At 42.0% G+C, this 144,179-nt stretch overlaps 2 protein-coding genes and 1 long non-coding RNA gene across 5 annotated transcripts in view; all 3 read left to right on the top strand.

The window, feature by feature from the left end:
* Positions 1–8,191, top strand: part of LOC109894927 (methylcytosine dioxygenase tet3-like) — a 78,811-nt gene extending 70,620 nt beyond the window's left edge. For all 3 annotated transcript variants that reach the window (XM_031829783.1, XM_031829784.1, XM_031829785.1), the window contains 4 exons: positions 186–275; positions 900–1,037; positions 1,264–1,624; positions 1,985–8,191. In XM_031829783.1, coding sequence (XP_031685643.1) covers positions 186–275; positions 900–1,037; positions 1,264–1,624; positions 1,985–3,669 — 2,274 coding nt within the window. In that variant the 3' untranslated portion in view covers positions 3,670–8,191. The remainder of the gene's footprint in view (positions 1–185; positions 276–899; positions 1,038–1,263; positions 1,625–1,984) is intronic.
* A 46,570-nt stretch (positions 8,192–54,761) lies between these two features.
* On the top strand, positions 54,762–56,303 carry LOC116374819 (uncharacterized). Its single transcript, XR_004210757.1, has 3 exons — positions 54,762–54,847; positions 55,791–55,874; positions 56,163–56,303. It is a non-coding gene; the product is annotated as an uncharacterized LOC116374819 (long non-coding RNA).
* Positions 56,304–92,478: 36,175 nt separating this feature from the next.
* On the top strand, positions 92,479–117,473 carry LOC109894928 (neuropeptide FF receptor 1-like). The gene is made up of 3 exons (XM_020488587.2): positions 92,479–92,897; positions 111,697–111,796; positions 112,150–117,473. Exons 1-3 carry the CDS (start codon positions 92,519–92,521, stop codon positions 113,168–113,170), a joined length of 1,500 nt encoding a protein of 499 aa, XP_020344176.1. The 5' UTR covers positions 92,479–92,518; the 3' UTR covers positions 113,171–117,473.
* Positions 117,474–144,179: the final 26,706 nt, after the last annotated feature.

Raw genomic sequence — 144,179 nt, 5'->3', positions numbered from 1 at the left:
TCTGTGGACTATCTCACAGGAGGTTGGTGGCACCTCAATTGTGGAGAACGGGCTTGTGGAACACACAACTCTGATACCACCTTCACAGCACTGCTATATTATAGACAGCACCACACCAAGATAAAACTGTTACTGATGTGGTTATGCTGACCTGTTGTGTGTGTGTGTGTGTGTGTGTGTGTCAGGAGGATCAACTCAGGGATAACTTCCAGGATCTGGCCACTGAGTTGGCTCCCCTGTACAAGCAGCTGGCCCCACAGGCATATAATAACCAGGTAACACCTGCCTTCACACCCACATTCACCTAGCTGCAGCTGTTAAGTTATAGCGCCAGAGCCCTCTAAATAGTAGACTATCCCTCCAATAGTAAACGACACAAGCTGCAGGATGCTATGAGTTTTTGATATGTTGTGTGTAGTAACTGGTTGCTCTTGGATATGGCATCCTCCTCCCCCTGTGTCCCTCAGTGTCAGAATGTATAGTCTGTGTAACATGGTGTCCTTTGACATGCTGACCATCCTCTTCCCCGTGTCCCTCAGTGTCAGAATGTATAGTCTGTGTGACATGGTGTCCTTTGACATGCTGACCATCCTCTTCCCCGTGTCCCTCAGTGTCAGAATGTATAGTCTGTGTGACATGGTGTCCTTTGACATGCTGTCCATCCTCTTCCCCGTGTCCGTCAGTGTCAGAATGTATAGTCTGTGTGACATGGTGTCCTTTGACATGCTGACCATCCTCTTCCCCGTGTCCCTCAGTAGTTTTACACTCTACTGGAGAATTACTTGGTATACTTACCCCCAAAAGTACACACTAGAAACTCAAGGATGATGTGAGTGTTAGACATAGTCTGTAGAGTATTCCCATCCTTACCTTGCTGTGTACCCTCTCCTGTCCCTCAGTGTCAGAATGAGGTGACGGCTCCAGACTGCAGGTTGGGTCTGAAGGAGGGCCGGCCCTTCTCTGGTGTCACCGCCTGCATGGATTTCTGTGCCCATGCTCACAAGGACCAGCACAACCTCTACAACGGCTGCACTGTGGTACGACACACAGCCCTACCTCTCTCTCTTTCTGTCACTCTCTGTCACTCTCTTAATAGCTTTCAGTCTGTCTTCTTTCTCACTCTTTCCCTCTCTTTGTGTGGACATCGAATGGATTCTCTGCTGTGTGTGTTTGAATGTGTGGCAGGGGCGTATGGTGGTATAGAGACTGTTTGGATTGGTACAGGACAGTGAGTGTCCCACACTAACTTCCCCCTTCCCCAAGGTGTGCACTCTGACTAAAGAGGACAACCGTACAGTGGGGGAGATCCCAGAGGACGAGCAGCTCCATGTACTTCCCCTCTACAAGGCCGCCCTCACAGACGAGTTTGGCAGCGAGGAGGGTCAGCGGCAAAAGATGCGCACTGGCGCCATTCAGGTGCTTAGCAACTTCCGCCGTGAGGTCCGCAAGCTGCCTGAGCCTGCCAAGTCCTGCCGCCAGCGCCGCCTGGACGCTAAGAACCGCGCCTCGGAGAAGAAGAAGGCCAAGCAGCAGCTGCCAACGCCCACGGAGACGCCGGATAAGACGGTGATCAAGACGGAGGTCCGGCACGCTGGCTCCCCTGTCAGACAGCATGGCAATAAAGGCGAGATAACCCCTGAACTCTACTAGAAACATGGGAGAGTGGCTTCATGAGTGTTGTGAGCTTTATGCTAATAATAAACCCAGAACTCAGGTGTTTTAAACAAAACTCCAGCCAACTTTACAATATGACGATAATAATATGGTCATAGGAGGAGAGTATATTTAATCCAAACTGACCTCGGGGTTAAGACTTATAGCTAGTCAGCATACAGTATGCAGCCCATTCAGGAATCAAACCCACTACTGGTGTTCTAAGTAAAACTCCAACCAAGTGAACCATAAAAACCACAGATTTGTGCAGAGGCAAGTGATTATCTCATGTCTTACCACCCCTCTCTCCTCTGCCTACTCTCCCCCACAGTGATCCCTAAGCAGGAGGTGAAGCCCACCATAAAGAAGGAGGCAGTGGACCAGTGCCAATACCCCTACCACGTCTACCCCTCCCACCCTGGCTACTACACACGGGGAGGCCCCCCTTCCAATGGCCAGCCCCCTGCACTTCCACCTCCACCTCCACCAGGTCCTGTCAATGGCTACCACCCCAATCTACCCTCAGCACTGCCTTACGGCTATTACAACTATCCCCCCAACCCTAACACACTTTTCCCCCGTGAGCTCACTTACGAGGGCCGTAACAGCTCCTGGCATCACGCAGGGCACAATGCTTCCCCCGGCCCTGTGGACAAGAAGCCAGACATTCAGAGCCTCCAGGCCAAGCTGGCACACTCCTACTCAGGCCCAGGCCTCCCTGAGCAGCAGCATGGAGACCCAGCCAACCAACACCAATGCAACGATTACCCACACCCCCACCAGCCTGACTACAACCAATCACGTCCCTCCTCAGTCTCCTCAGAGCCCTCCCACAGAGGGACCCCTGTCATCAAGCAGGAGCCCATGGATGTGCCAGTGTGTGAGGGGGGCAATACCCAGAGCTGTCCCGACACTCCCATCCCCACCCCACAGCCTGCAGGGCCCTGGTCCGGGCACAAGCCCAACGGGAGTATGGTACCAGGCAGCTGGGAAGGCAACCCCCAACCACCATGCCCCCCGGAGGCTCCCTTCACGTCAGACAAGCAGCAGGTCCACCAGCAGGGACCTCACCAGACTTCCCAATCTCCATACTCCCAACAGCAGCATCAGTATCCCCCACAACAGCCCTCCCCATACCCCCAGCAATGGAACTCTTACCCTGGCCCCAACACCCCCAAGGCCTCCCCTGTTCCCTCCCCGTCACCCTCTCCTTCCCCACACCCCGGCACCCCCCGCCACTGGGACAGCCCTGCTCCCAGCCCTCAGCCTAAGGCTTGGCCCATGGACATGGTTCCTGCTGGGTACTGCCCTAGCCCTGCCAGAGGCTTCCCCGACAAGATATGCTCCAAAGCGGGCGAGAGTCGGGGCTCGACCCCTCTAGGTCTCCAGGAGAAGGCCTGGAAGTCTTTTGGAGGATCCATGGCAGGTACACAGTCTCCAACCCCAGAGGCCTGCTGGGACCCTAACCGGGCTGAGACCCCGAGCGACGTCGAGAGCCAGAGAGGTCGCGACCTGGACGAGGAAGAGCAGTGGTCGGACAGCGAGCATAACTTCCTGGACCCCAGCATCGGAGGGGTGGCGGTGGCACCCGCCCACGGTTCCATCCTGATCGAGTGTGCCCGGCGTGAGCTGCACGCCACCACGCCACTCAAGAGGCCCGACCGCTCTCACCCCACCCGCATCTCCCTGGTGTTCTACCAGCACAAGAACATGAACCAGCCGTGCCATGGCCAGTGGCTCTGGGAGGCCAAGATGAAGATGCTGGCGGAGCGGGCTAGAGAGAGGCAGCAGGAGGCAGCACTACTGGGGCTGCCCTACGAGGACATCAAACCTGGGAAGAAACGCAAGTTGGGGGCCACGGCAGGAGGGGCCAGCCCAGGTCCTGGCCAGACCACGGAGGGGCCAGTGATGGGGATGGCGACGCGGTTGGCCTCCACCCACCACACCACCTCCACGGTCACTGTGTCCCCCTATGCCTTTACCACCCTCACTGGGCCCTACAGCCACTTTGTGTGATGATGAACAGACAGACGGACACACAGGCTGGTGGAGGGAGAGCGGGCTGAGCAGACAACCCCTCCTTTAGTCCTGTGTATCTCCATCCTCCTCCTGCTCTGTTTTCTCACTCTGGTGCTCTGGGCTGGAAGGAGGGGGACTACTGGTTTCCTCGTTTTGTTTTGTTTGTTTTTTTACCTCATGTCAGGCAGCAGTATGGGCCCGACCCTGGACCAGACAGACACACTGCCTGTGGTGCTCTTTCTCTCTCCTCTGCGGGAGGGACTCCATTGCTTCTCCTTCTTCATAGAATTTTAATGATCCTCCTAATTATTACTATTATTATCAATATTATTACGATTGTTATTGTTACTGTCAATGTTGTTATTACAGGTATTATTATTATTATTATTATGAAGATGCTGATTTGATTTGTTTGTTTATTGATGTGGTTGTTTTTTCATGTTGTTATTAATTATTATTTTGTTTATGTTGTGTTTTTTTTACCGAGGGGTCTGTCTTGCTTTTTTCCCATATTTCTGTAAATCTGCCCTTTTCTTTTTTTCCCCTTTGGCTTTTGAAATGTTTGTAACTGTACTTGGAGAAAGGCCGTTCTCAGCACTGCAAGGCTCTTCAAGACTGTCTTTCCAACAAGCATGACATAAACGTTTTACATTTAGTCTTGACCAAAAGAGGGAAGAGAAACCCACAGAAACTTCTCTGAACCATCCCACATAGCCTTTTTTAAACCAACTCCTGTCCCGTCTGCCTTGCTGTGAAGAGAAGGGTTCTTCTCTCTCCATTTTTACTCTCCCCCCACCGATCCGCCTCACTCTACTGCTGTGGTGCTTCATTGATCTTTATCCCTTTTACAGAGATCATATCAGTCTCTCCATTCATCTCTTCTTCATGGCACTAGATGCTGATAATAAGGCTGCTCTTATAGCATAGATGTAGAGTGAGAACAAAAGGCACTAGATGCTGATAATAAGGCTGCTCTTATAGCATATATGTAGAGTGAGAACAACTGGCACTAGATGCTGATAATAATGCTGCTCTTATAGCATAGATGTAGAGTGAGAACAACAGGCTCTAGATGCTGAATATAAGGGTGCTCTTATAGCATAGATGTAGAGTGAGAACAACAGGCACTAGATGCTGAATATAAGGGTGCTCTTATAGCATAGATGTAGAGTGAGAACAACAGGCACTAGATGCTGAATATAAGGGTGCTCTTATAGCATAGATGTAGAGTGAGAACAACAGGCACTAGATGCTGAATATAAGGGTGCTCTTATAGCATAGATGTAGAGTGAGAACAACAGGCACTAGATGCTGAATATAAGGGTGCTCTTATAGCATAGATGTAGAGTGAGAACAACCGGCAGTAGAAGTCCTCATCTTCCTTCAGGTGTTGGTTGAGAGATCTATCCCTCCAGTTCTATGACTCCTGTGGGGATTAGTGAGCGCTTTCTATTTGAAGCACAAGAGGGCAGCAGTGACCCCTGTAAAATGGTGCACTGATACACACAGACACCAACTCTCACTTACACACACACACACACACACACACACACACAAAGCTCCTGTCATCCAGCCAGCACAGCTCCTGTCATACAGCCTTACTGCTTTAAACGACCGAAGCATGGCCGCCAAAGTCTGGTCCTTCCAATGACCACAGGCAGCACGGGCCACGCAAGCCCTTTATCCTGAAACTGGAGACATTGATGGGAATAGTGTGTGGACAGAAATGCACTCCTAAACACACTGGTGCTTTCCCTACACATGTTGACACACAAAGGGCTCAGTCAGTGAGTCCTGCTTTTGCCTGGTGCTGTTATTCGTTTTGAAGCAGAGCAAGGTTTGTCTCTATGCACACACTGTCACGACAGAGCCAGTAAATCCTTATTCACCAATCATGGCTGCCTCTGCATTGCTTGCGTGAGCCTGAGCCTGCTTGGGGCTCACTTTTGAGATGAGAAATCTTGGTGCTTATGAAGTTTTCGAGATAGAGCTCTCTGTACCTCAACGTTGCCGAGAGACTGGTCATGGTTGCAAAAAGCTACAAACACACACACAGGCACCAGGTCAGAGGAACATGATGAATATTAGTCCAGATTCCCCATGTGCTCTACAAACTCATTTTAATCCACTTTTTTTATTATTTATTACATGATAATGATGATGATGATTGTTGTTATTGTTTTTTTGTTTTGTTATAGCTAATAGAAATTGTACATACAGAAGAAAATATTTTATAAAAGCACTTTTAATCTTGATTTCATTGAGAGAAAAAGAGAACAGATTATTGACAACTTGAAGCTTACTTTTTTAAACTTTTTTTTTCTCTTTTTTTCAAGAGATAAAAAAAAATGTACATATTTAAAATATTTAGGTAAGATTATTTAACTGTTGAGGGATAATGACTAAATCATAAATGATTCCAGGCTTTTTAGTCCAGTCAGTTTGCCAGACAGCCTTTAGTAACAGAAAACAACTCAGTGATTTCCAATGTGTTGTTATGTCTGTAGATGTATACTCAATACTGCTGTCCTGATTTCATAAGTACTGTACTACACGATACCTCTGACAGCAACCAACCAGCCACCCTTCCTTCATGAGAAAAGATTGACGTAATCAGTAATCAGGCCATTTATAAGCCAGAGTATGATATCTAGCCATTCCACACTGAGAACCAATGAGAAACAAAGTATTCCTTGTTTTTTAACACAAGAATCAAACAGTTGCCGAATCAAAGTTGTCAGAAGTGCTTGTATGAGAGAACTCTAGTGACAGAGGTGAGGTGTAGCCCCAGCAATCTGTCTTGTCCATTGTGTTAGACTGAGGTAACTTGTTTTTAATGTGGTATTATCAATGATAGTGATTTTAACAGTAGTAAAAGATGTAACAGTAATGGAGAACCATGACAACTTAACACTTGTAGTACCAGACTGAAGGTACAGTGTATTAATGGAAGACACCAGATAATAACTGGTAGTTTAGTTTGTAATATCTTTTGTTGGTTGTTGTAGATTGTCACAGACATGACCAACAGGACTTTGACTAATTTAGGGACCTGGGGAATATGGCTATTCTATTCCCACCGTAAGAACAAACTCCCCCTTTAATAACGTCAATGCATGATCGACACATAGTTATGATGATTCAGTCATATTTATGATCTATGTAATAATGGGTGCTGATCATATATACTGCATATTAATATTTCATTTGTACACAATTTTTTGGGAGGCTAATGCTATGGTGCTACTCCCGAACTTCACTGTGGGGGGGGGGGGAGACATGATTTATATCACTGATATTTTTCTGAGCTCTTAGAATGATAAGATAAACTATTTCTTTGAATATTGCAGTTTCAATAATGGAACTACTCCGGTGCTGATTTAATGGGAATTTCCCATTCATGTTCAAGGTAATAAAAAAAGAAGAAACCTGTTGAATTGAACTACTCACACAGTTCATACACAACGTTTGTTAATCCTATGTCCACATAAGCTACTTGAAAAGGGACTCTATTCTCGCTTTAACTGGTATGGGGATTGAAGAATCATAATATATTGAAGTGAACAGACTGTTATCTTCATTAGAAACTTGGTGCAGTGTATGTGCTGGAAGCTGTTATACATGACTCTTTTGGGTATGTTGTAAATTTTTATGGTGATGGGAGAATGTTAAGATATTGGAACAACGAGCATACTCCCCTACGTTTCTCACAGGTTGGCATTTATTGAGATTACTCATGTACTGGAGGCAGCTCTGCAGGGTGTTCATTAGCTTGCACAGCCACAAAGTCATAAAATCTGATTTTAAACCTGACCTTATCCCTAACCTTAACCACACTGCTAACCCTAATGCATAAATAACCCTTACCTAAATTGAAGACCAAAAAGCAAATGTTTGTTTTCAAACATTACTACGATATAGCAAATTTTGACTTTGCAGCTGGCCCATCTAGCGGAAACAGCTCAATTCTGCATCCAGGGCAAGACTTATGACAATAAACCCCAACCTGCATGTTTCTCCCTCATAGACGTATTTACTTACATACTTATACACTCGCTAACTCCTTACCTATACACACTTCACATATTTTCCATTTTTATCTCATACTTTGTCTTTCTCTCCTCTCTCTCTCTCTCTCTCTCTCTCTCTCTCTCACACTCCCCCCCCTCACACACACACAAATATTATCAGGATGTATAATCTGCTCTCAGTACTGATCTTCATTGATCACCCCATCTGCCCACTCTTCCAAGCTGGACTCAATCTGGGCTCAGGCTTATATCCTGTCCCAAATAAACAAAACATCACATCTGGCAGCTACATTCCTTTTTGAGTTTAAAGATTGTTCATGGTTCTATTTTTTCATGTCAAGTATGCAGTATGTAAAAAAAAAAAAAAAAAGATTGGTTTCTTTGTTTTTGTTCAGTCTCTCTTTGTAGCTGTATGGTGTACTATGTGAATACATAATGTATGTGGTACAACCCACAATATTGTTTTATGTTGCGAGATAATAAAAAATAAAAAAATTATGTTATGATCAACATTTTTGCTATATACAGTGCATTCAGAAAGTATTCAGAACTGTTGACTTGTTCTACATTTTGTTACGTTACAGCCTTATTCTAAAAACGATTAAATAGTTTTTTCCCCTCATAAATCTACACACAATACCCCATAGTGACAAGCAAAAACCGTTTAAGAAATACAAAAATGTAATATCACATTTACATCAGTATTCAGACCCTTCACTCTGTACTTTGTTGAAGCACCTTTGGCAGTGATTACAGCCTCCAGTCTTCTTGGGTTACAAGCTTGGCACACCTGTATTTGGGGAGTTTCTCCCATTCTGCTCTGCAGATCCTCTCAAGCTCTGTCAGGTTGGATGGGGAGCGTCGCTGGACAGCTATTTTCAAGTCTCTCCAGAGATGTTAGATCGGGCTCAAGTCCGGGCTCTGGCTGGGCCACTCAAGGACATTCAGAGACTCCCGAAGCCACTCCTGCGTTGTCTTGCTGTGTACTTATGGTCGTTGTCCTCAGACTGGAAGGTGAACCTTCCAGTCTGAGGTCCTGAGCGCTCTGGAGCAGGTTTTCTTCAAGGATCTCTCTGTACCTTGCTCCGTTCATCTTTCCCTTGATCCTGACTAGTCTCCCAGTCCCTGCCGCTGAAAAATATCCCCACAGCATGATGCTGCCACCACCATGTTTTACCGTGGGGATGGTGCCAGGTTAACTCCAGACGTGACGCTTTGCATTCAGGCCAAGGAGTTAAATCTTGGTTTCATCAGACCAGAGAATCTGTTTCTCATGGTCTGAGAGTCCTTTAGGTGTCTTTTAGCAAACTCCAAGCGGGCTGTCATGTGCCTTTTATTGAGGAGAGGCATCATCCTGGCCATAAAGGCCTGATTGGTAGAGTGCTGCAGAGATGGTTGTCCTTCTGGAAGATTCTCCCATCTCCACAGAGGGACTTCAGAGCACTGCCAGGGTGACCCTCGGGTTCTTGGTCACCTCCCAATCAAGGATGATCAATGGAAACAGGATGCACCTGAGCTCAATTTCGAGTCTCACCGCAAAGGATCTGAATACTTATGTGGACAAGGTATTTATTTATTTATTTTTTATTTGCTAAAATTTCTATAACCTGTTTTCACTTTGTCATTATAGGGTATTGTGTATAGATTGATGAGGAAAAAATATATTTAATCCATTTTAGAATAAGGCTGTAACGTAACAACATGTGGAAAAAGTCTGAATACTTTCTGACTTGTATGACAGTAAATAGTATATTAGTTTTGAACTAGTATAACAACCACACAAACCATGGTTCAGTTAACTCTTCACGTCCACATGAGGGCAGCACAGCAATATGATGTTCAATAGGTGTCTGTCTGTCTGCACATATACTTGTGCAATAAGGGGCCAATTCCAAATGGAATGTTATTCCCTTTTCTTATGCACCTTCCTCTACGTGTGTTCTGATGTTGAACTTAAGCATGAGAATAGCATGCTATTCAAACGCTATTCGTTTTGGCAGATCAAAGAAATGAAGGTGTTGCGGTGTGTCTACAGATACACCATATTTTGAACTTGACTTAATTCCCTCATAATTGCACCACCTTTACGCGCGATGAAATGATAAGGTCGTGCAACCTGTCGGTTCCAAGTGAAACAACATCTACTTTCTTTTTCTCTGATAGAAATAACACCATTCTTCATGCACTGCAATTTTACAAATTGATACGAGCTAGATAAATGAGTATTCCGTTTGGATAAGGGGATCGTAAATATAAATTACAATTGTTTTATATACACACCACATGACCGAAATTATGTGTACACCTGCTCGTCGAACATCTCATTCCAAAGTCATGGGCATTAATATGGAGCTGGTCCCCCCTTTTGCTGCTATAACAGCCTCCACTAGATGTTGGAACATTGCTGCAGGGACTTGCTTCCATTCAGCCACAAGAGCATTAGTGAGGTCGGGCACTGATGTTGGGTGATTAGGCCTGGCTCGCAGTCGGCGTTCCAATACAGCTGCAAGATGTTCAATGGGGTTGAGGAGATCAGGGCTCTGTGCAGGCCAGTCTATTGCACGGGGACATTGTCATGCTGAAACAGGAAAGGGCCTTCCTCAAACAGTTGTCTAAAAGTTGGAAGCACAGAATCGTCTAGAATGTCATTGTATGCTGCAGCGTTAAGATTTCCCTTCACTGGAACTAAAGGGCCTAGCCCGAACCATGAAAAACAGCCCCAGACCATTATTCCACCTCCATCAAACTTTACAGTTGGCACTATGCGTTTGGGCAGGTAGCGTTCTCCTGTTATCCACCAAACGTAGATTTGTCCGTCGGACTGCCAGATGGGGAAGCATGATCCATCACTCCAGAGAACGCGATTCCACTGCTCCAGAGTCCAATGGCGGCAAGCTTTACACCACTTCAGCCGACTCTTGATATTGCGCATAGTGATCTTAGGCTTGTGTGCGGCTGCTCGGCCATGAAAACCCATTCAGGAAGCTCCCTATGAACACTTCTTGTGCTGACTTTGCTTCCAGAGGCAGTTTGGAACTCAGTGGTGAATGTTGTAAATGAGGACAGACGATTTTTACGCGCTATGTGCTTCAGCACTCGGCGGTCCCGTTCTGTGAGCTTGTGTGGCCTACCACTTTGCGGCTGAGGCGTTATTGCTCTTTTAGACATTTCCACTTCAGCACTTACAGTTGACCGGGGAAGCTCAGCAGGGCAGAAATGTGACAAATGTACTTGTTGGAAAGGTGCCATCCTTTGACGGTGCCACGTTGAAAGTCACTGAGCTCTTCAGGAAGGCCATTCTACTGCCAATGTTTGTCTATGGAGATTGCATGGCGGTGTGCTCGATTTTATACACGTGTCAGCAACAGGTGTGGCTGAAATAGCTGAATCCACTAATTTGAATGGGTGTCCACATACTTTTTGTGTATATATAGTGCATTTTACCTTACAATCGCTGAAGACACATGTGAAACCAGTAACATGGCAGCAAACTGAAGCATATCAACATATCACCTTTTCCACAGTAAATGAAACGCTGGCCTTATAACTTGCAAATATGAAATCTGTATCCATTTGTAAATGACATTATAGCCCCAAACCTACCGAGCTGATTTATGATTTCTAGAATGTTTTAATTGTGTGCCTAGACTTTTCACTGCAATTTGTATCATGTTAAATATTAGCCACTATCGGTAGCCACCGTCAGTTATACCCACATACACTACCGTTCAAAAGTTTGGGGACACTTAGAAATGGCCTTGTTTTTAAAAGAAAAGCACATTTTTTGTCCATTAAAATAACATCAAATTGATCAAAATACAGTGTAGACATTGTTAATGTTGTAAATGACTATTGTAGATGGAAACGGCTGATTTGTAATGGAATATCTACATAGGCTTTCAGTGGCCCATTATCAGCAGTCATCACTCCTGTGTTCCAATGGCACGTTGGGTTAGCCAATCCAAGTTTATAATTTTAAAAGGCTAATTGGTCATTAGAAAACCCTTTCGCAATTATGTTGCGTATCTGGAGCATCAGCATTTGTGGGTTCGAATACAGGCTCAAAATGGCCAGAAACAAAGAAGTTTCTTCTGAAACTTGTCAGTCTATTCTTGCTCTGAGAAATGAAGGATATTCCATGTGAGAAATTGCAAAGAAACTGAAGATATTGTACAACGCTGTGTACTACTCCCTTCACAGAACAGAGCAAATTGTCTCTAACCAGAATAGAAAGAGGAGTGGAAGGCCTCGGTGCACAAGAGGACAAGTACATTAGAGTGTATAGTTTGAGAAACAGATGCCTCACAAGTCCTCAACTGGCAGCTTCATTAAATAGTACCCGCAAAACACCTGACTAGTCTCCCAGTCCCTCCCGCTGAAAGACATCCCCACAGCATGATGCTGCCATCACCATGCTTCACCATAGGGATGGTGCCAGGTTTCCCCCGGACGTGACGCTTGGCATTCAGGCCAAGGAGTTCAATCTTGGTTTCATCAGACCAGGGAATCTTGTTTCTCATGGGTTGAGAGTCCTTTAGGTGCCTTTTGGCAAACTCCAAGTGGGCTGTCATTTGCCTTTTACTGCGGAATGGCTTCCGTCTGGCCACTCTACCATAAAGGCCTGATTGGTGGAGTCCTTCAGAGATGCTTGTAAATTGACACAGAAGGGTCATAATGGTTCTTGACAGTGTCATAAAGTGTATTTTATTAGTCCAAGTAAATTGACACAGAAGGGTCATAATGGTTCTTGACAGTGTCATAAAGTGTATTTTATTAGTCCAAGTAAATTGACACAGAAGGGTCATAATGGTTCTTGACAGTGTCATAAAGTGTATTTTATTAGTCCAAGTAAATTGACACAGAAGGGTCATAATGGTTCTTGACAGTGTCATAAAGTGTATTTTATTAGTCCAAGTAAATTGACACAGAAGGGTCATAATGGTTCTTGACAGTGTCATAAAGTGTATTTTATTAGTCCAAGTAAATTGACACAGAAGGGTCATAATGCTTCATGACAGTGTCAAAGTGTATTTTATTAGTCCAAGTAAATTGACACAGAAGGGTCATAATGGTTCTTGACAGTGTCATAAAGTGTATTTTATTAGTCCAAGTAAATTGACACAGAAGGGTCATAATGGTTCTTGACAGTGTCATAAAGTGTATTTTATTAGTACAAGTAAATTGACACAGAAGGGTCATAATGGTTCTTGACAGTGTCATAAAGTGTATTTTATTAGTCCAAGTAAATTGACACAGAAGGGTCATAATGGTTCTTGACAGTGTCATAAAGTGTATTTTATTAGTCCAAGTAAATTGACACAGAAGGGTCATAATGGTTCTTGACAGTGTCATAAAGTGTATTTTATTAGTCCAAGTAAATTGACACAGAAGGGTCATAATGCTTCATGACAGTGTCATAAAGTGTATTTTATTAGTCCAAGTAAATTGACACAGAAGGGTCATAATGGTTCTTGACAGTGTCATAAAGTTTATTTTATTAGTCCAAGTAAATTGACACAGAAGGGTAATAATGGTTCTTGACAGTGTTATAAAGTGTATTTTATTAGTCCAAGTAAATTGACACAGAAGGGTCATAATGGTTCTTGACAGTGTCATAAAGTGTATTTTATTAGTCCAAGTAAATTGACACAGAAGGGTCATAATGGTTCTTGACAGTGTCATATAGTGTATTTTATTAGTCCAAGTAAATTGACACAGAAGGGTCATAATGGTTCTTGACAGTGTCATAAAGTGTATTTTATTAGTCCAAGTAAATTGACACAGAAGGGTCATAATGGTTCTTGACAGTGTCATAAAGTGTATTTTATTAGTCCAAGTAAATTGACACAGAAGGGTGATAATGGTTCTTGACAGTGTCATAAAGTGTATTTTATTAGTCCAAGTAAATTGACACAGAAGGGTCATAATGGTTCTTGACAGTGTCATAAAGTGTATTTTATTAGTCCAAGTAAATTGACACAGAAGGGTCATAATGGTTCTTGACAGTGTCATAAAGTGTATTTTATTAGTCCAAGTAAATTGACACAGAAGGGTCATAATGGTTCTTGACAGTGTCATAAAGTGTATTTTATTAGTCCAAGTAAATTGACACAGAAGGGTCATAAAGTACATTTCCTGCAAGTTGTTTAAAATAAGATGCAGAATAAAAACATGACTGCAAAACATTGATTATAACACAACAAAGGGCAAAATAAATAAACTTTCAAATGAAAGGAATCTTCTTGGCAGGGAAAAAAGACATTTGAATTAATGTGGGTTTTGACACTCTTGTGTGGTGTCATAAACAACCATAAAATAACAGGATATATGTCACAACAGATGTAAATATATGGGTCATGACAGTGATATGACCATATTATGACAGGTTAAGACAAGTTCTGTCAGCTGTTATGACATTCAGCATGTGCAAGGGAACAACATCTGCAAAGCACGTTACCCACCTGAACATATGTTGAGTCTGAATACCAACTACTGAGAAGTGCTTAAAGCAAAACGAGTAAAAAATAAATAGATTTCCGACAGTAATTCTGAATCGGGTCCTAACAGCCCAGCAGCAGGGGGCAAGGCATGATGATATGCAAAATATGATGATTTTCTTCCCTGGGCTGAACTGCCATTCAAATGTGAAGATGAGAAAAGCATAGAATACATTCAAATAAATAGACACTTTCACATCTGGAGGGAACTCAGGGCAGATCAGCACGTATGCCCGCCAGAGTGTAGCGCAAATGACGCAGTAATTTTTTTGGGCTTCTCCAGAAATCAATTTCATAAAAGCAAGGCAAAGGCACCATATAAATAGAATGACCATATCTGAAGAGACAAGGTCCAGTTGTTTTAAAAATAATAATAATAATTTGAGGGGGGGGGGGGGGGGGGGTTGGAACAGCCTTAATATTGCAAATAGATTGTGGATTCTATCAATGTAATTGTCTGCATAATTTCCAATCCCCCATATATTTTTTACTCTTTTCTACATTGTAGAATAATAGTGAAGACATCAAAACTATGGAATAATACATATGGAATGATGTAGAAACCAATTTGTTTTTAAACAAATCAAAATATATTTTAGATTCTTTAAAGTAGATAAAAAACCATGAGCTGGCGCACACCCAGAATAATAGCTTGTGTGGAGGTGCTGACTAACGGCGAATAAACTATAAACTATCAAAATAAAGAAAGTCACACACTCCATGTATAAACTCCCAGCAATTTAATGGGTATTTGCCAACTTTTTTTGTGCATTACTGTGCCTTCCTCTGGGTAATGTCATGAATACTTGAACCAGGTTATGTAGACAAACAGTGCAATTAGTGTAACCAATGACAGTAGTGAGGGGTGTGTCATAATGACTAAGTTAATTCAAATGAATTAGTGAAACGGTTAAAAAATTGTATATGGCATATTAAATATATTATGTTATCATATAGAAACATCATGGAATGTTGTACATCCTATTCGCGTCAACATACATTATTGTTTCATTCAATTTCACATAATTTCATATTTCATTTTTGTTACATGTAATATTGATTCAACCTTAATATATAATGAGTATCATCAACATATTAGGTGTACGCTAATAAGCTGTAAAAAGAAAACAAATATTTGCTCAATTTATAAGACTTGTTCATAAAGGAAAATGTGTTCATAAGAAGGGCCTGAGATCAAAGTCAATATTCAGACCACTAGGGGTCAATGTTTTTAGATAGGATATCCAGTAGGCCTCCCTCTGTAGTTGTAGGATCTCAATGTTACCTCCTCTCCTTGGTAGAGCAACATGCTCAATGCCTGTGTATTTGATGGAGGAGATGGGATGGTTAGATTCAACAAAGTGAGCTGCTACTGGATGGTCAATGTTCTTACACCTGATTGAGCTGTGGTGTTCAGCTATGTGTTGTTTTAATTGTCTTTTTGTTTGTCCTACATAGGCTTTTCCACATGAACAGGTGATGAGATACATTACTCCCTTGGTCTTGCATGAGATGATACTCCTAAAAGGGATCTTTTGACCTGTATGTGGGTGTCTGAAGAAAGATGTTTTTATGGTGCTATTGCACTGTGCGCATGAGACACATTTGTAGTTCCCATTTGGGATAGGTGTTAAGAGTGTTTGAGTGGGCTCAGAGGACATGTCAAATCTCTTAACACCTATCCCAAATGGGAACTACAAATGTGGCTCATGCGCACAGTGTCATAGCACCATAAAAACTATCTGGTTTGCGCTTAGTGGGACTATCATTTGTTTTTCAACAGGACAATGACCCAAAACACACCTCCAGGCTGTGTAAGGGCTATTTGACCAAGAAGGAGAGTGATGGAGTGCATGGTTTTGGATGAGTTGGACCTGCAGGGTGAAAGAATAGCAGCCAACAAGTGCATATGTGGGAACTCCTTCAAGACTGTTGGAAATGCCTTCCAGGTGAAGCAGGTTGATAGAATGCCAAGTGTGCAAAGCTGTCATCAAGGCAAAGGGTGGTTACTTTGAAGAGTAGCCACCCTTTTTTGGTTACTACATGATTCCAAATGTGTTATTTCATAGTTTTGATGTCCACTATTATTCTACAATGTAGAAAATAGTAAAGAATTAAGAAAACCCTTGAATGAGTAGGTGTGTCCAAACCTTTGGCTGGTGCTGTATTTTTGTATAATTTTCCCCTAACCCTACCACTCCTCCCCTAATTGGAGTAAACTAATAGACAACAACACTTAGGCTTCTACATCTAGTTTATACATACTATATACTGTACATGTTACTGACACAGTATATTTGACGTTAGTTATCGTTTGTTTGTTTTTACCCCCATCCTTCAGCTACCCTCAACCCCTCCCATCTACTGTATCTCTGACGAACATACCGTTTTGATTTCTATTTTACAAGGTCCAGTTGTTTACCCTACAAAAAGGTTTATATTGAGGAAATGGACACTCAAACGAGTATCTATGTATCTAAAGCGGCACTTAAGCTGGTTCCAAGTTTTTATTATTGCTATGTACAGGATAAGGATACACATGCTATGCACAGGAGTCCTGGTACCTTAAAACCTTCTAATGGATGCCCACTTTTCCTAGTAAGTCAGTTGATGCATACAGGTTAAGGATCTTAATTTGATCACTCTTCTTTTGTTGCTTAGAATTTTCCTGTGCCATAGGATATGCGTATGAGCTTCATGATTTACATAAATTCACTGAAAACCTGCACTGAAACATGGTTATATTAACAGTATTCCGCTTTTCATATAGCCTCATTTTGATCAGCAAATTTGATCCACCAATCAAGCAACATCATGGATTAAAAGTTCAAATCCTGTTTCTGTGACAATATAGGTTAAATTAAGATCCTACATCTGTATGTTACATCTCACACATCCCATATTTTATTCTATTTAAGTGCTATTCATTCAACATTGTGTTTACATGAGCCTTGGGCAAAAATAGTTACAGTTTTTAATGTATGTACCACCTGATGTTTTACGCTATGAAAAACACACGTTCTCTGTCTCTGTTTCAAGAGCCAGGATGGATAGATACCCTTTTTTATTTTTGTCCAGCCCCTTTTCATTGTTCAGTCCAGGGAGGTCAAAAAACTATTTTTCTTCAATCATGTCTTCAATGGGAAATAATTGTCCAAAAAGCATATGTTGCCAAGAAGCACTTTGTGACAAAAATCAATAGGAACTGAAGACTTGCCCTTTGTTCAATGTCATTGACTGAGTGTCTCGCCATTTTTTGTACAGTTAGCAAGCCAAAGCCCTGCAGGATGTAATGACAGTGACCGGGATCAGTCATTTTTAAGCGGACAATCGAGGAAAATCTATTTAAAGTTCAAAATCAAGAGCATGATAACACGAGGCATTTTCCACTGGGCACAGACTTCAATACAATGTCTATTTCACCTTGATTCAACATCATTTCATTGAAATAACCTTGATTCAACCAGTGTGTGCCCAGTGTGTTGACTCTGCTGCCAAAGACTGGCCATGCTGTTCAAATTCCATAAACCGTCACAAAAACATAAACAATTGCTTACATAGGTGCCAAATCTACAGTAGGTTCCCACCTGTTATTTTGTATATTAGAAGCATTTCCCAACCAGCCAACACAGAGAATATCCTTAATTCAGCAATTGTTGAAAACCCTGAAAATGTCAGCACCAGGCCATTTCCCTTGGAAAACCTTTCATCATATATTTCTCATCAATTTACCATTCATTTGGTCCCAAAGTATCATCGTTTTTTTCTCGCACATGAGCCTCATAGCTATCCTAATGTCAGGCCTGCATGTAAGGTTAGACTACAGCACTAAAATATAAATGAAATACAGATAATGCAGTCTAATGGATAACACATTTGATGGAAGGTCAAACGCCCCTTCGATGGAGCATTGTTTAATGGAGCGTTAAACTCTAGGAATGTGATGCACATTCTGGAATGCAAGGCAAAGCACTGAGATGGTTGCACAGCATATTGATGCATTGAATATGCATTGAAATCATTGAAGCACATCTATACAGATAGTCTGTTTGCTATGGCTACCACTCTTAGAAGAAAAGGTTCCAAAAGGGTTATTCAGCTGTCCCCATAGGAGAACCCCTTTTGGTTCTGGGGAGAACCCCTTTTGGTTCTGGGGAGAACCCCTTTTGGTTCTGGGGAGAACCCCTTCTGGTTCCAGGTAGAACTCTTTTTGGGTCCCATGTACAACCCTCTGTGGAAAGGGTTTTTACATGGAACCCAAATGGTTACTCTACCTGGAACCTAAAGGGTTCTTCAAAAGGTTATCCCATGGGGACAGCCAAATAACCATTTTAGGTTCTAGATTGCACATTTTTTTTCTAAGTGTACTGATAAAAGGAGCATAGCCAATGGATTTCTAAGCCATGATGGTAGGTTGATTGTAGGCGAAGATTGTCAAACACACCCACTGCTCTCAAGTCGAACAGATGTACCCTATAGAAGTCAAATGTATTTGTCATATGCACAGGATACACATGGTACACAGTACAATGAAATGCTTACTTGCACACGTGTGTGTCTGTGTGTACATACAGTGGGGTCTGAAATGATTGACACCCTTGTGAAAGATATGCAAAAATGACTATAAAATGTAGCTGTATTGTATACTCTAAACAACTGGGAAGTTATACTATTTTATACTAATACAATTGCTGAGAGAAAGAGAAACAAATTGTAACAACTCCGTAGATGGAAGAGTGTGTCACGTGTGCAGTAGTGGAAAACCAAGAGTCAGGCAAGGCAATTCAGTTCTCAAATGGGGATTTATTAACTCAAAAGGCTTAACAGGTAGCTTGGAAACTCTTCATGTTCCAAAATAAAGTTCACTGAAACACTCCCAAACACTCCCAAATTAAACACTGTCCCTTTAAGGCAATAACTAAAGTAAACTTAAGTACTGGGAAATATATTATTTTACCCCAGGTCAGAGAGAGTTTCAAATCTTAATCCTATTGGGGTTCTGTTCTGGCTGGTCCAACGATTGCGACAGAGCTTCAAAGAGCTCTATTTTCATGTCATCCAACACATGCCTGGAGTTTGCTAAACTGCATTGACACTTGGATTGGAACTGGTGCTTTGGTCAGATGTGGTGGGTTTGGCTTCGAAATGAGAATGCATGAGCAGAAAATAACCCCATATCTACTGTAAAATATGGTGGTGGATCTTCGATTTTATGAGGATATTTTGCATCCATTCGCCCGGGGGCCCTTGTTAAGGTTAATGTCATCATGATCTTTACCTAGTCGCAGGACATTTTAGCAAAAAACCTCTTTGCCTCTGCCAGGAGGTTGAAACTTGGCCGCAAGTGGATAACTCCAAGCACACATCAAAATCCACAAAGGTATGGTTAATTGGCCCCAAAATAAACATTTTGCAATGGCCATCTCAGTCTTCGGACTTGAAACCCATTGAAAACCTGTGGTTTGAATTGAAGAGGACAGTCCATAAATAAGTGCATGTGAAGGATATCAAGGATCTGAAAGGATTCTATATGGAGGAATGGTCTAAGATCCTTCCCAATGTTTTCTCTAACTTATAAAACATTTTAGAAAAGGGCTCAGTGCCGTTATCCTTGCAAGGTGAGGTATCAGTATTAAATAATATAACTTCCCCATTTTTTGAAGCTGTATTTGAATCATTTATTTGATACAGTAATTTTTTATAATCTTTATCAAGGGTTTCAATCATTTCGGGCCCTCACTGTATGTGTGCATGTGTGAGCTAAGATGTAGTATTACTAGTTGTTTGCCCGAGCACCAGAGCGAGCATTGCGCAGTGTCTTCACCCTGCCTGAGACTTTCCTTTGCTCAACCAGTCCAAGACCATGGTTTTGGTAGAGCGATTGGTTGGAAGTTGCTTTGTGAGTGTGAGGTGATGTTATGTAGATGTCACGTCTTCATGTCCAGGTCGGTGACCTGATTAGTTACACAAGGCAGATGTCTAGCTATGGTAGACGCACCTTCGCACCAGACACCACACACCACACAGTGTTAGTGTGATTCATTCAGAAAAAGGTTGGAAAGGTTTCATAACTGTCCTGAGAGCTCACCTGATTATGCTCTCTGGGACAGATGCACAGTGTCCTGTTGAGTCTGAGACCATTTTAAGGGCCCTAGCTTGACTCAGGCTTTCTATCCATAAGACAGAGGTGACACAATGCCAGATCAATCAAATAGTCTGTCAGAACCCTGGGCTGTCCGAGCAGCCTATAGCAATATAGCATCAATACATCTCCCATATTGACAGCATCGTCTGTCTCACACTAGAACCCTGCTACAGACTACTAAAAAGATGGTGTCTTAGGGTGGAGAAGTCCAGATGCATAAAACATCTTAAGTGAAACCCTAATCTCGGTGCCCAGAACCAAATCGTCAGCGAGAGACCAGTGAAATCCACAAGATGTTTTATACAACGGGCTACTCCTCCACATGAATCCACTGTTGTGGTTGTGTGCCGCTCTTCCTTCTTTATGCAGTTGGTCACTCTTCCATTAGTCATTAACCTCAATATGTTGTGTGAGAGTGTTACAGAATTGGAAGAGAGCGTAGACTTTTGCATCAGAAATGTTCCGGGATTTAAAATACAGGACTACATTATGCCGTATCTGTAGAATCTCAATCAATATTAGAAACGTGGGTCACTTATAATAGTATATGTTACTTAGCAGATACAGTACCTTCAGAAAGTATCCACGTTTTGTTGTGTTACAATGTGGGACAAAAAAATATTGAATTGTCATTTTTTTGTCAATGATCTACACAAAATAATATGTAATGTCAAAGTGGAAGAACAATTCTAACGTTTGTAAAAAATAAAAATAAATTACGATACACTAATATATTTTGATTAGATAAGTATACACACCCCTGAATCAATACACAATACACAATCACCTTTGGCAGTGATTACAGCTGTGAGTCTTTCTGGGTGAGTCTCTAAGAGCTTTGCACACCTGGATTGTGCAACATTTGTCCATTATTCTTTTCAAAATTCTTCGAGCTCTGTCAAATTGGTTGTTGATCATTGCTAGATACCCATTTTCAGGTCTTGTCATAGACTTTGTAGCAGATTTAAGTCAAAACAGTAACACGGCCACTCAGGAACATTCACTGTCTTCTTGTTATTCAACTCTCGTGTAGATTTGGCCTTGTGTTATTGTCCTGCTGAAAGGTGAATTAATCTCCCAGTGTCTGGTGGAAAGCAGACTGAACCAGTTTTTTTTTCTTGGAATTTGCCTGTGTTTAGCTCCTTTTAGTTTTTTTATTATGAAAAAGTCTCCAATCCTTTAAAACCTTTCCAAGCATACCCATAACATTATGCAGGCACCACTATGCTTGAAAATATGAAGAGTGGTAATCAGCAATGTGTTATATTTGCCCCAAACATAAAACTTTGTATCCATTCCAAAAAATGAATTGCTTTGCCACATTTTGGCAGTATCACTTTAGGGCTTTAGTGACTTGTTGCAAATAGGATGCATGTTTTGCAATGTTTTTTTATTCTGCTTCCTTCTTTTCGTTAGGTATGTAGAGTACCTACAATGTTGTTGATCCATCCTCAGTTTTTTCCTATCACAGCCGTTAAACTCTGTAACTGTTTTAAAGTCACATTTGGCCTTAATGTGGTTTACTTCTTTGTCGTGACAGGGTGTATAGATACACCATCCAAAGTGTAATTCATAAGGGATATTCAATTCTTACCCCATCTACCAATTGGTGCACTTCTTTGCAAGCATTGGAAAACCTCCCTGGTGTTTGTGGTTGAATCTGTGTTTGAAATTATTTGCTCGACTGAGCAACAAAACGACAAAAGAAAATTGCCTTTAAAAGTCAAGTGCAGTCTGCTTGTCGACAATGTGCCTTTGTCAGTTTATTCATGGATTTGATCAAACAGAAAAGTCAGATTATTAGCCGTTCATTAACAATGTTAAAATCAGAATAAATATGTGCAGAGTGCAGAGATTATGTAGTCATTCATTTTTTATGTGGTGATTTTTACCCCTTTTTCATGATATCCAATTGGTAGTTACAGTCTTGTCCTGTCGCTGCAACTCCTGTACGGATTCGGGAGAGGTGAATGTCGAGAGCCATGTGTCCCCCGAAACACACCCTTCCAAGCCACACTGCTTCTTGACACACTGCTTGCTTACCCCAGAAGCCAGCCCCACCAATGTGCCGGAGGAAACATCGTACAACTGGTGACCGAAATCAGCGTGCATGGGCCCGGCTCGCCACAAAGAGTCACTAGAGCACAATGGGACAAGGACATCCCAGCTGGTCAAACTATCCCGGACGACACTGAGCCAATTGTGCGCCGCCTCATGGGTCTCCCAGTCACGGCCGGCTGCGACACAGCGGGATCGAACCCAGGTCTGTAGTGACGCCTCTAGCACTGCAATGCTAGTTCATGCAACGTATTATGTGAACTGTTCAACACATTTTTACTCCTGAACTTAATTATGCTTTCTGTAACAAAGAGGTCAAATACTTATTGACTCAAGATATTTCAGGTTTTCATTTTGTATTAACTTGTAAAAAATAAATAATCTAAAAACATAATTCCATTTGGACCATTATGGGGTATTGTGTGTAAACCAGTGACCCCATAATAATCACAATTTAATACATTTTTAATTCAGGCTGTAAAACATTTTTTTTTTTGAAAAAGTCAAGAGCTGTGAATACTTTCTGAAGGCACTTTATACTGTCTATAAAGGGACTTTCAGGACACAGAGTGCATCCATTTTTAGTAAATCTATGCGTATGTGATCCCTCTGGGAATGGACACGGGATAGACATTTTGCATGAACATTTTGGTAATTTAGTAGACTCTTACCTAGAGCGACTTACAGTCAGTGCATTCGACTTTAATAAGGTAGCTAGGTAAGAAACCACATAACTCACAATCATTCTAAGTAAATCAGCTATCAGCTAAATTATTGCTGGCAAGAAAAGACTGTAATGGCTGCAAAAGGTGCTTAGACCAAGTATTAACTCTGGTGTGAAGAGAAAATGTTTCTGTAATTTCTCCTTCACTTAAATGTGGAGTAGGTTGTGTAGATCGACAAGAAAACAAAGGTGAACCATTTTGGCATTAATTCACCATTTCAAGTACGCGTAATTAGGCCGTAATCCATAGTTTGGCCTGTGTAAAGAGCTCTAATGAAAGTGCTGTAAGTTATAGTAATTCTAGTACTTATTAATTAGAAAGAAAGCTTTTAATCCTTTTTTAATGGAATGGAAATGTGTCTTTATGCTCTCTACCTAACCATCTGAACTCAACCACATTGCATAAATTGAATAACCAAGTCAACAACTGCATCCCAATTATACAAACATCCAAAATATCTGATAATTAATACATCAACCAGAAAACATCCATTCATGACAACGTGATCATCCGTCTCCCTGCGTCACTTATAACAGTGTCTTGTCCACCTGTTCTACATGACACAGTTCAATTAATAAAAACATTCCTGAATTTAATTGGCAGCCTGTTGTCTGTGGGGGGGATGTTTCCTCTCCATCTGCACCATGGTCCCTTAGATTGACAGAGCAACAAGCATTCAGTAAGTAAGCCTAGTCTAAGCTAGACAGCCCATAGGCTGTTTTTAGCGTTACATAGCTTGATTTACAAGTACACTCCCTGGACAAGAAGCCAGTCTGATGCAGGGTTTTACACACAATCCATCTCCTTAAAGGCCCCGGGCAGTGAAAATTAAGTTTTTCTTGTGTTTTGTATCATATTGTACAACAGTTGATGAAACTAACACTGTAAAAGTGTGAAAACATTTGATCAGTGTTATCCCCTAGAGTCAATGTCCGCACCCCCTCAGAAATCGAATTAGCATATTTTAAAAATCCCCATAAAAAAACATATGTTTAAGATAGAGATAAACACTGCTTACGAGTGTTTTAACGATGCTTGTTTCTTACAACGGCCGAAGATGTAACATGCCGCGCAGAGAGAACGGTCGCTAAGTGCCTGGTTGGAGCATGTGTCCATACTGATATGATCAAAAGAAAGAGAGCACTGCTCCTGGATCAGTTTTCTCCATTCAAATCTTTCCTTAATAAAGAGGCAATCTGCAGTTGCTGCATCCATTTTTGGACTTGTAAATGAATGATATGTACACATTGATTCTTAAAGAATATGACTTATACACTGGGTGTACAAAACATGCTCTTTCCATAGCACACAGTAGTTTGACCTGGTGAATCCAGGTGATCTTTTATTGATGTGACCTGTTAAATCCACTTCAATCAGTGTAGATGAAGGGGAAGAGACAGGGTTAAAGAACTATTTGTAAGCCTTGAGACAATTGAGACATGGATTGTGTATGCACAATTCAGAGGGTGAATGAGCAAGAGAAAAATGTAAGTGCCATTGAACTGGTTATGGAGGTGGGTGTTAGGCGCACCGATTTGTGTGTGTCAAGAACTGCAATACTGCTGGGTTTTCCACGCTCAACTGTTTTTCGTGTGTATCAAAAATGGCCCACCACCCAAAAGACATCCAGCCAACTAGACACAACTGTGAGAAGCATTGGAGTCAACATGGGTCAGTGTCCCTGTGGAATGCTTTTGACAGACAACTTGTAGAGTCCATGCCCTCAAGCATCGAGGCTGTCCTGAGGGCAAAAAGGGTGCAATAAACAATGTGATGAAAACCGAACCAGTACCGTGTGGCGACAAACACTCACACGGAAACAAACACCCACAAACCAACAGTGAAACCCAGGCTACCCAAGTATGATTCTCAATCAGAGACATTATGAAGATGTTCCTAATGTTTTGTTCACTCAGTGTAAATGCCTCATGAGCTTATTTAAACTGTCGTACCCCATCAGAACCCAAAATATAAGCTTGTTTTACGCCAATGTTTGTAAAGAAAGTAAATGTAAAAAAACACTATATAGCCTCATAACATGATTAAACTATACTTTTTATATCATGGATGGTCAGTCCTTGAATCTATAGTTCTCTCTATTAATTTAAGAGTGGTAAAATTTCTCCAGCACCATCCCTCTGCTTTTTACTCCGCCTTTTACTGTAAAAGGGGTGAGGATGTGAGTTGTTATTGTTTCAACTGCTGATTGAAGCTATAACTTTAAAATGATTTCACAATACTGATGACGGATCAGCTCCTAGAGAGATATTACCTCCTAACCCTATTGGAATATTATTGCTCACGTGTTAGGCTACACATCATGAAATATATTGAGACAAATTACAGGCAGTAGCCCACATGGAGCAAAATAGAACTCAATTCATTGAACATGAAATGTATTTCAATATGATTGAAATAGGCCTATAGCCTACTGTTTTTATGCAGTCATCTCGGTTTTCATTTGAAGTATTTTTTTATAGCCTACATCGCTTGTTTGTATACATTTCAAAGGCAGTGCAACAATTTCTAAGATTTTACTGAGTTACAGTTCATATAAGGAAATCAGTCAACTGATATTTATTAATTAGTCACTAATCTATGGATTTCACATGACTTAAAAAAGAGATCCCTTAAAAAAGCAGGTTCGCATGGTGTCACATTCTGACCTTTATTTCCTTTGTTTTGTCTTTATTTAGTATGGTCAGGGCGTGAGTTGGGGTGGGCAGTCTGTTTTTGTTTTTCTATGTTGGTTTTTGTGTTCAGCCTAGTATGGTTCTCAATCAGAGGCAGGTGTCGTTAGTTGTCTCTGATTGAGAATCATACTTAGGTAGCCTGGGTTTCACTGTTGGTTTGTGGGTGTTTGTTTCCGTGTGAGTGTTTTTATCCCCACACGGTACTGGTTCGGTTTTCATCACATCGTTTATTGTTTTGTATTTCAGTGTTCAGTTCGTTTTTAATAAATCGTCATGAACACTTACCACGCTGCATCTTGGTCCGATCCTTACTCCTCTTCGGACGAAGAGGAAATCTGCCGTTACACATGGGCCGATGTTTCGGCTTGCCTGGTGACATCAGGAGGTAAATTGGTTAATTGACCAATAACAAAGACTTCCAAACGTCTCTACCAATAACATCTAGTTTGAATTTTTCCCTTCCCTACTCAGATCACGCCCAGACAGTCCTAGCAAAAAGGTTTTCTGCTAAAAAGCTTTTTTTTTGTCAATTTGAATGGAAAACTATTACAGTAAGGTAGTTAATTTTTACCCAGAAATGATTTGATATTGATATAAAAAGGGTTGCATTGGGCCTTTAATGCTAAGTGCCAACAAGAGAGGCATCAGGTTCCATATTTAGAGTCTTTGGTATGACTGGTGATCAAACCCCCAACCTTCGGATATCAGGGCAGACATTCTAACCACAAGGCCAATGAGGGCATGTCTACACTTGACACTTACATGTGACTTCTGCTATTAGAATAAGATGAAAAGTCTAGATGCACAAAAGTTCCATTGAGGTCTGATTGTGTTCAGGTCAGAGAAGCATTGTGTGTGGATTTACCCTTGTGCTGGACACAGTCAGTCTACCAAAAATGCATACAGTGGGAGATTTCATCAGCATTTTGCTCAGAAGTCCAGAAAACGTGTGTTTTGGGAGCAACCTAAACATTTTTGTTATAACGTTGGAGGGAATATGTTCCTAGTGTGCGAGGAACATGTTTGCTGGCTTCATAAATGTTAGCTAGCTAATATTTAGAAAAACTATTTTGGGGGTTTGGCTGGAGTTAAATAAATAAGATTTTTATGCTAACCTGTTTGCAAACCCATCAGTTTTGCTAGCTAGCTTGCAGGCTAACTACAGAGGTTAGCAGTTAGCTGAATGGCTAGTTAGAGTAACTTAGAGGGAGAGACCACCTATAAAGCATATTCACACCTAATCGTATAGACACTGACTGCACAGTATTACAGATTCCTGGAATCTTGCCTGGAAGTGGCAAGGGTTGTGTATTGGAGTTGTGCTGCAGAGCATCATGGGTGTTGAATGCGTTGAGATGAGCACTTTCTAGTTAAATGGTTGAACTGATTCCCGTCTCATCATTATTTAATTGATTTTTTTCGTGTGGTTAGGAAACCCATGAAACATAATCAAAGTGGCGAAGAGTATGTGTGAACCTACAGTGACTATTCTGTCCGGAAAAAGTTGTTTTTAAAACTGTGATCTTCCATGGTACAGTCTAAGCTAATGTTAGCACAGTGTATTGCTATCAGAAGCAAGTGCATAGTCGAGCTAGCTAAGAGACAGAGTTAGCATCGTCACTACAAAAAAAGGATTTGAGACGGACTTCGGAGAAGGAAAACAAGGTGATTTAAAAGGTAGGAATATAGAGTGAGTAAAGGAAAGGACATTTACTCAACTGTGAAGACGAACTTTGAAATTAAAAACTGCTAAATGAGCGAACTTGAGGATGCAACGTTAGTAAGTGAAGTGAATGAAGATCACATGACTGAAGAAAATATTACCATGATTGAGGACAATATTGAAGTGAGTGACAATCAGGAGCTTATTGAGAAATGAAAAATGTCTGGAATTGTTGGAAACATTGGACAGTTTGAAAGTATTGAGCAGTGGAGCTCATATACAGAATGGTTTGACTATTTTGTTCTTGCAAATGACATAGATGAGGACAAAATTGTGCCTACATATTTTTGTGCTATGGGGCCAAAGACATTTAATTTACTATGCAGAAGGCTACAGCCAGACAGGCCAGGTAATAAGACATACAATATGGAGATATTGTGGATATTTTGACCAAAACCACTAGTTATTATGCTGAAAGGTTCCACAGAAGAAATCCGGAAGAGGGAGAATCCGTGATAATGTTTGCTGCTGCATTAAAGAAACTATCCGAGCACTGAGTTTAATAATGACACCATTAGAGACAGACTACAATGTGGGCTACAGAGTGAAGCTACACAAAAGCGACTATTGACAAAGTAATCTGAGCTTGGCAAAGGCTGTTGAAGTCAGTGTGTCCTTGGAACTAGCTGCTAAAGAGGCTGGGGAGTTGAGTTCTTCAGGAAAGGTGCACCGAGTTGCAACTGATAATCAGAGACAGGGAAATCAAGGCACATGCATCCGCTGTGGCAAAGTAGGACATCAGCCGTCTGATGCTGGTGTAAGGTGTTGGATTGCCGAGTCTGTGGTAAAAGGGACACATCGAACAAGCTTGTAGAAACAAAAAGCGCTCCGAAAAAACATCAGACTGAAGAAAAAAAAGACATTCCAACAAAAGAAAAATAGACATGTTCACACTGTTGAGAGAGGTGAGTAACTCCTCAGATGAGAAAGTCACACTGTTGAGAGAGGTGAGTAACTCCTCAGATGAGAAAGTCACACTGTTGAGAGAGGTGAGTAACTCCTCAGATGAGAAAGTCACACTGTTGAGAGAGGTGAGTAACTCCTCAGATGAGAAAGTCACACTGAAAATGCTGACTGGTTGTGGGGGGGTAGTTATTGTTAAAACTGTGAAGGACCTCGGCGTTACTCTGGACCCCGATCTCTCTATTGAAGAACATTTCAAGACTGTTTCAAGGAAAGCTTTTTTCCATCTACTTAACATTGCAAAAATCAGAAACTTTCTGTCCAAAAATGATGCTCTGGAGCAACGAACCGCCTTTGTCTCTGCCTGGCCGGTTCCCCTCTTTCCACTGGGATTCTCTGCCTCTAACTCTATTACAGGGGCTGAGTCACTGGCTTACTGGTGTTCTTTCATGCCGTCCCTAGGAGGGGTGCATCACTTGAGTGGGTTGAGTCACTGATGTGATCTTCCTGTCTGGGTTGGCGTCCCCCCTTGTGTTGTGCCGTGGCGGAGATCTTTGTGGGCTATACTCGGCCTTGTCTCAGGATGGTAAGTTGGTGGTTGAAGATATCCCTCTAGTGGTGTGGGGGCTGTGCTTTGGAAAAGTGGGTGGGGTTATATCCTTCCTGTTTGGCCCTGTCTGGGGGTATCATCGGAAGGGGCAACAGTGTCTCCTGACCCCTCCTGTCTCAGCCTCCAGTATTTATGCTGCAGTAGTTTATGTGTCGGGGGGCTAGGGTCAGTTTGTTATATCTGGAGTACTTCTCCTGTCTTATCTGGTGTCCTGTGTGAATTTAAGTTTGCTCTCTCTAATTCTCTCTTTCTCTCTCTCTTTCTCTCTCTCAGAGGACCTGAGCCGTATGACCATGCCTCAGGACTACCTTGCTGTCCCCAGTCCACCTGGCCGTGCTGCTGCTCCAGTTTCAACTGTTCTGCCTGTTATTATTATTTGACCAAGCTGTTTGTTTATGAACATTTGAGCATCTTGGCCATGTTCTGTTATAATCTCCACCCCTCATAGTCTGGTTCCTCTCTAGGTTTCTTCCTAGGTTTTGGCCTTTCTAGGGAGTTTTTCCTAGCTACCGTGCTTCTACACCTGCATTGTTTGCTGTTTGGGGTTTTAGGCTGGGTTTCTGTACAACACTTTGAGATATCTGCTGATGTACGAAGGGCTATATACATCAATTTGATTTGATTTGATTTGAAGACACAAGCATACTCTCCATCTTAAAGAAACATGGATAATTATTTAATGGAGAGCTGGGAAGCATTAAAGACTACAGTGAAGTTTAGCAATAAGCCAGACACCAAACCAAAGTTTCTGAAAGCACAATGCGTACCTTATGCCATCAGACCAAAAGTCAATGTCACGCCCTGACCTTAGTTATCTTTGTTTTCTTAATTATTTTGGTTAGGTCAGGGTGTGACGAGGGTGTTATGTGGGTTATTGTCTATGTGTGGTTGCATGTCAGCATTCGTGTTTATAGCTTCACGTTATTTTTGTTAGTTTGTTTAGTGTTCTTCGTTTAAATAAAGAAAAATGTATTCATCTCACGCTGCGCCTTGGTCTCCTCGTTATGACGAACGTGGCAGAATAACCCACCTAACCAGGACCAAGCAGCGTGAAAAGGAGGATCAACGCTTAATGGCGAAATGGACCTGAGAGGAGATATTAGATGGAGCAGGACCCTGGACACAGCCGGGGGAGTATCGCTGTACAGCGATACTACGAGGAAAAATACCAGAGAATAGAGGAACAGCGACAATATGAAGGTACACGGCTAGCACTGAAGCCCGAGAGGCAGCCCCAAGATTTTTTTTGGGGGGGGATGCACACAAGGAGTTTGGCTGAGTCAAGTAGCAGACCTGAGCCAACTCCTCGTGCTTACCATGGGGAGCATGTAACTGGTCAGACACCTTGTTATGCAGAGTTGCGCATGGTGTCTCCAGTGCGCTATTCTTGCCCAGTGCGCTCTATTCCAGCTCCTGGCATTTACCGGGCTAGAATGGGCATCCAGCCCAGAAGTATTGAGCCAGCTCTATGTTCTGGATCTCCAATGCGTCTCCACGTTCCAGTGTATCCTGTGCCTCATTCCCGCACTCGCCCTGAGGTGCGTGTCACCAGCCCAGTATCACCAGTGCCAACACCACGCACCAGGCTTCCTGTGCACCTCCAGAGCCCTGTACGCCCTGTTCCTCCTCCCCGCTCTCGCCCTGAGGTGTGTGTCACCAACCCGGTACCACCAGTTCCGGCACCACGCACCAGGCCTCCAGGGTCCAGTACGCCCTGTTCCTGCCACAGTTGGTTTCCTGGGAAGCTTGTGTTGGGAATTACACACATTAGAGGACATTGCGTGCACTATGACTTCATGCAGCTGGTGTTTAAAGCGATGCGCACACACAGCACTTCCCGATTCAGCTTGTCCTGCACTACCTTTTGCATGCCCCCATGTTTACCAGACATCACACTGGCTCACTCATAACATTGAACAAGAATCGGACCAAGTTAGTTAGCAATTATGCATCACATTCTTTACCTGTTTCCATTGACCGTAGCCGCTCACCCACAAGATTGTTTTTGTCCACGTAACGGAGTACAATTGAAAAGTTCTCGCACCCAGTTGGGTCTTTAGTCCCATCCACTTTAAGTGTGTACCCAGAATCACCCACCTCCTTCACAATTTCCTCTTTGACTAACTCACTCATGAGCCCCATTATTTTGTTCTGGATGTCATGAGGTGTATGTGGCATTGCGGGGAATTGTCCTTAAGGCACTAGCAAGTTCCTTCTTTACTAAGTGTATAATCTATTTACCGTCTTTACTAAGTGTATAATCTAACATCGCCATCCATCGCATCCAAAGTTCCCCTGAGAGGAAGCTCGTTGACAGCAAGAAATTACACAATCAATGACAAATACATACGATTTCGTGCAAGCTGTTCAGAATTCACGAGTGTTGAAATCTTCGCTCCCTGTGCATTCCTTGCTTGTCTTTCTGTCCATAGTACCATGTATTTGAAATGTTCTTTGCTTGATGCGTGCCTCCCCAGTGCCTTGTTGCTATCAATGACATGTTGGCAGTTGATATATCCTTACCGGTGTTAGCATTGGAGCAGATGTAACATTTTCAACAAGGACTGCAGAAAGCTGCATCTGCCTTGCAGGAATATTCCAGCCACTCTCTGCCTTTGATTCACACGCTACAAAATGCCTGTTTTCTCCCACAGTACAGGCTGTTGGTTATTTTCCCAGACAAACCTGCGCTGGCTCCTCGCCGAAGTCGTCAGGCACTAACGTAGGCGTCGGTGCTTGTAATATCCTGGCGGTGCTGCTGCTAGGTTCGGTCTTGGCGGCTGCAGGCCTGTCCTCGTGTTGGTTACCTCCTATGTCACCAAGCTGCAAGACGGTCATGCAGGTAGCTTTGCTGCTGGGCTTGACGGCCTTGGCCTCGGTGATTAGCGTCGGCTCAGCGGCCTTGGCCTCTGTGGCAGACTTCTCCCCCTCCCCGCCTCTTTGATCCGATTCTGCCGTTGTGCCCTGGCAAAGACACTTTTTAATATCCATCATGCTATCAGCTACCTACCTAACTGTTAACATTAGCTAAATTCCATCAAGCTGTGAAGTGAAACTTTTTTTCCCTGTAGTACGTAACTTTGAAAGAACCTAAACTGTCAAATTGACCCTGCCCTTCTACTGTGAAGGCAGGGTCAAAATGTGTTTTTTTTCAACTGGTAAAATGTGTATGATGTACAGTTGAAGTCGTAAGTTTACATACACTTAGGTTGGAGTCATTAAAACTTGTTTTTCAACCACTCCACACATGTCTTATTAACAAACTATAGTTTTGGCAAGTGGGTTAGGACATCTACTTTGTGCATGACACGTAATTAATCCAACAATTGTTTACAGTGTCACGACTTCCGCCGAAGTCGCCTCCTCTCCTCTTTCGGGCGGGATTCGGCGATCAACGTCACCGGCTTTCTAGCCATTGCTACTCCATTTTTCATGTTTCCATTAGTCTTGTCTTGTTTTCATACACACCTGGTTTTCATTTCCCCAATCAGTCTACTTGTATTTAACCCTCTGCTTCCCATCATGTTTTGTGTGTAATTGTTTTCATGTCAAGTGATGTTCGATAAGCGCTTTACTTTATTGTTCCGTTCTTTTGAGTGCATTTGTTTTGTTGTGCTCCTGGTTTGGAACTATAATGAAATGCGCTTTATTTAATCATACTCTGCTCTACTGCACCTGACTTTGCCTTCATACACACCCTGACAGAATTACACACCAATTGAATGGAGTCAGCAGGACCAGGTACCGCGGTTACAGTCGAGGAGCGTGTCCAGGAACATTCGGCCATGCTACATCATCTTGGCGCCATGATGGATTGCGGTGTCCAGACCATGGACCGCTGGGAGAGACAGGAGGTCTCGACCAGCACAACTGGGGTTGTCTCCACCCGTTCCATCCGGAGGGGATTCCAGGGGGATGCGTCTCTCCCTTCCCAGGGAGTATGATGGAACGGCAGCACAGTGCCAGGGATTCTTGCTACAACTGGACCTCTACCTGGCCACTGTGCACCCAGCTCCCTCGGGAGGGGAGAGAGTGTCCGCTCTCATCTCCTGTCTCACAGGAAGAGCGCTGGAGTGGGCTAACACCGTTTGGAGAGAAGGAGACACGGCTCCAGACCACTTAGAGGATTTCACCCGTCGCTTCAGGGCCGTCTTCGACCATCCACCTGAGGGCAGAGCGGTGGGGGAGAGGCTCTTTGATTTGAGGCAAGGGACGAGGAGCGCCCAGGACTTCGCCCTTGAATTCCGATCCTTGGCCGCCGGAGCAGGCTGGAACAACAGAGCTCTCATCGACCACTGTAGATGTAGCCTACGAGAGGACGTCTGACGTTAGCTAGCCTGCAGGGATGCCACCATTACCTTTGACCAACTGGTGGATTTGTCCATTCGGATGGATAACCTGCTGGTCACCCGCGGACGTCCAGAGGGGGCTCTGTTGGCTCCATCATCCTGCAACCCCGCTCCGGTGCCCATGGAGTTAGGATGTGCAGCGCATAGGGAGACGGGAGGAGGAGCCATCGCTTGCGCCATCTGTGGCGGCAGAGGACACAATGCCGATCGGTGCTGTGTTGGTTCCTCTGGGAGTCGAGGCAACAGGCAGGGCACTCTGGCATCACCCCAGGTGAGTTCACATCACACTCATCCAGAGTCCTGTTTGTGCCTGTTTGTTTCTGAGTTTTCCCCACATTCCCAGCATAAGGCGCTCGTCGACTCAGGTGCAGCTGGGTATTTTATTGACAGAGCATTAGCCATTAGGTTAGGGATCCCCATTTTTCCTATAGTTGGACCCTTCCAGGTACACACTCTAAATAGTCGACCATTAGGGTCCGGGCTAATCAGGGAGGCCACAACCTTCTTGGCCAAGGTTCTGCAGGGAATCATGAGGAGAGAATCAGTCTCTTTCTCATTGACTCACCTGCATTTCCTGTGGTACTAGGCCTTCCCTGGTTGGCTCTGCATAACCCCACTATTTCCTGGCAACAGAGGGCTCTCACGGGGTGGTCGTGAGAGTGCTCCGGGAGGTGTGTAGGGGTTTCCGTTTGGTGCAACTACGGTGGAAAGTCCAGATCAGGTCCAGACCGTGCACATCCCCCCAGAATATGCCGATTTGGCTCTCGCCTTGTGTAAAAAGACGGCGACTCAATTACCACATTGACGGGGGGATTGTTCAATAAATCTCCAGGTAGACTCTGCGCTTCCCAGGAGTCACGTGTATCCCCTGTCGCAAGCAGAGACCGGTGGCTATGGATGCATATGCCTCTGAATCCCTGCGTCAGGAGATTCGGCCCTCTACTTCACCTGCCTCCTCGAGTTTCGTTTTTTTGAAGTAGAAGGATGGAGATTTACGCCTGTGCATTGACTATCGAGGTCTCAATCAAATCACGGTGGGGTACAGTGACCCGCTACCTCTTATCGCTATGGCGATTGAGTCAATGCATGGGGTGTGCTTCTTCACGAAACTGGATCTCAGGAGTGCGTATAACCTGGTGCGTATCCGGGAGGGAGGTGAGTGGAAGACAGCGTTCAGTACCACCACAGGGCATTATGAGTATCTCGTAATGCCTGTACGGGTTGAAGAATGCTCCATCAGTCTTCCAATCCTTTGTAGACAAGATTTTCAGGGACCTGCACAGGCAGGGTGTAGTGGTGTATATCGATGACATTCTGATTTACTCCGCTACATGCGCCGAGCATGTGTCCTTGGTGCGCAAGGTACTTGGATGACTGTTGGAGCATGACCTGTATGTCAAGGCTGAGAAATGCCTGTTCTTTCAGCAGGCCGTCTCCTTCCTATGGTATCGCATTTCCACATCAGGCGTGGAGATGGAGAGTGACCGCATTTCAGCCGTGCGTAATTGGCCGACTCACACCACGGTAAAGGAAGTGCAGCGTTTTTTTTAGGGTTTGCCCATTACTACCGGAGATTTATCCTGGTTTTTGGCCAGGTTGCTGCGCCCATTACCTCATTGCTGAAGGGGGATCCTGCAAGGTTGTAGTGGTCGGCTGCCTTTGGGCAGCTAAGAGCTCTGTTTACTTCGGCTCCAGTGCTAGCCCATCTGGATCATTCTTTGGCATTCATAGTGGAGGTGGACGCGTCCGAGGCTGGGATAGGAGCTGTGCTCTCAGTGCTCGGGCACGCCACCGAAACTCTGCCCCTGTGCTTTCTTCTCGAAGAAGCTCAATCCAGCAGAGTGTAACTATGATGTGGGGGACAGGGAGTTGTTGGCTGTGGTTAAAGCATTGAAAGGGTGGAGACATTGGCTTGAGGGGGCTAAACACCCTTTCCTCATCTGGACTGACCACCGGAACCTGGAGTACATCCGGGCAGCGAGGAGACTGAATCCTGGTCAGGCAAGGTGGGCCATGTTCTTTACCTTATCCTACAGACCAGGTTCCCAGAATAAGAAGGCAGACACACTGTCCAGACTGTATGACACAGAGGAGAGGCCCATGGATCAGACTCCCATACTCCCGGCCTCCTGCTTGGTAGCGCCGGTCGTGTGGGATCTGGATGCGGACATTGAGCAGGCGCTGCGTACGGAGCCCACTCCCCTCCAGTGTCCCATTGGGCGTAAGTAAGTACGTTCCGTCTGCTGTCCGTGACCAGTTGATCTCTTGGGCCCTCCTCTGGTCATCCGTGGATCGGTCAGACAGTGCGCTGTCTGACTGGGAAGTACTGGTGGCCCACTTTGGCAAAGGACGTGAGGGTTTATGTTTACTCCTGCTTGGTGTGTGCCCAGTGTAAGGCTCCGAGACACCTGCCCAGAGGTAAGTTACATCCCTGCCCAGAGGTAAGTCACGTCTGTCAGTGGATTTCTTAACAGATCTTCCTCTCGCACAGGGAAATACCACGATCCTGGTCGTTGTGGATCGTTTTTCTAAGTCCTGTCGTCTGCTCCCTCTGCCCGGTCTCCCTACGGCCCTACAGACTGCGGAGGCCCTGTTTACACATGTCTTCCGGCACTACGGGGTGCCTGAGGATATATTGTGTCGGATCGGGGTCCCCAGTTTATGCCGAGAGTTTGGAGGGCGTTCATGGAATGTCTGGGGGTCTTGATCAGCCTTACCTCAGGTTTTCACCCAGAGAGTAACGGGCAGGTAGAGAGAGTCAACCAGGATGTACGCAGGATTCTGCGGTCTTATTTGCCAGGACCATAAGGGGGAGTGGGCAGTGTTCGTGCCCTGGGCAAAGACAAAGATCATACTTTTTGGAGAAATGTCCTCTGGTCTGATGAAACAGAAATAGAACTGTTTGGCCATAATGACCCTCGTTATGTTTGGAGGAAAAGGGGAGACTTGCAAGCCGAAGAACACCATCCCGACCGTGAAGCACGGCAGCATCATGTTGTGGGGGTGCTTTGCTGCAGGAGGGACTGGTGCACTTCACAAAATAGATGGCATCATGAGGTAGGAAAATGATGTGAATATATTGAAGCAACATCTCAAGACATCGTCAGGAAGTTAAAGCTTGGTCGCAAATGGGTCTTCCAAATGGACAATGACCCCAAGCATACTTCCAAAGTTGTGACGAAATGGCTTAAGGACAACAAAGTCAAGGTATTGGAGTGGCCATCACAAAGCTCCTCCATCCTATAAACAATTTGTGGGCAGAACTGAAAAGGCGTATGCGAGCAAGGAGGTCTACAATCCTGACTCAGTTACACCAGCTCTGTCAGGAGGAATGGGCCAAAATTAACCCAACTTATGGAAGGCTACCTGAAACGTTTGACCCAAGTTCAACAATTTACAGGCAATGCTACCAAACACTAATTGAGTGTATGTAAACTTGTGACCCACTGGCAATGTGATGAAATAAATAAATGCTGAAATGAATCATTCTGTCTACTATTATTCTGACATTTCACATTCTTAAAATTAAGTGGTGATCCTAACTGACCTAAAACAGGGATTTTTTTCTAGGATTAAATGTTAGGAATTGTGAAAAACTGAGTTTTATTGGTTAAGGAGTATCTGGCTAAGGTGTATGTAAACTTCCGACTTCAACTGTATGTATGATGCGTGCAAGGGTGTTGCATGAATGAAGCATACACAACACATTTGTTGGGCATGACCGCGGGGGCAGATTGTGGGACAGAATAGAGATACAAAATTCCAACTAAGGGGCCCCTTCGTGGCACCGGTCCTGTAGAGCAGTTGTGTCCCATATCATGCATTCCGGTGCAGAGAAGCCGATCACTTTCGGATAACGCAAGTCAGAACTACACTGCAACGCAGATGGACTTTCCAGGTTACCACTATCTTTACAGGTTACCACCACTATCTATCTTCTACTTCAGGAAAGTGGAAAAGGCATCAGTCACTTCAACAGAAGTGTGGAGAAGCACTAGAAACGACCTGGTGTTATCTGAAGTGATGGACATCATCATGAAAGGTAAAGCCGCAGGAGATGCTCTGGAACTGAAGCTGTCAGTACATTCTTGTTGTCTGCTGTGGGGAAGGAAAATAATCACGCCACCTTTGCTGAGGAAACCGGTGTTGCAACAGCTACACTCAGATTATTGTGGAATGCTTTGCATAAAGGAAATCGCACAAAGCTATTTTTGGTGGCCTGGATTGGATGGAAGCATTGAGGAGAAAACGAAAACCTGTTCCTCATGTCAGAAGGATTGCAACATACCTAAACTTGCACCTCTTCATCAGAGGGATTGGCCGGATGATGTAAAGAAACGCATACATGTTGACTTTGCAGGTCCATTTGAAGAGGAATGTTTCTTGTGGTTGTGGATGCTCATAGCAAGAGGCCAAGTGTTGCCATCATAAGGCCTACTGCACAGAAGACCATAGAGAAGCTTGGGGAAGTGTTTCGTCAGGCCGGATCGCCCCTCCAACTCGTTAGTGAAGACAGACCGCAGCTAGTGTCCCAAGAAATGGCCACATTCCTAAAGGTGAATTGCGTTCAGCATATCAGGTCTGCCTCATATCATCCATCTACCAACAGGCTGGCGGAGAGTTTCATACAGACCATGAACCATGCCTTGAAGGCATCTTTGGGACACTGGACCAACGCTTGAACAGCTTCCTGCTCTCCTACTGGAACACGCCTCATGCAACCACCAAGGCTTTGCTACTCATGAAAAGAGAGCTACATACAGGTTTTGACTCCAAACGCAAAGGAGACAGTGTTACGTCAAGAGGAGAGTCAAGTCAAACATTGTGAACTGAGAGCAAAGGACAGCACAGATTTCAATCCTAGAGAAACTGTCTTAGCTAGGAAATACTTCAATGGACCAAAGTGGGTTGCTGCTACTTTACCTCAGGCGAGCAATACCTTGAGACTTCTTTAATATTAGACATCACGCACCAGCTGTTATTGACAAATAGACACACACCCCTGACCCTCGTCTTTTCTTCACACAAATGACAGGGATTTGGGTAATTCCCGAGAAAGCATTATATCCTTCGGGTCGGTCTCATTAAAGAAAAACATCTTTGTCCAGTTCGAGGTGAGTAATCGCTGTTCTGATGTCCAGAAGTTTTTTTCCGGTCATAAGAGACAGTAGCAGCAACATTATGTACAAAATAAGTTGCGAACAAAATGGCACAGTTGGTTTAGAGCCTGTAAAATTGCAGCCATCCCCGCCGGAGCCATTCTTAACACTTTTAGGGAAGGTTGGTCAAACTCTCTTCATCCCAAGGGCCATATCCTGTCTTCACACTAATGTCCAGAAGGACACACTGCAAATTGGGTTGCCTACCTGGGCTTGTCATGTATCCATAGACTGGTATTTTACCTGCCTGTTTAGAATAGCTTTCATTTGGGTGACTACTTGTGGTCTGGAAATAGTAATTAAGGCCACCTCTGGTTACTTTGTTCAATCTCTTTACACTGAACTTGTCTGCGGACGAAATGAGTCTGTGCAGAGCAATACCCAACGGGCACACATGTCAATTCAATGTCTATTCCATGTCGGTTCAATGTAATTTCATTGAAATAACGTTGAAACAACGTTGATTTAACTAGTGTGCACCCAGTGGGTACATCGATAGAATACTATTTTGGGGTGGGCTGTCCATCTACTTTAGTATGGACTTTATTAATAAAGATTCAGCAGCACAATCAAATCAATTTCATAATGATAATTGCATCTAGCAACAATCAGCCTCCATTTGGTCTTCTTACTGCTCTGAGAGGGGCGGGCAAGAACATGGACATACTGTATCTGTTTTGTATTTGTTTACATCCAGGGATGGAAATTAAGCTAGCCCGCTAGCCCTTCAGACAGGGCTAGTAGAAAATGTGCCCAATGAGCCCACCAGCCAGTGAAATGTTGTATTTTAAGATATCGCATGGCACAGATTTTGGACCCAGGAGAGTCAAAATTGGAGTCTATTAGCCCGGCTGGCCAGTGCCTAAAATCCTTAGGTTCCATCCCTGTTTACATCCCATTTCGAACTGAGATTGCTGGCTAAATACATTTTTCAATTCAGTGTGCTTGTGCGCTCATGAGATTTATTCAGATCCTGTGCATTTCAGGAAAATACTGTAAGATTGATCATAGTATTCATGGTATAGATAGATAGGAAACGCAATTCAATGGGTGAAATCTATTAAAGCGTAATTAACATGTTGCATAGCTTCTTGCCCATCTGCCTTCCCCACCCCCCAAGCCCCCCTCTCTAAGGGGGGCTTGAATTGAATTCACCACATGGTGTGGGCTTCACCACATGGTGTGGGCTTATGTGCCTTCAGCCCCTTGTGGGAATGAGTTTAATTGGCAAGTTAGAACTTGAACAATTTGACACAGTATTGAAAAAATAGCTATTGTAGGGCTTACTGAATTCAGAGTGTCAGAAAACCACCTCAGTTCTCAAAGGGAGAGGTTTAGTGCGTGCGTGTGCACGTGCGTGCCGGGTGGAGGGAGTGTGTATGGGGAAGGGACGTGCACAGTAGGCTATGCTAGGCATGTATGCTTGTTAGGTGGGTACTTGCTCCCATGGACTTTGTGTGATTGACACAGCTCCCTAAACTCAGTAGCTCAGTTGGACTTGAGAGGCGAGGCATTAAGATGAGAAATATGGAATTACCTCGCCAAGCCGCATGTCTCGTTAGGTTTGCTAAATTTGATCAGCAATGAATAATCAATTCCTGCAACTCGATTTGGTTTAATTGGGAAAACGTCTAGGCTATTCTGCGACAAACACTCGTGGCGTGTTTATTCATCAACATTTGCATAGCTTATAACTATTTTCAACTTCTGTCAAAGTAATTGGAGTGAAGCGCTCGCTCAAGAAGGTAGGCTTTTTCTCAAATGTTTGGGCGTTATTGTTGCATGGGTCAACAACTGTCAATGAATCGCATGTATGTTCTCAGAAGTAGCCTAATATTGCATTACCTTTGTAAAGTATATATTTTTATCCGCAAGATTCTAGACGCATGCTAGCAGCTGTGCTTCGTGGGTTTTTAGAACCAAACGAGTATATTTAGTTTAATCTGTAAATTAAAGTAGCATTGCTCTCAATCAGAAAAAAAAGGTTGACCTGAAGCAATACATTTTCATATAAATATATTTTTGGGACGAAACGATCAATAAACATAAGTTCACAGGTATTGAATTACTTTTACTTGCATACAACGAGGCATTTGAACAAACATTGGTTTATGCCAGAATAAATATTTACGATCCAATATTTTCCATCTATATGACCGTAGAAAATATTCATTTTTTTTTAGGGTATTAAAGATTAGGCTATTTGCCTTCCCCTCATTTGAAATTCCCTTATTTTTTTTTATCAGTTACACTTTGGAGAGAGGGGGATAGATTTTTTTTAAGATGGTATTTTTAAACCAGTAACTGGGTTTCCATTCATATGGAGACAGATTTTCATATGAATATTCTAGAATCCACATAAAGAAAATATGCGCATTTTCCAACCCAGTGTTATGTTTCCACCAAATGGACCTGTTGCGGATATAAATCAGGTATTGAGGTAGTGCACACAGACTACTTTTTCGCATAGATTTTTATTCAGTACATTAAAACTTAAAGTTCAATGTGTTTCCATCGCATTTTCAACTCTATAGATAGTTTTGTCACGAAAACTGTTGCGTTAAATAGCAAATGTGCCTACTCTGGTCTTGGTACCTGCGCTCTAGCCAACCGTTCACAGACACTGCGGGTTGTCAAGGATTTGATTATTATGGAGAAGCGCGAGAATATTTGTTTTCGTCAAATGGCATTCAAGCACCGATCATCATGTCACCAGAATAAAACCCTCGATATTTTTGGGGAAAGCGCCATCGAACTCATTACCGTGCACTTTCACCAGCCTGTGAATTTCATCATTTATTTAAACTGTAGCCTAATAAACGGCATGGTTTCCCCAAATCGTTGTGGGATGACCACACACGATCTATAATCTCGTGACTCCAAATGTACTTCTACATGATATTTATTATATCACTATTTCCGCATAATGGAGTTTCCACCGATTTATTTCCCCCCCCCCCCGCATAATTCCTTTTACCGACACAAAAAGATCCCACCATGTGAAGAACAAATGATCAGTTGACATTTATACTTTCTGTTTCCATAACAGCTGTCATTACTTTTTGTGTATATATATATGACTTAACTCGCATGAAAACTGCATGGAAACGTGCTTAGTGATCTTAAAAAATTGTTACAATATCGTTGAATGTGTGATACTTTGTACCAAATACAGTATATGCTATAAAGATATGAGTCATTGCTTCAGTGTGTGCTAGAAATGAGAGTATGTGTAACAATACACTGGGTGACATTTAGCCAAGAGTGGTGTGAACTGGCCAAGGAGGCATGGTTTCAGTCTCACGTAGCCTTACTGTGTAGTGCTACTGTTGAGTGGAAATCTGGTCTTCTATCTTGTATTTGAGGTGAAGATGGACTGAAATGAGAGACACAGCTTTGACTCCTTTAGTGAGGTGATGAGTACAGAAGTGATGTGTCAGAGAGAATTGTCTACCTCAACTGTGCCGCTACAAATGAGCCTTTATCCCCATAGTCAGAAATAACAAAGCACATTTCTTAAAAGTTCAGTACATGGGTAGGTATCTGCAAAAATGTACACTTGACAACTACATGAAAAATTTCATTTTATAACTCTGCTAGTCCAGTGAGGACTGAGGAGTCAAACTTAAAATACTCTTCACTGTCCTTGATAGAAGATGGTATTGGCATAAGTGTGTGTTGCTCCAGGCATCATGGGTGATTCCTCATGAAACTATAACCAAAAAGACCATGATTTTAGAGATTTTCACAAAACGGAAACGATAGAAGGGTCCTTTGGAGGAAGGTAAACCCTTGCAACGAAGAACCGTTATGTGCATTTTGAAAAGTTCTGATATTGACAAATCCACACATTTTGACACCACTTCAAATGAGTGGATTTGGCGATTTCAGCCATACCCGTTGCTGACGGGTGTACAAAATCGAGCATACAGCCATGCAATCTCAAAAGACAATCTCAAAAGCCACCTTTCCAACAAGCCAGTTTGTCAAATTTCTGCCCTACTAGAGCTGCCCTTGTCAACTGTAAGTGCTGTTATTGTGAAGTGGAAATGTCTAGGAGAAACAACGGCTCAGTTGCGAAGTGGTAGGCCACACAATCTCACAGAACGGGATCAACAGGTGCGTAAAATTGGTCTGTCCTCAGTTGCTACACTCACTACCGAGTTCCAAACTGCCTCTGGAAGCAACGTCAGCACAATAACTGTTTGTCGGGAGCTTCGTGAAATGGGTTTCTATGGCCGAGCAGCCGCACCCAAGCCTAAAACCACCATGTGCAATGCCAAGCGTCTGCTGGAGTGGTTTAAAGCTTGCCGCCATTGGACTCTGGAGCAGTAGAAACGCGCTCTCTGGAGTGATGAATCATGCTTGACTATCTGGCAGTCCAACGGACGAATCTGGGTTTTGCAGATGTCAGGAGAACGCTACCTGCCCCAAAGCAGTGCCAAGTGTAAAGTTTGCCGAAGGAGGAATAATGGTCTGGGGCTGTTTTTGGTTTGGATTAGGCCCCTTAGTTCCAGTGAAGGGAATTCTTAATGCTACAGCATACAATGACATTAGACGACTTTGTGCTTACGACTTTGTGGCAACAGTTTGGGGGAGGTCCTCTTCTGTTTCAGCATGGTAATGCCCCCGTGCACAAAGCGAGGTCCATACAGAAATGGTTTGTTGAGATTGGTGTGGAAGAAATTGACTGGCCTCCACAAAGCCCTGACCTCAACCCCATCGAACATGTTTGGGATCATTTGGAACCCCGACTGCGAACCAGGCTTAATCGCCCAACATCAGTGCCCGACCTCTCTAATGATTTTATGGCTGAATGGAAGCAAGTCCCTGCAATGTTCCAACATCTAGTGGAAAGCCTTCCCTGAAGAGTGGAGGCAGTTATAGCAGCAAAGGGGGACCAACTCCATAGTAATGCCCATGATATTGGAATGAGGTGTTTGACAAGCAGGTGTCCACATACTTTTGGTCATGTAGTGAGTGTATTTATCTCTTTGGTGGGAATGTGTATACCGCATTCCAAAATTATACTATACGCAATTATACCTGCTTGTTTTTGATTTTATATTTTGGTTGACTTTTGGATGACCATAAAGAGCATTGTGTTGAACACTGTGCAATGTTTAAAAGTGAGAATCGCAGAATGGTGAATTTACAAAATGACTAGAGTTGACTGTGTGATTATTAGGTTGCTTCTTGTGTAAATATTTTCCTTCTCGATTTGAATGATTTCTAAGTTTAGTGCAGTGATTTCAAAGTTGACCTATTTTGGCATTGCACATGGTGATTTTAGCCTTGGGTGCGACTCCTCGGCCATTGAAACCCATTTCATGAAGCTCCCGACAAACCGTTCTTGTTATAGACCCCCCTCTGCCCCCAGCTCTGCCCTGGACACCATATGTGAATTAATTGCCCCCCATTTATCTTCAGAGTTTGTACTGTTAGGTGACCTAAACTGGGATATGCTTAAACCCCGGCCATCCTACAATCTAAGATCGATGCCCTCAATCTCACACAAATTATCAAGGAACCTACCAGGGACAACCCTAAGACGACCACCCCTCATCACTGTCAAACGCTCCCTAAAACACTTCAGCGAGCATGCCTTTCTAATCGACCTGGCCTCATTCCGTCAGTAGAGAATGCCTGGTTATTCTTTAAAAGTGCTTTCCTCACCATCTTAAATAAGCATGCCCCATTCATTTAGAACTAAGAACAGATATAGCCCTTGGTTCACTCCAGACTTGACTTCCCTTGACCAGCATAAAAACATCCTGTGGCGTATTGCATTAGCATCGAATAGCCCCTGCAATATGCAACTTTTCAGGGAAGTTAGGAACCAATATACACAGGCAGTCAGGAAAGCAAAGGCTAGCTTTTTCAAACAGAAATTTGCATCCTGTAGCACAAACTCCAAAAAGTTCTGGGACACTGTAAAGTCCATGGAGAATACGAGCACCTCCTCCCAGCTGCCCACTGCACTGAGGCTAGGAAACACTGTCACCACTGATAAATCTACGATAATCGATCATTTCAATAAGCATTCTTCTACAGCTGGCCATGCTTTTCACCTGGCTACCCCTACTCCAGTCAACAGCTCTGCACCCCCCCATAGCAACTTGCCCAAGCCTCCCCCATTTCTCCTTCACCCAAATCCAGATAGCTGATGTTCTGAAAGAGCTGGAAAATCTGGACACCTACAAATCAGCTGGGCTAGACAATCTGGACCCTCTCTTTCTAAAATGATCCACCACAATTGTTGAAACCCTATTGCTAGCCTGTTCAAACCACTTTCGTATCGTCTGAGATCCCTAAAGATTGTAAAGCTGCCGCGGTCATCCCCCTCTTCAAAGGGGGAGCCACTCTCACTCTTTGTATGGAATGATCTGCAGAGCTTTTTTGTTGTTGTACCCCTCCCTTTTTCTCCCCAATATTGTGATATCCAATTGGTAGTTATAGTTTTGTCCAATCTCTGCAACTCTCCTCCGGACTTGGGAGAGGCAAAGGTTGAGAACCATCCCTCCTCCGAAACACTACCCTGCTAAGCCGCACTGCTTCTTGACACACTGCTTGCTTAACACGGAACCCAAAACCGCTGCGCGCGTGCGCCATCGTGCATACATTTATGTTGTACCCCCACACCAAACGCGATCACGGCACGCAGGTTAAAATATCAAAAACAAACTCTGAACCAATTACATTAATTTGGGGACAGGTAAAAAAGCATGAAACATTTATGGCAATTTAGCAAGCTAGCTAATTTGTCCTATTTAGCTAGCTTGCTGTTACTAGCTAATTTGTCCTGGGATATAAACATTGAGTTGTTATTTGACCTAAAATGCACAATTTCCTCTACTCCAACAATTAATCCACACATAAAACGGTCAACCAAATCGTTTCTTGTCATCTCTCCTCCTTCCAGGCCTTTTCTTCTCTGGACTTTATATTGCGATTGGCAACTTTCATAAATTAGGTGCATTGCCGCCACTGACCACGTTCGTCTTTCAGTCACCCACGTGGGTATAACCAATGAGGAGATGGCACGTGGGTACCTGCTTCTATAAACCAATGAGGAGATGGGAGAGAAAGGACTTGCTGTGCGATCTGCTTCACAAATAGCACAAACTTCTATTTTAGTCCTTGGCAACGCAGACGCTCCTTGGCATGCACGCACAGTGGGTGCAATAATTGAATTATATAGATTTCTACATTTATTTTGCACACGACGAGAGCGGTGTAGTCAGGGTGTAACCCGGAAGCCAGCTGCACCAATTTATGTCAGAGGAAACACTGTCCAGCTGGCAACCAAAGTCAGCATGCAGCATGCCACAAGGAGTCACTGAAGCGTGATGGGACAAGGAAATCTAAATCCTCCCCTAATCCGGACAATGCTGGGCCAATTGTGTTGCCACCTCATGGGTCTCCCGGTCAAGGCTGGCTGAGACACTGCTTCCCACAGTTGTGTCAAGTTCCCTGGATGTCCTTTGGGTGGTGGACCATTCTTGATACACACGGGAAACTGTTGAGTGAAAAAAAAACAGCAGCGTTGCAGTTCTTGATACAAACTGGCGCGCCTTGCACCTGCTACCATAACATTTTCAAAGGCACTTAAATATTTTGTCTTGCCAATTCACCCTCAATGGCACACATACACAATCCATGTCTCAAGGCTTAAAAATCCTTCTTTAATCTGTCTCCACTGATTTGAAGTGGATGTAACAAGTGACTTCAATAAGGGATCATAGCTTTCACCTGGGTTCACCTGGTCATGGAAGGAGCAGGTGTTCTTAATATTTGTACACTCAGTGTACGTTGTATGTTTGAATGTTGTACATTTTTCTTAAATTTTGTTTATGCAGGGCTCCCTTGGAAAAGAGGCATTGGTCTCAATGGGACTCCCTGCTAAAATAAAGGTTAGTAATCTTATTATTTAAAAAAAAGTTTACCATCTAAATTGCAGTGGTCTGAAAGGATAGCATTCTATGAATTCTCTGGTCCCACTTTAAATTACGTTCAGCTAATAAAGGTTTCATAAAGACTTCATAATGCTTTCATAAGAACTACATAAATGTGTTATAAAGCATCTATAACCGTATGTCGTGATTAATAAAGGGTTCACAAATGTGACATAACTGTGTAACAATCACCAATGTCAAATGTGACAATCCACTATGTCGAATATGACAAACATGTGCATTATAAAGGGTGACATGTTGTGCTGCAGGACGACACACGCTCTAAAGAGAAGTAATGTGACACCAGGCAACAATTACCTTGATGAAAGCCACCAACGTAAGGAAATTGAAAATGGCTTTGTTGTGAAACAAAGTTAAATGTTCCTCACAAACACGCACACAAAAAATATAACAAGCTATACCGTGGGGTGCTGGGCCCAGTCAGGTCTTTGACAACAATATAACAAGCCATACCGTGGGGTGCTGGGCCCAGTCAGGTCTTTGACAACAATATAACAAGCCATACCATGGGGTGCTGGGCCCAGTCAGGTCTTTGACAACAATATAACAAGCCATACCGTGGGGTGCTGGGCCCAGTCAGGTCTTTGACAACAATATAACAAGCCATACCGTGGGGTGCTGGGCCCAGTCAGGTCTTTGACAACAATATAACGAGCCATACCGTGGGGTGCTGGGCCCAGTCAGGTCTTTGACAACAATATAACGAGCCATACCGTGGGGTGCTGGGCCCAGTCAGGTCTTTGACAACAATATAACAAGCCATACCGTGGGGTGCTGTGCCCAGTCAGGTCTTTGACAACAATATATCAAGCCATACCGTGGGGTGCTGGGCCCAGTCAGGTCTTTGACAACAATATAACAAGCCATACCGTGGGGTGCTGGGCCCAGTCAGGTCTTTGACAACAATATAACAAGCCATACCGTGGGGTGCTGGGCCCAGTCAGGTCTTTGACAACAATATAACAAGCCATACCTTGGGGTGCTAGGCCCAGTCAGGTCTTTGACAACAATATAACAAGCCATACTGTGGGGTGCTGGGCCCAGTCAGGTCTTTGACAACAATATATCAAGCCATACCGTGGGGTGCTGGGCCCAGTCAGGTCTTTGACAACAATATAACAAGCCATACCGTGGGGTGCTGGGCCCAGTCAGGTCTTTGACAACAATATAACAAGCCATACCGTGGGGTGCTGGGCCCAGTCAGGTCTTTGACAACAATATAACAAGCCATACCGTGGGGTGCTGGGCCCAGTCAGGTCTTTGACACATTCACCCTCTCTACCGCTGAAAGATCAGCCACAAAATGTTGGCACCATTGTAACAGTTTGGTCTCCATTGTAACAAGTTTGGTCTCCGTCTTGTAAACAGAAGAGGACTACCTGGTGTGGTAGTCTCAGGTACGGTAGGAGTACTCCAAATCATCTCGGGTCTAACATACACAAACGCAAGCTTTGCAGTTCCATCAACCTATGTAAAAACTTCACACCCTACAGTAACCTTTGGATCATGAGAGAACTTTCATAAATCAGCAGAACTTTTAACCTACTTATTGACACATTATGTAGTGTCCTGTAATGCTTTGTTTGAAATGAGACTTACCCCATAATGATGAAGCAATTTTTGCAAAATAAATAATATCACATTTACATAAGTATTCAGACCCTTTACTCAGTACTTTGTTGAAACACCTTTGGCAGCGATTACAGCCTTGAGGCTTTTTGGGTATAACGCTACAAGCTCGGCACACCTGTATTTGGGAGTTTATACCATTATTCTCTGCAGATCCTCTCAAGCTCTGTCAGGTTGGATGGGGAGTATCGTTTCACAGCTATTTTCAGGCCTCAATAGAAGTTAGTTGGGGTTCAAATCTGGGCTCTGGCTGGGCCACTCAAGGACATTCAGAGACTTGTCCCAAAACCTCTCCTGTGTTGTATTGGCTGTGTGCTTTGGGTAGTTATCCTGTTAGAAGGTGAACCTTCACCCCAGTCTGAGGTCCTGAGCGCTCTGGAGCAGGTTTTCAACAAGGATCTCTCTGTACTTTAAGCTGTTCATCTTTCCCTTGATCCTGACTAGTCTCCCAGTGCCTGCTGCTGAAAAACATCCTCAAAACATGATGCTGCCAGAGTTCAGAGTTCAATCTTGGTTTCATCAGACCAGATAATCTTGTTTCTCATGGTCTGAGTCCTTTAGGTGCCTTTTGGCAAACTGTCATGTGCCTTTTTACTGAGGAGTGGCTTCTGTCTGCCCACTACCATAAAGGCCTGATTGGTGGAGTGCTGCAGAGATGGTTGTCCTTCTGGAAGGTTCTCCCATCTCCACAGAGGAACTCTGGAGCTCTGTCAGAGTGACCATCGGTTTCTTGGTCACCTCGCTGACCAAGGCCCTTCTCCTCCCATTGCTCAGTTTGTCCAGGCGGCCAGCTCTAGCAAGAGTCTTGGTGGTTCCAAACTTTGTCTGTTTAAGAATGATGGAGGCCACGGTGTCCTTGGGGACCTTCAATGCTGCACACATTTTTTTTGTACCCTTCCACAGATCTGTGCCTCGACACAATCCTGTCTCGGAGCTCATGGCTTGGTTTTTGTTCTGACATGCACTGTCAACTGTAGGACCTTTTATAGACAGGTGTGTGCCTTTCCAAATCATGTCCAATCAATTTAATGTACAACATGTGGACTCCAAGTTGTAGAAACATCTCAAGGATGATCAATGGAAACAGGATGCACCTGAGCTCAATTTCGAGTCTCATAGCAAAGGGGCTGAATACTTATGTAAATGTAATATACACTGCTCAAAAAAATAAAGGGAACACTAAAATAACACATCCTAGATCTGAATGAATGAAATATTATTATTAAATCGTTTTTTCTTTACATAGTTGAATGTGCTGACAACAAAATCACACAAATTATTCAATGGCAATCAAATTTATCAACCCATGGAGGTCTGGATTTGGAGTCACACTCAAAATTAAAGTGGAAAACCACACTACAGGCTGATCCAACTTTGATGTAATGTCCTTAAAACAAGTCAAAATGAGGCTCAGTAGTGTGTGTAGCCTCCACGTGCCTGTATGACCTCCTTACAACGCCTGGGCATGCTCCTGATGAGGTGGCGGATGGTCTCCTGAGGGATCTCCTCCAAGACCTGGACTAAAGCATCCGCCAACTCCTGGACAGTCTGTGGTGCAACTGGTGGATGGAGCGAGACATGATGTCCCAGATGTGCTCAATTGGATTCAGGTCTGGGGAACGGGCGGGCCAGTCCATAGCATCAATGCCTTCCTCTTGCAGGAACTGCTGACACACTCCAGCCACATGAGCTCTAGCATTGTCTTTTATTAGGAGGAACCCAGGGCCAACCGCACCAGCAAATGGTCTCACAAGGGGTCGGAGTATCTCATCTCGGGACCTAATGGCAGTCAGGCTACCTCTGGCGAGCACATGGAGGGCTGTGCGGCCCCCCAAAGAAATGCCACCCCACACCATGACCGCCAAACCGGTCATGCTGGAGGATATTGCAGGCAGCAGAACGTTCTCCACGGCGACTTCACGTCTGTCACATGTGCTCAGTGTGAACCTGCTTTCATCTGTGAAGAGCACAGGGCGCCAGTGGCGAATTTGCCAATCCTGGTGTTCTCTGGCAAATGCCAAACGTCCTGCACGGTGTTGGGCTGTAAGCACAATCCCACCTGTGGACGTCGGGCCCTCATACCACCCTCATGGAGTCTGTTTCTGACCGTTTGAGGAGACACATGCACATTTGTGACCTGCTGGAGGTCATTTTGCAGGGCTCTGGCAGTGCTCCTCCTGCTCCTCCTTGCACAAAGGCGGAGGTAGCTGTCCTGCTGCTGGGTTGTTGCCCTGCTACGGCTTCCTCCACGTTTCCTGATGTACTGGCCTGTCTCCTGGTAGCGCCTCCGTGCTCTGGACACTACGCTGACAGACACAGCAAACCTTCTTGCCACAGCTCGCGTTGATGTGCCATCCTGGATGAGCTGCACTACCTGAGCCACTTGTGTGGGTTGTAGACTCCGTCTCATGCTACTACTAGAGTGAAAGCACCGCCAGCATTCAAAAGTGACCAAAACATCAGCCAGGAAGCATAGGAACTGAGAAGTGATCTGTGGTCACCACCTGCAGAACCACTCCTTTATTGTGGGTATAATTTCCACCTGTTGTCTATTCCATTTGCACAACAGCATGTGAAATTTATTGTCAATCAGTGTTGCTTCCTAAGTGGACCGTTTTAATTTCACAGAAGTGTGATTGACTTGGAGTTACATTGTGTTGTTTAAGTGTTCCCTTTCTTTTTTTGAGCAGTGTATAAACTCAGCAAAAAAAGAAACGTCCCTTTTCAGGACCCGGTCTTTCAAAAATAATTAGTAAAAATCCAAATAAATTCAGATCTTCATTGTAAAGGGTTTTGACACTGTTTCCCATGCTTATTCATTGAACCATGAGCAATTCATGCACCTGTGGAACTGTCATTAAGACACTAACAGCTTACAGACGGTAGGCAATTAAGGTCAGTTATGAAAACTTAGGACACTATAAAGAGGCCTTTCTACTGACTCTGGAAAAACACCAGAAGAAAGATGCCCAGGGTCCCTGCCCAGCTGTGTGAACGTGCATTAGGCATGCTGCAAGGTGGCATGAGGACTGCAGATGTGGCCAGGGCAATAAATTGCAATGTCCGTACTGTGAGACGCCTAAGACAGTGCTCCAGGGAGACGGGACGGATAGCTGATTGTCCTCGCAGAGGCAGACCACGTGTAACAATACCTGCACAGGATCGGTACATCCGAACATCACACCTGCGGGACAGGTACAGGATGGCAACAACAACTGCCCGACTTACACCAGGAACACACAATCCCTCCATCAGTGCTCAGACTGTCCGCAATAGGCTGAGAGAGGCTGGCCCGTGTGCTTGTAGGCCTGTTGTAAGGCAGGTCCTCACCAGACATAACCGGCAACAACATTGCCTATGGGCACAAACCCACTGTCGCTAGACCAAACAGGACTGGCAAAAAGTGCTCTTCACTGAAGAGTCGCGGTTTTGTCTCACCAAGGGTGATGGTCGGTCGGCTTTGCGTTTATCGTCGAAGGAATGAGCATTACACAGAGGCCTGTACTCTGGAGCGGGATCGATTTTGGAGGTGGTCTGGGACGATGTCACAGCATCATCGGACTGAGCTTGTTGTCATTGCAGGCAATCTTAAGGCTGTGCATTACAGGGAAGACATCCTCCTCCCTCATGTGGTACCCTTCCTGCAGGCTCATCCTGACATGACCCTCCAGTATGACAATGCCACCAGTCGTACTGCTCGTTCTGTGCGTGATTTCCTGCAAGACAGGAATGTCAGTGTTCTGCCATGGCCAGCGAAGAGCCCGGATCTCAATCCCGTTGAGCACGTCTGGAACCTGTTGGATCGGAGGGTGAGGGCTAGGGCCATTCCCTCCAGAAATGTCCGGGAACTTGCCTTGGTGGAGTGGAGTAACATCTCACAGCAAGAACTGGCAAATCTGGTGCAGTCCATGAGGAGGAGATCCACTGCAGTACTTAATGCAGCTGGTGGCCACACCAGATACTGTTACTTTTGATTTGTTCAGGGACACATTATTCCATTTCTGTTGGTCACATATCTGTGGAACTTGTTCAGTTTGTCTGTTGAATCTTATGTTCATACAAATATTTACACATGTTAAGTTTGCTGAAAATAAACGCAGTTGACAGTTCTTTTTTTGTTTCTAAAAACATGTTTTTGCTTTGTCTTTATGGGCTATTGTGTGTAGATTGAGGGGGGAAACGATTTAATCAATGTTAGAATAAGGCTGTAACAATGTTGAACAGTCAAGAGGTCTGAATACTTTGAGTGTACTGTATGTAATCTAACACTTATACAACCACTACAACCTTTTTATTGGAATTCAAATTATTTCAACTTACTATTTTTTTTCACTGCCCAGTGGCACCAGAAGTGATCATTTGATTTGCGAACTCCATAAGATGTGCGTTTACTGAACTACAGAAACACTGCTAACCATATGGTGCATGCATACTGAATTAAAGGGAACTACACAAAAAAAAAAGTTTCCTTCATTTTTCCCAGACCTCAAAAATGGTCCCCTGATGTGATTTAGGCATTATTCTGAACACAGAAAATCCAAGGAAATCCAAACTTGATATTTACTGGAGAAACCTGAAATAAAATGGAGCAAATCCGAAACCTGAAAAAACAAAACGTAGAAAACGGAGTAGTAAAAAAACAGAATTCGATTTTAAAGTGCCTTATCAACTTTTTTAGAGTGTGTATTCTTCTGCAGCACAGCATTTGGGGGAAAGTTGAGATCAGGTCCAACATTGTTTGGGCCATCCTAGAAAGAGTTTAGAGTAATACTTGTATATACCATTTATCCAAAGTGACTTACATTTTGATGTATGGGTGATCCTGGGAATCTTTACCATTATCCTGGTGTTGCAATGCTCTACCAAGATGCATGACAAGGTTATACATTTTTTGTGAAGCCTCTATTTTAATGTGATTTATAATGCCTTTATGCCACACTTCATAAAGAACAGGTTCATGTCATTTTTGACATGGTGGGTTATGTCTGATTTGACATGGGTTATGTCACACAGCTATTCCATTTTATCAACCTTTTATAGAGCATGACGAACAGTTCTAGATGCTTGTTAAGACTTTATGTAGCTCTTATGAAGGCATTATGAAGGCTGTTTAAGCTGAACCTTTGTTGGAAGTAGACCAAATCAGTTTCTATGATTTGAAATGACCCTATATTCAAGAGAATGCTGTGTCTCAACCGATGACTGGCACAACACAAACAGCTCAGACAATGTAAACTAGGGTCTACGCTACAACATATGGGAAAATTATAAACATTTGAGTTGAATTATAAAATAGTTTGACAACGTTTTTTGTAAGCTTTCAAAGGACATTGATTTTGATATTTATATCTTAAAGCATCATTGACATAATTAATAGAAGTTTGAATATTTGACATTTTGGCCTTACCCAGGCCTCCTTTAAGACACCGTAATGATTCATTTGTAGGAGCTACAAAGCAAAAAATTTGTAATATATGAAGCTTTACCTCTTGCTCTGATGAGTATTTTTTTATTAAATAAAAATGCTCTTGCATAAAATATTCAGACATTAATAAATAAATAAATATACAGTTTTTAATTTGGCTAGTCAAAAATATATATTGTTGAACCTATCCACTCTACGGGCATATCAAAGTTCCAGTGGGATCTCTACTAGTTTGAAAGTTATGGCCCATTTTTTGAGCGAAATTGACATGGTAGGCAATGTAATCAATCACATCCCTCCTTTTACTGGTCATTGCACTTCCTTCGAATTGCCAGCAGAGGGCAACCATTTTGAATCGGTTTTCACATTCTGTTGCTAATGGTTACATATTGGATCATAACTAAAAGTTGCAGAGATCCCGCTCTTGAATTTAATTGAAATGAAGACACTGCTTATATTACAGAGCAAGTGGTAAAGTTTCATGACACCAATTCTTAAAGGAAGTCTGGTTAAGGCCAAAATCTCACGTTTCAACTTCAATTAATTATTTAAATTATGCTTTATTAACATACAAATGTCATATCAACAACACTTCCTCCAAAGCACCCTTCTATGTGTTAAGTGGGGTGGAGCAGGTGAACCCAAGTGCAGACTCAGACGAGGAGACAGGGATAAGGTAACCAAGGTATTTATTGAAAAGCAGGGGGAGATGGGGTGCAGGCCAGGGGGAGCTCGGTTGGGTAGCAGGGAACCAGGAAGGGGCAAGGGGAGGAGGGGAAGGGGAAGCTGGTCCGGAGCAGAATCCAAGGAAGCAGTATAGTGGGGGGTCCAGGGCAGGGAAGCAAGACTTATGAGATGAGGGACTGGCGACACAGGGACCAGAGTCAGAGCGGACGGAACTGTAGCGGAGAGAAATGCAGCGTCAGGCTAGGGAAAATGAGCAACACAGGATAACAAGATCTATGCAAGAACAAACGGCTTGACTGACTGAGCAGAGGCTACAATCTGGCAGGATGGGAGTGGCAGGACTGAGTATTTGTAGAGGTCTTGATTATGGAACAGGTTGCAGCTGGTGTGGATCTACTCTGACTCCAAGCACACCTGTTTCCACTCACACAATCAGATACACCCACACAGAGAGGGAGAGAGCAGTGGGGGAGTGGTGGCAGGTTAGAGAGACACAGTATGAGAAGTTGAGGCAGGGCAGATGTAACACTATGGATTACATTTAGTGAAAATCCCACAAATCAAGGTATTTTATTTTGTTCTAGTTTCATGTTCTAGTTTCCCCTAAAGGGAAAGGGTGTCATTTGGGACATAACCGTAACTTCTTATCACCATTTTACCTCAGATAATAAGGGAAATATAAAAAAAATATTTGCATGACAATTACAGAAGATGGGTAGGAATAGACTTCTGAACCATTGAACTTTACAACAGTAAAAAACGTATGTGAATAACGGCATTGAATCAGTCCAGAGGCTATGACTCAGCTACTCACATCACTTAACGCCACAGGAGTTGTCCTGACCTACAGAATAATAACTTTCGAACACTGATTGAAACCAGTTTGTCCTTAACATTGATCTCTACTCTCACACTATGGAGGTGGTGATGACATTCTAATAATAGTGCCTATAGTCTTGTCACAGGATGATTCGTCTTTCAGTATTCTAGCACCTGGTCACAGCATGATTTCTTTGTAAAAGAATATAGCCAGTTACCGGGTGTGACCTGCTCGCTTTTTCTTTAAATATAGTTGATGGATGCAAGGAACAGGACATTAACTAATAGTGATTTGACTGATCACTAATACACATGGAGGCTCTCTCTGGCTGTACAATAACGTATGTAGGAGAGTCTTCAATGGCTCTGGGGGATAGGCTCATTCTGTTTAAGCCAATTAGAAGGAACTTGATGCTGTAGTGGATGCGGTTACATAAGATCAGACTGCTTGGGCTACTCATATGCTGTGTGCAGCAGCAGTGCAGTTGATGGATACAGTGAACTGCTGCATGTTGCATACATACTGTACATTTGACTATTGTGATGCATAATTGTCATGGTAATTTGATGTCCAGTCAATGAGCATTATGGGTCATTCTACCGAGTTTCAATATTTGCCTACAAATGTTTAAATTATTTACATTGTGATAAGGGGGTAGTGGGATAAGTTGAGACACCCTTGTTTCTAGGAAATCATACACAACAGTGGAGGCTTCTCAGAGGAGGAAGGGAAGGACCATCCTACTCAGTGAATTTCAGAAAAATGTAAAGAGGTAATGACCACTCTACTCCACTACCATTATCAACTCTCTTGACATTAACTGAAGCCGTGTCTCATATTGCCCGCACAACCACTGGCATATTGAATGTTTCCTCTCCAACCATTGAAGAATCTAACAAAGTAGCCATCCAGTGAGTAGACCTGTACATTTTCTCATTACTGTGTGTAGAGTCGATCACAATCACATTATTACACATCAATGATTTTACTCCTTGGACAAACAAATGTTTTGATATTTTGTCTGTGTAGTGTATTTTGTTATTGTTTTTGGTCTCCCCAGTCAAATCCTGTCCTGCCCTCAGTGGAAGAGTTGAGCTCTGCTCCAACACCATCCATCCATCCATCCATGATGAGCCTGTCCTGCACTGAAGCCTATGAACACCTCAACCCCTGTCCTACACTGAATTCAAGTCTCTGAACACCTCAACTCATGCCTCATACCCTCATTTAATCACTGCTGTGATCCTTTACCAACACTGTAAGTAACCCTCTCATTCCAATTCCCCATAATATACATGTCTTTATTAAATTGCTTTAGGTTAAAACAATTTGTTATTGACGATTATTGAAACACGCTTTGTCTCTGTGCGGTTGGCGCCTATACCATGAGTTTTTCAACAATAACTGCCAGGGTACGATTAAGCAACAAGGCCCGAGGAGGTGTGGTGTATTGGCCATAGAGGTCGACCGATTATGATTTTTCAACGCCGATACTGATTATTGGAGGACCAAAAATTGTGTGTGTGTGTTTGTGTACTAATGACAATTACAACAGGACTGAATGAACACTTATTATAACAAATAAATGAAATCAATTTAGTCTCAAATAAATAATGAAACATGTTCAATTTGGTTTAAATAATGTAATAGCACAGTGTTAGAGAAGAAAGTAAAAGTGCAGTATGTGCTATGTAAAAAAGCTAACATTTAAGTTCCTTGCTCAGAACATGAGAACATATGAAAGCTGGTAGTTCCTTTTAACATGAGTCTTCAATATTCCCAGGTAAGAAGTTTTAGGTTGTAGTTATTATAGGAATTATAGGACTATTTTTCTCTATACCATGTGTATTTCATATACCTTTGACGATTGGATGTTCTTATAGGCACTATAGTATTGCCAGCCTAATCTCGGGAGTTGGTAGGCTTGAAGTCATAAACAGAGCTGTGCTTCAAGCATTGTGAAAAGCTGCTGGCAAACACAGTGTCATGACGTTGGCCTGGGGGGTAGGTTTATGACAGTCATAAATACCTCTTCCCCCCTGTTTCCTCTCTCTACCCTACTGATGTGACATTTGAAAACCCCTTGGTTAACATAGAGACTCTGGGAACATCAGAAGGTGGGGGAAATGAACTATATTCTGGTAATCCGACCAATTGAACATATACGGTGTTACTTAATGAATATGATGTCAGTTCGGTTGTCATCTGAGACATTCTCATCAATGATAAGATGACATAAACTCTACAGTGGAAAGTCTGCACATTGTAGTTATCAGATTCACATGGAATTGTTGTTAAATTTAAATGTTTGAATATAAAATTACTGGTGAAGAGATTAAATGTAATTTTAGCTTCCAAATGAGAGATTTGGGTTAGGGCTCTGCTCAATCAGTGGCGCGCCCCTGTGAAGAGACATGGGTTATAAAACCTTTCAAACACACCCTCCTCTCCCTTCCTATATAAAGCCTTGATGACAATATAACCTCCTGTTCCAAGTACGTGAGGTCTGCAGCCTCTGCGTTAAAAGGACTAACATGTCAACTACAGAACTAAGCCAACCTCAGCGTGAGCTTTGGTTGCGAATGGTATGAACTTTGAACTCTTATTCATTACAGAAGTGATACCTCCTAGCCGTTGAGTTAGCCACAGTAGCTGCAAACGCAGGCTAGGAAAGAACAGACAGAGTATCCAGTCTACCACACAACGACGTTACTACCACGTATCCAATTGACCACCAGAGACATTCTTCAAAGGACTCGGTTTGGCAACACGGCCTTCCATCTACCACCAACCTACCGAAGCGCAGCTCAGAGTAAATACAGTGCCTTGCGAAAGTATTCGGCCCCCTTGAACTTTGCGACCTTTTGCCACATTTCAGGCTTCAAACATAAAGATATAAAACTGTATTTTTTTGTGAAGAATCAACAACAAGTGGGACACAATCATGAAGTGGAACGACATTTATTGGATATTTCTAACTTTTTTAACAAATCAAAAACTGAAAAATTGGGCGTGCAAAATTATTCTCCTGATGAGGCCAACTCCTGGACAGTCTGTGGTGCAACGTGGCGTTGGTGGATGGCGCGAGACATGGTGTCCCAGATGTGCTCAATTGGATTCAGGTCTGGGGAACGGGCGGGCCAGTCCATAGCATCAATGTCTTCCTCTTGCAGGAACTGCTGACAGACTCCAGCCACATGAGGTCTAGCATTGTCTTGCATTAGGAGAAACCCAGGGCCAACCGCACCAGCATATAGTCTCACAAGAGGTCTGAGGATCTCGTCTCGGTACCTAATGGCAGTCAGGCTACCTCTGGCGAGCACATGGAGGGCTGTGCGGCCCCCCAAAGAAATGCCACCCCACACCATGACTGACCCACTGCCAAACCGGTCATGCTGGAGGATGTTGCAGGCAGCAGAACGTTCTCCACAACGTCTCCAGACTGTCACGTCTGGAACATGTGCTCAGTATGAACCTGCTTTCATCTGTGAAGAGCACAAGGCGCCTGTGGCGAATTTGCCAATCTTGGTGTTCTCTGGCAAATGCCAAACATCCTGCACGGTGTTGGGCTGTAAGCACAACCCCCACCTGTGGACGTCGGGCCCTCATACCACCCTCATGGAGTCTGTTTCTGACCGTTTGAGCAGACATATGCACATTTGTGGCCTGCTGGAGGTCATTTTGCAGGGCTCTGGCCGTGCTCCTCCTGCTCCTCCTTGCACAAAGGCGGAGGTAGCGGTCCTGCTGCTGGGTTGTTGCCCTCCTACGGCCTCCTCCACGTCTCCTGATGTACTGGCCTGTCTCATGGTAGCACCTCCATGCTCTGGACACTACGCTGACAGACACAGCAAACTTTCTTGCCACAGCTCGCATTGATGTGCCATCCTGGATGAGCTGCACTACCTGAGCCACTTGTGTGGGTTGTAGACTCCATCTCATGCTACCACTAGAGTGAAAGCACCGCCAGCATTCAAAAGTGACCAAAACATCAGCCAGGAAGCATAGGAACTGAGAAGTGCTCTGTGGTCACCACCTGCAGAGCCACTCCTTTATTGGGGGTGTCTTGCTAATTGCCTATCATTTCCACCTGTTGTCTATTCCATTTGCACAACAGCATGTGAAATTTATTGTCAATCAGTGTTGCTTCCTACGTGGACAGTTTGATTTCACAGAAGTGTGATTGACTTACATTGTTACATTGTGTTGTTTAAGTGTTCCCTTTATTTTTTTGAGCAGTGTATATTAACAGGCACCGCATTGATTATATGCAACGCAGGACAAGCTGGTTAAACTGGTAATATCACCAACCATGTGTAGTTAACTAGTGATTATGTTAAGATTCATTGTTTTTTATAAGAGAAGTTTAATGCTAGCTAGCAACTTACCTTGATTCCTTGCTGCACTCGTGTAACAGGTGGTCAGCCTGCCACGCAAGTCTCCTAGTGGAGTGCAATGTAATCGGACATAATTGGCGATTACCAATTTGTTATGAAAACTTGAAATCGGCCCTAATTAATCGGCCATGTCGATTAATTGGCCAATATTCCAATATTCGAAGCGCCTGGTAGAGTTCTTATCAGTGGTATATTGGCCAAAAACCACAAAACGCCTTATTGACAAATTTCCCTAAATAAATTCCGGCACCAAGCAAATTTCAGTTCTGCTGAGCTCAAACTTCAAAGTTCCCAAAATGTGGTGCAACTTCTGGCGCATGTTTATTGTGAACACTGAGGCTGTAACCGCTTCACCGTTTTAAGTGGCTAAGTACTGTAGGCTACTGTGGCTATTTGACCATAATGTAGGCCTACCAGAGTGGCCTACAATACAAAACAATGTAGAAAATGCATCACATAAACATTTTCACATGGAAATGGCAGTTATATCATTCAGCCAACAGTAGTAGCCAATGTGTAGTGTTCAATGTAGGCCTACAGTCCATGAGACTTTTGAAAAAAAAACATGCAGGGCTTGACATTAACCTGTTTATCCACTTGTTGTGTTGTTTGATGCAAGAAACCACTTGACAAAATAAAATGCATTATTATTCCCATACCATTATTACAGACAAATTATGCCACCCTCTGCCAATGGCTACTTAGCTTATTCAAGCCTAGTCTCAAAATACAACACTGCCCCTTTAAGACATAAAAAACAGCTCTTTACTTGACTCGCTGTAATGGAAATTTTTATGTTTGTGCTTGTAACTAATTTATGTGCTGTTCTATAAACCAATTTCTCGAATGTCCCTGTGTAAGAATTTTTGGCTAGAAATGTTCACGTTTTGTTCTCTTGTTGGAAGCAATCACTCCCACATTTCTGACTATAAATGAGCTATAACTGGGCTAATAACTCACTCAATAGCAAAAAAACGGATACTGGCACTAAGACCACACTCAACCAGCTGTATAAGGCCATAAGCAAACAAGAAAATGCACATCTAGAAGCGACACTCCTAGTGGTCGGAGACTTTAATGCAGGCAAACTTAAATCCGTTTTACCTCATTTCTACCAGCATGTCAAAGGTGCAACCAGAGGGAAAAAAACTCTGGACCACCTTTACTTCACACACAGAGACACATACAAAGCGCTCCCTCACCCTTTATTTGGCAAATATCACCACAGACTGGAATATGTTCCGGGATTCATCCAATGGCATTGAGCAGTATACCACCTCCGTCACCGGCTTCATCAATAAGTGGATCGATGACGTCGTCCCCACAGTGACCCTACTGACATACTCCAACCAGAAGTCATAGATTACAGGCAACATCTGCACCGAGGCTAGAGCTGCTGCTTTCAAGGAGTGGGACACTAATCCGGACGCTTATAAGAAATCCTGCTTTGCCCTCAGATGAACCATCAAACAGGCAAAGCATCAATACAGGACTAAGACTGAATCCTACTACACCGGCTCTGATGCTCGTCGGATATGGCAGGGCTTGCAAACAATTAGACTACCAAGGAAAACCCAGCCGCGAGCTGCCCAGTGACACGAGCCTACCAGATGGGATAAATGCCTTTTTTTATGCTCGTTTCCAGACAAGCAACACTGAAGCATGAGAGCACCAGCTGTTCCGGAAGACTGTGTGATCCCGCTCTCCGTAGCCAATGTGAGCAAGACCTTTTAAACAGGTCAACATTCAAAAGGCAGCGGGGCCAGACGGATTACCAGGATGTGTACTCAGAGCATGCGCAGACCAACTGGCAAATGTCTTCACTGACATTTTCAACCTCTCCCTGACCGAGTCTGTAATACCTACAGTACTAGTCAAGACTGGACACACCTACTCAACCAAGGGTTTTTCTTTATTTTTACTATTCTACATTGCATAATAATAGTGAAGACATCAAAACTGTGAAATAACACTTGGAATCATGTAGTAACCAAAAAAAGTGTTGAACAAGTCAAAATATATTTTTGATTCTTCATAGTAGCAATCCTTTTCCTTGATGACAACTTTGCACACTTGGCATTCTCTCAACCAGCTTCATCTGGAATGCTTTTCCAATAGTCTTGGAGTTCCCACATATGCTGAGCACTTGTTGGCTGATTTTCCTTCACTCCGTAGTCCAACTCATCCCAAACCATCTCAATTGGGTTGAGGCCGGGTGATCGTGGAGGCCAGACTAATATTGCGTTGACTCGATCACAATTCCTACAGTAAAGTGAAATGTTGATAGTGTTAACTAATGGTGAAAACTCTAAAGTTGAACTTCACTCAACTTTAATCTCGATCTTCTCTGCACGGGCTGATGGGCGCAGCTTAGAGGAAACATTGCTTATTGCTATTATAAACCGCTTACCAACATAAATGTAACAGTAAACAAGTAGTTTTAAGTCATACCCAAGGTATAATGTCTGATATACACACGGCTAGAATGCTGTTTCAGCCAATCACCATCCAGGACCAAAACTATCCAGTTTATAATGAAGCAATAAGGGGTGGCAAAATACCACGGCGAAGAGCTGTTAGACGCGATGCAACGGATTGCCTGGATTCAGCCCTTAGCTGTGGTATATTGGCAATATACCACAACCCCGTGAGGTGCCTTATTGCTATTATAAACTGGTTAACAATGTAATTAGATGATAAAAAATACATACCACAACTTTCAGACAATCAGCATTCAGTGCTCGAACCACCCAGTTTATGATATTGCAATATAACACCCACATCGAACCACACCCCCAAGCCACAAATCTTGTTTTGCTTAATAAGCAGCCGACCAACAAATGTGGAAGTGGTGAGTTCAGCTGTTCTTTAATTTGACAAACTCTTGCAGGGTGACGCAAGGTGCCAAATTCATCAGCCATCATCTAAAGTAATAATAACCCATGTAATAATGAAATACATTTCTGAAATATACCCCTGATCATTCAGTTACATCAATTTCAAAGATTATTTTACTGTGCTTCAGTACAGATTACCTTTTTTAATTGTCATATCTGACTGTATTTCATATTTGGAAGCTGCACAAATTACACTTTTGTATTGATTAACCATTCTGAATGACATGCAGGAAAGAACAAAGACCTGACTAAATACCATGGAAATATCAATGATGCCTTGACAGCAAAGCAAATTCAGCCAGCCCTTTCAAACTTAACGTAAAGCATTTGAAAGCAGCAGACCTCTTGTCAAAACTGTCAATTTATGGATTGAGGACACAATAGAGGCACTGAAGGGATGCTTTCTGTGCACATAACTTCAGAACTCTTCATAAGATAATAAAGCACAAAGATTAACACAGGCTATGTCCATCTTTTGGTGATGACCAAATATGATGAGACTTAAAGAATAACTGTTTCTGTGATGACTTTGTGATTGGGTATACTTTGTTTTACAATCTGTAAACAAGTGTGAACAGGTCAGAGATTGAGAGGTTAGTGCAGTTGACCTTTTCTTGACTTATTCTACTGTCAAAACAACAGACTAGAGGAAATCAGTTTCGACTAGCCTGAGGCATTCCATAATGACACCAGAGAAAGTCATAGCCTACAGGTATTTGGGTGTAAACATCCATCTATGCTGTATACATTCCAGAGTTTAGCAACTGTATTTTCTTTATGAAACACAGATTTTTTGGAGTTCCCTACTTGGACAGAATATTATCTAGGTGAACCACAATCATATGCTTTAGAATTACACAACTGTATTTTTTTATAATACCCACTGTAGGGTCTTTGGAGTTGACTAGATACATACAGCATATCCTCCAGGTCAACACACAGTAGGCGCCACAGTTCAACTACAACAACAAATACACATTGGGTATCATAAGTATTGCATTTCTTAATATTTTATTGTTACAAAGTGGGATTCAAATGGATTTAATTGTCCTTTTCTGTCAATAATCTACAGGAAGAACAATTCTAACATTTATTAGTGATTAATGACAAAACACTAATATACATTGATTAGCTAAGTATTCACCCCACTGAGTCAATACATGCTAGAAACACATTTGGCATTTATTACAGCTGTGACTTTTCTAATAGAAATCTGTAGGAGCTTTGCAAACCTGGATTGTGCAATATTTGGACATTATTCTTTTAAAAAGGTGTTGGGGATCATGGCTAGACAACAATTTCCAAGTATTGCCATAGATTTTCAAGCAGATTTAAGTCAAAACTGTAACTTGGCCACTCAGGAACATTCACTGTCTTCTTGGTAAGCAATTCCAATGTATGATTGGCCTTGTGTTGTAGGCTATTATCTTGCTGAACGGTGAATTCCTCTCCTAGTGTCTGGTGTAAAGCAGACTGAAACAGGGTTTCCTCTAGGAAATAAGGAGGCAGCTACTCAGTGATGTGTTGTATTTTGCCCCGAATATAAGGCTTTGCCAGAAAGTGTATTCATTTGCCTTGTTTTTTTGCAGTATTACGTTAGTGCCTTGTTGCATACAGGATGTATGTTTTGGAATATTTATATTCTGTATATTTGTATTCTTCTTTTCCCTCTGTCATTTGTCATTATTGTAGAGTCACTACTGTTGATCCATCCTCAGTTTTCTCCCATCACAGCCATTGAACGACTTAACTGCTCAGGGATGTCACCATTAAAACTGCTTTCTTCCTGTCCTATATCACAGTTCAGAATGATGGCTATCTTTTTGATGTTTCTGGGTGGTTTATTGCATTATCCATAGCATAAGCATTAGCTTGACCATGCATAAAGAGATATTCAATGTCTTAATGAGCTATTGTTACCCATCTACCAATCACGACCCTTCTTTGAGGCATTTGGAAAGCTCCCTGGTCTTTGAAGTTGAATCTGTGCTTGAAATTCAGTATTTGACTGAGGGACCTTACAGTTGTTATACTGTATGCATAGGGGTCAGAGGAATATATTGTCAACCCCTGTTATTTCATGTAACTTATTATGTGATTTGTTAAGCCAAATGTTACTCCTGAACTAATTTAGCCTAACATAAACAAAGGGGGTGAATTCTTATGCAACGACTATATTTAAGTTATTTGATTTCAATTCATTTGTAAAAATGTGTCAATTTATTTTCACTTTGACATTATGGAGTTTTGTTTAGATCAGTGACCAGTAAATCTATTTCAATCTCAATTTGTAATACAAAAAACAATTTTAAAGATCCAAGGGGTGTGAATACTTATTATATATGGGCCTTATAAGACCCAGGGTCTTTGGAGTGGAACTCATTCTCCAGGAGTAGAGTACATTCCAGAGGTCAGCAGCAAATCAACAACTGTATGAGAGGTATATTACAGTAGGGTCTTGAAGTTGATAAGAAAACATTGCTTCTCTCTGTTGTAGACAGCCCTCTGATGCAAACTGCTGTGAAACCCAGCCTCTCTACCTGTCAGCTATTTATCAGTCCCTATCTCGGCAACAATACAATTTGTATTTCATTCTGAATACCAGCTGCTTCCTTCAGTTGGGCATTATACTGCACACTCTTAGTGTGATTCAGATTAAAGGGATGTAACAAGCATACTGTGTAGGTACAGATTGACAGTGTACAGTTGAAGTCGGAAGTTTACATACACCTTAGCCAAATACATTTAAACTCAGTTTTTCACAATTCTTGACATTTAATCCCCAAAATTCCCAGTCTTAGGTCAGTTAGGATCACCATTTTATTTTAAGAATGTGAAATGCCAGAAAAATAGTAGAGATTTATTTCAGCTTTTATTTCTTTCATCACATTCCCAGTGGGTCAGAAGTTTACATACACTCAATTAGTATTTGGTAGCATTACCTTTAGATTGTTTAACTTGGGTCAAACGTTTACGGGGAGCCTTCCACAAGCTTCTCACAATAAGTTGTGTGGATTTTGGCCCATTCCTCCTGACAGAGCTGGTGTAACTGAGTCAGGTTTGTAGGCCTCCTTGCTCGCACACACTTTTTCAGTTCTGCCCACACATTTTCTATAGGATTGAGGTCAGGGCTTTGTGATGGCCACTCCAATACTTTGACTTTGTTGTCCTTAAGCCATTTTGCCACAACTTTGGAAGTATGCTTGGGGTCATTGTCCATTTGGAAGACCCATTTGTGTCCAAGCTTTAACTTCCAGACTGATGTCTTGAGATGTTGCTTCAATATATCCACATAATTTTCCTACCTCATGATCTGTTTTGTGAAGAGCACCAGTCCCTCCTGCAGCAAAGCACCCCCACGACATGATGCTGCCACCCCCGTGCTTCACGGTTGGGATGGTGTTCTTGGGCTTGCAAGCCTCCCCCTTTTTCCTCCAAACATAACGATGGTCATTATGGCCACACAGTTCTAGTTTTGTCCAGAGGACGTCCAGAGGACGTTTTTCCAAAAAGTATAAAAAGATGTTCCAAAAAGGTCCTTTGCTGTTGTTCTGGAATTGATTTGCACTTTTCGCACCAAAGTACGTTCATCTCTAGGAGACAGAACGCGTCTCCTTCATGAGCGGTATGATGGCTGCGTGGTCCCATGGTGTTTATACTTGCGTACTATTGTTTGTACAGATGAACGTGGTACCTTCAGACGTCTGGAAATTGCTCCCAAGGGTGAACAAGACTTGTGGAGGTCTACACATTTTTTCCTGAGGTCTTGAGGCATTGAGTTTGAAGGTAGGCCTTGAAATACAGGTACACCTCCAATTGACTCAAATGATGTCAATTAGCCTATCAGAAGCTTCTAAAGCATGACATAATTTTCTGGAATTTTCCATGCCGTTTAAAGGCACAGTCAACTTAAGTGTATGTAAACTTCTGCCCCACTGGAATTGTGATACAGTGAATTATAAGTGAAATAATCTGTCTGTAAACAATTGTTGGAAGAATTACTTGTTTCATGCACAAAGTAGATGTCCTAACTGACTTGCCAAAACTATAGTTTAAGGAGAAATTTGTGGAGTGGTTGAAAAACCTAAGTGTATGTATATTTCCGACTTCAACTGTATATGACTAAGTGATGCCCCTCCCTACCTTCAGTCTATTGTCTTCTTGTACGAACACTCGCATTTGTCTTTTCTTACTAGCACGGACTTTTCTGATACTTACTTTGCTGTTGCTATTTACTGAGGAAAATGTTTTGCTTACTATGACTGTGGTATGCGGTTGTCTCACCTACAGTGGGGCAAAAAAGTATTTAGTCAGCCACCAATTGTGCAAGTTCTCCCATTTAAAAAGATGAGAGAGGCCTGTAATTGTCATCATAGGTACACTTCAACTATGACAGACAAAATGAGAAAAGAGAGAAAAAAAATCCAGAAAATCACATTGTAGGATTTTAAATGAATTTATTTGCAAATTATGGTGGAAAATAAGTATTTGGTCACCTACAAACAAGCAAGATTTCTGGCTCTCACCGACCTGTAACTTCTTCTTTAAGAGGGTCCTCTGTCCTCCACTCGTTACCTGTATTAATGGCACCTGTTTGAACTTGTTATCAGTATAAAAGACACCTGTCTACAACCTCAAACAGTCACACTCCAAACTCCACTATGGCCAAAACCAAAGAGCTGTCAAAGGACACCAGAAACAAAATTGTAGACCTGCACCAGGCTGGGAAGACTGAATCTGCAATAGGTAAGCAGCTTGGTTTGAAGAAATCAACTGTGGGAGCAATTATTAGGAAATGGAAGACATACAAGACCACTGATAATCTCCCTTGATCTGGGGCTCCACGCAAGATCTCACCCCGTGGGGTCAAAATGATCACAAGAACGATGAGCAAAAATCCCAGAACCAAACGGTGGGACCTAGTGAATGACCTGCAGAGAGCTGGGACCAAAGTAACAAAGCCTACCATCAGTAACACACTACGCCGCCAGGGACTCAAATCCTGCAGTGCCAGACGTGTCCCCCTGCTTAAGCCAATACATGTCAAATCAAATCAAATCAAATTTATTTGTCACATACACATGGTTAGCAGATGTTAATGCGAGTGTAGCGAAATGCTTGTGCTTCTAGTTCCGACAATGCAGTAATAACGAACAAGTAATCTAACTAACAATTCCAAAAAAAACTACTGTCTTATACACAGTGTAAGGGGATAAAGAATATGTACATAAGGATATATGAATGAGTGATGGTACAGAGCAGCATAGGCAAGATACAGTAGATGATATCGAGTACAGTATATACATATGAGATGAGTATGTAAACCAAGTGGCATAGTTAAAGTGGCTAGTGATACATGTATTACATAAGGATGCAGTCGATGATATAGAGTACAGTATCTACGTATGCATATGAGATGAATAATGTAGGGTAAGTAACATTATATAAGGTAGCATTGTTTAAAGTGGCTAGTGATATATTTACATCATTTCCCATCAATTCCCATGATTAAAGTGGCTGGAGTAGAGTCAGTGTCATTGACAGTGTGTTGGCAGTAGCCACTCAATGTTAGTGGTGGCTGTTTAACAGTCTGATGGCCTTGAGATAGAAGCTGTTTTTCAGTCTCTCGGTCCCAGCTTTGATGCACCTGTACTGACCTCGCCTTCTGGATGACAGCGGGGTGAACAGGCAGTGGCTCAGGTGGTTGATGTCCTTGATGATCTTTATGGCCTTCCTGTAGCATCGGGTGGTGTAGGTGTCCTGGAGGGCAGGTAGTTTGCCCCCGGTGATGCGTTGTGCAGACCTCACTACCCTCTGGAGAGCCTTACGGTTGAGGGCGGTGCAGTTGCCATACCAGGCGGTGATACAGCCCGCCAGGATGCTCTCGATTGTGCATCTGTAGAAGTTTGTGAGTGCTTTTGGTGACAAGCCAAATTTCTTCAGCCTCCTGAGGTTGAAGAGGCGCTGCTGCGCCTTCCTCACGATGCTGTCTGTGTGAGTGGACCAATTCAGTTTGTCTGTGATGTGTATGCCGAGGAACTTAAAACTTGCTACCCTCTCCACTACTGTTCCATCGATGTGGATGGGGGGGTGTTCCCTCTGCTGTTTCCTGAAGTCCACAATCATCTCCTTAGTTTTGTTGACGTTGAGTGGGAGGTTATTTTCCTGACACCACACTCCGAGGGCCCTCACCTCCTCCCTGTAGGCCGTCTCGTCGTTGTTGGTAATCAAGCCTACCACTGTTGTGTCGTCCGCAAACTTGATGATTGAGTTGGAGGCGTGCGTGGCCACGCAGTCGTGGGTGAACAGGCAGTACAGGAGAGGGCTCAGAACGCACCCTTGTGGGGCCCCAGTGTTGAGGATCAGCGGGGAGGAGATGTTGTTGCCTACCCTCACCACCTGGGGGCGGCCCGTCAGGAAGTCCAGTACCCAGTTACACAGGGCGGGGTCGAGACCCAGGGTCTCGAGCTTGATGACGAGCTTGGAGGGTACTATGGTGTTGAATGCCGAGCTGTAGTCGATGAACAGCATTCTCACATAGGTATTCCTCTTGTCCAGATGGGTTAGGGCAGTGTGCAGTGTGGTTGAGATTGCATCGTCTGTGGACCTATTTGGGCGGTAAGCAAATTGGAGTGGGTCAAGGGTGTCAGGTAGGGTGGAGGTGATATGGTCCTTGACTAGTCTCTCAAAGCACTTCATGATGACGGATGTGAGTGCTACGGGGCGGTAGTCGTTTAGCTCAGTTATCTTAGCTTTCTTGGGAACAGGAACAATGGTGGCCCTCTTGAAGCATGTGGGAACAGCAGACTGGTATAGGGATTGGTTGAATATGTCCGTAAACACACCGGCCAGCTGGTCTGCGCATGCTCTGAGGGCGCGGCTGGGGATGCCGTCTGGGCCTGCAGCCTTGCGAGGGTTAACACATTTAAATGTCTTACTCACTTCGGCTGCAGTGAAGGAGAGACCGCATGTTTTCGTTGCAGGCCGTGTCAGTGGCACTGTATTGTCCTCAAAGCGGGCAAAAAAGTTGTTTAGTCTGCCTGGGAGCAAGACATCCTGGTCCGTGACTGGGCTGGGTTTCTTCCTGTAGTCCGTGATTGACTGTAGACCCTGCCACATGCCTCTTGTGTCTGAGCTGTTGAATTGAGATTCTACTTTGTCTCTGTACTGGCGCTTAGCTTGTTTGATAGCCTTGCGGAGGGAATAGCTGCACTGTTTGTATTCAGTCATGTTACCAGACACCTTGCCCTGATTAAAAGCAGTGGTTCGCGCCTTCAGTTCCACACGAATGCTGCCATCAATCCACGGTTTCTGGTTGGGGAATGTTTTAATCGTTGCTATGGGAACGACATCTTCAACGCACGTTCTAATGAACTCGCACACCGAATCAGCGTATTCGTCAATGTTGTTGGCTGACGCAATACGAAACATCTCCCAGTCCGCGTGATGGAAGCAGTCTTGGAGTGTGGAGTCAGCTTGGTCGGACCAGCGTTGGACAGACCTCAGCGTGGGAGCTTCTTGTTTTAGTTTCTGTCTGTAGGCAGGGATCAACAAAATGGAGTCGTGGTCAGCTTTTCCGAAAGGGGGGCGGGGCAGGGCCTTATATGCGTCGCGGAAGTTAGAGTAACAATGATCCAGGGTCTTTCCACCCCTGGTTGCGCAATCGATATGCTGATAAAATTTAGGGAGTCTTGTTTTCAGATTAGCCTTGTTAAAATCCCCAGCTACAATGAATGCAGCCTCCGGATAAATCGTTTCCAGTTTGCAGAGAGTTAAATAAAGTTCATTCAGAGCCATCGATGTGTCTGCTTGGGGGGGGATATATACGGCTGTGATTATAATCAAAGAGAATTCTCTTGGTAGATAATGCGGTCTACATTTGATTGTGAGGAATTCTAAATCAGGTGAACAGAAGGATTTGAGTTCCTGTATGTTTCTTTCATCACACCATGTCACGTTGGCCATAAGGAATACGCCCCCGCCCCTCTTCTTACCAGAAAGATGTTCGTTTCTGTCCGCGCGATGCGTGGAGAAACCCGCTGGCTGCACCGCTTCGGATTGCGTCTCTCCAGTTAGCCATGTTTCCGTGAAGCAGAGAACGTTACAGTCTCTGATGTCCCTCTGGAATGCTACACTTGCTCGGATTTCATCAACCTTGTTGTCAAGAGACTGGACATTGGCAAGAAGAATGCTAGGGAGTGGTGCACGATGTGCCCGTCTCCGGAGTCTGACCAGAAGACCGCTTCGTTTCCCTCTTTTTCTGAGTCGTTTTTTTGGGTCGCTGCATGGGAACCATCCCGTGGCACTGGTTGTAAGGCAGAACACAGGATCCGCATCGCGAAAAACATATTCTTGGTCGTACTGGTGGTGAGTTGACGCTGATCTTATATTCAGTAGTTCTTCTCGGCTGTATGTGATGAAACCTAAGATGACCTGGGGTACTAGTGTAAGAAATAACACGTAAAAAAACAAAAAACTGCATAGTTTCCTAGGAACGCGAAGCGAGGCGGCCATCTCTGTCGGCGCCGGAAGTTAGGCGCCGGAAGTTAGTCCAGGCCCGTCTGAAGTTTGCTAGAGAGCATGTGGATGATCCAGAAGAAGATTGGGAGAATGTCATATGGTCAGATGAAATCAAAATAGTTTTTGGTAAAAACTCAACTCGTCGTGTTTGGAGGACAAAGAATGCTGAGTTGCATCCAAAGAACACCATACCTACTGTGAAGCATGGGGGTGAAAACATCATGCTTTGGGGCTGTTTTTCTGCAAAGGGACCAGGACGAATGAATGGGGCCATGTATCATGAGATTTTGAGTGAAAACCTCCTTCCATCAGCAAGGGCATTGAAGATGAAACGTGGCTGGGTCTTTCAGCATGACACTGATCCCAAACACACCGTCTGGGCAACGAAGGAGTGGCTTCGTAAGAAGCATTTCAAGGTCCTGGAGTGGCCTAGCCAGTCTCCAGATCTCAACCCCATAGAAAATCTTTGGAGGGAGTTGAAAGTCCGTGTTGCCCAGCAACAGCCCCAAAACATCACTGCTCTAGAGGAAATCTGCATGGAGGAATGGGCCAAAATACCAGCAACCGTGTGTGAAAACCTTGTGAAGACTTACAGAAAATGTTTGACCTCTGTCATTGCCAACAAAGGGTATATAACAAAGTATTGAGAAACTTTTGTTATTGACCAAATACTTATTTTCCACCATAATTTTCTCATTTTGTCTGTCATAGTTGAAGTGTACCTATGATGAAAATTACAGGCCTCTCATCTTTTTAAGTGGGAGAACTTGCACAATTGGTGGCTGACTAAATACTTTTTTGCCCCACTGTAGCTATCTTAAGATAGATGCACTAACTGTAAGTCCCTCTGGATAAGGGAGTATTTCCACCAATTTCAGCCTCTTGAGTAGTGTAACTTGATGAATATTGTATTAATTTATTTCACCTAATTGTAATATTCTTTCATAAATAGTACGTTTTAATATTAAGTTCAACAAGTTTTCTCGTCTCAAAGTTACTGGTTCCTATTAAGTGTATGGGGGAGGAGAATGATCAGGGTATGGGGGAGGAGAATGATCAGGGTATCTTTATATTTTTATACTGTATTATTTACAATGATTAAAAAAGTGTAGTGATTTGGTGGATTAGAGTTTTTGCTGACATTTTTTATACAGTGTTTTGTTTTCGGATAATACTGTAGTATTTACTGGTCAATTCTACAGTATACTACAACATTCTATATTAATACTACACATGATCAAGGGATATTAGTGTATAGTATTTTACAGTATACTACAGTTGACTATATAGTTCTACACGTTAGTATTCTTTAGTAACCTGTAGTATTTTTTTTCATGTAGGTTGACCAAGGAATCATACAGATGTTGTATGTGTAGGGGACAGAGGAAGGGTTAGTCATAAAAAAATTGTCAACCCCTAGTATTTGACCCAGTGAGGCCAAATTATGTAATTTGTTATGCCACATTTTTCTCCTGAACTAATTTAGGCTTGCCTAAACTATTTTTTATTAAATGTTTTATTTAACCTTTATTTACCTAGGCAAGTCAATTAAGCACAAATTCTTATTTACAATGTTAGCCTACCTGGGTACAGTGGGTTAACTACCTTGTTCAGGAGCAGAACAACTTTTTACTTTGTACTTTGTTAGCTCGGGGATTCGATTCAGCAACCTTTCAGTTACTGGCCCAACGCTTTAACCACTAGGCTACCTGCCGCCTCACAAAGGGGAGGAATCCTTTAAAAAAAGAGAAAAAATGAATTTTTTTATGAACTTGTAAAAATATGTATGAATTTTCTTTTCACTTTGACAATGTTTTGTGTAGGTAAATTACAAAAAAATCCCTATTCATCTCTTTAAATTAGGGATGCACAATATATCGGTGAACATATCAGAATCGGCCGATATTAGCTAAAAATGCCAACATCGGTATCAGCCGATGTCTAGTTTAACGCAGATGTCAAAAACGAATGTCAAAGCTACCGGGAATACCTATATAACATAACATTTTGCGCTACACGTGCAACACAGCATTCTTAACCTAGCCCACACAATGTCTGCTGTGTGGATCGAGCAGTCAACAAGTCGAGCAGTCATTTGAAAGAGTGAGAAAATTTCAGCGAGACAACTCAAAGGTGAAATCCATGAAAGCCAAGATAATAGAATGCATTGCCCTTGACAATCAACTGTTCTTCGTCGTGGGTGATGTTGGCTTTCGCCGACTGGTCGAGCACTGGTGCACACTACCAAGTGCGCTATTTTTCTGATGTTGCCCTACCGAAGCTACATGACATGCATACTATGGAATGCCGTTTGGGTCTTTGCGTGTCAAAAAAGATACAGTAGCACTGTCAAAGCTGTACAAAAAAGTCTGCAAACAAGCAAATGCCGACCACGAAAGATGTGTTTACAATACCGCAATGGTAGTAAAGCATAATTTGTTCGACCGCAACTTCCTGGGGTAGCTAGCATTAGCTTGGTACCTAGCTAGCACCAATACAACCAGTCTGAAAACAATGACCAGTAGAAACTGCAGTCATTTTCATTATTCTTAGGAATGATTTAGGAATCCTTGTGAGTAAGTATTGTTGTTCGCCTATTGAAATTGAACTTCAGTTCATGAAAATAAATATCTAGCCAGCTACTTAACCCTGTTGCCCAAAGCTAACGTTATAAGCAGCCAGCTAGCTTCATCTGGCTGGTGAGGCTCGACCGGACTGGGTTATGTGTTGTGAAGCTAGCCACAATAAGGATTAGGCACAATAGCGGAATTTGCGGTTTGCCTTCAAAATAAAACTGTCATTACCAGCGATGCAAATTTAATAGAAATAGTAGAATTATGCCATACTCTTATTTTGAAGGCTAACTGCAATGTCCACTATTGTGACTAATCCTTATTGTGGCTAGCTTCACATAGATGGGTCCGACCACCATCAAATAAGAACTGTCTTATAAATTAGGTTTATTTTAAATGGTGACACCAAGCCATATAGTTAGCAAGCTAACTATATAGCTACTGAAACAGATTGACATTTTGCTATGTTTTTGGGGAAGAACATTGTTTTTTAAAATGTATTTAAGTAGGCAAGTCAGTTAAGAACAAATTCTTATTTACAATGACGGCCTAGGAACAGTGAGTTAACTGCCTTGTTCAGGGGCAGAAGGACAGATTTTTTCCTTGTCTGCTCGGGGATTCGATCTAGCAACCTTTCAGTTACTGGCCCAATGCTCTAACCACTAGGCTACCTGCTGCCACTGTTTGCATCCATGAGCTAGCTAGCTTTTTTTTATGACCAGCACTGTAGGTGCGTGAAATAACTTTACCAGCATCATTACATACGTATCAATGAATTGTTTTGACATATGAAATATGAGTGCTAGTGTAATCAATGTTTAATAACTACGGAAGAAATGTATGAATGCGTTAAATTACGTGACTTGCAGTCATATTCAGGTCCTGATAGGTCATGACATGTCAAATAGTGTATATTTTTTGACATGCAAAGACCCAAACGGCGTTCCATAGAAATCCTTGTTGATAATGAAATGACTGATCAAATGAACAACAAAACAGCAGAGCAAGTAAGTGAAAGAAATGGGTTTTGATTATGTTTTACTGGTAATGGGGACATACGTAAATGCCAACAAAATAACTTTTTGGTCAGTGTGTGTGAGACCTTTTATTTAACGAGACAAGTCAGTTAAGAACCAATTGTTATTTACAATGACGGTGATGCAGACGATGCTGGGCCAATTGTGCGCCACCCTATGGGAGTCCCAATCACGGCCGAATGTGTTACAGCCTGGATTCGAACCAAGGACTGTTATGCATCCGTGTGTATGTGTTAACTATTTAATTGAACTAGAATGCATAAAAGGTTGCTAAAATTTTAAATATCGGTATCGTTTTTTGGGGGGCAAGGAAAATATTGGATATCGGCATCGACCAAAAATGTCATATTGGTGCATCACTACTTTCAATCCCTTTGACGCAAAAAAAAAATGTAAAAAAAATAAATCTAAGGGGGTGAATACTTATGATTGTCACGTTCTGACCTTAGTTCCTTTATTTTGTCTTTCTGTTAGTATGGTCAGGGCGTGAGTTGGGGTGGGCAGTCTATGTTCGTTTTTCTAGGTTGTGTTTATGTGTTTGGCCTGGTATGGTTCTCAATCAGAGGCAGGTGTCGTTAGTTGTCTCTGATTGAGAATCATACTTAGGTAGCCTTTTCCCACCGGTGTTTTGTGGGCGAATGTTTTCTGTATGTCACCTTTCAGAACTGTTTCGTTTCATTCTCCGTTGTTATTTAGTTTAGTGTTCTGTTGAATAAATGAACCACGCTGCATATTGGTCCGATCTCTCCTACTACTCCTCAGACGAGGACGACGAACGTTACAATGATACCCACTGTATAGGCCTACTTTATGAGACCCAGGGTCTTTAGAGTGGACGCCATGTCCTCCAGGAGTACAGTACACTACGTTCCAGAGGTCAGCAACAAGTCAACCACTGTATTTTGTATGAGAGGTACAGTATATTGAAGTAGGGCTATGGAATTACGCTTTGACTCAGTTTTTTCACTTAAAAATGTACTGTATGCCTAACAAAATCCATTGATTTCAGTGTTGACAAACCATATTCTTTGCACAAGAACTACTTGTGTCCACTAAAAAATGTACAAAAACGTATTTAGTGGAAGAACTGTGCAGACACAAACTTTGTTAAAGGAATTACGATATTCTCTCAGGTTTTAATGCCACCACGTTTTTCAGAAACTCTGTTAAATATCTGTCCCGAATTACAATTCAAAGATGTCTGCAGAAAGACTGGGGTGTCAGCTATGACATGACACCTTAAGTTTGAACAAATCTATTTTGGTTACAGTAAGTGAAGTGGATTTACACCCGGTAATGGAATTAAATCAGTGGGTGCCTGATCTGTACTATACAGAAATGCATAATTATGGATATGAATGTCATTCTCCCGATGTCTCACAAGTTTGGACAGTGCAGCAGAGTACAGTAAAGTAGAGCATAGCAGTACACTAGAGTACAGTACAATATACTCTACTGTACTATACTCTACATTTCTTTGCTATACTCTTTTACTGTATTGTATTGGACTTTACCATTGTACTGGACTGTACTCTACTGTGCTCTGCTCTGGTCACTGTACTGTGCTATCCAAACTTATGAAACATACATCTATGATAGGTTCAGATTTGGTCCAGTCTGGTCCATCTGTGGACATTAACATCAAGGCCAAGGTGGACTGACCAAATTTCAACCACTTTTCAACACCCATGGAAGTCCGGTGTCGGTTGGTGTTCAGTGGCTGAGGATGCTGGTTAAAGAAAATGGAAAGTGAGGGGACACATGGGTAGGTGTCAGTAAGAGCTGGGAGAGGGGACAGTAAGTAGAGGGAGATAAAGGAAGAGAGAGACTGGGAGGGTGTGATTGTCCAGATTTGTTACATTCTTGGTTTGACCACCAGACGACAGAAAGAAAGAACAGCTTTCCGCTGAACATAACAGTATGCCGGTGGAAGGGAGCATTTTAGCAGGTGACAACTGTGGCTTGTAACTTATGATTTCCCATTTTTGCTAATTCAGCTGCAGTAAATCCCTTAGATTTTTATTACTAAATAATTAATTTTAAAAAATGTATATCAGTAAAATCACTAACTAATTGGTAGGTTTTCCATTACTTGTTACTTCAGCGAACTTTCATTATCCTCCCTCCACATTAGGGAGACAAATGTGAAAATATCTTATCTCAAATATCTTAGATATGTGGGTTTTTGGTAATGGAATTACACAAGGGGTCTTAGGAAATGTCTACCAGGCAATATTTCACAGAAGGCAATATTTCTTATACTTACAGAAGGGAAAGAATTTCTGCCCCCCCCCCCCCCCCCCCCCTACAAGTGTTGATGTTAGTTGGCAGGAGTATTTACGTCAAAATTGTGTTCTGATCTATTTCTGGTAGCTTTTAAGAATTTTTTCCTAAGACATCTTTTCCATCTGTTTGACCAGAAATCAAAACCTTTACTTATGCCTCATTTCAAAGATGGAAAATGGTTGAAAAATGTATCTATGCCTTCATTTCCCCAAAAATATAGATTCTTAGCTTTCATTTGACATCCAATTTGTTATGCACCTATCACATGTTGGTGCTCATGGATCCTTTTACATGGAAATGCCCAGTAGGGTCTGATAAGAAGTTGATAAGAAAACATTGCTTCCCTCTGTTGTAGACAGCGCTCTGATACAAACTGCTGTGAAAGTCAACCTCTCCACCTGTAGGCAATTTATCAGTCCCCATCCCAGCAACAATACAATTTGTGTTTCATTCAGAATACCAGCTGCTTCCTTCAGATAGGCATTATACTGCACACTCTTAGTGTGATTCAGGTTAAAGGGATGTAACAAGCATACTGTGTAGGTACAGATTGACAGTGTGTATGACTAAGTGATGCCCCTCCCTACCTTCAGTCGATTGTCATCTTGAACGAACACTCTCATTTGTCTTTTCTTACTAGCACTGACTTTTCTGAGGGGCATCTTTCCCACCTAGCTATCTTAAACCTTAAAATGAGGGACAATGATCATGTTTTCTTATTACCTTCAAATGAATCACTAATCACATTAAATACATACTAATATTCAGAAATGACTGTCAAATCAAAAATATTAAAATGTTTTACAATAATGGTGAAAACTTGGAGAAATGTTGAGCTTAATCTTCCTAAAACATCCACATATCGTATGGTGTTGGAGATTTGAGTACTAATTGTATCAGGGCATTGCATGCATTGGCCTATAGGCTTAGGTGTCCACTATGATATTAATTTAAAAAGAGCGATTGCCTATATAAAAGGAAGAGAAGCTTAAGCTTAGCCCCAGAGAGAGAGATGGACTGCGGCATGCCATGACACCAAGATGCATTTTTTATAGAAGTCAGATGGCTACTGCGTCTGCTATACAGATGTACAGAAGGAGGCTAATTCATGCATTTTCAATCAGAGTATTGTGTATAGGGATAAGCATTAAATTGTTAGATTATAGGACTAACTCTGGTAGGCCTGAAACATTCTCCCTCACTTCAAGTTCAAGAGTTAGTTGGAGCGTCGGCAACGCTGCCTTAATATCATCGGCTTGCAGTAGCTAAAGATGAATAATAGCCACACCAAACCTTCACAAAAGTTTTTCAACTTTATTAGGGTAATATCAAACGTAAGTCAAGCCATTGTTTATAGGGAAAATACAAGCAATATTGTGGCAAACACACCATTACAGTTGGAACTTAATTTGGCCAAAGAACATGGCTCAACAGAATGAAACCAAACACTTACAAACTGGTTTAAACCTTCACAAAACTTTTGACAGAAATAGGCTGTTATTTATTTTACAACAGACCTCAAACTAAATATGGAGCACACAATTAAAAAGACAGATCTAATTTAATTTAGCCAATGAATATGTCTCAACAGAATTAAGCAAAACAGGTTTTGCATATTGAAAGAACTGGTTTAGATGAACAAATAGGCCTACAATAATAACAATGGTATACAACAATAATAATAGGGAGTTGCATAGTAGCCTGCATTCTCAGGTTATTCCACTACATCCATTAAAACTTATATTGAATTCCCCTTGTAGGCTTTTCACTTGCCATGCATACTTTTTTTCCTCAAACTTTTTGTTTTACTTCAATGAAAAAAGCCTCCATCTTCGCAATCAAAAGTAGCCTAGGTCAAGGCTCCTCTTTTGCTCTCTCCTCAGCATCAAGTGCACACAAGGTGTGAGAAAATGCTGCTGAAGTGCGAATTCGGGGTGTAGGCTATGATAGACAGCCTCTCTTGAACAAATTGGCCTGATACAATTTGATTTATGGGCTTAAAACAAAAAATATTGGCCAAATGCCGACAATTACCAGCTAAGGGAAATCCTGGAGCATTTTCCAATCAGTTATCTTTCCATCAAATTGACTGTGTGTAAATATGTAGTGCACATAAAAATACAGTTTGCGGTTAAATTCCCATGTACCGAATAACAAATACAACTTAAATGGGTTTCCATTGCATTTTCAACTCTAGGCATACTGATGGTTTTGTCACAAGATTATTTTTATTTGTCAAATGGCAGCCAAGCATCGATCATCATGTCACCAGAATAAGACCCTCAATATTTATCGACAGGAGCATCACTGTGCACTTTCACCATCATGTGAAGTTCATCATAACTTATTTCATCTGTAGACGAATAAACTGCCTTCTTTGATGTGTTGACATTTTATCAGACATGTATGCTACTTTACTCGCATAAAAAGGTTGGATGGAAACCTGGTTAATGTCAAGCCATTTTGTACTGGGTCTGTGTTAGTACTGGCTGGATGTGGATCAACTGAGTCTGTGCTTGTACTGGCTGGATGTGGATCAACTGAGTCTGTGCTTGTACTGGCTGGATGTGGATCAACTGAGTCTGTGCTTGTACTGGCTGGATGTGGATCAACTGAGTCTGTGCTTGTACTGGCTGGATGTGGATCAACTGAGTCTGTGCTTGTACTGGCTGATGACCCAGCATCTCCTCTGCTGACAAACTTAAGCATAGCACCTGTATATTATAGATAACAATACTATTATTAAATTATCAGCTGCATTAGGCCATTCAAACTGGCTCCCCCAGATTTCCTTTTATACATTTTCAAATATAAAATACTACAGTATTTATACTATGGCTTGGCTAAATACTTGATGGTTATTATTTACTAAGAGATCTGCATCCATATGCCCAGCTAATCAACATTTCAAATTCAATATATAAATCAATAGTCAATGTCAATCCCATTGCTTTCCATCTTGCATTAGTCCAGAGTTGTAACTAAACCTTGACTGAGAGACTAGGTAATCATTGTCTTGTTTTGAAATTGTGCGCCTATGAGGAGTGTCATCACGCCCGTATATTGTCTGGACTGGTCGCCACAGAGGTTGCTATTTGTGCACACGCATATGAACGCATGTTCACACGCAATGCGGTTCTTTTCAGAGCTGCAGTTTATAAACACCATTGCCCATTGGCATTTTATCAAATGTAATAAATACTTGTTTCCCTCTCTTTTGTCAGGCACCAAGTCACTGAACACACCCTTGCAAGTGGCTGATAAACAAGCAAGACACAGACAGACCAAGAGATGCACTGCCCAGCTAGGTTACCAAGACAGACAGACTAGAGAGAGATGCACTGCAAGCTAGCACATCAACTTTACTGTTATTTGCTGACATCAAACTTGGAGAGAACACAAGTTTACCTGATTGCTGTTCCTGCAATTCACTTTCATGGTGTTTTTTTTCTCTCTTTTCATGGCCAGAAGGATGGTTCCGCTTCATCCTCTCATCCAAGTTGTAAACATTGATACGCGCTTTGACATGAGGGTAAGGCAGGGCCCTTTGTAATTTGCGGGGCCCTACACAACTTCCGTAGTGAGCATATAGGCAGCGGCAGAGCCCGGCGGCCCTATCAGCTATTCCGATTTGTTCTTGTCGGTTCATATAAAAAGTGTATGCAGCTTAGAATGTTTTTGTGTGATATGATTGCTATTTAGCCTTTTGCAGATCTGGACAAATTAGTATGACATCCTGGCATTTAAACTATATTTAAAAAAATTACATTTCACATACTATAAAAGGTTATATTGTCGCATACGCTAAATGTCTACTATTTAGAATGCAAGTATACTGTAGGTATTTGATTACGGACACAACCTCTATATATGTCAGGCCAGGGTCAGCAATGCTTGCGTTCTTCTGGTCTGACGTTGCATGCGTCTACCAATGGTTGCGTGCCATATCATCGACTGTGCAGTCGGGCACCAGATTGCGACAGCATATGTGGTTAGCGGATAGGTAAAACACCTATCCAGGTGTTGTAAGATCTGGCATGCATCATCAACATCAGAGCAGGGGAACACAAACAATATGTTCACTGTTTTCCGTGGCCTTCTAGTATGCTGTTTCAGGAAGGTACAGTATGTATCTGTGCAAAAGGCAATGACAGAAAAAATGTCAGGTTAAGGTCACTTATTGTAAATGCCTCTCATTGTACAATTCTTTGAGAGCATAGAATGGCTATGTTAACAAAGACAGACAAATTCTGAGATTTTGCCCAATTATTGTCAAAATAGCAATTAGCGGGGGGGGGAAATTGCATAATTAGGCTGCCTGTGTAAACGCAGCCATAGAGACCATGTAATGATCATTGTACACGACTCCGTCAAGGATGCAATGTGAACTGAAGGATCGATGAGTCTAAGGGGAAGTGGTTGTGGTCTTGGAAATCATTTTGAAAAGTAAACTTTCCCAGATGTCAAATGCAACCATAAAGCTGCCTCAGTAAATGGGTTTAAAAAGTTTAAAACTTTACTGTGACATTTTTCTTGCCTTATCTAATGTTTTATTGAAAATGGGCATGGCATTACTGCTCCATTATACCCACCATGTCCTTTCCTATGAGTGCCCACTAGCTTGGATTATATTTTTCTGAGTGAACTCAATTCTACAGCATCATGTCTAAAATAAGTACCAAGTAAAATAATCAACTTTTCAATAGATGGCACGAAAACATTTAAATAAACCGATATTGCGTGGAGAAATAGTCATGGTGACATAATTTGAATGATTCCAACTGAATGTCTCATTTAAATGTACCGATATTGCGTGGAGAAATAGTCATGGTGACATAATTAGAATGATTCCAACTGAATGTCTCATTTAAATGTACCGATATTGCGTGGAGAAATAGTCATGGTGACATAATTAGAATGATTCCAACTGAATGTCTCATTTAATTGGAGATAGATTGACGTGTCTACTGTACAGTACACATTTACTTAACAATATTATCACAAACCACTTAGCAAAAAATTTGCTATGATTGAATCACTATCTTCACATTTCCCAAGAGATATTACAGAAATGAACTGAGTATTTGTCAACTGAGAGACAGACGGTAATTCAGAAAGCCAATGAACATAACAATCAAGATGATGTCAAACTGACGCTGAACTAGAAGAGATGCATTTTGGATAACTCTAATAAAATGATTCAAGAAACGTAGGCTACAACTGAACTCAAGATCGGCCACTTTTAGACCCTGGACTAACTTAACTGTGTTAAGGCTGGTCCCATGATGGTGGTTATTGACTTGGCTGCTGTCCTGCTGTCTTAGAATAACCTCACATTCAACAATAGGAAAGCCTTTAAACCATGGATGGTATACCATGTTCAACATAGACAGTAACCAGGTTTCCATCCAACCTTTTATGTGAGTAAAGTATGTTGGATGAACAATGTCACGACAGGCCTGATGGAAACAGCAAATTTGTTGGTATATTTTCCAAATGTCGACAAAATAAAATCCGCTAAGACAAGATGGGATCTTTTTGTGTATGTACAATTAAGTATGCGAGAAATAGTGATAGAAATGCCTTTAGCCTCATATAGATATAATAACCATCTTATTGGAGTAAACTTGGAGTTGTGATGTGTTGTTCTCCCACTACTACTCGGGAAAGAAGGCACTTTATTAGGCTAGAGATAAAATGAATTATGAAGGCGGTGAAAATGCACACGGTGATTGATGCTCCTTTCCAATAAATATCAAGAATCTTATTCTGGAGACATGATGATCGACATGATGCTTTGATGACTTTTGACAAATAAAAATAAACTTGCTCATCATTTAGGCTGATTTACCCACACTGTATCTGCAAGCTGTTGGCTAGAAAGACCAGAGTGGACACATTTGCAATAAAACACGTATTTTTTTACAAAACCATCAGTATAGTTGAAAATGTGATGTAAACCCATGGGCGACCTAAATACATTTGCATGGAACATACATACAGTGGGGCAAAAAAAGGTCATGTGGTCTGATTAGACAATAATAGAGCTTTTTGGTCTAAACTCCACTCGCTGTGGTTGGAGGAAGAAGGATGAGTACAACCCCAAGAACTTCATCCCAACCGTGAAGCATGGAGGTGGAAACATCATTCTTTGGGGATGCTTTTCTGCAAAGGGGACAGGACGACTATTGAGGGGAGCATGGATGGGGCAATGTATCGCGAGATCTTGGCCAACAACCTCCTTCCCTCAGTAAGGGCATTGAAGATGGGTCGTGGCTGGATCGTCCAGCATTACAACGAAACACACAGCCAGGGCAACTAAGGAGTGGCTCCGTAAGAAGCATCTCAAGGTCCTGGAGTGGCCTAGCCAGTCCCCAGACCTGAACACAATAGAAAATCTTTGGAGGGAGCTGAAAATCCGTATTGCCCAGCGACAGCCCTGAAACCTGAAGGATCTGGAGAAGGTCTGTATGGAGGAGTGGGCCAAAATCCCTGCTGCAGTGTGTGCAAACCTGGTCAGGAACTACAGGAAACTTATGATCTCTGTAATTGCAAAAAGTTCTGCTTTTCTAATGTATCAAATTCTTATGTCATGCAATAAAATGCAAATTAATTACTTAAAAATTATACAATGTGATTTTCTGGATATCTGTTTTAGATTCCGTCTCTCACAGTTGAAGTGTACATATGATAAAAATGACAGACTTCTACATGCAGGAAAACCTGCAGAATTGGCAGTGTATCAAATACTTTTTCTCCTCACTGTATATTATATCACTATGTCATCACCCACAGCCTTTTATCCACTACAGGTCAATTTGATGGAAACACCTCTCTGGTGGGAAAATGTGCGCCTTGTTTTGATGAATATTCACATAAAAATCTATTGCCAATTGTATGGAAACCTAGCTAATGACCACGTTTCCATCTATAGTTATGTGGGTAAACAAAAATAAAAATCACGACACCTGTGATGGAAACAGGAATTTTCAGTACAATTTATAAATGCCAATAGATACTTTGTTTGTTTGACATGGTCAGATCTTTTTCTGTCTGTAAAATATTTTTGGAGAGAAATGGAGGTGTAAATGCCTTTATGTGCAAATATTGATATAATAACCATCATATTGAAGTACACTTGGGAGCTATGCGATGATACAGTATGGTGTGTGGTCCTCCCACTACGACTTGGGAAACCATGTAGTTTATTAGGCTACAGATTAAATAATTTATGAACTTCACAGGGTGGTGAAATTGCACAGTGATCTTGATGCACCTTTCCAATAAATATTGAGTGTCTGACTTTGGTGACATGATGATCGATGCTTGGCTGCCATTTGACAAATACAAATATTATTGTTCTTACCCATAGTTATCACGTAATTTAGGCTATACCGCACTGTATCTGCGAGCTATTGACTAGAGCGCACGTGCCAACACTAGTGGGCACATTTGCTATAACTACGCAACATTTTTTTGTGACGAAACCACTAGTAGGCCTAGAGCTCAAAATGTGATGGAAACCTGTCATGGAAATTCTACACAGGGACACGCGAAATCAATCTTCAATTAATCATTGTTTATTAACAGTTAACTGTAGAGGCACCATAGCACATATCTGTTAGGAGCTCTCTCGGGGCAGTCCCGTTAAGATCTCTTATACTGCTTACAGGCGTGATTTAGCTTATTCATCATTCATAATTAATTAATCATTAACGCTTGGTTCATGCATGTGACTGACCAATACCTCACGAGGCGTCTTCTCTCCAAGCTGAGACCTTGAAACAGAGAATTTCGTTCTCAAAAAAAGGTTCTGGGCTTACTGCCAAATTGAAAACACTGAACGAATCCCCACTAGTCAGTCACTCGCATGAACACAGAAATGTGTTATTAGAAAAGCACAAACAGTACAAAGACATTGGTTATTATGAAAGCACAAACATAAAATGTTCCATCACAAACCCATTTAACTTATATTTTATTATTTTTAAACACAAAGATATTTTTAAATGCACTATGTATTTAGGCACAGACTTTTATCTGCAACAAGTCAATTTGGTGGAAACGAAAATGTGCATATTGTTTTTATGCTGATTTTAGACATTCGTATGTTCATATGAAATGTGTCACCATTTGGATGAAAACCTAGCTATAGACACCTAAAGACTGTGCACTAGTCCAGTGTCACTTTTATTATGCCCCCACCCCCTCATACTCATCTGGACATTCAGCATTTTAAGCAGCTAAACTGGCTATCTGTGGGGTGAAAAAAGTAACATTAATTAACATGGTCTGGTCCACAGAATTTTCATGGACTCAGCCCCCAGGTACCTATCTAACTATTTTACATTTGTTAGAGATGACCACCAGCACAATACCAGAGCCAGAGACTCTAATATTCACTCTTTTAAATATAAGACTTTATCTGGTAAGAAATTGTGTTTATCTACAGGCGCTGTTGAGTGGAACAAAACTACCATAGCAACTCAAAGCCATACCAACCATAGACACATTACAGAAATAAAGTGGTTATCTATGTAATTGCATATGTATTTATGTAAAAAATAGGGACTACAATGGAAATAAGTCCCCGACTTTATTGTGCAATCCCGGTCACATTTAAAAATCACATACAATTATTATCTGTAAGGTCCCTCAATCGAGCAGGGCATTTCAAACACCGATTCAACGACTTAGACCAGGGAGGTTTTCCAATGCATCACAAAGAAGATCACCTATTGGTAGATGGGTAAAAAAATATCCTTTTGATCATGGGGAAGTTATTAATTACACATTGGATGGTGAATTAAAACACCCTGTCACTACAAAGATACAAGCGTCCTTCCTAATTCAGTTGACAGAGAGGAAGGAAACCGCTCTGTAAAACCATTAGAGTTTAATTCATGGCTGTGATAGGAGAAAACTGAGGATGGATCAACAACATTATAGTTACTTCACAATACTAAACTAATTGACAGAGTGAAAAGAAGGAAGCCTGTACAGAATAAAAAATATTCCAAAATGTGCATCCTGTTTGCACTAAAATAATGTGGAAAATAAATTAACTTTTTGTCCTGAATACAAAGTGTATGTTTTGGGCAAATCCAATGCAACACATTACTTTGTACCTTTCTTCATATTTTCAAGAATAGTTGTGACTGCATCATGTTATGTGTACGGTTGTAATTGTTCAGGACTGAGAAGTTTTTCAGGATAAAAATAAATGGAATGGAGCTAATCACAGGCAAAACCTAAAGGGAAAACCTGGTTCAGTCTGCTTTCCAGCAAACACTGGGAGATTAATTTACCTTTCAGCAGGGCAGTAACCTACAACCCAAGGTGAAATATACACTGGAGTTACTTACCAAGAATACAGTGAAATGTGGCTGAGTTGTCTTGTAATGATCAACAACCTATTTGACAGAGCTTGAGGAATTTTTGAAAGAATAGTTGGCACATTTTTCACAATCCAGGTGTGGAAAGCTCTTAGAGACTTACCCAGAAAGACTCACAGCTGTAATTGCTGCCAAAGATGCTTTTACAACGTGTTGATTCAGGGGTGTGAATACTTATTTAAGTGAGATATTTCTGTATATAACTTAACAATAAATGAGCAACATTTAATAAAAACATGTTTTCACTTAGTCATTATGGGGTATGTATTGTGTGTAGAGGAGGGGTGAGAATTTTTATTTAATCCATTTTTTATTCAGGCTGTAACACAACAAAGTGTGTAATAAGTCCAGGTGTATGAATACTTTCTGAAAGTCATTGTTTTTAACTGACAAAATCCAAACTGTGCAGTGGCCATTTGATGAATGGAAAGAGAAATCGTTATAAAACACCAAAAGGTTTCATGACAAGCCAAGCCTTCAATACTGGTTAGGCCTATAAGGTAGGGATGGATGTATTTTCTGTTTGTCGAGATTGACATAGTCATAGTATATTTATTTAGGTGTTGAAAACGCAAACCATGATATCGAAACACCCAAAGTCGGTATGCTTTGTTTATTGGTTGTGTGGTACATTGGCACACAAACCTATTGGTGGAAAATGTGTTGCATATATTTTATAGAACAATAAATATGGCATCAAAATGTTAAATCTGATTTCCCCCTAGCTGATTGTTTGCAGCCAGCTCTGATAGTATGGTAGGCCTATAGGCAGGGAGAGTGAGCTCGTCTGTGGTGGTCAGCAACCCTAAACCTTCTGGCCTGTAGGCCTGCGTGGCATTTACTAAGTGGCAAAGTCATTATCTATGTTTATAAACACTAATGTGGAGTGTCACGCCTCTCCATTATAGTCGCTAGAGTAATTGTTATTCGTGGTCATAAACATCATTTTGAGTGAGTTCTTTGAGGGGAAGGGTGTGGGCATTTTGTTACTTAAATAAGTATATTTACAGTACATTTCGAAGCGTCATTTAGACCTGCTTGCTTATTGGTCAAAAGGGCTTCAGTGATGTTTGCAGTAATTTTTACATTATCAAAAAGGTAACATAATGTATTGTTCTGCCTCATATTTTGAAGAGCTTCTATTTCAATGGCTGTTTCATCATTTCACCAGTCTCAAGATAAGTCATGAAACAAATATGAGTCATTACCAAAATGTAATTCCTGCAAGGACACGTTGAGTGGTTGAGGTGTCCAGCTGAGGCAATTACTACCAATTTTCAATATGGATTTGTTCTAAATTATAGTGCTTTTTTATATTATTTTCTGAATATACTGTAAAAATAGTCATCACTCTAGTTTGTAGATGTGGACTTGAGTTTTATGTGCACATAATTGCATCCTTGTGCTTCATATCAGTGCGTCTGAGGTAAGCGTACATTACTACAATGAAACATTTGTGATATGAGATCATTGTTATTCATTCTGAAAGCAATGTCCTCAAGCCCGGATCAAAGGTAGATTACATTGTCTTTGTCCCAATAGCCAAACTTGTGCACTACCAAGTATGAAGTGATGTATTGGCCAAAGTATACTGAACGGAAATATAAACACAACATGCAACAATTTCGAACATTGTACTGAATTACAGTTCATAGAAGGAAATGATTAAATTGAAATAAATGTATTAAGTCCTAATTTATGGATTTCACATGACTGGTCAGGGACGCATTCCTGGGTGGGCCCCTGTGACGTTGGAGGTGGCTTATGGTAGAGAAATGAACAAATTCCCTTCCAACAGCTCTGGTGGACATTCCTGCAGTCAGCATGCCAATTACACAATCCCTCAACTTGCTAAATCTGTGACATTGGGTTGTGTGACAAAACTGCACTTTTTTTCAGATATTTTTTTTGTGGATCATTATATTGCGGAAAGAATGTTGCTTCCATTAATGTAATTGTCTGCATCATTTCCAATCCCCCATATATTTTTTGGGTAAATATATATACACGCATGCATACATATATACATATATACTTTTTTTTAGAATAGAATATACCTTTATTGTTCCACGCAAACCCTACCACCCTTCCCCCAATTGGAGTAAACCAATAAACACTTAGGCTTATAACTTCATTTTATATCTTATACACATTTTATAATAGTTATATTTTATTTGTTTTTAGTCCTTCCTCTATTTCTGATGTCCATCCAGTTTGATTTCTATTTGTAACTGTGCTGTTTCACAAAAGTTCTGAACCTATATACATTTTACAGACCTTGTATGTTCTACATGTTTTATCTTGTTATTAGTCCCACCCTTCAGCTCCATTCAACCCCTCCCATCTGTCTCTCAACATCATCCATTTTGGATTTCTATTTGCCATATATTTTTCAACTGTGCAGTGATGCTTCACAAAAGTATTGACACTTTCTATTCTCATAGCTTCTACAGATTGTAAAATAAACATTTTTGCAAAAATAATTATTGTGACTTCTTTCTAATTTCTAAAGACTGTTGACATCCAGTGGAAACAATAGGAACTGCAATCATATTTCTATTAAAACGGGCTTGCCAGAGAAAACTAATGGAGAACAGATTGACCTCCATTTTTTCCCCTGGATGGATTGTTCTCGGGGTTTCGCCTGCCAAATAAGTTCTGTTATACTCACAGACATCATTCAAACAGTTTTAGAAACTTCAGTGTTTTCCATCAAATACTACCAATTATATGCATATCGTAGATTCTAGGCATGAGTAGCAGGCAGTTTACTTTGGGCACCTCAGTCATCCAAACTTCTGAATACTGCCCCCTACCCCGAAGAAGTTAAATGAAATTGGTAAATGTTTTTATTTATCACACTTTTCTTTAACCATTTATGTTCTTTAATACAGGGCTGACATACAAGTTCCTTCCCTTTTCCCCTTCTACTTGCCTCTTCCATTTTTGTGCCAATGCTGCAATTTTGGGTAGAGCAGACATGTCCATGTCTGTATTAGCTGTATGTGTGACAACTCCACCAGTCCTATTTATGATATCATTCACAAAAATTATACATTTAAAAAATATATATATTTGATCAATTAGTATATTTGAGTTGAACCACTATTTGTTGTATTATTTGTTCTGTCTTTTCAGGTGGATTAAAGTGAAATTGCAACCAACTTTTTGTTTAAAAAATAACGATATTTTGGAGATTATTTCCTTTTCAAACAACCGAAAGTGAGCAGGTGTAATCTGAATAAAGGGAAATGGGCCCTTCTTGAACACAGGATGAGACATTCTTACCATTTTACTAGAGAACCCGTTTGGATTTAAGTATAACATTTGTATGAATGATGCCTTTAGTGAGAGGTCTAATGCTTTAACATTTAATCATTTCTGCCCTCCGAATTCATATTCATTATACAAATAGGCCCTTTTAATTTTGTCTGGCTTGCCGTTCCAAATAATAACTTAATATTGTTTGTTCATATAATTTAAAAAGCAGGTCACTAGGTGTAGGCAAAACCATAAGCAAATAGGTAAACTGTGAAATGACTAAAGAGTTAATCAGGGTGATTTTTCCACAAATAGACAGGTATTTTCCTTTCCTTGGTAGCAAGATCTTGTCTATTTTTGCTCACTTTCTATAAAAAGTTATTGGAGTGAGATCATTTCTTTCTTTTGGGATTTGTATACCGAGTATGTCCACATCTCCGTCAGACCATTTTATTGGTAAACTACATGGTAATGTAGAATTAGCATTTTTTTGTGATCCAATACGCAATACAGTACAGAGGATAGCAGAAGTATCTAGATCCTCTATGAGGCCGTGGAGAGATGATCATTATGGTTTTAAAAGAAAACAAATCATCAGCGTACAATGACACCTTAGTTTTTAAGCCACGGATTTCTAATCCCTTAATATTATTGTTTGATCTAATTTAAACTGCTAACATTTCGATGGCCATAATAAATAGATATGCCGATAGTGGACAACCTTGTTTTACTCCTCTAGATAGTTTAAAACTTTCTGAGATGGACCCATTATTTACTATCTTACACATAGGGTTACTATACATAATTTTACCCAGTTTTATAAGAGATTCCCCAAAATTGAAATATTCTAGACATTTAAATATAAACTCCAGTCGTACTTTATCAAAAGCCTTTTCAAAATCAGCTATGAAAACCAGGCCTGGTGTCCCCGAAATGTCATAGTATTCTATTGTTTCCAGTACTTGTCTTATATTATCTACAATGTATCGTCCATGTAAAAATAATATCTGATTAGGATGAATAATATCTGACAATACTTTTAAAATTCTATGCGGCAAGCATTTTGCTTGGATTTTTGCATCGCAACACTGAAGTGTAAGAGGTCTCCAATTCTTCTAATGGACTGGATCTTTATATATACCATTTGGGTTCTGTTTCAGTAATAATGAAATCAGACCTTCTTGTTGCGTGTCTGATAATCTACCATTTATATCGGAGTGATTAAAACATGCTAATAATGGTCCTCTGTGTATATCAAAAAAAGTTTGGTATACTTCTGCTGGTATGCCATACAGCCCTGACTTTTTCCCATCCTTAAAGGCCCCAATTGCATCAAGAAGTTCCTACTCTGTAATTTGGCCTTCACGTGATGTTTGGCCTTGTACAGATGTTAATTTTACATTATTATTAGGGGAAAAATCCATACAATTAATTTGTTAGTGGAGATGGAGGAGACTGAAATGAAAACATATTCTTAAAGTACTTCCTCTTTCAAAATATAATTTGGTGAACCATGCATGACTCCATCATTTGTAACAAGTTTTAATACATTTTTTGGTAGCATTTCTTATGTTGAAGATTGAAAAATTATTTGGTGCATTTTCCCCCCATATTCCATACAGTTCGCTTTATTTTTATAATATATTACACTGGATCTTTCTTGAATAAGTTCCTCTGTTTTTCCTCTGACTTATTCTGTGCCTCTATGGTACAGTTTTTATTGCTAGTTTACTGCTAGTTCTTCAATTTCCTTTGTTAATATGGACTCTTTTCATCTAAATTGCTTTTGTTTTATAGATGAGTACTGAATTGCATGGCCTCTAATGGCACACTTAAAAGTGTCCCGTACAATAAGGGGATCTGCTGTACCTATGTTATGTCTGGAAAAAGGCAGTTATAAATTCTTCTGTCCTAGTTTATCATTTTAAACAATTTATCATTTAGTAGGCTTTGATTACATTTCCAATATCCTCGCACACGTGGAAATATTGTACGGATAATACATATGCCAATTATGTGATGATCCGACCGCATTCTGTCCCCTATCAACACTTTTCTAACTTTTAGTGCCTGAGAGAATGGCATAAGAAAGTAGTCGAGACGACTAGCTTGATTAAGCCTCCGCCATGTATATCTCACTTGGTCAGGGTATTTAAGTCTCCATTTTAGAGTGGACTTTTATTATCCCCAGCACAAAGTGCACCTGTGTAATTATCATGCTGTTTAATCAGTTTCTTGAAATGCCACACCTGTCAGGTGGATGAATTATCTTGGCAAAGGAGATATGCTTACTAACAAATTTGTGAACACAACTTTTTGTGCATACAGTATGGAACATTTCTGGGATATTTTATTTCAGCTCATGAAACATGGGACCAACACTTTACATGTTGCATTTATATTTTTGTTTAGTATAAGTAGGCTATGAAAAATTCTTACACAAATTACAGAAAAATTCAAAGCACTGGAGATACACTGTGTGAAGATGAATTTTATTGCATTCAATGCATCTTCATTTATACCTTTTAAATGTGCGATTCTGTTACTTGTGTGTTAATTGGGCCCAAAACGGTTTCATTGTTCAAACCATTCCACATATTTAAACATTTACCATCAACTTCATCTTCAACAGTCAGTCGTTTGTTGTCAATTTGAGTGTGTTCAGGTGTGTTGACCTTTGAGTGTGTTAATTGGTCTGTGTCTTGAAAGGTTGTCTATTTGAACAGTGGGAGGGAGATGTAGACATGATATATGCTCTGCAGCAACAGTTTTTGTTGTGTTTAATAAGCTTTTAGCATGGTGTGTTTTAACTTCCTTAAAACCATCTGTTTTATAGCCTAATAAATATTTATTTGATTTTGACCATTTTTATCAGTCCAGTTATTTCATCTTGTTGACGTGCACAGGGTATGGCCAGCACTGTCACACACTGTATGGATACATAGTGAATGAATACATTATAATTTCACAATAGTTCCTGATTGTATGTTTTGGTTTGTGTCACAAGGTGTGGTGTGTTATCAGACCAATCCATCCTGAAGAAGGAAGAAGTGATGGAGGTGTGGAACAGTGGTGAAGAGGAGGGACTGACTGAACTGGAGGGCTCCTCAGACACAATGACAGCCCTGACCACCTCCAATCACCTCCTCCTCCATCACAGAGCTATTAACGACTCCAACTACACCACCACCAACAACATCACCTACTTCCCTTACTACCAGCACTCCCTCCCTGTGGCTGCTAGCTTCATCCTGGCCTACCTATTCATCTTCCTGCTGTGTATGGTGGGCAATGTACTGGTGTGTCTGATCGTGCTGGGGAACCGTCGCATGAGAACCGTCACCAACCTCTTCATCCTCAACCTGGCAGTCAGCGATCTGCTGGTGGGCATCTTCTGCATCCCCACTACTCTTGTGGACAACCTCATCACAGGTAGGTAAAACAACTTGGTTTAACTAAGCTGGTGAACTCAACTCTGTCTGAGTTTGGCGAATGCAACTGAGCAGGATAATGCAACTCAGCATCATCAACTCTATTACATCCAGTGGTGGAAAAAGTACCCAATTGTCATACTTGAGTAAAAGTAAAGATACCTTAATCGAAAATGACTCAAGTGAAAGGCACCCAGTAAAATACTACTTGTATAAAAGTATTTGGTTTAAATATACTTAAGTATCAAAAGTAAATGTATAAATCATTTCAAATTCCTTATATTAAGCAAAGCAGACGGCACCATGTTCTTGTTATTTTAATGGATAGCCAGAGGCACACTCCAACACTCAGACATCATTTAAAAACAAAGCATGTGTGTTTTGTGAGTCTGCCAGATCAGAGGCAGTAGGATGACCAGGGATGTTCTCTTGATAAATGTGTGAATTTGACAATTTTCCTGTACTGTTCAGCATTCAAAATTTAACGAGTCCTTTTGGGTGTCAGGGAAAATGAATGGAGTAAAAAGTACATTCTTTTCTTTAGGAATGTAGTGAAGTAAAAGTTAAAGTGGTCAAAAATATAAATTGTAAAGAAAAGTACTGATACCCCGAAAACTACTTAAGTTGTATTTTTACTTCACACCACTGATTACATCCCATTCATTTAACTCCATATCAAGGTGAATGTGTTGATCAATGTGAATTTAACTACAAACTTAATTCCACTCTAGAAACAATCCATGAATAGTGTAATATCCGTGACACATAAATATCAGACCTAAAGATTGAGTCAGATCCATTTCCACTCAGGTCTGGTATGTAGATATTAAAGTAATTTGTGAATTGAATGACTCATCAAAAAGAAAGCACATAAGCAAACAATTATAATTAACTAAGTATATCAGGTGACTATTAATATGTTATTGTTCATAGACTGGGTTTAGATTTTGGAGGGACCAATGGATGCCCATAAGCATTAAAAATGTTATACTTGTCCACTATCTTTTTGTCAACCCAAGACCAATGTGAATGCCAATTCAAATCCTGCCTGTGCATATAATTAACATGACATTGCTAGAAAGTGAATTAGATAATATGATTAATTAATTAATCCTCATATTAAAATGTCCATGCATAGTTGATGCCACATGTTTGTCATGAATTTCCTTTCATTAATCTGATGACTGTTATTTATTTAATTAACTAACTATGTTTAATTGTTACCCAATTGAATTAATCATGTAACAATTAACTCATTAGAATTCGGGGCACCACTAGAGCAGTTCTAGAGTTACCTTCTCCCGAATTAAACTCTAAAGGTCTTTACCTATGGGGCAGCAGGTAGCCTAGTGGTTAGAGCATTGGGCCAGTAACCGAAAGGTTGTTAGATCAAATACTCGTTCTGCCCCTGTTCCTAGGCTGTCATTGGAAATGAGAATTTGTTCTTAACCTGTCTAGGACTGGGGAACCCCGTTCCGCTAGCGGAACCCCTCGCCAACAGCCAATGAAATTGCATGGCGCCAAATACAAATCAACAGAAATCTCATAAATCAAATTTATCAAACATACAAGTATTAGGCACCATTTTAAAGAAAAGTCTCGTTAATCCAGCCACAGTGTCTGATTTCAAAATGCTTTACATACAATTAATCACTAACCTTTGATCTTCATCAGATGACACTCATAGGACTTTATGTTACACAATGCATGTATGTTTTGTTCGGTAAAGTTCATATTTATATCCAAAAATCTTATTTTACATTGGCGTTCAGTAGTTCCAAAACATGCAGTGATATTGCAGAGAGCCACATGAATTCACAGAAATACTCATTATAAATGTTTATGAAAATTCAACTGTTATGCATGGAACTTTAGATACACTTCTCCTTAATGCAACCGCTGTGTCAGATTTCTAAAAACCTTTACGGAAAAAACATAATCTGAGAACGGCGCTCAGAGCCCAAACCAGCCAAAAGAAATATCCACCATGTTGCGCAGTCAACATTAGTCATAAATAGTATTATGAATATTCACTTACCTTTGATGATCTTCATCAGAATGCACTCTCAGGAATCGCAGTTCCACAATACATTTTTGTTTTGTTCGATAATGTCTATTTATGTCCATTTATGTCCAAATAGCTTCTTTGTTAGGGTGTTTGGTAAACAAATCCAAAATCGCTTTCAGGTCCAGCCGGACGAAAGGTTCAAAGTTATATTACAGGTCGAAGAAACTTGTTAAACTAAGTATAGAATCAATCTTTAGGATGTTTTTATCATAAATGTTCAATACTGTTCCAACCAGAGAATTCCATTGTCTGGAGAAAAGCAATGGAAAGAGAGCTACCTGTCATGTGAAATGCGCGTGACTGAGAATGAGGCTGCTGGCAGACCCCTTAGTCAAACAGCTCGCATAAGGGCCCCCTTCACTGTAGAAGCCTGAAACAACGTTCTAAAGACGGTTGACATCTAGTGGAAGCCTTAGGAAGTGCAAAATAACCCATATCCCACTGTGAATTCGATAGGGGCTGAGTTCAAAAACTACAAACCTCAGATTTCCCACTTCCTGTTAGGATTTTTGCCAGCCATATGAGTTCTGTTGAATGATGTCACAGACATCATTCAAACAGTTTTAGAAACTTCAGAGTGTTTTCTATCCAATACTAATAATAATATACATATATTAGCATCTGGGACTGAGTAGGAGGCAGTTCACTCTGGGCACGCTATTCATCCAAAAGTGAAAATTCTGCCCCCTATTCCAAAGAAGTTTTTAACTGACACGCCTAGTTAAAAACAAATAAAACAACTATCACATCCATAAACAGTCAACTTATTAACCATAACCTCATATAATATCATCCTTCTGAACAGTTGTATCCTTGCATCTGCAAAAACCTGAGCCTTACTGATGATTCAGTACTACACAACTTGGTTTAATTATTTATTTACTAGCTAACTAAATAGTAACACAGGATAGACATACACACTTAATACATAAGAAACAGGTCCCTAGTGGACTGACAACAATATGGCTGCTTGTTACAAAAGACATGGAGAGAAAGGAAGAGAGGGACAGAGACACTTAACGTTGCTACATTTAGAAACTAGTCTCACTTATACTTTACACATGAACCACCACTTGCTTGGAGAAAAATCATGAATGTATTCACGTGAAAAATGCCTTTTGTTTCCCGTGTTGTTCGCTGTGTATCTATCTGAACCGGGCAACCTTGGAAAGGGGGTTGGGCCTTTTCTCAGAACGCTTCTAAGGCCTTGATTGTCAAAAAGGTGTCCCCACACATCTTCTAATGTTGTTCTCCAGTCATCCGGTATCCGGTGACTTGTTGTGTAGTCCTGAACAGAACTACAAGTTTATTCCCGTCCAATTCGCCCTGAAAGAAATATGTATGAATCAAATACATTATACATTTAAAATGTTTGTACATGTTTATTTTTTATATTCTAAACAGAGGACAGGTAACTAAGTGGCGCAGCGGTCAGAGGCACTGCATCTCAGTGCTAGAGGCGTCACTACTAGCACCAGGGTCAGCGCACTCTCAAATGTTGTTTTTGCCATCATTGTAAGCCTGCCACGCACACACTATATGATACATTTATTAAACATAAGAATGAGTGTTAGTTTTTGTCACAACCCGGCTCGTGGTAAGCGACAAAGAGCTCTTCTAGGACCAGGGTACAAATAATAATATAATCAATAATTTTGCTCTTTATTTAGCCATCTTACATACAAAACCTTATATGTTCATCAAAAATTGTGAATAACTCACCACAGGTTAATGAGAAGGGTGTGCTTGAAAGCATGCACATAACTGTTAAATTGGAATCTGTCTTAAATCATTTTCCACGCACAATCTGTGCCTGTATTTAGTTTTCATGCTAGTGAGGGCCGAGAATCCACTATCACATACAGTTGAAGTCGGAAGTTTACATGTAATTTAGGTTGGAGTCATTAAAACTTGTTTTTCAACCACTCCACAAATTTCTTAACAAACTATAGTTTTGGCAAGTCGGTTAGGACATCTACTTTGTGCATGAATTTTTCCATCAATTGTTTACAGATTATTTCACGTATAACTCACTGTATCACAATTCCAGTGGGCCAGAAGTTTACATACACTAAGTTGACTGTGCCTTTAAACAGCTTGGAAAATTCCAGAAAATGATGTAATGGCTTTAGAAGCTTCTGATAGGCTAATTGACAACATTTGAGTCAATTGGAGGTATACCTGTGGATGTATTTCAAGGCCTACCTTCAAACTCAGTGGCTCTTTGCTTGACATCATGGGAAAATCAAAAGAAATCAGCCAAGACCTCAGAAAAAATTGTAGACCTCCACAAGTCTGGTTCATCCTTGGGAGCAATTTCCAAACTCCTGAAGGTACCAATTTTGTCTGTATAAACAATTGTACGCAAGTATAAACACCATGGGACCACGCATCCGTCATACCGCTCAGGAAGGAGATGTGTTCTGTCTCCTAGAAATTAACGTACTTTGGTGTGAAACGTGCAAATCAATCCCAGAACAACAGCAAAGGACCTTGTGAAGATGCTGGAGGAAACAGGTACAAAAGTATCTATATCCACAGTAAAACGAGTCCTATATCGACATAACCTGAAAGGCAGCTCAGCAAGGAAGAAGCCACTGCTCCAAAACCCCCATTTAAAAAAGCCAGACTACGGTTTGCAACTGCACACGGACAAAGATTGTACTTTTTGGAGAAATATCTTCTGGTCTGATGAAACAAAAACTAACAAAAACTATTTGTCCATAATAAACCATCGTTATGTTTGGAGGAAAAAGGGGAAGGCTTGCAAGCCAAAGAACACCATCCCAACCATGGGGCATGGAGGTGGCAACATCATGTTGTAGGGGTGCTTTGCTGCAGGAGGGACTGGTACAGTTCACAAAATATATGGCACCATGAGGTAGGAAAATTATGTGGATATACAGTGCCTTGCGAAAGTATTCGGCCCCCTTGAACTTTGCGACCTTTTGCCACATTTCAGGCTTCAAACATAAAGATATAAAACTGTATTTTTTATGAAGAATCAACAACAAGTGGGACACAATCATGAAGTGGAACGACATTTATTGGATATTTCAAACTTTTTTAACAAATCAAAAACGGAAAAATTGGGCGTGCAAAATTATTCAGCCCCCTTAAGTTAATACTTTATAGCGCCACCTTTTGCTGCGATTACAGCTGTAAGTCGCTTGGGGTATGTCTCTATCAGTTTTGCACATCGAGAGACTGAAATTTTTTCCCATTCCTCCTTGCAAAACAGCTCGAGCTCAGTGAGGTTGGATGGAGAGCATTTGTGAACAGCAGTTTTCAGTTCTTTCCACAGATTCTCGATTGGATTCAGGTCTGGACTTTGACTTGGCCATTCTAACACCTGGATATGTTTATTTTTGAACCATTCCATTGTAGATTTTGCTTTATGTTTTGGATCATTGTCTTGTTGGAAGACAAATCTCCGTCCCAGTCTCAGGTCTTTTGCAGACTCCATCAGGTTTTCTTCCAGAATGGTCCTGTATTTGGCATCCATCTTCCCATCAATTTTAACCATCTTCCCTGTCCCTGCTGAAGAAAAGCAGGCCCAAACCATGATGCTGCCACCACCATGTTTGACAGTGGGGATGGTGTGGTCAGGGTGATGAGCTGTGTTGCTTTTACGCCAAACCTAACGTTTTGCATTGTTGCCAAAAAGTTCAATTTTGGTTTCATCTGACCAGAGCACCTTCTTCCACATGTTTGGTGTGTCTCCCAGGTGGCTTGTGGCAAACTTTAAACAACACTTTTTATGGATATCTTTAAGAAATGGCTTTCTTCTTGCCACTCTTCCATAAAGGCCAGATTTGTGCAATATACGACTGCTACGATTGTTGTCCTATGGACAGAGTCTCCCACCTCAGCTGTAGATCTCTGCAGTTCATCCAGAGTGATCATGGGCCTCTTGGCTGCATCTCTGATCAGTCTTCTCCTTGTATGAGCTGAAAGTTTAGAGGGACGGCCAGGTCTTGGTAGATTTGCAGTGGTCTGATACTCCTTCCATTTCAATATTATCGCTTTCACAGTGCTCCTTGGGATGTTTAAAGCTTGGGAAATCTTTTTGTATCCAAATCCGGCTTTAAACTTCTTCACAACACTATCTCGGACCTGCCTGGTGTGTTCCTTGTTCTTCATGATGCTCTCTGCGCTTTTAACGGACCTCTGAGACTATCACAGTGCAGGTGCATTTATACGGAGACTTGATTACACACAGGTGGATTGTATTTATCATCATTAGTCATTTAGGTCAACATTGGATCATTCAGAGATCCTCACTGAACTTCTGGAGAGAGTTTGCTGCACTGAAAGTAAAGGGGCTGAATAATTTTGCACGCCCAATTTTTCAGTTTTTGATTTGTTAAAAAGGTTTGAAATATCCAATAAATGTCGTTCCACTTCATGATTGTGTCCCACTTGTTGTTGATTCTTCACAAAAAAATACAGTTTTATATCTTTATGTTTGAAGCCTGAAATGTGGCAAAAGGTCGCAAAGTTCAAGGGGGCCGAATACTTTCGCAAGGCACTGTATTGAAGCAAAATCTCAAGACATCAGTCAGAAAGTTAATGCTTGATCGCAAATGGGTCTTCTAAATTGACAATGACCTTAAGGACAACAAAGTCAAGGTATTGGAGTGGCCATCACAAAGCCCTGACCTCAATCCTATAGAAAATTTGTGGGCAGAACTGAAAAACTGTGTGCGAGCAAGGAGGCCTACAAACCCAACTCAGTTACACCAGCTCTGTCAGGAGGAATGGGCCGAAATTCACCCAACTTATTGTGGGAAGCTTGTGGAAGGCTACCCGAAATGTTTGACCCAAGTTAAGCAATTTAAAGGCAATGCTAGCAAACACTAATTGAGTGTATGTAAACTTCTGACTCACTGGGAATGGGATGAAAGAAATAAAAGCTGAAATAATTACATTTCTCTACTATTATTCTGACATTTCACATTCTTATAAAAAAGTGGTGATCCTAACTGACCTAAGACAGGGAATTTTTACGAGGATTAAATGTAAGGAATTGTGTAAAACGGAGTTTAAATGTATTTGGCTAAGGTGTATGTAAACTTCCGACTTCAACTGTAGGTACGTGGTTGCAAAGGGCATCAGTGTCTTAACAGCGCAATTTGCCAAGGCAACTGAGCACAGTCCTATCCAGAAATCTGGCAGTGGCTACTGATTAAATTATATTTTCACAGAATCGATTGTTGCAATTTCGATGAGGTCCTCTTGTGTCGTCCGTTTCGGGAAAGTACCTGCGTAATTGCACACCCAGCTCATTCAGGTGCTTCGCTATATAACATTTGACATTGTCCGTAAGCTAGAATGAATTTGCTCACAAAAAATTACACAATGATGGAAAGACCTATGTGTTGTCCTTGTTAATGCACACAGAAAAGAGCTCCAACTTATTAATCATAGCCTCAATTTTGTCTCGCACATTGAATATAGTTGCGGAGTGTCCCTGTATTCCTAGATTCAGATCATTCAGGCGAGAGAAAAACCTCACGAGATAGGCCAGTCGTGTGAGAAACTCGTCATCATGCAAGCGGTCAGACAAGTTTAAATTATGGTCAGTAAAGAAAACTTTAAGCTCATCTCTCAATTTAAAAAAAAACTTGTCAGTACTTTGACGATTGTTAACCAGTTGCGACGAGCAGACCCGTATCCGGGAGCGTAATCATAGCCTCAAATGCATTAGCATAACGCAATGGACATAAATACCCCTAGAAACTTTTCCTATTCATGAAAATCTCAAATGAAATGAAATAAATATATTCAAACACAAGCTTAGCCTTTTGTTAACAACACTGTCATCTCAGATTTTCTAAATATGCGTTACAGCCAACGCTAGACATGCATTTGTGGAACTTTATCATGGCATAATGCTATGATAGGCTCTGCTGGCAGCAGGCAACATTTTCAGAAAAATAAGAAAAGCAACCAAATTAAATAATTTACCTTTGAAGAACTTTGGATGCTTTCACTCAGGAGACTCCCAGTTAGATAGCAAATGTTCCTTTTTTCCCAAAATATTATTTTTGTAGGCGAAAAAGCTCCCGTTTCTTCACCTTGCTTGGCTGAGAAATCGACCAAAAAATGCTACAACTATAACGCCAAACTTTTTTCAAAATTAGCTACATAATATCGACAGAAACACGGCAAACGTTGTTTAGGATCCATCCTCAAGGTGTTTTTAACAAATATATTAAATAATATATCCGTCGAGGCAGTTGGTTTCTCATAAGAAGCGATTGGAAAAATGGCTACCTCAGTATTTTACGCAAGGTTTTCTGCGGGAGACACCATGTGACCACATGCCATATATGGTCCCTTACAGCCATTCTTCAAGGGAAATGCCTAAAAAGATGTCACAATGCTGTAGACACCTTGGGGAAAACGTGGAAAACGTAAGCTGAATCACATTTTTAAAACGGTACATTTATATTTTCCAGTTTTGAAAATGTGAATCACATTTTTATTTGGCGTACCCCCGACAGCATTGCGCGTAACCATAGTCCCACACTATTGAGAAAGAGGAGGAATAGAAAAAAAAGAGGGGACGAGAGAAGAATTGAGACACATGTCGTACACACTGAAAGCATGGTTAGACTAGTGATCCTAGGCCCATCAGTGCACCTTGTCTGGTGCGGAGTGTGTATTGTTTGAATGGCAGCTATAAGTGTATTATATTTAGACCTCCTCCCTCTCAATACCCTGCGACAGCCTCCTCACAGGCACAGGTCAAGCATGCTCTATGCTTAACGGCCCCCTTGTCAGCCAGGATAAATAGCCCAGCAGCCCTGATTGCTAAATTATATCTTCACTTAGTCATCTATCAATCACATGCCTGCATTAGGAGGAGGGCAGGATCCCACCCCCCATCCATTCCAACCCCTGACAGCCTGATAGACGGAGGGGGGGACGGGAGGGAGGAGGGGAGGGACGGGATGAGACCGGTGGGGTTAAGTGCAGTGGGGGGTGTGATGTGTGGCAGGGAGGAGAGAGAGAGAGGAAGTTTCTCTTCTCTCAGAGATCCATTAGCTAATGGGTGTCTTAAGCCCTGTCACTTATCCCCACTGCCGTCACCACACACTCATCTACTATGCTTCAGAGACGGAGTGTGTGTATTCCTATATTCATTGTGACTTCAAGTGACCCTAACAGTCTATACCCTAACAGTCTACGACTTTGACAATTTTTTGCACATTATTCTATTTAAAAGTCTGCAAACTCTGTCTGTTTGGTTGTTGATCATTGCTCGACAGACATTTTCAAGTATTGCCATAGATTTTCAAGCCGATTTAAGTGAAAACTGTAACTAGGCCACTCAAGAATTTTGCTTGGACTGTCTGGGAGTGGTCTGATTGTAGGGGACAAGTTTGTAATAAGAGGCACGAAATTTTACACATTTAGCATGTCTAAATAATTATGTTGGGCTATAGCGCCATCACAGATTTTGTCCATTACCCCCCCTGGCAACCATTTCCAATAAGGCCACCAACCAGCTCCATGGGGCCATATTGGACAGTAGGCACATATCCATATCTCCATAAATAAAAGGTAAATAAAGCCCAATGATAGCTTAAAATGTGTGAGGTGATGTGGAGAACACAAATATGCTGTATATTGGTCTACTTTAAAGAGTGACTGCCTTTAAAAAGCAACAACCCCTTTGAAATAAATCCCTATTCTAGTTTCAAAATTGTGTACAAAGTGTAATAAGATAATATTGGTCATGAAGTCAGTCTTGTCTAAAACAGAGTTTGCAACGTCCGTGTGTCACAACGGCCAAATTAAGGTTGGGTTTTGATTTGAAAATGTCCATTTGCCCACTAACATGGGGTGAAAAACTGCAGTGATGGCTCTCTATCCAATAACATAGACAGTGAGACAGAGCTTCCCATCAGCTCTGACTTTGTTTACATAAGACAACATTTTGCGCATTTTTGAACTTGAGAAATACTGCACCAAACAGCTTAGTTAGATATAAAATTGCGCAACTAAAACATCCTATGCAAAAATGTATTACAGGTTTCTTGTATTATCTTAGATTAATTCTGGTATTTTGAGGAAGTGAAATATGCTTCTGCATCTACAGTGTCTCATGGGGGACAAACATCATTAATCAATCGTGGAATCGATTAGGAAACACACCTGATATAGTGACCCAAATTCGTTTTTTTGTAATGTCCTCATGCCTTGTTACAATATTTTACATGTATAGTAAACACTCTAAAAACTGATATACAGTGCCTTGCGAAAGTATTCGGCCCCCTTGAACTTTGCGACCTTTTGCCACATTTCAGGCTTCAAACATAAAGATATAAAACTGTATTTTTTTGTGAAGAATCAACAACAAGTGGGACACAATCATGAAGTGGAACGACATTTATTAGATATTTCTAACTTTTTTAACAAATCAAAAACTGAAAAATTGGGCGTGCAAAATTATTCAGCCCCCTTAAGTTAATACTTTGTAGCGCCACCCTTTGCTGCGATTACAGCTGTAAGTCGCTTGGGGTATGTCTCTATCAGTTTTGCACATCGAGAGACTGAATTCTTTTCTCCCATTCCTCCTTGCAAAACAGCTCGAGCTCAGTGAGGTTGGATGGAGAGCATTTGTGAACAGCAGTTTTCAGTTCTTTCCACAGATTCTCGATTGGATTCAAGTCTGGACTTTGACTTGGCCATTCTAACACCTGGATATGTTTATTTTTAAACCATTCCATTGTAGATTTTGCTTTATGTTTTGGATCATTGTCTTGTTGGAAGACAAATCTCCGTCCCAGTCCCAGGTCTTTTGCAGACTCCATCAGGTTTTCTTCCAGAATGGTCCTGTATTTGGCTCCATCCATCTTCCCATCAATTTTAACCATCTTCCCTGTCCCTGCTGAAGAAAAGCTGGCCCAAACCATGATGCTGCCACCACCATGTTTGACAGTGGGGATGGTGTGTTCAGGGTGATGAGCTGTGTTGCTTTTACGCCAAACAGTTAAATTTTGATTTCATCTGACCAGAGCACCTTCTTCCACATGTTTGGTGTGTCTCCCAGGTGGCTTGTGGCAAACTTTAAACAACACTTTTTATGGATATCTTTAAGAAATGGCTTTCTTCTTGCCACTCTTCCATAAAGGCCAGATTTGTGCAATATACGACTGTTACGATTGTTGTCCTATGGACAGAGTCTCCCACCTCAGCTGTAGATCTCTGCAGTTCATCCAGAGTGATCATGGGCCTCTTGGCTGCATCTCTGATCAGTCTTCTCCTTGTATGAGCTGAAAGTTTAGAGGGACGGCCAGGTCTTGGTAGATTTGCAGTGGTCTGATACTCCTTCCATTTCAATATTATCACTTGCACAGTGCTCCTTGGGATGTTTAAAGCTTGGGAAATATTTTTGTATCCAAATCCGGCATTAAACTTCTTCACAACAGTATCTCGGACCTGCCTGGTGTGTTCCTTGTTCTTCATGATGCTCTCTGCGCTTTTAACGGACCTCTGAGACTATCACAGTGCAGGTGCATTTATACGGAGACTTGATTACACACAGGTGGATTGTGTTTATCATCATTAGTCATTTAGGTCAACATTGGATCATTCAGAGATCCTCACTGAACTTCTGGAGAGAGTTTGCTGCACTGAAAGTAAAGGGGCTGAATAATTTTGCACGCCCAATTTTTCAGTTTTTGATTTGTTAAAAAAGTTTGAAATATCCAATAAATGTCGTTCCACTTCATGATTGTGTCCCACTTGTTGTTGATTCTTCACAAAAAAATACCGTTTTATATCTTTATGTTTGAAGCCTGAAATGTGGCAAAAGGTAGCAAAGTTCAAAGGGGCCGAATACTTTCGCAAGGCACTGTATGTTCCCCAGAAGTATGCTGATTACAATGATAAACTACTTTTAATGGCCAAAAGTATGTGGATACCACTTCAAATTAGTGGATTTGGCTATTTCAGCCATGTTCGTTGCTGACAGGTGTATAACATTTTATACACAGCCATGCAATCTCTGTAGACCAACACTGGCAGTAGAATGGCCTGTACTGAAGAGCTCAGTGACTTTCAATGTGGCACCGTCATAGGATGCCACCTTTTCAACAAGTCAGTTCATCAAATTTCTGCCCTGTTAGAGCTGCCCCAGTCAACTGTAAGTGCTGTTATTGTGAAGTGTAAACGTCTGAGCAGCAACGGTTCAACCGCAAAGTGGTAGGCCACACAAACTCACAGAACGAGACCGACGAGTGCTGAAGCGTGTAGTGCGTAAAAACTGTCTGTCCTTGGTTGCAACACTCCCTACCGAGTTCCAAACTGCCTCTGGAAGCAACGTCAGCACAGGACTGTTTGTCGGGAGCTTCATGAAATGGGTTTCCATGGCCAATCAGCTGCAACCAAGCCTAAGATCACCCTGCACAATGCCAAGCGTCGGCTGGAGTGGTGTAAAGCTCACTGCTATTGGACTCTGGAGCAGTGGAAACGTGTTTTCTGTAGTGATGAATCATGCTTCACCATCTGGCAGTCCGACAGACAAATCTTTGTTTGGCGGATGCCAGGAGAAAGCTACCTGCCCTAATTCATATTGTCAACTTTAAAGTTTGGTTGAGGAGGAATAATGGTCTGGGGCTGTTTTTTATGGTTCATACAGCATACAATGACAGTCTACGATTCTGTGCTTTCAACTTTGTGACAACAGTTTGGGGAAGACCCTTTCCTGTTTCAGCATGACAATGCCCCCATGCACAAAGTGAGGTCCATATAGAAATGGTTTGTCGAGATCGGTGTGGAAGAACTTGACTAGCCTGCACAGAGCCCTGACCTCAACCCCATCTAACACCTTTGGGATGAATTGGAATGCCTACTGCGAGCTAGGCCTAATCGCCCAACATCCGTGCCCGACCTCACTAATGCTGTTGTGGCTGAATGGAAGCAAGTCCCCGCAGCAATTTTTCAATATCTATGGAAAGCCTTCCCAAAAGAGTGGAGGCTGTTATAGCTGCAATGGAGGGACCAACTCCATATCAATGCACTTCATTTTGGAATGAAATATTTGATGAGCATGTGTCCACATACTTTTTAGCCATGTGACCAACAGATGCATATCTGTATTCCCAGTCACGTGAAATCCATAGACTAATACATTTATTTTAATTGACTGATTTCCTTATATGAACTGCAACTCAGTAAAATAAAAAAAAACATTGCATGTTGCATTTATATTTTTGTTCAGTGTATATTCGATAATCAGACATTTGGATAGATTTCTGGGCACTTTTTTGCCACTTATTAAAAAGGAAACAAATGTAACTGCCAAAATAAAGGAAGCTCCAACCGAAAGTGTCTTAATAGGGTGTTGGGCCACCATAAGCCAGAACAGCTTCAATGTGCCTTGGCATAAATTCTACGTGTGTCTGTAACTCTATTGGAAGGGTGCGACACCATTCTTCCACAAAAAATGTGTTGTTTTGTTGATGGTCATAGAAAAAGCTGTCTCAGGTGCCGCTCCTGAATATCCCATAAGTGTTCATTTGGGTTGAGATCTGGTGACTGAGACACACACACACACACACACACACACACACACACACACACACACACACACACACACACACACACACACACACACACACACACACACACTTTAAACCCCCTATGGTTCTTTGAGACCCCTCTTTCAAAGTCAATTAGATCTGGTCTTATAGCCTGTTACACAGAATAATGGTCAAATTGGCATTTTTATACATGACCCTAAGCATTATGGGATGTTAATTTCTTAATTAACTCAATCATAACTTTGTGGAAGTACTTGCTTTCAATATACTCTTTATCCCTTATTTACTTGTGTTTCCATTATTCTGGCATTTACCTGTATATGGCATATTTGAGCCATTTTCTTGTGTTCTCCTCACCACCTTTTAAGGAGAAGTTTACCTAAAATCAAGAATGTCCCAAGTGATTTCATACATTGAAACTAGTTGAAGTTTGCTCTCTCCCTCTCCCTGTTGTGAAGTGAGACAGCTGGGGAAAAAAACGGATCACGTGATTCGCTCTGCCGAAATACACATTATGGAGAAATACGTTGTTTTATTGAATGTGTATGGCTGAATTAGCTATTATTTTTATCAGAATTACTATCGGTTTTGCGATTATTTTATATGGCTGACTGACACGAGAGGAGATTGGTAACACCTACGCATGTGTGCTCGTTGGGAAATGCCTGCTACGTAAAAAGGGCACGTTATTCCTTTTCACAATATTCCCTACCAATGACCAAATGACACACTCAAAGAAGAGACACCCTCGCTACAATCAAACATGGGGTAGGTTTGGTAATGTATTTACTTTATTTAACGAGGCAAGTTAGTTAAGAACAAATTCTTGTTTACAATGACGGCATACTCCGGCAAAACCCTAACCTGGACGACGCTGGGCCAATTGTGCGACGCCCTATGGGACTCCCAATCACGTCCAGTTGTGATACAGCCTGGAATCAAACCAGGCTCTGTAGTGACTCCTCTAGCCCTGAGATACAGTGCCTTAGACCACTATGCCACTCGGGAGCCCCTAACATAATAATAATGCTGTAGGGTTGCTTTGCTGCCTCTGGTACTGTGGGCCTTTAAAGTATGGAAGACATCATGACATCCATCAGCAGATTATCAACGTGTTTTGAAGTGCAATGTTCACCCTGGAATAGTTCACGAAGAAATGCTGAACTGAGAGTGGCCAGCGAAGAGTCCAGATCTGAATCACATCTATAACCTATGGTGAGATCTAGAAACAGTAGTTCGTGGAGGGCATCCCTCAAACATGAAAGAATTAGAGCAGTTTACTGCCAAATTGCCAGTAGAAATATGCAGCAAGCTCATCGATGGCTACAAGCAGCATTTGTCTGTAGTTATCTTGGCTAAAAGCTGTGCAACCAGGTACTAGCTCTGGGTTGCCAATCATTTTGACCATGCCCTTTGTCTTTATTTAACTTAAATTTACAAAAATAAAATTGGTTCTGTCATGTTGGAAATCCAATACCAAGGTGTGAAGACCTTATTTTAGAATAAATAGGGAATTATTTAAGAAAAGTGTAAGGGTGCCAATATATTTGGCCGTAACTGAACCTCCACACGATGCTTTTTCTTCTCAAACACGGCTCTGTATTTTGGCCCTGCACCAGATCCAGTCCATGGTGTAACACAGAAGGAACAGCTGTATCTTTGAGTATTCTTCGGGGATCTGTCCCCATCATTTTCAATCTGTTTCATAGTCGTCGGCGTTCAAGTACTTACTACAGACACCTAGCAACGTAATACTGTAGCAACGTAATACTGTAGCAACGTAATACTGTAGCAACGTAATACTGTAGCAACGTAATACTGTAGCAACGTAATGTTTACATCATATTTGTTTCTAATTGCTATGAACAATTTTCTGCATCTGTGACATTTTGTGCCTTCTTCCCTAGAATTGCATATATAAATTGCAACCAGGGACCGAACACCAGCTCTTAAGATTTCCACGTTTCAGAACAAACTTTACCTTTGATAACTCTCTAAACTTTTGAATCAGTTCATTCTAAAGGCACTCGCACATCTGAGCTATCTTTGTTGCAGGTGCATGGTAACAGTTGAATAACATGAGAAAAAAGAACAAACCCGCACACTGCTCTTAAGCTTTGACGAAGGCCTTGAAGCCAGTATGTAAAAGCTTAATAAAGAGCAGTGATACTAGCAAGGAGGGGGGAGCTTGTTATTCTTTTCTCATGAACCAGATCCTTCTCCCACCAAAAAGTAAGGGGATGTAGTGTCCTTTTACATAGCAGGGATCCCCCAACAAGTGCATATGTGCAGCTGTTACCTATCTCTGCTCTTGTCAGATGGTCACATAAAATAATGCTATAAAATAATTGCAAATGTTATAGGTGGAAAAGTACACATTTCCTGACTCAAGTTGTCACGTATACGCAGAGACTCAGGAAGTAGGTGCAGAAGGAGAGGTTAATAACAATGCTGCAAGGCAAATGAATAAAACAGATGCGTACTGAACATGAAAACACACCAATACTGCCTTATTACTGAGGACTAAATAGAGGGAAGGTAATCAAGGTGATGATGAAGTCCAGGTGTGCGTAATGATGGGGAGCAGGTGTGCGTAATAATGGTTGCCAGGGCCCGTGGTTAGTAGACCGGCGACATCGAGCGCTGGAGAGAGGGAGCGTGAGTAGGCATGACAAAACCGATAATACTTTTGATAAAAATAGCCAATATGGCGGTACGCTTTCAGTAAAACATCGTATTTTTCCATGATTCACAGATTTCTGAAACACCCATTTCCTCACAGCGGAGAAGAGCGAGGCTTGCTACAGGGAGAAAGATGGAAAGAGTAAACTCCACTGAACTAGTTTCAATGTATGGAATGAGTTGGGACATTCTCTCAATGGCCTACACACGATAACCCATAATGTCAAGGTGGAATTATGTTTTTTTGACATTTTTACAAATGAATACAAAATGAAAAGCTGAAATTACTTAAATCATTAAGTATTCAACCCCTTTGTTATTTATGGCAAGTCTAAATAAGTTCAGGATTAAACATTTTGCTTAACAAGTTGCATGGACTCACTCTGTGTGCAATAATAGTGACTACCTCATCTCTGTACCCCACACACAATTAATTATCTGTAAGGTCCTTCTGTCGTGCAGTGAATTTCAAACACAGATTCAACCACAAAGAACAGAGAGGTTTTCCAATGCCTCACAAAGAAGGGTACATATTGGTCGAGGGGTAAAAAAAAAGACATTGAATATCCCTTTGAGCATGGTGAATTATTAATGACACTTTATATGGTGTATCACTACACCCAGTCACCACAAATATAGAGGCGTCCTTCCTAACCCAGTTGCAGGAGAGGAAGGAAACCAGTCTAAGGATGGATCAGCAACATTGTAGTTACCCCACAATACTAACCTAATTGACAGAGTCAAAAGAAGGAAGCCTGTACAGAATAAAAATATATTCCAAAACATGCATCCTGTTTGCAACAAAGCACTAAAGTAATACTACAAAACTTTATGTCCTGAAAACAAAGTGTTGTGTTTGGGGCAAATACAATACCACATTACTGAGTTTTACTCTCCATTTTTCAAGCATAGTGGTGGCTGCATCATGTTATGGGTAAGCTTGTAATTGTTCAGGACTGGGGAGTTTTTCACTATAAAAAAGAAACGGAAAGGCACTAAGCTCACGCAAATTCCTATAGGAAAACCTGGTTCAGTCTGCTTTCCACCAGACACTGGGAGATTAATTTATCTTTCAGCAGGACAATAACCTGAAACACAAGGCCAAATCTACACTGAAGTTGCTTACCAAGTACACAGTGAATGTTCCTGCCTGGCCGAGTTACAATTTTGACTTAAATCAATTTGAAAATCAATGACAAAACTTGAAAATGGTTGTCTTGCAATGATTGACAACCAATCCAGGTGGGCAAAGCTCTTAGATACCCAGAAAGAATCACAGCTGTAATCGCTGCCAAAGGTGATTTTAACATATATGTATGGCATCAGGGGTGTGAATATTCATGTATATTAGATATTTCGGTATTTCATTTTCAATATATTTTCAAAAATGTCTAAAAACATGTTTTCACTTTGTAATTATGGGGTATTGTGTATAGATGGGTGAAATATTTTTTTGAATCAATTTTGAATTCAGGCTGTAACAACAAAATGTGGTATTAATACTTTCTTAAGGCACTGTATTATCTATGATGATATAGCCATGTGACTCTTGTCTAATATGGCCCCAGGGAGCTGGGGTAATATCAAAACATATGCGATGGCAGTATAGCTTAAAATACTTATAAGGACTACTCCCAGCTGTGTAAAATTTGATGCCTCTATCACAAAAGCCACAATTCTCAAAGAATTTGACGATTAGCCGCCGGACTATACTACCTGGTGATGTCACCAGGGAAGCCAAAGCTCCACCCATGCAAAGCCTTGCTGATTAGAAGGGCCTGTGTGAATTTTAAACATCAACTATGAGGAAGTAACACTGATAAAATAAAAAAATCCCATTTTTACAGTGTTAGTTTCATTAGCCCTTGTACAATATGATACAAAGCACACTAAAAACAGAATGTTTCCCTGGCCTGCAGCCACACTACCTTGGGCTCCTGAGTGGCACAGCGGTCTAAGGCACTGCATCTCAGTCCTAGAGGTGTCACTACAGACCCTGGTTCGATTCCAGGCTGTATCACAACCGGCTGTGATTGGGAGTCCCATATGGCGGCACACAATTGGCCCAGAGTCGTCCAGGTTAGGGTTTGGGTAGGGTTCCATCATCGTAAATAAGAATTTGTTCTTAACTGACTTGCCTAGTTAAATAAAGGTTAAAGAAAAAAAGAAAAAGGAATAACTGGGTGAAAATTAAATGGGAGTATGTTAATACTATACTCTATTGACGTTTAGGCCAGGTTGTAGGCCAGATCATTCATTAAGGTCATTAATTTCACTGAACGCAGATCTTCTATGAAGAAGGGTCAAATCTATACTCCCATTTGTGCAGAATCTAACCACTCAACACACACGTGTTCACCACTGTGCTGTATATGGCCTAGTACTGTACACACTCAAGTTACACAAATTGCTGCTGGGAAAGTCTATATTTTTTATTTACAATTATTTTACAAGATGATGTTGTTGGTAATTGTCATTTATTTTGTTGACAGGCTGGCCGTTTACCAACACTGTGTGTAAAATGAGTGGTCTGGTGCAGGGGATGTCTGTAGCTGCCTCAGTCTTCACCCTGGTGGCCATTGCAGTAGACAGGTTGGTATGATGGAGATCTACAGAGAGGCAGGGGCGTGTGGTGTGAAGGAGAGGTGGTTGTGGTGAATGGAGAATAGTAGATTTGATCCATAAATTACAGACTGTTTTTTTAGGTTTGCCAATGCCTCTTCCTCTACCTCTTTTACAGTTTATTTGCTTCATTATTTTAACTTGTTTAAACTTGTTGATTGGATGGCTGGATAGATAGAAGAGACAGGAAGGATAGAGAAAGGTTTGCAGAGCTGTTGATAAAATATGGAAGTTCACACAGATTTGAAATGGATTTGCCTTGCCCCAAAAAAACAAACAGCAAGTGTTCTTCCTTTTCCTCTGTCTATTTCTGCTCTCCACAGGTTCCGCTGCATTGTGTACCCTTTTCAACCCAAACTCACCCTAATAGTTGCCAAGGTGACCATAGCGATGATCTGGGTCCTGGCTGTGGTAATCATGTGCCCCTCAGCAGCTGCCCTGACCGTGGTGGAAGTGGCCGATCACTACATGGTGTATAACCAGGACTACAACAAGACTTACCCCCTGTACTCCTGCTACGAGAACTTTGCCGACCCGAAGATGCGGAAGGTCTACACCACAGTGCTGTTCGCCCACATCTACTTGGTGCCCCTGGCTCTCATCACTGTCATGTACGGACGCATCGGCGTGAAGCTCTACACCTCCGTGGTGTCAAGAAGAGAGCCTCGGGATGCAGCACATCCTCCTCCTCGAGCCAGGCATGAGGGGGGCAGGCATCTGATCTCACAGAAGAAGATCAAGGTGATCAAGATGCTGATCGTAGTAGCCCTGCTGTTCATGCTGTCCTGGCTGCCCTTGTGGACTCTGATGCTGCTGACAGACTACGCAGGGCTGGACGAGGAGCACCTGGAGCTCCTGACTGGATACATCTTCCCCTTCGCCCACTGGCTGGCTTTCTCCAACTCCTCTGTCAACCCCATCATCTACGGATACTTCAATGAGAACTTCAAGAGGGGCTTCCAGGCAGTCTACCAGACCAACTCCTGCTGCCGCCCGGGAAATAGGGTTGAGGTAGCAGGGAGGGGAAACCGGGAAAGCAGAGCAGGGGGTGGGGGTAATGGTGGAGAGGGTGGAGGCGGCCTGAGGGAGCCTACAAGCAACCCCAATCCTCTCCCATTTGGGGCTAGAAACAAAGTGTATACTGACGGTAATGTGATGCACTCTGTCCATCTTGAGCTGGAGTTGAAGAAAAATTCTAAGGTGGGAAGCAACACAGTCCATGTTGAGGTTGGGGGGACTGGGGCAGGCGGAGGAATAGGGAATGGAAATGGGATGAACAAAAAGGGGCTACAGGTTGACGAGCAGACCAGCCCAATGGGAGTTTGTCAGGCCTGGGATCATTAGTGGGGATGTAAACCGTGGAGGTGCTTTCAGCATCCCTAATAATATTTTACGTTTAGATGTACATTACATTTACAATCTAAACGCATACTTAATGCATAGAAAAGATAGGCACCATCTTATTTTCTTTTCTTTCAGATGGCATGTGTGGACTCATTGTGAAGGAAGTGGACTCATCTCAACATTAGATTAGATCGTATAGGGATTTGAATATGTCTGACAAACTATAATCTAAGAGCCACTAAGTACTCTCCAAACACCAAAGATAGACTTGAAAAGAAAGAGAACAAAGCAAAGCAAAGCAAAGACATCAATCATGGTGATACCCTTATTCTGTTTTTGCTTGTAATATGAATTAGTGGAAAATGAATTCTGTTTTGCTCAGTGAAGATTTCTTTGAACATTGTCAGCAAAACAACGAGAGGGGATATAGTTGAGACTATTTCATGTCAACGTTTTAGCCCTAAAGTAGTCTCAATCTGAACACTGTCAACAATATAGAAGTCTCTTAAAATGTCTCAAAGAACATAATGCCTCAGAAAAAGGCAGTTTGGTTCAATTCAATCTTGAAACTTGAAGCAAAACAAATTTCCGCACAGAGGGGAAGTGCATTATCTGATACTACAGAGCACAACAAATCAAATGATATCTAATTAAATCAAAGGTTATTCATCGTATACACAGGTAAGCGGTGCAATTAAATACTGAGCTACCTCAACATTGCAGCGAAATATAAAAAATAAAAAAGTAAAATAAGAGTAATGACTAACACAATAAGTTATACGTTTTAAACAACTATTAAAAAGTATACGGGTGGAAAATAACTGTTTTGGAGAAGCAGTATTGGACTGAAATCTAGTCCCTGTCGCTTGTGAAAACAGGGACCAAACTATTTATTGATCAATACATTTGTACGTGTTACTGAACAAGCATATCAGTTTAATAAGGAGTGAGAAAGTTGTATTTTATGTAAGGCTTTATTAAAGTTTTCTGAGAATGCCCTTACTCTATAGGACTGATGAAAACGCCAAAAGGGGCTGAGTCAAACATAACAAACGCTCACAAATATTGCTAAGGGCTAGTCAGACAGTTTTTCTAACTAGGGAAATATTCATATGCCTTGCCTAGAGTTTGGTAGGACCAAATGTATGTGTATAAACCAGGGTTTCTTAAACTGTAGATCGTGACCCTATGTTGGCCCTGGGCATGTGAGAGGTGGGTCAAGAGTTATGAGAATACATATCTAATCACACATAATTTATTCTTAATTTGGGTCACTGGAGGACGATTTGGGTCACTGGAGGACGTTACACTTCTAATTTTGGTTTCAAACTTGAAAAGTTTAAGAACCCCTGGTATAAAGCAATGATTTATATATACACTAGATGACTGACGGGGTGCCATTCATGCTGTTCACAGCGTAGTAGCCAGGGCAACAAAAAAACAGAAAAGATGAGCCTCGCACATCAACGCTCTTTACCCACTACAATGTTTACTTTATGCATCTATATCATATCACTGAGGCTACCTTTCCATTATATTATGTGAGCAAAACATACAAATACAAAAATATGTAAAAACATTTTTCTTAAAGTATAATTTCTAGACAGTACCTAATGTTACTGTCTCCACTATGACAAAAATACTTAAATACATGTCATTGTGTGCTTGAAACATTTAATTGAAATACTGTAGAATTCCATTTATTCCTTTGGAGGACTGCTTCTTCTAAGGAGAATCAATATGGTCGTCCAGTGACTTCAAAGCCTCTCATTGGCCAATATATAGCATCTGCAATCTAGAGTTTATATACATCCCTAGTATAAACACTAGAGGACTGACAGGGGCTGCTGTTTTGAAGCCACTATGCAGCCATTTTTGTATTCCTCCACCATTGTAAACATTTTTTTTATTCCTGTGTACATTAGTTTTACAAACAACATTTTATTACAGACACCTTAATGCATACTTTGAACTTAAACATTTTAATACAAAATATAAAACATCAAAATCCACAAAGAAATTTTTATTTGGACACAAAAATCCAAATTTTGCAATGGCCAGCTCAGTCTCCGGACATGAAACGCATAGAAGAGGGTAGTCCATAAGTGCAGACAAAGGATTTCAAGGATCTGGAAGGATTCTGTATGTAGGAATGGTCTAAGATCTCTCCCAATGTGTTCTCCAACTCATAAAACATTGTAGAAAAAGGTTCAGTGCCATTATCCTCGCAGGGTGAGGTATTGAAAGGTATTGAAAGGTATTGAAAACGGGGGTGTCAATATTTTTTTTATAAAAAAGTATTACTTGTTATTAAACAATCTCTTTCTCTGAATTAGTATAAAATAATATAATTTCCTAAATTTTTCCAGCATACAATATAATTTAGCATTTTAATTGTTTATTTTATACGGTTATTTTGAAGGGTGTCAATAATTTCAACCCCACTGTACATCATTGGGTAGACTTACTCAGGTGCTGAAAAGACAGAGCACTAATTCAACTGAAAAGCACGCTCAGGTCAGAGGTATGACACAAAAAAATTGCTATTTTTCTATTCCATATGTCATTGTTAAGCAATGTTGTTATGGTTACTGTACCCATAGAGACCTAATTAATTTACTACTAATATAGTTTTAATGGTAATCATCTGGCAAGTCCTTACAAAACTCAATCTAGCTAATATTTTATAGAACACAAGATAACAAACCGTAACCTGATAAGACAAATACAATCTAAAAAAAGATAACAGCCTCATTTGCAACTGTTTAAATATCAAAGCGGCTTGCTTGCAAAAAGATCTGCTGAATAATGTTTGTGTTAGTCTTTACACAGTATGGTTGCTATGGCGTTATGCTGCTTGGTGTACTGCAAGCCTCCACATTTGTGTTGCGTACAGTATATTGTATTATGTGGTTTATTTTGTGGTGGGAGCTTTGTGGGCAGGAGGGGATGGGGCGAAAGGAGAAAGCATGGCGTCAACGGCTTTTCAGATTCTCCCATTTACAGACTGGAAATGCATGCAACTGTTGTTTGTTTAAAGGAAGCAGGGTTGGGGTTTATTTCAAATGTGTCAGTTTTGTCAAATAACATTTCCTCTGTGGTGATGTGTGGGAGTAAAAAACAGTGCCATCAGGACCAGAGTAGAAATAACAGATAAAAACAAGGATCTGCTGAGACCCTCGGTAAATTTAATAAATATTGGACAAAAACTGCAAAAAGCTTGTTGTCAGAACAACAAAGGATGTCCAAACTGGATTAGGTGCTGTCCAGACAGGTAGTAGCACGGCTGAGGTCTCAGGCCTGTCTTCACCATGATCCTCCTGAGAAAGAAATAGAGGAAAACAGAAGACAGGGTAGCTTTGTTTAGGCAGTGGCATGGCACCAGATAAGCTCTGGCCCAATCCTAATGTCAACCTTAAGTCCTCATGCCCTTTGCACTTTGGAGATCACATCTCACTGGAAAACCTTGAGGAATATTGGATTTTCAGTTTACCTCCTGAATTAAATTGGAAAGTGTATTGACCCAATCTGTAATGGAAGTGTTTATGCAGTATACATGATTCTATGTTGACACAGACAGAAGGCTACTTACTGCCTGCTGACACAGGTATAATTCTGACAACTGGAAGCCTCTCCTGTGAGGCAAACCTACCAGGTTGTAGTAGAATGTTTTTTACAATACCCAAATGGCATTTTGTATATTTTATTTAACGATGGGATAAGAGCCACTTTGTATATACTAATGCAGGATCAATGTAATTAACCCATTACATCTTATTATTGTCAGATTACTGTTTGTGTTATCTATTTGTAGTGGGAGTGGTGTTTGAAAATGTATGTTTATGTATCCTGATATTATTGATGTTCTGGGAGTAATTGTTTTATCATAACAAACCATGTTTAACTTGAGTTCATGTTGCAATGACAGATTAGTCCAAATTATTCATATTACAGATTTCAATCAAATCAAATTGAAAGTAATCAGTGCTATTAATTGAATCTGTCTTGAAACATGAACATGGTAATTGTGATAATTGGTTGCTATGCTACATGTAAATTGATACTCCACCATGTGTTTTAAATGGTGCCTTGCATTGAAAATAGTCTATAAAGTGGGTGGAGGAACATTGCTTAATAAATGTATTTTGAAAATGCAGTGTAAGGTGTTCTGCACTTAAAAAAGATGATAGAAGTTTTCTAATCATCCTTCTCTTAAAGATCATACCGCATTTGGGTAAACAGCGCAACTGTTCACCACAGCGTCTGTTATTGTTTTTGTTGAGAGTAGCGTCTGGCAGAATGGTGAAAAAAAAAATTGCTGTACATATTCTTCTGTTTATCCCGCATGCAATGACGTCAGAGTGGGGGACAAAACTGTTTGTTGTTTGCAGTAAATTCTTTGTTGTTGTAATGTCCAAAAATGGATGTGGCAGTTTTACCAGGGTGTACTAGCTTTAAAGCGGCAATCAGCAGTAGAAACAATAAGAGTTCGGCACGCCCTGTTTCTGTAAAAATCTGAGGGATGGGGCTAGAGAAATGTAACCACGCTCAAATTCATAGACAGAGCTATGGATGCAAGGACTGACCATCCATGGTGTAAAACATTATAGTTTTAACCATGTTTTGAGGTTATATAGTGTTTAACATTTACTTTGTTTACAAACATTGTAGTAAAACAAGTTCATATTTTGGGTTCTGATGCGGCACGACAGTTGAACTACACTCATGAGACATTTATAAGTTATATTTTTCAAGAATGTACACAAGTTGTTTGGTATTTGGTATTTATTAGGATCCCCATTAGCCGCTGCAAAAGCATCAGATACTCTTCCTGGGGTCCACATAAACATGACATAATACACAGCACAGAACATTATTAGTCAAGGACTGAAATACATAAATGTGAAATGTCACACATATCAGTACATACACACAATATCTAGGTCTAATACAGTGCAAATTGCACTACAACATGTATAAAATAGCTGTGCTTTTTGGTTTTATTGCTAGCTTGCTTTACCTAGGGTGGCAGAGAGTTCCATGTAGCCATGGCTCTATTTAATACTGTGTGTTTCCCAGACTCTGTTTTGGACCTGGGGACTGTGAAGAGACCTCTGGTTGCATGTCTTGTGCTCTACCGATGAGTGTCCGAACTGTGTGCCAACTGGTTGAACAGACAGTTCGGTACCTTCAACACATCAATACCTCCGCCAAAAACCAATAGTGATGCAGTCAATCTCTCCTCAACTTTGAGCCATGCATGTTGCTGACACTTTCACGCCATGTATATCTAAGTGAGATATGTGCTGCCTTGTTTTGGACCAACTGCAATTTACCTACAGTTTGTCCTCCTTTGCCACACATGACTACACAGCTGGGCAGTAGTCCAGGTGTGACAACTAGGGCCTGTAGGACGTGTCTGGTTGACTGAGATGTCAAGAAGGCAGAGCAATGCCCTATCATGGAGAAGACCTCTTCCCATTTTAGCAACCATTGAGTCTATAGGTTTTGACCATGAAAGCTTGCTATCTAGGGTTACACCCAGCAGTTTAGTCTTCTCTTATCAGCAACATTATTCAATAATAGATCTAAATAAGGTTTAGCGTTGAGCGAGTGGTTTTTACCAAAAATGATGCTTTTAGTTTTTCAAATATTTATCACTAGCCTATTGCTAGTTACCCATTCTAAAACAGACTGGAGCTCAATGTTAAGTGTCTCAGTTATTTATTTTACTGTTGCAGCCGACGTGTAATCTGTTGAGTCGTCAGCATACATAGACAGACAGGCTTTATTCAAGGTTAGTTTGTAAAAACAGAAAACAAATTATTGCACTGCCCACTGCCCTGCAGTACACCACACTCAACTGAATTTGCATGAGAGATTACATTAACGAAAACCCTCTGTGTTCTTTTAGATAGGTAACTCTCAATCCATAATAAGGCCTATAGGTTATGATTAATGACATCACAAGCTGCACTGAAGTCTAACGAAACAGCTCCCACAATCTACTTACTTTCAATTTCTTTCGGCCAATCATCAGTCATTTGAGTCAGTGGCGAGCATGTTGAGTGCCCTTCCCTATAAGCTCCCGAGTGGCGCAGTGGTCTAAAGCACTGCAAATCAGTGCTAGAGGCGTCACTACAGACCCGGGCTGTATCACAACCGGACAAAATCGGGAGTCCCATTGGGGGGAGCACAAGCGTCGTCTGGGTTAGTGGAGGGTTGGCCTGGGTAGACTGTCATTGTAAATAAGAATAAGACTTGCCTAGTTAAATCAAAAAAAAAAAAAATAAGCATGCTGAAAGCCTTAGTTTTATGTAAAATAACTATGTATTTGATCAAACACAATTTTTCCCTAAGTTTGCTTAGCACTTGTAAAAGTCTGATTGGTCAGCCTATTCTTGGGTAGCAGAATAACCTTTGCCTACCCCATGTCTGAGGGCACACGCCTTCTGCTTAAATTTAAGATGTGGCAAACAGGTTTCACAATGTATTCCGCTACAAACCTCAGCAATTTACCATCTAGGTTGTCGGTAGGAGGTGGTTTGTCCTTATTTATAGATAGCAACAATATTTTCACCTCTCAAATCTACAGTGCTTGTCTTTCATTATTTGGTCCATTATGCATGAATATGAAGGCTCAGCATTTGTTGTTTGCATGTCATGCCAAAATTGGCTAATCTTGTCAACAAAAAAGTTATTAATGTGGTTGGCAATATCAAAAGGGTTTTGTTATGAGCAAGCCATCTGCCTCAATGAAAGATGGATCCGGGTTTGCTTTCTTGCCGAGAATTTAATTTAAAAAACTCCAGAGCTTTTTACTATAATTATTTATGTATCTTTTTTCCATAGAATAATTTCTTCTTCTTTTTGTTTGTTTCGTTATGTGATTTCTCAATTATCTCTATGTCTGCCAGTCTGCTGTGTTGTCAGACTCATTTGCTATTCCCTTTGCCTCATCTATCTCAGCCATACCGTTTTTCAATTCATATTTTATCCCTGGGGATTTGGCAGTTCTAACAATCAGTTTCCTGATGGCTGCATGCCTATCAGTAACTGGAAGAAGCAGTTTCATAAATACTGCCACGTCCGGATCCTTCTCACTACACACATCAGACCAACAAATATTTTTCACATCTTCGACAAAGGAATCATTGCAAAATCTCTTATGATTGTTTATACACAATTTGAATTGCAGACTTTGGAACTTTGGTTTTTCTAGATTTGGCTATTATATTATGATCACTAAATCTGATGGTTGTGGATACTGCTTTAGAGCATATTTCTGCAGGATTAGTAAAGATGTGATCAATACACGTGAATGATTTCGTTCCTGTTCTGTTTGTAAATGCCTTGGTAGGTAGACTGATGACTTGAACCAGATTGAAGGTGCTGGTTACAGCTTGGAGCTTCTTTTTGAGTGGGTACATGAGCATTTTTGGTATGTTATTAGGATCCCCATTAGCTGTTGCAAAAGCAGTAGCTACTCTTCCTGGGGTCCATACAAAACATGAAACATGACATAATACAGAACAGTGGTTCCCAAACCTTTTCTAGTCCCGAACTCCTTCAAACATTCAACCTCCAGCTGCATACCCCCTCTAGCACCAGGGTCAGCGCACTCTCAAATTACGAGTTGTTGTCACAACCCGGCTCGTGGGAAGTGACAAAGAGCTCTTACAGGATCAGGGCACAAATAATGATACGGTAATCAATAATTCTGCTCTTTATTTAGCCATCTTACATATAAAACCTTATTTGTTCATCAAAAATGGCGAATAGCTCACCACAGCTTAATGAGAAGAGTGTGCTTGAAAGGAAGCACATATCTATGCAAATTTGCGTTATATTGGAGAGTGTCTCAGTGTTTTTCCACACACAGTCTGTGCCTGTATTTAGTTTTCATGCTAGTGAGGGCCAAGAATCCACTCTCACACACTGAAGGTACATGGTTGCAAAGGGAATCAGTGTCTTAACAGCGAGATTTGCCAAGGCAGGATACTCTGAGCGCAACCCAATCTAGCAGTGACTTCTGATTAAATTCTATTTTCACAAAACCGCTTGTTGAAATTTTGATGAGGCTCTTTTCTTCAGATATGGTTAAGTGGACTGGAGGCAGGGCATGAAAGGTATAACAAATCCAGTTGTTTTTGTCATTCGTTTCGATAAAGTACAGTTGAAGTCGGAAGTTTACATACAATTAGGTTGGAGTCATTAAAACTTGTTTTTCAACCACTCTACAAATTTCTTGTTAACAAACTATTGTTTCGGCAAGTCGGTTAGGACATCTACTTTGTGCATGACACAAGTAATTCTTCCAACAACTGTTTACAGAAAGATTATTTCACTTATAATTCACTGTATCACAATTCCAGTGGGTCAGAAGTTTACATACAGTAAGTTGACTGTGCCTTTCAACAGCTTGGAAAATTCCAGAAAATTATGGCATGGGTTTAGAAGCTTCTGTTAGGCTAATTGACATTATTTGAGTCAATTGGAGGTGTACCTGTGGATGTATTTCAAGGCCTATCTTCAAAGTCAGTGCCTCTGCTTGACTTGGAAAATCAAAAGAAATCAGCCAAGACCTCCACAATTGTAGACCTCCACAAGTCTGGTTCATCCTTGGGAGCAATTTCCAAACACCTGAAGACACCACGTCATCTGTCCCAAAAAAATAGCACGCAAGTATAAACACAATGGGACCACGCATCCGTCATTCTGTCTCCTAGAGATGAACGTACTTTGGTGTGAAAAGTGCAAATCAATCCCAGAACAACAGCAAAGGATCTTGTGAAGATGCTGGAGGAAACAGATGCAAAAGTATCTACAGTGGGGAGAACAAGTATTTGAAACACTGCCGATTTTGCAGGTTTTCCTACTTGCAAAGCTTGTAGTGGTCTGTAATTGTTTATCATAGGTACACTTCAACTGTGAGAGACGGAATTTAAAACAAAAATCCAGAAAATCACATTGTATTATTTTTAAGTAATGAATTTGCATTTTATTGTAAAAATCATACAATGTGTTTTTCTGGATTTTTGTTTTAGATTCCATCTCTCACAGTTGAAGTGTACCTATGATAAAAAAATTACAGACCTCTACATGCTTTGTAAGTGGGAAAACCTGCAAAATCAGCAGGGTGTCAAATACCTGTTCTCCCCACTGTATATCCACAGTTGAACGAGTCCTATAGCGACATAACCTGAAAGGCCGCTCGGCAAGGAAGAGGCCACTGCTCCAAAAAAGCCTTAAAAAAGCCAGACTACGGTTTGCAACTGCACATGGGGACAAAGATTGTACTTTTTGGAGAAATGTCTTCTGGTCTGATGAAACAAAAATAGAACTGTGTGGCCATAATGACCATTGTTATGTTTGGAGGAAAAAGGGAGAGGCTTGCAAACCGAAGAACACAAGTGAAGGTATTGGAGTGGCCATCACAAAGCCCTGACCTCAGTCCTATAGAAAATGTGTTGGCAGAACTGAAAAAGCGTGTGCGAACAAGGAGGCCTACAAACCCAACTCGGTTACACCAGTTCTGCCAGGAGGAATGGGCCAAAATTCACCCAACTTATTGTGGGAAGCTTGGGAAGGCTACCCGAAATGTTTGACCCGAGTTCAACAATTTAAAGGCAATGCTACCAAATACTAATTGAGTGTATGTAAACTTCTGACCCACTGGGAATGTGATGAAAGAAATAAAAGCTGAAATAAATAATTCACTCTACTATTATTCTGACATTTCACATTCTTATAATAAAGTGGTGATCCTAACTGACCTAAGACAGGGAATTCCTACTTGAATTAAGTGTCAGGAATTGTGAAAAACTGAGTTAAAATGTAATTGGCTAAGGTGTTTGTAAACTTCCGACTTCAACTGTACCTGCGTAATTGCGCACCCAACTCACTCCGGTGCTTCGCCATATCACATTTGACATTGTCCGTAAGCTTGAGTTCATTTGCACACACAAAAATCATACAATGATGGAAAGACCTGTGTGTTGTCTTTGTTAATACTGACAGAGAATAGCTCCAACTTCTTAATTATAGTCTCAATTTTGTCAAGCACATTGAATATAGTTGCGGAGAGTCCCTGTAATCCTAGATTCAGATCATTCAGGTGAGAAAAACATCACCCAGGTAGGCCAGTTGTGTGAGAAACTCGTCATCACGCAAGCGGTCATACAAGTGAAAATTAAGGTCAGTAAAGAAAACGTTAAGCTTGTCTCTCAATAAAAAAAACTTGTCAATACTTTGTCCCTTGATAACTAGCGCACTTCTGTATGTTGTAAAAGCGTTACATGGTCGCTGCCCATATCCCTGCATAGTGCAGAAAATACACGAGAGTTCAGGGGCCTTGCTTTAACAAAGTTAACCATTTTCACTGTAGTGTCCGAAATGTCTTTCAAGCTGTTAGGCATTCCCTTGGCAGCATTAGCCTCTCGGTGGATGCTGCAGTGTACCCAAGTGGCTTCGGGAGCAACTCCACTATGTCTCACTGTCAGGGCTTTTGCACCATCAGTACAGATACCAACACATCTTGACCACCAAAGTCCATTTGATGTCACAAAGCTGTCCAGTACTTTAAAAATATCCTCTCATGTTGTTCTGGTTTCCAGTGGTTTGCAGAAGAGGAGATCCTCCTTATTTGATCCCCCATAAACATAACGATACCCAGAGCTGTGCCAGGCCCGCCACGTCTGTTGACTCATCCAGCTGTAAAGCATATAATTCACTGGCTTATATGCGAAGCAGTAATTGTTTCAAAACATCTCCTGCCATATCACTGATGTGTAGTGAAATAGTGTTGTTTGATGAAGGCATTGTCTGGAAAGTTTTTTCCCCAGCATTGTCCCAGCCATGTCCGCTGCAGAAGGAAGAATAAGTCCTCCACAATAGTATGGGGCTTGTCTCTCCTTGCACGTACCCCAGTTTGGAAATACCTGATATAGACATAAATAGACAAGAACAGCTCAAGGACTGAACTACATCAATTCAAAAATAAATAACAAAAAGGCACACGTAGCCTACATATCAATACCAATTCATCCACACAAACTATCAAGGTCAAATAGGCATTGTGTAATTTATCTGTTTTTGAAACCAGGTTTGCTTTTAATTTGAGCAATATGAGATGGAACGGAGTTCCATGCATTAACAGCTCTATATAATACTGTACGCTTTCTTTATTTTAAATTTTTATTATTATAATTTTTTACCCCTTTTCCTGGTATCCAATTGTTTTTAGTAGCTACTATCTTGTCTCATCGCTACAACTCCCTTACGGGCTCGGGAGAGACGAAGGTTGAAAGTCATGCGTCCTCCAATACACAACCCAACCAAGCCGCACAGCACACATCCAACCCGGAAGCCAGCCGCACCAATGTGTCGGAGGAAACACCGTGCACCTGGCATCCTTGGTTAGCGCGCACTGCGCTGGTGCGCGTTGAGACAAGGACATCCCTACCGGCCAAGCCCTCACTAACCCGGACGACGCACGGACCTCCCAGTCATGGCCAGTTACGACAGAGCCTGGGCGTGAACCCAGAGTCTCTGATAGCACAGCTGGCGCTGCAGTACAGCGCCTTTAACCACTGCGCCACCCGGGGGGCCACTGTACGTTTTCTTGAATTTGTTCTGGATTTTGGGACTGTGAAAATACCTCTGGTGGCATGTCTGGTGGGGTAAGTGTGTGTGTCAGAGCTGTGTGTAAGTTGACTATGCAAACTATTGGGATTTTCAACACATGAATGTTTCTTACAAAATTAAGAAGTGATGCAGTAAGTCTCTCCTCAACACTTAGGTCAAGAGACAAAGAAAAAGACATATCTCAGACTGGCCAATAAAAAGAAAAGATTAAGATGGGCAAGAGAACACAGACACTGGACAGAGGAACTCTGCCTAGAAGGCCAGCATCCTGGAGTCGCCTCTTCACTGTTGACGTTGAGACTGGTGTTTTTTTACGGGTACTATTTAATGAAGATGCCAGTTGAGGACTCGTGAGGCCTCTGTTCCCCAAACTAGACACTAATGTACTTGTCCTCTTGCTTAGTTGTGCACCGGGGCCTCCCACTCCTCTTTCTATTCTGGTTATACCCAGTTTGCGCTGTTCTGTGAAGGGAGTAGTACACAGCGTTGTATAAGATCTTTAGTTTCTTGGCAATTTCTCGCATGGAATAGCCATAATTTCTCAGAACAAGAATAGACTGACACATTTCAGAATAAAGTTCTTTGTTTCTGGCCAAACCCAGAAATGCTGATGCTCCAGATACGCAAATAGTCTAAAAACGGCCAGTTTTATTGCTTCTTTAATCAGCACTACAGTTTTCAGCTGTGCTAACATAATTTCAAAAGGGTTTTCTAATGATCAATTAGCCTTTTAAAATTATAAACTTGGATTAGATAACACAACGTTCCATTGGAACACAGGATTGATGGTTGCTGATAATGGGCCTCTGTACGCCTATGTAGATATTCCATTAAAAAAATCTGCCGTTTCCAGCTACAATAGTCATTTACAACATTAACAATGTCTATACTGTATTTCTGATCAATTTGATGTTATTTTAATGGACAAAAAATGTGCTTTTCTTTCAAAAACAAGGAAATGTCTAAGTGACCCAAACTTTTGAACGGTAGTGTACCTTTATGTTAAAACCACAAACATTATCAAAAATTTCACACATTTATTCCAAATACTGACTTTTAGCATTTGGTGGTCTAGAGCAACTATCCTACGAGAATAGGCTTAAGGTGAGGCAGATGAACCTGAACCTCTCTCTCCCTGACTCTGGATTTTCATGGCAACTACTCTTCTATTTGCATTTCTATCTTTCCAATATATATAACCATGTATAGCTACTAATGCATCATCAAATGAATGATCTAAGTGTGTTTCAGAGATGGCCAGAATTTGAATGTTTTCTGCCGTTAGTAAGTTGTCATTTTCATGAACCTTGTTTCTCAGGCTACGTATGTTATTATGGGATTTTTTTTGTCCTTTTCTGGGTTGCTTGTTTGTTTTTATTGCTATTCTGAGAGGCTGATCCAGGATAGACATGTCAGTGACATTTACATTTGAGTTAATGGTACTGAGTGGGCTGCCCACAGTGGGCTTCTTCCTTAGGCACACGGTTTCATTGCAAATTGTGGAATTTAATTCTATGTACATATAATTATTGCAGACAATACCCTCGGAGCTAACAGTTAAAGGAACACAGATTAGGTTACTTACATTTAATGCACTTCTATTTCTCTTGGATATAATATAATTTCCATGTCCTCTGTTGCTTATTATGACAGGAAGGACTGGAGCGCTAACAAAACCAGAGCGTCAGTCTCTTAAGCAGTTCACTATGTTGATTAAGATAATCCTGGAACCACTGTGGTTAGGGTGAATCCCATCTCTTTAAAGAGTGTTGGTTGCTCCCACAGAAAGTCAAAATTGTCACAAAAGGAGACATTCCTGTCTTTGCAGAGTTTATTCAAAAACTAATTCCGAACCCCTTCTATAACATGGCAGGGGGCCAGAGATGACTGTTCTCTTCCCTGTGCAAACAAGGCTGATCAAGAGAATGTTGTAGTCCTTCTTCAGTTCCTCATAAGCGAATGTCGTTAAATCCAACGTGAGTGACAATGGTGACAATATTAGAGAAGTTGGCTAGAACTTTAGGCAGGGGGGAGTTGATGTCTTGGACATAGGAGCCTTGGTTACAGTGGACCTTGGTCGGCCCTTCAGAACTGAAATTTTGTGTGTCTGGGCTGCATTGAGGTACTTGGAAAGCCCATCTTGTTTTTCCCGCAGCTGAGCTAGCAGCCGGAGAATTTCTTCCCCAAGCTGCTTGATGATGATACATTTGGAATAGACAAAGAATTTATGTTCATTCATCAGTTCCATCTTATTTGACTCATCTTGCGTAGATATCATCTCATACCTAGTGCATTTGAGCCCAGATGTAGACATAAATACCACACTGGTGTTTTGTCTCTAGCAATGCTAGCGTTATCTTTCTCTGTTAGCATGATTGTTTTTTTTAGCAGGAATCCGGGACACAAACTCACAAAAAGCTAACCTCATTGCGAAATCCTTAGCTATCAAAAATTCCAATGGTTAAAGATTGTCACGTTCTGACCTTAGTTCCTTTGTTTTTGTCTTTGTTTTAGTATGGTCAGGGCATGAGTTTGGGTGGGCAGTTTATGTTTATTTGGTTTTTGAGTTCGGCCTAGTATGGTTCTCAATCAGAGGCAGCTGTCAATTGTTGTCCCTGATTGAGAATCATACTTAGGTAGCCTGAGTTTCACTTTTGGTTGGTGGGTGCTTGTTTCCGTGTAAGTGTTTGGGCCACACTGTACTGTTTCGTTTTGTTCACATCGTTTATTGTTTTGTTCCAGTGTTCAGTTTGTTTATTTAAAAGACATGAACACTTACCACGCTGCAAAATTGGTCCTCCTCTCTATCTCCAGACGACATCCGTTACAGAATCACCCACCACCAAAGGACAAAGCAGCGTGGTAACGAGCAACAGCAGGAGAGGCAGCGATATTTGGAGAACTGGACTTGGGAGGAGATTCTGGATGGCAAAGGACCCTGGGCACAGCCAGGGGAATATCGCCGCCCCAAAGCAGAGCTGGAGGCAGCGAAAGCAGAGAGGCGCCGGTATGCGGAGGCAGCACGGTAGCACGGCTGGAAGCTCGAGAGGCAGCCCAAAAAATGTATTTGGGGGGGAACACGGGGAGTGTGGCGAAGTCAGGTAGGATACCTGCGCCAACTCCCCGTGCTTACCGCGGAGAGAGAGGGCGTGGTACTGGTCAGGCACCGTGTTATGCGGTGGAGCGCGTGCTTGGCCCGGTGCGCTACATCCCAGCTCCCCGTATCGGCCGGGCTAGAGAGGGCAATGAGCCAGGTGCCATGAAGCCGGCTCTGCGCATCTGGTCCCCAGTGCGTCTCCTCGGGCCGGCGTACATGGCACCAGCCTTACGCATGGTGTCCCCGGTTCGCCAGCACAGCCCAGTGCGGGCTATTCCACCTCGCCGCACTGGCCTGGCTACAGGGAGAATTCAACCAGGTAAGGTTGGGCAGGCTCGGTGCTCAAGAGCTCCAGTGCGCCTTCACGGTCCGGTCTATCTGGTGCCAGCCCCCCGCACCAGGCTGTCTCTCGGTCTTCTCCCTACAGGTGCTCCCGCCTGTCCAGTGCTGCCAGAGCCTTCCTGCTGCCCAGCGCCGCCAGAGTCTCCCGTCTGTCCTGAGCCGCCAGAGGCTCCCGTCTGTCCTGAGCCGCCAGAGGCTCCCGTCTGTCCTGAGCCGCCAGAGGCTCCCGTCTGTCCTGAGCCGCCAGAGGCTCCCGTCTGTCCTGAGCCGCCAGAGGCTCCCGTCTGTCCTGAGCCGCCAGAGGCTCCCGTCTGTCCTGAGCCGCCAGAGGCTCCCGTCTGTCCTGAGCCGCCAGAGGCTCCCGTCTGTCCTGAGCCGCCAGAGGCTCCCGTCTGTCCTGAGCCGCCAGAGGCTCCAGTCCGTCCTGAGCCGCCAGAGCCGCCAGTCCGTCCCGAGCCGCCAGAGCCGCCAGTCAGCCAGGAGCCGCCAGGGCCATCAATCCAAGGTCGGCGGCGAGGGTTGCCGCTCTAAAGAGGCCACGGAGGCGGGCTAAGAGGTGAAAAAAAACTATGGTGAAGTGGGGTCCACGTCCTGCGCCAGAGCCGCCACCGCGGACAGACGCCCAACCAGACCCTCCCCTATAGGTTCAGGTTTTGCGTCCGGAGTCCGCACCTTTGGGGGGGGGGTACTGTCACGTTCTGACCTTAGTTCCTTTGTTTTTCTCTTTGTTTTAGTATGGTCAGGGCGTGAGTTGGGGTGGGCAGTCTGTTTGTTGTTCTATGTTTGTTTTTGAGTTCATGATGACAGAAGTGAGTGCTACGGGCGGTAATCATTTAGCTCAGTTACCTTAGCTTTCTTTGGGAACAGGAACAATGGTGGCCCTCTTGAAGCATGTTGGAACAGCAGACTGGGATAAGAATTGATTGAATATGTCCGTAAACACACTAGCCAGCTGGTCTGAGCATGCTCTGAGGACGCGGCTGGGGATGCCGTCTGGGCCTGCAGCCTAGCGAGGGTTGACACATTTAAATATTTTACTCACGTCGGCTGCAGTGAAGGAGAGCCCGCAGGTTTTGGTAGCGGGCCGTGTCAGTGGCATTGTATTGTCCTCAAAGCGAGCAAAAAAGTTTGTTAGTCTGTCTGGGAGCAAGACATCCTGGTCCGCGACGGGGCTGGTTTTCTTTTTGTAATCCGTGATTGACTGTAGACCCTGCCACATACCTCTTGTGTCTGAGCCGTTGAATTGCGCCTCTACTTTGTCTCTATACTGACACTTAGCTTGTTTGATTGCCTTGCGGAGGGAATAGCTACACTGTTTGTATTCGGTCATGTTTCTGGTCACCTTGCCCTGGTTAAAAGCAGTGGTTCACGCTTTCAGTTTCGCGCGGAAGCTGCCATCAATTCACGGTTTCTGGTTTGGGAATGTTTTAATCGTTGCTGTGGGTATAACATCGCCGATGCACTTTCTAATGAACTCGCTCATCGAATCAGCGTATTCGTCAATGTTGTTGTTGGGCGCAATGCGGAACATATCCCAATCCACGTGATCGAAGCAGTCTAGAAGCGTGGAATCAGATTGGTCGGACCAGCGTTGAACAGACCTGAGCGTGGGTGCTGTAGGCTGGAAGCAACAAAATGGAGTCGTGGTCAGCTTTTCCGAAAGGAGGGCGGGGGGGGGCCTTATATGCGTCGAGGAAGTTAGAATAACAATGATCCAGGGTTTCTCTGGATCATCTCTGTCGGCGCTGGAAGTTAATCTGATAAATAAAAAAGTTAAAATAAAGAATGTTAGTAGTTTGGTACACCTAACCGTTGCCATGGTTATATCTCTGCTGACTGTGCAGGCATTGGAGTGAGCTACGGCCATCAGGAGGAGAAGAGGAGCTGGCTTCATAGCTGGCTTCATATGAGTGGTTCATGGCTCTGTTCAGCGGTGTCTTCGATTATCCACCAGAGGGCAGAGAAGGGGGTGAGTGCCTATTCCAATCCCTACTGGCCTCCTGACGTTCTGGGGGTCAGCTCCAGTACCTGGTGGACTGGGAGGGGTACGGTCGAGAGGAGTGGTGTTGAGTTCCGGTGGAGGACATTCTTGATCCCAATATCATCCATGATTGCCAACCAGCCCGCTCCTTGCCCTCGAGGCTGTCCCCCTGGCTGGCGTCTGGGGGGGGGGGGGGGGGGGGGGGACACAGCCTCATCATGAGACACACCTGGACTCTGTCATTTCACTGATTACCTCCCCTATAACTGTCACTCCCTTAGTTCCAAACCCCAGGCAGTATTGGTTGGGTGTTTCATGTCCAGACGCTACTCTTGTTTTGTATTATTAAACTCACCCCCTGCACCTGGTTCTCGACTCCCAGCATCTCCGTTAGTTACTCCATAATACTAACATAAATAACGGAGTGAAAAGGAAGTCTGTACAGAATAAAATATTCAAACATGCATCATGTTTGCAATAAGGGACTAAAGCAAAACTAAAAAATGTGTCAAAGAAATTATCTCCATGTCCTCAATAGAAAGTTTTATGTTGGGGGCAAATCCAACACATCACTGAGTACCACTCTTCATATTTTCAAGCATATTTTTATATATTTTTTTAACCTCAACTTCCACATACTCTCCTGCAATCCGCCTCACTCAATGTGGTATGGACCTGCTATTTTATTTACTTTTGACCCGGAACCCACAACAGAAGCTAGCCAGCTAGCTAGCTACTAGCTAGTAGTCAGCTAGCCACTGCTAGCAGTCATCAGCTACTCTTAGCCCTGACAATTCTCACCAGTCTGCACAGCACGATTCAAACTAGAGCAAATCTGACTTATTTATATCCATATCTCTGGGTTCCTACCGCAAGCTCTGGACCTTCTGATCATCGAAAGCTAGCTAGCCGCTATCCGAGTGGCCACTCCTGGCTAATGTCTCTGTCCCGAAGCTAGAACCAATTAGCCTGGAGCTAGCCTTTGCTAGGCCCATCTCCCGGCTAGCCGAAGAGGTCCATCAGCCTCTCCTTGGGCTACAATACCTATTTTGCCAATTGGCCTGGACCCCTTTTATTGCCGACACGGAGCCCCGCCGACCCATCACGACTGGACTACCAATGTAATTCGCCCGAGTTAAAAAAAAAACTGGCTCCTCCGTTGCGACGTCCCCTGAATTGCCCATCTGCTAGCCTGCTAGCCAAGGCCCGCTAGCTGTCTAGAGCATATTGGACTGTTAGCTGACAAGGCCCATCGGTCAAATTCTTTGGCCGCTATACCTATTTTGCCAATTGGCCTGAACCCTTTTACCACACGGAGCCCTGCTGATCCATGACGACTGGTCTGCCGACGTAACAGCACGAGGGGGCTACAACCGACTTCTTCCATCACGACGTCCCTCTAAGGCCCTTCTGTTAGCTTGCTAGCCCCGGTCTGCTAGCTGTCTGAATCGCCGTGTCTCCTGCCCGCCGAGCTATTCACTGGACCCCTATGATCACTTGGCTATGCATGCATCTCCCTAAAGTCAATATGCCTTGTCCATTGCTATTTTGGTTAGTAATTATTGCCTTATTTCACTGTAGAGCCTCTAGCCCTGTGTCACGACTTCGGACGAAGTTGGTCCCTCTCCTTCTTTGGGCGGCGTTCGGCGGTCGATGTCACCGTCTTTCTAGACACCACGATCCATGTTTCATGTTCGTTTTGTTTTGTCTTGATTATATACACACCTGGTTTCCAATCCATTAATTATTTTCATAATTTAACCCTCTGATTTCCTTCTCTGTTTTGTACGTTGTTGTTTATCATGTGGGTCCTCGTTGTTCATGCTTTAGTTTATTGTGTATGTTCCTTGTTGGAATCTTACCATTTTTGGAGTAAATCTTGGAATATTACTCAGAACTGCGTCCTGTGCCTGACTCTGCATTTATTCAATTTTACCAACGGCCTCACACCCTGCTCAATACGCTTAACTAAACCTTCAGTTCCACCTCCCACACATGCGGTGACTTCATCTGGTTTAAATGATGTTTCTAGAGACAATATCTCTCTCATTGTCACTCAATGCATAGGTTTACCTCCACTGTATTCACATCTTACCATACCTTTGTCTGTACATTATGCCTTGAATCTATTCTACTGGAAACCTGCTCCCTTTTCTCTCTGTTCCGAACATACTAGGCGACCAGTTCTTATAGCCTTTAGCCGTACCCTTATCCTACTCCTCCTCTGTTCCTCTGGTGATGTAGAGGTTAATCCAGGCCCTGCAGTGCCTAGCTCCACTCCCATTCCCCAGGCACTCTCACTTGTTTACTTCTGTAACTGTAAAATACTTTGTTTCATGCATGTTAACATTAGAAGCCTCTTCCCTAAGTTTGTTTTATTCACTGCTTTAGCACACTCTGCCAACCCAGATGTCCTAGCCGTGTCTGAATCCTGGTTTAGGAAGAAAACCAAAAACCTGAAATGTCCATCCCTAACTATAACATTTTCCGACAAGATAGAACTGCCAAAGGGGGCGGAGTTGCAATCTACTGTAGAGATAGCCTGCAGAGTTCTGTCTTACTATCCAGGTCTGTGCCCAAACAATTTGAGCTTATACTTTTAAAAGTCCACCTTTCCAGAAACAAGTCTCTCACCTTTTCTGCTTACTATAGACCACCTTCTGCCCCCAGCTGTGTACTGGACACCATATGTGAATTGATTGCCCCCCATCTATCTTCAGAGCTCGGGCTGTTAGGTGACCTAAACTGGGACATACTTAACACCCCTAAAATCTACACTTGATGCCCTCAATCTCACACAAATGATCAATGAACCTACCAGGTACAATCCCAAATCCGTTAACACGGGCACCCTGTTTACGGGCACCCTGTCCTTTCCTCACCATCTTAAATAAGAATGCCCCATTCAAAAAATTTAGAACCAGAAACAGATATAACACTCGATTTACTCCAGACCTGACTGCCCTTGCCCAGCACAAAAACATCCTGTGGCGGACTGCATTAGCATCGAATAGCCCCCGTGATATGCAACTTTTCAGAGAAGTTAGGAACCAATATACACAGGCAGTTAGGAAAGCAAAGGCTAACTTTTTCAAACAGAAATATGCATCCTGTAGCACAAACTCCCAAAAGTTTTGGTAGACTGTACAGTCCATGGAGAGTAAGAGCACCTCCTCCCAGCTGCCCACTGCACTGAGGCTAGGAAACACTGTCACCACCGATAAATCTGCGACAATAAGCAATTGTCTACAGCTGGCCATGCTGTCCACCTGGCTACCTCTACCCCGGTCAACATTCCTGCACCCCCCTCAGCAATTTGCCCAAGCCTCCCCCATTTCTTCTTCACCCAAATCCAGATAGCTGATGTTCTGAAAGAGCTGCAAAATCTGGACCCCTACAAATCAGCCGGGCTAGACAATCTGGACCCTCTCTTTCTAAAATTATCCACCGAAATTGTTACAACCACTATTATTAGCTTGTTCAACCTCTCTTTCGTATCATCTGAGATCCCCAAGATAGGAAAGCTGCCGCGGTCAACCCCCTCTTCAAAGGGGGAGACACTCTAGACCCAAACTGCTATAGACCTATATCTATCCTTACCCTACCTTTCTAAGGTCTTCGAAAGCCAAGTTAACAAACAGTGACCATTTCAAATCCCACCGTATCTTCTCCGCTATGCAATCTGGTTTCCGAGCTGGTCATGGGTGCAAATCAGCCACGCTCAAGGTCCTAAACGATATCATAACCGCCATCGATAAGAGACAATACTTTGCAGCTGTATTCATCGACCTGGCCAAGGCATTCGACTGTCAATCACCACATTCTTATCGGCAGACTCAACAGCCTTGGTTTCTCAAATCACTGCCTCGCCTACTTCTCTGACAGAGTTCAGTCTGACAAATCGGAGTTCAGTCTGACAAACCTTTGGCAGTCTCTATGGGGGTGCCACCAGGTTCAATTCTAGGGCCGACTCTTTTCTCTGTATACATCAATGATGTCGCTATTGCTGCTGGTGATTCTCTGATCCACCTCTACGCAGACGACACCATTCTGCATACCTCTGGCCCTTCTTTGGACACTGTGTTAACTATCCTCCAGACGAGCTTCAATGCCATACAACTCTCCTTCTGTGGCCTCCAACTGCTCTTAAATGCAAGTAAAACTAAATGCATGCTCTTCAACCAATCGCTGCCTACACCTGCTGCCCGTCCAGCATCACTACTCTGGACGGTTCTGACTTAGAATATGTGGACAACTACAAATACCTAGGTGTCTGTTTAGACTGTAAATTCTCTTTCCAGACTCACATTAAGCATCTCCAATCCAAAATCAAATCTAGAATTGGCTTCCTATTTCGCAACAAAGCATCCTTCACTCATGCTGCCAACATACCCTCGTAAAACTGACTATCCTACCGATCCTTGACTTCGGCGATGTCATTTACAAAATAGCCTCCAACCCTCTACTCAGAAAATTGGATGCAGTCTATCACAGTGCCATCTGTTTTGTCACCAAAGCCGCATATACTACCCACCCCTACGACCTGTACGCTCTCGTTGGCTGGCCCTCGCTACATACTTGTCGCCAAACCCACTGCCTCCAGGTCATCTATAAGTCTATGCTAGGTAAAGCCCCGCCTTATCTCAGCTCACTGGTCACCATAGCAGCACCCACCCGTAGCACACTCTCCAGCAGATATATTTCAGCAGCACCCACCCGTAGCACACCCCCAAAGCGAATTCTTCCTTCGGCCACCTTTCCTTCCATTTCTCTGCTGCCAATGACTGGAACGAACTGCAAAAATCACTGAAGCTGGAGACTCATATCTCCCTCACTAACTTCAAGCACCATCTGTCAGAGCAGCTCACAGATCATTGCACCTGTACATAGACCATCTGTAAATAGCCCATCCAACTACCTCATCCCCATACTGATATTTATTGTATTTATTTTGCTCCTTTGCACCCCAGTGTCTCTACTTGCACACTCATCGTCTGCACATCTAGCACTCCAGTGTTTAATTGCTATATTGTAATTATTTTGCCACTATGGCCTGTTTATTGCCTTACCTCCCTTATCCTACCTCATTTGCACACACTGTATATCGACTTTTTTTCTATTGTATTATTGACTGTCTGTTTGTTTATTCCATGTGTAACTCACAGGTCGCAGTTGTAAATGAGAACTTGATCTCAACTAGCCTACCAGGTTAAATAAAGGTGAAATAAAAAATGTAAATACATTTTTTTTCCTGAGTGGACTAGTTAGTTTTTACTTAAATTGGCTTAAATCGATGGCAGGACTTGAACATGGCTGTCTAGCAATGATCAACAATCAATTTACCAGAGCTTATATTGTAAAAGAAAGACTCACAACCCAGAAAGACTCACAACTCTAATCACTGCCAAAGGTGATTATAACATGTATTGACTCGGGTTGAATACGTATCTAATCAAGATATACTGTAGTATGTTAGTTTTTTTTTTTTTTACTGCTTTACTTTTTCTTTCACTTTAACCAAAAGTTACAATTAAATCCATTTTAATCCCACTTACCAAAGATAGGAGTGCCAAGGAGTGGAATGTTAGCTAAAAATAATGACATTCAGACTAGGAGTGAATGCCAGGGAGAGAGATAAAGGTGGAAGACAGAGATGAAGAGCAGTTTGAATCAATTCCAGGAAGGCAGAAGAATATACAGGATGTGCTAAAAGCTGCAGAACGCATCACAGGCTTAAAATGCATCACAGGCTTACACTGTCAGCTATCTGTGGGGACATGCCATCCGCTGAGGGCTTGCTGGCTGATTTCTGCAACCCTGTGTTTTTAACACTTTAGAAGGAACAGCATGGTAGACATACAGCATATGCCCAGAGCCGTGTCTTTTGTTCCAGTTATTTTCTACCCAGCATATTGATCACCCCACCTCAAAAGGCCATTACAGGGCCGATATAGCACCTTCTCACACCACGTGTGTCACGAATCTCGCCGAAGATGGTGCCTCTTTCTCTTCGGGTGGCGCTCGGCGGTCGTCGTCGCCGGCCTATTAGCTGCCATCGAATCCCTTTCCGTTTGTTTCTGTTTATTGGGTTTAATTGGGTACACCTGTTTTGAGTTAGTGTTTGTTTGTAGGCTATTTAAGGGCACTAGGCCCGCTGGGTATTTGTGTGGGCTTGTTCTCTGTTATTTGGTGTATGAGTGTGATCTATATTTTTCCGGACAGTTTTAGTCCTTTGTATTTTGGACGGGTTGTTTCATGCGCCCTTGTGTTTTGCATGTCCGTGGCTCCACTGTCTTTGGAATAAAATATCCACGTATGGAATTACCTGTTCTCTGCGCTCGACTCATCCACTCACCATTCATAGAAGTCGTAACAACTTGTCAATTAACTGTCACGTGTGTAGGCTATACCGTAATTATCTAACATAAAGGGTGGCTACTTTGAATAATCTACAATCTAATATGTATTTTGATTGAACACTTTTTTGGTTACTACATGATTCCATATGTGTTATTTCATAGTTTTGATGTCTTCACTGTTATTCTACAATGTAGAACATGGTAAAAATAAAGCAAAACCCTTGAATGAGTAGGTGTGTCCAAACTTTTGACTGGTACTGTATATGCGGCAAGAGATCAATGGAACACAGACAGTTGGGGGAAGAACAAGGACACCATCATTGGCGGATGTTCAAAGAATCTGTTCTTACAAAGTGTATATTTGTAAAATCCGTCATGTGTTTCATGTTCTTACAGGCCCACAATCACAATGTGGTTACTAAAATCCAATTTGGATATATTTAGTTGTTTTCGAAATATTAATTTTTGGGGGTTAGAAAAAAATTCTGCTATATGCTATCTCCCGTCCGTATAAGATGGTAGCATGGCTAGCATATAGAAATCGGTGGTGGTACTTTAAGCCATTTTAATAACATAAATATGTATTGGGGTTGACATTTAAAAGAAAAAAATGTATTTCACCTTTATTTAACCAGGTAGGCTAGTTTAAAACAAGTTCTCATTTACAACTGCGACCTGGCAAAGATAAAGCATAGCAGTGTGAACTGACAACAACACAGAGTTACACATGGAGTAAACAATAAACAAGTCAATAACACAGTAGGAAAAAAAGAGTCTATATACATTGTGTGCAAAAGGCATGAGGAGGTAGAAAATAAATAGAACATAGGAGCGAATAATTACAATTTAGCAGATTAACACTGGAGTGATAAATTATCAGATGATCATGTGCAAGTAGAGATACTGGTGTGCAAAAGAGCAGAAAAGTAAATAAATAAAAACAGTATGGGGATGAGGTAGGTAAATTGGGTGGGCTATTTACAGATGGACTATGTACCGCTGCAGCGATCGGTTAGCTGCTCAGATAGCAGATGTTTAAAGTTGGTGAGGGAAATAAAAGTCTCCAACTTCAGCGATTTTTGCAATTAGTTCCAGTCACAGGCTGCAGAGAACTGGAAGAAAAGGCGGCCAAATGAGGTGTTGGCTTTAGGGATGATCAGTGAGATACACCTGCTGGAGCGCGTGCTACGGGTGGGTGTTGCCATCGTGACCAGTGAACTGAGATAAGGCGGAGCTTTACCTAGCATGGACTTGTAGATGACCTGGAGCCAGTGGGTCTGGCAATGAATATGTAGCGAGGGCCAGCCGACTATAGCATACAGGTCGCAGTGGTGGGTGGTATAAGTTGCTTTAGTAACAAAACGGATGGCACTGTGATAAACTGCATCTAGTTTGCTGAGTAGAGTATTGGAAGCTATTTTGTAGATGACATCGCCGAAGTCGAGGATCGGTAGGATAGTCCGTTTTACTAGGGTAAATTTGGCGGCGTGAGTGAAGGAGGCTTTGTTGCGAAATAGAAAGCCGACTCTAGATTTGAATTTGGATTGGAGATGTTTGATATGAGTCTGGAAGGAGAGTTTACAGTCTAGCCAGACACCTAGGTACTTATAGATGTCCACATATTCTAGGTCGGAACCATCCAGGGTGGTGATGCTAGTCGGGTGTGCGGGTGCAGGCAGCGAACGGTTGAAAAGCATGCCTTTTGCACACAATGTATATAGACTCTCTTTTTTTCTGTGTTATTGACTTGTTAATCGTTTACTCCATGTGTAACTCTGTGTTGTCTGTTCACACTGCTATGCTTTATCTTGGCCAGGTCGCAGTTGCAAATGAGAACTTGTTCTCAACTAGCCTACCTGGTTAAATAAAGGTGAAATAAAAATATCTTGACAGAAAATGTTATAGTTGGGTATGGAAATGGCCTTTCTCAGCCAGGATTCAGACACAGCAAGGACATCAGGGTTGGCAGAGTGTGCTAAAGCAGTGAGTAAAACAAACTTATACTCGACTTTTACCCCAAAATAGTGTGAATAGCCTAAATGTAAGCAAATTTTGATGGGGGACCATGAGGTGTTTATGAATATTTCTCCACAGGGACGAATGTGAGTGACGTTGCCATGGCATTTTTCCATTGTTTTGTTCGGGTTTGATTGATCTCTACCGAATCCATACAGAAAAGTGAGGTGTAGAATTAATGATCTACTAATAATATTCCTGCTTAATAACAGGTTTTGTGCAATCCAGATTTGCAGAGTCTTCCCTGGCTCAGGCAATCCTCCCTGCCAAGCATACGTTCACACAACCAGACATTGATTTGTTGATTGGAGACAGCTTGTGTCAACTCCAGACCATTTCCTAGGATTTCCTACATGCAGTAACCCAAGAGCGAGATAATGCTGGAAATATCGGTAAAAGCACAGTGCAACCATTTCTGCACCAAAAGGCATGGCCCTATATCTGACTTACCTTATCAATGTGGGTTTATAGTGCGGTTATTTATGTGGAGCTGGTTCAGTTGACCTTGGAGAGTATACCAGTTGTGCTATGAATCATCTACACACCACATGAGCTGTAGCCTAACAACCAGATATTGTCCAAAATATATGCCACTTAACAGACACTTTTATCCACAGGTGGATATTTGATCCCTGGGGGAAATTAAACCTTGACCTTGATGTTGCGCCTCATCATTTGTGAATGTGAATAATCAGAATCATCACTGTCTAACAGTAAAACCTTTCAGAGTATGAAATAATTTGAAATAATAATTATTCCAATTATTATGTGATGGACTGCAAATGTTGATTTAATTGGTGTAATATTCATATTCATACCCAAGACCAGCCACAGCCTTTCTGCTAGTCACACCATATGTTGCAAAATGTTACTTCTAACACACACAGACACCCTCATGATAGGCCAAGCATATTTTCAACCCTCACAATAGCGACACAGACTCAAAACGCCCCAAAACATGTGGATATTGTGGATACAAAGTGCATGGCGAACAAGGAAATTGCCCAGCTAAAGGCAAACAGTGTACTAAATGTGGAAAATTGAATCATTTTGCAAAAGTGTGCAGAGCTTACCGTGTAAAAACAGTAAACACAGTGAGTGAAGATGAAATGTCAATCAAAGAGTCAAACGCTAATGAACTGTTCATTGATTCAGTGACACAGAAAAGTCAAATATCCGAGACAGAGCAAGCCTTTGCTGACATTGAGATAGGAACACGAGGCACAGAGCTAAAGTTCAAACTAGATACTGGTGCACAAGTAAACATTATTCCTCTGAATAAGTACCGCAGCTTGACATCTGATTGCGAGCTACAGCCCACCATGCACAGACTGACTGGTTATGGTGGTGAACAGCTCCCAGTAAAAGGCACATGCACTTTCAAATGCAAATACAAGGAAAGTGACATGATGTTGGACTTTTATGTTGTTGACACTAGAGCACCTGCAGTGCTAGGTCTTAAAGCATGTTTAGACATGGACCTCATCAAGCTAGTTTTATCAGTGACAGCACCAGTAGAGACAGACAATTTACTGGAAGAGTTTGCTGATGTTTTTTATAGGAATAGGATTATTCCCAGGAGAATGTACCATTCACCTTGACCCAGACGCAACCCCTGTGGTCTACCCACCGAGAAAGATTCCCCTTGCCCTTCTGAAGAAAGAGTTGGAGAGCATGGAGCAATCTGACATTGTCACCAAGGTTACAGAACCGACTGACTGGGTAAACACGTTAGTGGTGGTGGAGAAACCACGCACAGGCAAGCTCCGAGTATGTCTCGACCCAAGAGACTTGAACAAGGCTATCAAACGCCCCCATTATCCTTTACCGACGCTAGATGGCATCACACACAAGCTAGCGGGAGCACACTACTTCAGTGTCATGGACGCTAGATCAGGCTACTGGGCTATCAAGCTCACAGAAGAGTCATCTAAGCTCACAACATTCAACACACCGTTTGGACGCTACAGGTTCCATCGCCTGCCTTTTGGGATTATCTCAGCCCAAGACGAGTTTCAGCGAAAGATTGACGAAGTGTACGAAGGCCTCGACAGAGTTGTGGCAATTGTGGACGACATCCTTGTCTATGGTCGAACCAAAGAGGAGCACGACCAAAACTGCCGCGCGATGATAAAAAGGTCCCGCGAGAGAGGAGTCCGGCTCAACCCCGAGAAGAGCACAGTCAGCGCTACAGAGGTCAGCTACTTTGGACATCTTCTCACAGCGAATGGAATCAAGCCAGATCCACAGAAGAGCTCAGCAATAAAAGAAATGGAGCCACCAAAGAACCGTGCAGAGCTGGAAACAGTGCTTGGCATGGTCAACTACTTAGCCAAGTTCGCACCCAGCCTCTCCAATGCTAATGCACCCCTGCGTCAACTGCTAAAGCAGTCCAGTGAGTTTCTCTCGGACAAGCAACACAACCTTGCTTTCCAGAATGTGAAAGACTTGATCACGAGAGAACCAGGACCAATCCTTGCCTACTACGACCCCAACAAAGAGCTCAGACTCCAAGTGGATGTGTCAAAGTATGGACTAGGTGCAGTGCTACTGCAAGAAGGAAAGCCCATCGGCTACGCTTCCAAATCTCTCACAGACTGTGAAATCAACTACGCTCAAATCGAAAAGGAGCTCTACGCCATTCTGATCGGATGTAAACGTTTCCATCAGTACAGATATGGACGACAAGTCTTTGTGGAATCTGACCAAATGCCTTTTACTGGGACCACAAGCCCCTTGAGTCAATTATGAGGAAACCACTAGCCGCAACCCCGCCAAGGCTACAGAGATCCTTCAACTAGAAAAATACGACTTCACAATCCCTCACCGTCCAGACAAAGACATCCCTGTCGCAGACACACTCTCCAGGAAGTTTCTTACCTATAAGGACAGCAGCCTCAGTGAAGGCATGGACATGCAAGTGTACACTGTGTACAGCAACTTACCAGTTAGTGACACAAAACTAAAGGAGATCCAAGCAGAAACAGAACAGGACTCACAACTCGTACAGCTGAGGAAAGTCATACAGGATGGATGGCCTGAGGAGAGGAGAAAATGCCCTCACAGCGTCTCAGAATTCTGGAACCATCGTGATGAACTATCACAAATCAATGGAATAATTTTCAAAGGAGAGAATCATTATTCCTACCAGTCTCAGAGAAGAGATTTTGACAAAGATCCATGCTGGTCACATGCTGGACACATGGGCATGGAAAAGTGCAAACAGAGAGCACGGGACATTTTCTTTTGGCCCGGAATGTGCAAACAAATAGAGGACATCGTTGGTAAATGCGCCATATGTCTTGAACGATGCCCTTCAAACACCAAAGAGCCAATGTTACCTCACTGTATCCCAGACCGACACTGGCAGGTTGTGGCAACCGATCTGTTCACCTGGAACAACAAGGTCTACATCGTAACAGTGGACTACTACAGCAGATACTTCGAACTCGACAAGCTTCACAGCACCACATCTGCAGCTGTGCTACACAAGCTGAAAGCGGCCTTTGCTAGGCATGGCATTGTAGAGACTTTAATATCTGACAATGGGCCCTGTTACAAATCAAATGACTTTGAATCCTTCACAAAAGCATGGGAGTTCACCACAAGCCCACATTACCCTCAAAGTAATGGCCTTGCTGAAAAATCAGTGCATATTGCTAAATCACTCATGGATAAAGCAAAAGTAGACAAGAGAGACCCCTACTTCAGTCTCCTTGAATACCGCAACACTCCAGTTGACAACTTCAAATCACCAGCCCAGCTGTTGATGAGCCACAGACTTCGCTCAATCCTTCCCAGCACCAACCAGCACCTGCAACCTGAGGTCGTCAGCTACAAGGAAATGCATGGAAAACGTGCACAGAGACAACAACAACAAAAGCAATACTACGACAGATCAGCTAGACCACTGCCATCACTGATTGACGGAGAGCCAGTTAGAATCCAGTAGTATGGCCTCTGGAAGCCAGCAGTCGTCATCCAGCCAGCTGACACTGAATGTTCATATCACGTCCGCACCGCAGGAGTGGTGTACTGACGCAATCGTCGACACCTACTGAACACAAAAGAGCAACACACTGATGAAATGAACTGTTCCCCTGTAAGAGAACGTGATGGACTGTAGCATCAGAGACAGTTCAGTCAGTTGTAATGATGAATTGCATAAAATCATCAACTCTTTACATAGATATCTCTTTTCTCAAGTTGCATAGCGTTCACATTTGTATTCCTAGGCATTTATAATCAAGCTATGCACAAACAGACATCAATTAAGCACACAGATTACCATATCACATTCAAATGAATTATTAGAATATTACTTACGCTTCTGAATTACTATCAGTGATGTAGTGGTAAAAAAAGGTTAACTATAAACTCCAGTGGACAAGATGAACAACCACAGATATAACAACAAGGTATAACATTTGTAGAACTGTATTGTTTGCATTTTCATTGCATTTTAATGTCGGCCTATGGGGAAGATTGGCCATATGGAGATGTTAAGATTAGTACAGATTTTCTAAGGGGACCCCGTGGTGGGCCCCGACCCCAAGTTTGGGAACCACTGTACTAATCTAATGCTTGTTTCCTCTCTTCCTGCCTCAGCCTTACCACTGAGTGCCAGTGCGACACATCACTGTCTGTCTCAGTAGCCTACTCTCTGTTTTTTTAGCAATGTAATAATTTGAGTTGACTCTTCGTTAAATCTTCTTTATTTTTCCGCTGAACGCGATACACAACATCCAGGATAAGTATTTAGCCGCTCTAGCATGGTGGTGGACAATGGTATTTCATATGGAAAGTATGCATATTTTCCCAGCTTTTTTCGCAATTAAATAAAGTTAGGGAGGAAATTGCATGTTTTAGATACAAACTGGTCCACGAGGGATACGAATATTGCTGTCTGCATTCAATGCATTTTAATGGTAAAATGAAGATGACTCAATATCGCCATCTGCTGGCCTTTGGCCTATATATATATATATATATATATATATATATATATATATATATGCTGTACATTTACATTTTAGCAGACACTCGGGATTTGGGATTTGAACCAGGGACCGTTTGGTTACTGGCACAACACTCTTAACCGCTACCTGCCGTCCCTAGAACACCTACAAATACAGCTAAACAATTAAAATAACACTGTAGAAAGAAAAAAGGAAAGAAAGAGTCATTCCTTGTCCTCCATAGCAGTACATGAATGAAAACCCAGTTTCCTCCCTCAGTCCTATTCAATGGACAGATTACAACAGCAGCAAAGGCAATGGACTTGATAGATTGAGTCTCCTGTCACGAACAAATGTCTGAATTACAATGATTGTCACAAATCAAACCAGACTGATTGGATAATGGCAGCATTGCTTCTACTCTGCCAATCAGTCTATTGTTTTGAGAGCCTCTTTGCGGGTAGGGACATTATCCTCGGCTACTTTGGTAGGGTACATAGAGGCTACTTGTTGATTGAATAATTTTATCATGCTATTATAATTTGCTTACTGGAAATCAGTTAGCACTGTGTGCCTAATTTGATATCCACCCCTCTCAACAGCTCTTCCA

The sequence above is a fragment of the Oncorhynchus kisutch genome, linkage group LG8 (genome assembly GCF_002021735.2).
Source record: "Oncorhynchus kisutch isolate 150728-3 linkage group LG8, Okis_V2, whole genome shotgun sequence".
In the NCBI taxonomy this organism is placed as follows: Eukaryota; Metazoa; Chordata; class Actinopteri; order Salmoniformes; family Salmonidae; genus Oncorhynchus; species Oncorhynchus kisutch.
This window is presented reverse-complemented; position numbering and strand designations above follow the sequence as displayed.

Coding starts and splice junctions, on each gene's coding strand:
- LOC109894928 (XM_020488587.2), top strand. CDS start 92,519: ATGGAGGTGTGGAACAGTGGTGAAGAGGAGGGACTGACTGAACTGGAG. Junction 92,898..111,696: donor TGTGGACAACCTCATCACAG/GTAGGTAAAACA, acceptor TTTTGTTGACAG/GCTGGCCGTTTACCAACACT. Junction 111,797..112,149: donor GTGGCCATTGCAGTAGACAG/GTTGGTATGATG, acceptor TGCTCTCCACAG/GTTCCGCTGCATTGTGTACC.